The sequence below is a fragment of the Rhinoderma darwinii genome, chromosome 8 (assembly GCF_050947455.1).
Source record: "Rhinoderma darwinii isolate aRhiDar2 chromosome 8, aRhiDar2.hap1, whole genome shotgun sequence".
NCBI lineage: Eukaryota > Metazoa > Chordata > Amphibia > Anura > Rhinodermatidae > Rhinoderma > Rhinoderma darwinii.
Window position 1 is genome coordinate 80,539,470 of NC_134694.1, and position 134,891 is coordinate 80,674,360.

General features: G+C 42.6%; 3 protein-coding genes across 8 annotated transcripts in view; 2 read left to right on the forward strand and 1 right to left on the reverse strand.

Moving 5' to 3' along the window:
- Positions 1-509: 509 nt before the first annotated feature.
- LOC142659548 (phosphatidylinositol-binding clathrin assembly protein-like) lies at positions 510-73,731 on the forward strand. Of its 6 annotated transcripts, none has more exons than XM_075835790.1 (20): positions 517-1,122; positions 6,908-7,050; positions 8,408-8,483; positions 11,631-11,733; positions 11,812-11,905; positions 12,009-12,120; positions 19,225-19,331; positions 19,880-19,921; positions 24,000-24,085; positions 38,875-38,998; positions 40,234-40,370; positions 44,644-44,747; positions 46,216-46,353; positions 53,025-53,132; positions 58,119-58,250; positions 58,338-58,368; positions 64,170-64,290; positions 67,659-67,715; positions 68,245-68,352; positions 72,342-73,731. In XM_075835790.1, the coding sequence occupies exons 1-20, from the start codon at positions 993-995 to the stop codon at positions 72,354-72,356; spliced, it is 1,968 nt and encodes a 655-aa protein (XP_075691905.1). In that variant the 5' UTR covers positions 517-992; the 3' UTR covers positions 72,357-73,731. The 6 variants fall into 6 exon arrangements, 5 of the variants coding, with proteins under 5 accessions (XP_075691910.1, XP_075691907.1, XP_075691905.1 ...); XM_075835791.1 differs by having other exon boundaries at positions 518-1,122; positions 58,134-58,250; XM_075835794.1 differs by having other exon boundaries at positions 1,041-1,131.
- Positions 73,732-87,195: 13,464 nt separating this feature from the next.
- Positions 87,196-99,716, forward strand: VBP1 (VHL binding protein 1). The gene is made up of 6 exons (XM_075834345.1): positions 87,196-87,317; positions 91,902-92,026; positions 92,103-92,169; positions 93,437-93,535; positions 95,825-95,963; positions 98,770-99,716. The coding sequence occupies exons 1-6, from the start codon at positions 87,240-87,242 to the stop codon at positions 98,838-98,840; spliced, it is 579 nt and encodes a 192-aa protein (XP_075690460.1). The 5' UTR covers positions 87,196-87,239; the 3' UTR covers positions 98,841-99,716.
- Positions 99,717-126,918: 27,202 nt separating this feature from the next.
- Positions 126,919-134,891, reverse strand: part of RAB39B (RAB39B, member RAS oncogene family) — an 8,100-nt gene continuing 127 nt past the window's right edge. Inside the window, exons 1-2 of the mRNA XM_075835796.1 lie at positions 134,714-134,891; positions 126,919-127,405 (exon numbers count right to left, since the gene is read on the reverse strand). The exon at positions 134,714-134,891 is cut by the window's right edge and continues 127 nt beyond it. Coding sequence (XP_075691911.1) covers positions 126,979-127,405; positions 134,714-134,891 — 605 coding nt within the window. The 3' untranslated portion in view covers positions 126,919-126,978. The remainder of the gene's footprint in view (positions 127,406-134,713) is intronic.

Genomic DNA, 134,891 nt, shown 5'->3' on the forward strand with positions numbered 1-134,891 from the left:
TTCCCCCGAAAACCATGGGAGAATTGCAGCCCCATTCATTCCTATGGGGCCATGCACACGACCGTGGTTTCCACGGTCCGTGCATCGTCCAGGCTCATAGCAAATAATGGCCACGGCCATGTGCATGGCCCACGATTTGCCGCCCCCGGTCGACCCGAAAATCACGGCTGTGCACATGGCTACGGTAGTGTGCATGAGGCAGATAAGTGATAAGATCAGTGAGGGTCCGACCACTGGGAAACCCAAAGACAACCAGTTTCCATCAGTGCTTCAGTGCTATAGACTTTGGATGGAGAGGTAGGACCGCTTCTCCCTTCAACTCCTGGTCAGTGGTTGGAAAAATTCCATTGAAATGTATTAAAGAGTGGAAAGCCAATCAGAATTCAGCTCTCATATTAACAAAGCTATTTAGAACATGAGAGCAGTGATCTGATTGGTTACTACGAGTAAAAGCTTGCACTCATTTTAATAGATGAGGTTCAATAATCTATAACCGACAAGTTTCCTCTTACATTCCATCCCACCTTAAAACAGTGAACGTGACTCCCTTCCACTCTGCCCTCCCCCGCCATACTGTTCCCGTTCCCATTCCCTTTCTAGCACCAGTCCCGGCACACAGTATCCTCTCCCTCCTGTACATCATCAGCTCCGGTTCCTGACATCGACTAGTACCACCTTAACAACACCCGGCGCTCTGCGGACCGCGGTCACATGACACGGCGCCGCCATTTTGTCTTAGGAGTGAAGTGTGAGGTAAAAAGAGAGAAGAAGGCAGAGAAACCGGAAAGGAAGAGGGGAGGAAAACATAGAGAGCCGCGCGGTCAAGGACTCCTGCTGCTGCCGCTCTGTCTGTCAATATCACCTGTCAGGGAAGTCTCGTAGCAGGGTGACCCAGTAGCAGGCGGGCTGAGTGGCGGTGAACGTTGCTGGAGGAGCCGGCAGTGACAGGATCTCTGTATCTTTAGGCCCGGCCCGGAGTGTCAGCGCGGAGAATGTCGGGTCAGTCCATCACAGACCGGATCACGGCGGCCCAGCACAGTGTCACCGGCTCGGCCGTCGCTAAAGCCGTGTGTAAGGCTACCACCCATGAAGTGATGGGGCCCAAGAAGAAGCACTTAGACTGTAAGTGAGGTATACATTATATATAGATCTTCATGTACAACATCTCCTGTCACATATACGTGATATATATTGTATGTGCAGCCATATCATGTACTCACTATAAATAACGTATCTGTATATTCATATGTACAAAATACTGAGCACAGGACGAGCCCCGATCTACAATCAATTGTATTCTATATACAAGTGTATCACTATATGTCCGTGCCTGTATGTTGTGTACAGTGATGTATACGATATATATATATATGTTCTGTATACTCCTTTATCACTGTATGTCCCTGCCTGTGTATATTGTGTGTACAGTGATAGATATAATTAGTATTCTGTATGCTCGTCTGTTGTATGTCCCTACCTGTGTATATTGTATACACAGTGTATACATGATATATAGTGTCCCGTATCAGTATATGCTACCTGTGTATAGTGCATACAGTGACATTTATGTATATGGTGTTCTGTATACTCCCTGAGTATGTATGGTGTGTACAGTGATGTATGTGTGTATATATATATATATATATATTACATACACACAGTATGTGGTGTTCTGTGTAAACTCCTGTATAGATAATCTATACCTGTTTATATGGTGTGTACTGATGGCAGACGGGGGCTCTGATGCAGCTACTGGTGGGAGATGGGGGGCTGCTGTGTTGATTACCGGGGGGGGTGTAAGCTGCACATTGTATATACAGTGAGGTATTCAGCTTAGTACATGATGAATTATAATTTAGTGTTTGCACCACTTGGTATTTCAGATCTGTATGAACATTAATGTATCCGTATCCTCGTATTTGGTGTGTGCTAATTAACGATTGTGTTTATGGGGGGGGGGGGGCTGCTCATACAGCTGTCTGTTTGTGAACATGCGGGGATGTTCTTTTACCCAAAAATGTTGGAAAAATCTGCTGCGGGAACATGGCAGATGTGCCATGTGTGAACGTACCCTTAGGGTTAATGCACATGATGCGTATTGCGTGCGGTAATACAGTACCAGCACAGTCAATGAGATTCCGGGTAATCTGATTTCCACGTTGCGTTTTTTTTCGGGACGTGAATTGACCCGCGGTGCGTATTTTGGAAACCGCCGTATGTCCATTTATCTTGTGAATTCTATACCTATAGTTCTACAGAAATCTGCATGGAAACACTGCAATATGCGCAGCAAAACTTAAAAACGCATAAAAACCGCACCTTCAGGTGTTTTTTTTTCCCTGCAAATTTCTTGCGGTTTTGCTGCATGTTTTCCGCCACAAAGTATGCAATATGTGCATGTATCCTTAGGGTATGTTCACACACAGTTTTCAGGCATATTTCGGGGTGAAAATGCCTCGAAATATGCCTTGCTTAAACTCCTACAAACATCTGCCCATTGAATTCAAAACAGTGTTTAGTTCAGACGGGGTGTTTTTTTTCCCGCTGCTGTTTAAAAAAAAAAATGGCGCTTCAAAAGACACCCCGTAAAAAGGAGCATGTCTCTTCTTGAGCTGTTTTTCCATTGTCAATGGAAAAACGGCTAAAAAAACAACCCGTTGTAGGCTACAAAAACAGCTGAAAATCAGGCGTCTTTTCCCCTTGAAAGCAGCTCTGTCATTTTCAGCCGTTTTTTATTTTGTGTGTGAACATACCCTTAGGCCTCATGCACACGACCGTAACAACTCCCGTTATTACGGGTCGTAATTACGACCCGTAATAACGGGCTCATAGACTTCTATTGGCCACGGGTACCTTCCCGCTTTCTTACGGGAAGGTGCCCGTGCCGTTAAAAAAGATAGAACATGTCCTATTTCAGGCCGTAATAACGGCACGGACAGTCCATAGAAGTCTATGGAGCTCCTGTAATGACGGGTGACTACGTGTGTGCACCCGTCATTACGGCAGCGTTGCTAAGCGACGTCAGTAAATAGTCACTGTCCAGGGAGCTGAAAGAGTTAACTGATCGGCAGTAACTCTTTCAGCACCCTGGACAGTGACTACCGATCAGAATAAAGAGCAACCTGTAAAAAATAAAAATAAAAGACGTTCATACTTACCGAGAACTTCCTGCTTCCTCCAGTCCGGTCTCCCGGCCGTTGCCTTGGTGACGCGTCCCTCTCGACATCCGGCCCGACGTCCTGGCCAAACCTGGATGACGTTTCAGCCCATGTGACCGCTGCAGCCAATCACAGGTCAATCACAGGCTGCAGCGGTCACATGGACTGCCGCGTCATCCAGGGATGTCGGGCTGGATGTGAAGAGAGGGACGAGTCACCAAGACAACGGCCGGGTAAGTATGAATTTCTTTTACTTTTACTGCGGAAAGGGCTATCCCTTCTCTCTATCCTGCACTGATAGAGAGAAGGGGCTGCCGATTAGTGCAGTGCTATTTTGCCGCCAAAAACGTGCCCGTAAATACGGGTGGAATAAGGGTGACACCGGACCCATATTTACGGGCACGGGTCCGTAAATACTGGTGCAAAACGGGTCGAATACGTGTGACACCGGACCCGTATTTACGCCAGTATTTACAGGTGGGAAAAAATACGGTCGTGTGCATGAGGCCTAAGGTCTCATACACACGACCGTAGCCATGTGCACGGCCGTATTTTCAGGGCGGCCGGCAACGGAGTATCACCCACGAGCCTTCCGCAAATCGCGGGCTGTGCACATGGCCGCGTCCATTATTTTCTATGAGCCTGGACCGCAGAACACGGCCGTAATAAGACATGTCTGTTCTTTCTGCGGTCCGGACTCCTGGGCCGTGCATGGACTGTGGAAACCATGGTTGTGTGCATGTATCCCCATAGAATTGAATGGGGCCGCAATTCTCCCGGGGATTTTCGGGGGAATTGCGGCTGCAAAAGCAAGAGGAGTCCTGGTAATTTATCATTAGTATTTGCCACCAAAAGTTTTAAGGCCAGTTTCACACAAATGTAATATGGGCCCCATGTCTAATGACCCAAACTAAGAGAATCCTGGGGATCTATACTGCTACAAGTTTGGGTCATTAGACCTGTGATCAGGACAAGATTTGCAGCAGATCTGAGGGTAAGTTCACACAGGGCATATTCGCTGCAGAATTTCCGTCCTGATTTTCCTAGCGGAAGTTCAGCTTCGTGTTACCGTAGGAGCAAAGTGGATGAGATCTGAACAATTATAAGTTACCTGCTGTGGAAAAAATCTGCAGAAAAGAAGTGCGGTAATTTGCCTGCGGTGCGATCCTCAATCTGCAACATGTCAATTTCTGTTGCGAAAACACTGCAGAGTTCCTACACCGAAAATCTGGTCAAAAATTCTCCAGTATTTACCCCCTTTTGAACTTAGACCTAATGCACACTGGAGTTGTCATCCGCATTGTGTTGCACCTGCTACTAGCCACGAATATCAGGGGATGTCTAGTATTTAAAAAAAAAACAAAAAAAAACACCATGCTATGCAAAGAAAAATCGGCCAGGTCCAGTGGGCATCAAGGGCTCAGGAGTAGTGCAAAATTAGTAAGGTGAGTATGTCACAAACTTTATTATTTTCACTTTTTAAAGGGGGTTCTTCAGAATTTGAAGACTAAGGTCTGGTATTGGTGTTTTGCCCCTTTCACTTAAAAGGGGATGAGCTGCAACACCAGGCACAGCCCATGGACAGATGTGTCGCTGTTTCTGGGGGAATTTTTTTCTAATTCTGGCTAATCCCTTGGTGCGCAGGCATTTTTCGTTCTTTCCTCCCGACATTCCAAAAGCTATAACTTTTATATATTTATTTTTTTCGTCAACATAGCCGTATCTATGAAATGTACTGAATAATTTAGTTGTAAACTGAAAAAAAATAAAAAATGATTCCTCCATTGTTTTTTAGGTTTCATTTTTACCACATATCAACTTTATTCTGGGGGTCAATGCGATTACAGCAATACCAAATTTATATAGTTTGTTTTATGTTTTACCACTTTTTACTAAGAAAACCTATTTATGTTTTGTGGTGCCATATTCTGAGAGCCGTCACTTCTTTTATTTTTCTGTCGATTTGAGCGGTGTGGGGGCTTGGCTTCTGCGGATCAAATTTTTAGTTTTTTATTAGTTTCATTTTGAGGTACATGCGACATTTTGTTAATTTTTTCGGGGAGCTAACGTAACCAAAGAACTGCAATTTTGGTAGTTTATTTTTATAACGGCGTTTATTGTGAAGGTAAATGGGTTAGGGCTTTAACGGATACGGCAATCCCATTATGTTAATTTTCGTTTAATTTCTTACATTAGTAATTTTAAGAGGTGTGCGTGCGTGCGTTTTTTTTATAAGTCGTCGTCGTCACCCCCCCCCCCCCACCCGGAAACTTGAACAGGCGATCATTTGATCACCGGTACCTTACACTGCAGTACTGATCCATTTGTGTATAGTACTTTTAATCGACTCCTATTAAACTCTGCCTTGGGCAGTGCTTAATATGAGCAGAAAGAAGGCAGACCTAAGGGCCTTCACTAGGCCTCCAGGCTGCCATGACAACCATCGACACCCCACGATCCCATCATGGGGACATAACTTAAATCCTGGCCTTCAACCACTTAGATGCTGTGGGAAATAGCAACGGCAGCATCTAAGTTGTTAAGGGCGAGTGTTTGCATCTGCAAAAAAACGGACCGTATTTTATACATTTCAGTTCCGTGTGCTTTCCATGTGACATCAGTGTTCCTGTTTTGCTTTTTGTTTTAAAAATTTCTTAAGCGACTGGTTTGTGAAAAACACGGACAGCACACAGATGTCATCCGTGTGCTGTCCGTGTTTTTCACACACACATTGACTTCAATGGGCGACACGGTCCGCCAAAACGTTCGTTGCGTGAAAAACCACGGATATGTGAATAGCCCCATTGAATTGTATAGGTCCGTGTGCTGTCAGATATGTCAACGGACAGCACACGAACGTAGAATACGCTCATCTGAATAAGGCCTAAGACAGTACAGCACATATGCGGGCATTCACACTGGCAATCAGGACCACAGTGCACGGGCTTCCCTTGTGCGTTTAGGATGGGGCATGCTTGGTTTTAGGAAGGAAAAATTGAGAAACTCCTCCTTGTCCTGCTTGAAGATGTCCTGACGGGGGTTGTTGGGGTATTTCACTGGGCTTTTTCTAATGACGTACACTATTGCTAATTATTTTCAGCGGCTGACATGGATGTTTTCAGTGCTTTTACGTCAATTTGAATTATTGTAGTGGCAATTCTCCTTTTTAAGCCTAGAGAACCATTTTGTCTAAATTAGAAAAGCCCTTTGAATTATGACATACCTTAGAAAGGCCCTTTGCTCTGGCTAATGAATCCCCCTTTTCTAACTCTGGAGCACCCGACAAGTACATGCATTACACGGACGGCAGGTCAATTCAATAGGAACTGTGCAATGCTTCATTTCCCCTGTAGTAAAATAAAACCGACAACCCTTTGAAATCCGCATTGTATACTGTTATAACTGAGTACAATTCCATTCCTTCATTAGAATATCTGATGGTACAGAATTTCTTCTAGTTCTGCTCTTGTTTGGCATTGCAAAATCTGGGTTCTCCGAGATATATCCGCTTATAAGACTTCTCTTAATAAATATAAAAAATAAAAAAATCGCAATGGTATAATATATTAATCATTTTAACGTGTCTTTCTGCAGGCTCTCTATCTGTACAAATTAATTTTATATGCATTATCAGATATTCTGGGTTACCATAAGGTCATTGTAATTGTAAAGACATAATAATAATAATAATAATAATAATAATAAAAATATATATATATATAAGATATTTTTATTTTTTTTTTTTTCAGATCTTATCCAATGTACAAATGAAATGAATGTGAACATACCACAGCTTGCTGACACCCTCTTTGAACGGACTGCCAATGGTAGCTGGGTTGTAGTATTCAAAGCCCTTATCACAACACATCACCTTATGATGTATGGTAATGAGGTAAGATTACTCAGTGTGTTTGTATTGCTTTGCTATAAAAGAATGCTAGATTCTATAGTGTTATGAATAGTATGGTGAAAACGCCCTAAAAAAGAACAGAAGAAAAATGTCAGTCTTTTGCACCACCTTGACACAAAAATAGATTTAAAGGCAATGTGTTGCCAGAAAAACATGTTTTTTTTTTTAAATTAAACATTTAGTGTGTGGGTGATTAAACATTGTTCAAATTTTTTTTATTTTTTTCACGAGTCAGGAAATATTATAAATTGGATTCAAATTTATAGTATTTACCATTTCTGGTCACTAGATGGAGCCATTCCCAAAAGAATGTGGTAAAGCAACCACATAGCTTTTCTGCTGCAAAATTGGGTAAAAAGCCCTCGCTCTAGTGAGCTCTCAGCATCCCCCCCTCCTTTATCCTGGCTAGTGCCGGGATAAACGAGGGGTTTGAACGGTGTAACCTCCTACACTGTGTGTCGCCATTTTTTGAGCTAACACACAGTGTAGTAGGTTTACATACAGTAGTAAACACACACAAACACGAACATACATTGAAATCTCTTACCTGCTCCTGCCGCCGCGGCTCCCTCCGGCCCGTCCGCTCCGTCTGCTGCCGCTGGTCCAAGTGCACAAGTCCGGAAGCCGCGACCGGAAGTAGTAATATTACTGTCCGGCCGCGACTTCCGGTCCACAGGAAAATGGCGCCGGACGGCGCCAATTTCAAATTGGACTGTGTGGGAGCGGCGCATGCGCAGTTCCCACACAGACGCCGTACACACAAGCGAATGGGACGGGAGCCGTTCGCAGTCCCTATGGGACTGTGGCTGCCGTATTCCATGTCTGTATGTGTCGTTAATCGACACACACAGAAATGGAACAAAAAATGTCAGCCCCCATAGGGAAGAAAAAGTGTAAAAATAAGAAAAAGTAAAACACAAACACACAAATAAATATAAACGTTTTTAATAAAGCACTAACATCTTGAACATATGAATTTTTTTTTTGTGATGACACTGTTCCTTTAAACATTTTATTTTCTTCCCTTGAAAACAATGTCTACCAGATCCACTGTTGTAACATCTTCCATTCTCCGTTGCGGTATCACTATGTTCCACCAGGCCGTGCTAGTATTGCGAGTAAAGCATCAGATTCGCCGCAGGAGATCAGTGAGCCAGATGTGTAACGTGTTCATGCTAGTACACAATAATAATCAATGGCCTGCAAATATTTAGCCCGCGCTTTGCCAATGGAAGACAAAAGATTGTTTTTTAAATAATTACTGTGGAAATAATATTTTTTTTCATCGCATCTATTGCTATTCGCAATAATTTTTTTCTCTATTTGTCTTTCCTTTAAGCGGTTTATTCAGTATCTTGCATCCAGAAATACATTATTCAACCTGAACAACTACTTAGATAAAGGTGCTATGCAAGGTAAATAAACTTTATCTGAAGGGTTTTGTGTGTCATTTATCAATATTTTCCCTTAAAACAAAGATTTACTTTTTGTAGAGGGTAAACGTCAAGTATTTTAAAGAGGCTCTGTCACCACAATATAAGTGCCCTATCTCCTACATAAGGAGATCGGCGCTGTAATGTAGGTGACAGCAGTGTTGTTTTTATTTAAAAAAAGATCTATTTTCATCACGTTATTAGCAATTTTAGCTTTATGCTAATGAGTTTCTCAATGGACAACTGGGCGTGTTTTACTATTGACCAAGTGGGCGTTGTACAGGGGAGTGTATGACGCTGACCAATCAGCATCATGCACTTCTCTCCATTCATTTAGTCAGCGCATAGAGATCCGTGCTGTCTTATACTAACACATTAACGATACTGAAGTGTTTAGACAGTGAATGGACATTCCACGGGATGTCTATTCACAATCTCTGCACTTCGTTAATGTTTCTGTGTTAGTTACAGCAGAGCAAAGCGTAATCTCGCGAGATCACTCTGTAAATGACAGGTTACAGTGAGATTACACATCACGTCATGGCTGGAGGTAATGTATATTCATTATCAGGACACTGCAGTAATGTTAGTGTTTGTGTATGTAGCTGTACATAGCGATATAACTATATCGCTATGTGCTGTATAAATGAATGGAGAGAAGTGTATGAAGCTGATTGGTCAGCATCATACACTCCTCTCCACAACACCCACTTGGTCATATAGTAAAACACGCCCAGTTGTCCATTGAGAAACTCATTAGCATAAAGCTAATATAGGTTTTTTGACGCGGGACCTTAAGGCTGGGTTCACACAGTTTTTTGCAGGCGTAAAATCTGCCTCAAAATTCTGTTTGGAATTTTGAGGCAGGTTTGGCTCTGCCTGTCCGCCATTTTTCGCCTGCGGCCATTGAGCGCCGCGGGCAAAAGATGCAGCGAAATACGCTTTCTCTGCCTCCCATTGATGTCAATGGGAGGTCAGGCGTAAACGCCCGGAGATAGGGCATGTCCCTTTTTTCCCGCGAGTATTTTTTATTTTATTTTTTTTCGCTGGAAAAAAAAGCCTCAGCCTCCCATTGAAATCAATGGGAGGCACTTTCGGACATTTTTTGGCGCGTTTTCCGGGTCATAAACTGTGTCAAAAATCTCTGGGTGAACTGACCCTAATTCTGTTTGAGGTCAGACAACTCCTTTAACCGGTTCAGGTCCGGGCTATTTTAAGCCTTCAGAACCAGACATTGTTTAGCCATTTTTAGCACGTGTTAGTTAAACAGCTATAACGGTTCTTTTCTTTGTTGGGTTAGCGATGTGATTTTTGCTATGGTTTTTTATTTATTTTTTTTTCTGTAGACAATGCAGGTTTTTTTTTTTGTTTTTTTTTTTAAAATTTTTATAAAGTTTTAAAATAATGGTAAAAAAAATATTTTTGGGATTTTATATAATATTTTTTTTTTTTCTCGTAATGTAGTTTTACCCTAAAATAGACCTTTTATTTGTGATTGTCATTGTCTACCGTAAATTTTGATATATATCACGTGTCTATTTTAGGGTAATTGCGTCTGGGCTAGCGTTACTACAATGATTGGCGGGGGGGGGCACACGTTTTTTTTTGGGTGGGTATTTTATGTGTATTTATTTATTTACATTTTTTTTTTGTTACTATGATCTGTTTCTTCTTTTACACCATGTTTTTCCACTGGGGCTGCTCAGCTCAGTAACAGAAATCAGCCCTCTTAGGCTGGGTTCACACGTGGCGGAATTTCACTTAAATTCCGCTGCGGACACTCCGCAGCGTTAATCCGCAGCGGAGCCGTTTGTCCATTGACTTACACTTTAATTTAGCAGTGTTCGTTTAGACGAGGCGTAAAATTCCGCTGCGGAGCGGAATTTGGTGTCCGCAGCATGCTCTGTCTGTTGCGGAGCAGTGGCGGACTGATGGCGGAATTTCTCCATTGACTTCAATGGAGATTCAAAGTTCCGCAATGAAGTCCGCAGCTGTCATGCACATGTTATGTGTGCTGCGGATGCGTCTTGCTTTTTTGCCATGACATTTCTTCATTCTGGCTGGACCCATGTATTTCTAGGTCTACAGCCAGACTGAGGAAGTCAATGGGGCTGCCGTAATTACGGGAGCGTTGCTAGGAGACGTCAGTAAATAGTCACTGTCCAGGGTGCTGAAAGAGTTAAGCGATCGGCAGTAACTGTTTCTGCACCCGGGACAGTGACTACCGATCCCAATATACATGTATCTGTAAAAAAAAATGAAGTTCGTACTTACCGAGAACTCCCTGCTTCTGTCTCCAGTCCGGCCTCCCAGGATGACGTTTGAGTCTAAGTGACGGCTGCAGCCAATCACAGGCCAAGCACAGGCTGCAGCGGTCACATGGACTGGCGCGTCATCCAGGGAGGTCGGGCTGGATGCCGAAAGAGGGACGCGTCACCAAGACAACGGCCGGTAAGTATGAAATTCGTTCACTTTCACTAGGGAAAGTGCTGTCCCTTCTCTCTATCCTGCACTGATAGGGAGAAGGGAAGCACTTTTCCCGCAGTCCGCAGCAGCTAGTCCGCATCAATTTTCTGCACATTTTGTGCAGATCCGCAGCCGTAATCCGCAACCCGGATTAGGTGCGGCATTGATGCGGACAGTTGCGGAGGAAATCCGCCACGTGTGGTCATGCCCTTATAGTGACTACTGTCACTAATAGGGCTGTGCTGGGTCTAGTAAGACCCAGCAACAGCCTGCCAGTAATGGCACCCGGCGATCATGTGACCAGTCACATGATCACCAGGACCAATAGAGGCTGCCTCCATTCATATACACAGAGCTTATTGAGCGCTGTGTAGAAGAGAAGATAGAAGCAGCAAAAGCTGCTTCTATCTTCTCCTCTGGGTCCCCGGCAATCACTGACTAAAACCTGTGCCATAATTAGTCTATGGCGCGGGTTTTAAGGACCCTGACCGCTAGCCGTATATACATAGCCGGCGGTCGGGAACCGGTTAATACCACCTTTTCCCTTATTTCCTAAATGTTTTTGTGGTGGTAGGTGTTAATCTGAACATGAAACGGTTTCTTTTTTTATTGAAGTTTTGAACATAATTTTAATATCCTTTTATTTTTTTTAAATCTTTTTAGGCTATGACATGTCAACCTTTATTAGGCGCTACAGCAGGTATTTGAATGAAAAAGCACTTTCATACAGACTTGTGGCAGTGGACTTCACCAAAATGAAAAGAGGGTATGGGAAAAGCATTTCATTGAGAATTTCAGAAAAATTTACTTTATTTCTAAACCTATTTTTCTGTCAATATTTTAGGATAGATGGGGTTATGAGAACTATGGCTACAGAAAAGTTATTAAAAACTCTTCCTATTATTCAGAATCAGCTAGACGCTCTACTAGATTTTGATGTAAGTACATCATCACTCTGTAACTGCAATGTCTGTTTCCCCCCCCCTTTTTGTTTTTTTTTTTTTTTTTGCTTTAACGGCTTTATATGTATTTTTATTTTAGGCAAACCCAAATGAATTAACTAATGGTGTTATAAATACTGGCTTCATGTTGCTATTCAAAGACTCAATCCGATTATTTGCTGCCTACAATGAAGGAGTTATTAATTTGTTAGGTATGTCATTCACCATTCTTTCCATCTCTCAAGTTCCAGTCCATTTTATAAATTTATTGCAGACCAGGTACTACGCAGCTTTGTAGGTTTTTCATTCGACACAGCAGCTGTTCATTTAGTTTCTGTGTTTTATCCACTTGTTCAATACTTCCTACAAGGCAGGAAGCTTCACGCAGATGGGATTTCATCGATGTTGTGTTCAGTATCTGGTCAGTTAAAGAAAACTTGTCATCCACATTATGCTGCCCTCACTGATAATGTAGTGACATGCTGATTTCAGCGGTCTGCTACTTATTTGCTTAAGTGGAGCCGCGTCTGAGAAGTTACATGCAGATTCTGGGCAGTGGCGCCAAAGACGAGTCCGGTGTATTCATGAAGTTCGGTTAGCTCCACCCACTCCACACTAGCCCCTCCCACTCCCCACTGGTTGACATAAGTCTCTTTAGGCATAGTAATAAGGAGATATCTGTCGATCAGTGGCGAGTAGACAGAGCCAACGGCAGTTCATGAACACACCGGACTTCTCACTGGCGCCGCTATCTCTGCTCTGCGTGAAGTGAGGGCATCATAATGTAAGTAACCGGTTCCCTTTATGGACAAAGACAACCCCTTTTATTGGTGGGGGTGACTCTTAAAGGGTCTTTACTGTTGGATTTCAGTTTATATTGTGATGTGAAATGAGAGCAAGCTATATGTGTTTTCACAATGTCCTCCCTTTATGTTGGCATGGGGTTACTGCATGGTTCTGTAAATTTTGAAAAGTTTCGCCTTCACAGTTGAAATCTACTCAAATGTTTTGCTGGTTCTGTTATTGGAATGTCTGTGGCTTATCTGCACTCCATAGATTCATGATTTAACCATTTAAGGTCTCATCCAGGTGGGCGTCATGTACCCGTATTCCAGATCTATACGGACGCTTGGCGGTTCTAGTGAACCGAAGATGCCGCATTATAGATCCTTATGGTGCTGTAAGTTGGGTTCAATAAGAACCGGGAGCTGGGTGGAGGTTCCTGATGTTACATCTGGATTAGGAACAGTTGAACAAGAGTACAATACACTTACACTATATGGAAAAAAGTTTTGGGACACACCTAATCATTGAATTCAGGTGTTTAATTCAGTAACGTTGCCGCAGGGGTATAAAATCAAGCACCTCGCCATGCAGTTTCCTCTACAAACATTTGTGAAAGAATGGGTGAATCCTAAAGAGCTCGCTGAATTCTAGCATGGTACTGTAATAGGATGCCACTGTTGCAACAACTCCAAAAATGTGAGTGGTATTATTGCAAAGTGGAAGCGTTTAGGAACCACAGTAACTCGGCCATGAAGTGTCAGACCACTTAAAGTTAGAGTGGGGTCACCGAGTGCTGATTCGCATAGTGCATAAAAGTAGCCAACACTGCTGATTCAATAACTACAGAATTCCAAACTACCTCTGGCATGAACGCAAAAACTGTGCGCCAGGAGCTTCATAACATGGGTTTCCATGGATGAACAGCTGCATGCCAGCCTTACATCACCTGGCACAATGCCAAGCATCCCATCGAGTGGTGTAAAGCAACCGCCACTGGATTCAGGATCAGTGGAATCGTGTTCTGTGGAGTGATCAATCACGCTTCTCTATCCGGCAGTCTGTTGGGCCAGTCTGGGTTTGGTGAATGCCAGGAGAACGTTACCTGCCTGACTTCATTGTGCCAACTGTAAAGTTTGGTGGAGGGGAGATAATGCTATGGGGTTGTTTTTCAGGGGTTGGCTTAGGCTCCTTAGTTTCAGTAAATGGAAGTCTTAATGCTTCAGCATACCAAGACATGTTGGAGAATTGTAGCTTCAAACTTTGCAGGAACAGTTTAAGATTCAGCCCTTTTCTGTTCTAGCATGATACTGCCCCAGTGCACAAAGCAAGGTCCATAAAGGCATGGTTGGGTGAGCCCTGACATCAACCCCCATCAAACCGCTTTGGAATAAACTAGAACGGAGATTGCAAACCAGGCCCTCTCGTCCAACATCAGTGTCCGACCTCTGGATAAATGGGCAAAAATTCCTGCAGACAAACCCAAAATCTTGTAGAAAGTCTTCCCAGAAGAGTAGTAGCTGTTTTAGCTTCAAAGGGGGCACCAACTCCATATTATTGCCTATGGATTTAGAATGGGATGTCATAAAAGCGCCTGCAGGTGTCTCAATACTTTTGTCCATATAGTGTGTATTCGTGTGTGTGTGTGTGTGTGTGCAGGGCCGCCATCAGGGGGGTATTAGGGGTAGTGGTGTGAGGGGCCCGGCCAAACCTAACTGAAAGGGGGGCCCGGCAACTGCCGCAACATTCTTTTGGTAGGAAAAAACGGGCCTGTAATGGGGCCCGTTTTTTTCACCAAAAGAATGTCGTGAGCTGCTGCTGCTGGTGCTGCGGGCCCCCTCCCCTCGTCATGGGGGGCTGTCAAACAGTCCGCCCGCGCGCGCGCACCCGATCGCGCGCACAAGGAAACTCCCGCGCGTGCGCACTCGCGAGCGCGCACCCACGAACGCCCGCACCCGCGATCGGCCGCGCCCGCACCCGCGATCGGCCGCGCGCGCACCCGCGAACGAAGCGCGCGCACCCGCGGACACACATGGACAAAACTTACCTGGAGCCTGGCTGGAAGTGAAGGACTGGACGTCTGGACCGAAGACCTCGCCTGGAAGACATCGCCGGAAGAGGACTTGAGTGGGAGCAGCTCTTCTGACACGGTGAGTAAATTATCTCAAAGTGCTGTTTATGTATGGCCCTGTTCACACAGTATTTTGCAGGCAAAAAAAAATCTGCCTCAAAATTCCTTAAAGAATTTTGAGGCAGATTTTGACCTGCCCACACTATCTTGCCGCGATTTTTTGCTGCGTTTTTTGCTCGCGGCGATTGAGGACAGCAGACAAAAAACGCAGCGAAAAATGCATTTTCTGCCTCCCATTGATTTCGATGACAGGTTAGAGGCAGAACCGCGGCAAGAAAGGACGTGCTGCTTTTTCTTTTTTCAGCGACTGGCTCCCATTGATTTCAGATTAAATCAATGGGAGGCGGTTTTGGAAGTTTTTTGGTGCTGATTCTGACGCAGTGTCCGAGTCAATATCAAGGCCCAAAAACTCTGTGGACTTGGCCTTATTGTTAGGGCTTATTCAGACGAACGTGTAATACATCCGTGCAACGCGCGTGATTTTCACGCGCCTGGCACGGACCTATGTTACTCTATGGGGCCGTGCGGACTGTCAGTGATTTTCACGCAGCGTGTGTCCGTGTGTCCGCTGCGTAAAACTCACGACATGTCCTATATTTGTGCATTGTTCGCGCATCACGCACCCATTGAAGTCAATGGGTGCGTGAAAATCCCGCCCAGCACTTCCGCAGCCGTATAAACTATGAATGAAAACAGAAAAGCACCACGTGCTACAAACATACAAACAGTGTCATAATGATGGCGGCTGCGCGAAAATCACTCAGCCACGCATCATACGCTGCTGACACACGGAGCTGTTATGGATCTTTTGCATGCGCAAAACGCCACGTTTTTTGCGCGTGCAAAAAGCACATGCTCGTGTGAATCCGGCCTTAGGGTATGTTCACACGGCGGGGGTCCGTAACGGCTGAAATTACGGGGATGTTTCAGCCTGAAAACATCCCCGTAATTTCAGCCGTACCGGCATGTGCAGGCGCTTGAATGCCGCGTCAATTACGGCCGTAATTAGCGCTGCTATTCATTGGAGTCAATGAATAGCGGCTCCAATTACGGCCAAAGAAGTGACGGGTCACTTCTTTGACGCGGGCGTCTAGTTACGCGCCGTCATTTGACAGCGGCGCGTAAATATACGCCTCGTGTGAACAGACAAACGTCTGCCCATTGCTTTCAATGGGCAGATGTTTGTCAGCGCTATTGAGGCGCTATTTTCAGACGTAATTCGGGGCCAAAACGCCCGAATTACGTCCGTAAATAGGCCGTGTGAACATACCCTTAGGGTAGGAACACACTCGGCATGAACACTGCGGATTTTATGCAACACATTTTATTGTGGATAATCCGCAGCGTATTACAGTCGCAGCCGAGTGGATGAGATTTCAACAAATGTCATCCACACGCTGCAAAAAAAATGGACCTGTAGTGTGGCTTTTTAAGCCGCAGCGTGTCAATGTATTCTGTGGAATCGCCGCTCCTCTGTTGCGGAAATGCTGCGGTTCTGCCGCTAAAATCACAAATGAGAAAAAAAAAAGGTACTTTTTTAAATTGATAAAAAGTTTAGACTTGCCCCGGCCGTAGTCCTGGTGACGCGATCCTCTATTCTTAGCGCAGCCCGGCCTCCTGTCATGACGTTTCATCCCATGTGACTGCTGCAGCGGTCACATGGTCTACAGCGTCATCCCAGGAGGCGGGGCTACGTTCAGAAGAGCGATGCGTCACCAGGACTACGGCCGGGGCAAGTCTAAACTTTTTTTTCCCTGCAGGATTCCCGCAGCGGACATGCCTCACCAAACCTGCGCCACTATTTGGTGCGGTTTTGCTGGCAGAATTCCCTGCGGGTACCGGGGGGGATAAGCTGTGTAGTTTTACTCCGCATATCCGCCTAGTGTATTCCTTATGATGTCGCTCCTGGAGCTGCTGCCGGTCTCTAAATAGGCAGTTGGTTCAGTAGAATTTGGAATTATTTTTTTTTGGGAACCAGCTTAAAAAAAATACAAAACTTTTGTGTTAGGGCCTGTTCACATCACCGTTCGCTTCCGTTCCGGGGTTCCGTCTGAGGTTTCTGTCGGGTGAACCCCGCAACGGAAAGTGAAAGTGACAGCACAGCTTCCGTTTCCGTCACCATTAGCGTAGTCGACTGCGCTATTGATTCCGTCCGAAAACCAGCCGGAATGGTGACGAACGGAAACCATTAGCGATGTTTCCGTCACCATTGAGATCAATGGTGACTGAAACAGAAGCTGTGCTGTCACTTTCACTTTCCGTTGCGGGGTTCACCCGACAGAAACCTCAGACGGAACGGAAGCGAACGGTGATGTGAACAGGCCCTAACACAAAAGTTTTGTATTTTTTTAAGCTGGTTCACAAAAAAAAATTATTCCAAATTCTACTGAACCAATTGCCTATTTAGAGACCGGCAGCAGCTCCAGGAGCGACATCATAAGGGACACACTAGGCGGATATGCTGAGTAAAACTCCACCGCTTATCCGCCCCGGTAGCCGCAGGGAATTCTGCCAGCAAAACCGCACCAAATAGTGGCGCAGGTTTGGTGAGGCATGTCCGCTGCGGGAATCCTGCAGGGAAAAAAAAGTTTAGACTTGCCCCGGCCGTAGTCCTGGTGACGCGTCTCTCTCTTCTGAACGTAGCCCCGCCTCCTGGGATGACGCTGTAGACCATGTGACCGCTGCAGCAGTCACATGGGATGAAACGTCATGACAGGAGGCCGAGCTGCGCTAAGAATAGAGGATCGCGTCACCAGGACTACGGCCGGGGCAAGTCTAAACTTTTTTATAAATTTTAAAAAGTACCTTTTTTTTTCTTTCTCATTTGTGATTTTTGCGGCAGAACCGCAGCATTTCCGCAACAGAGGAGCAGCGATTCCACAGAGTACATTGACATGCTGCGCCTTAAAAAGCCACACTGCAGGTCCATTATTTTTGCAGCGTGTGGATGAGATTTGTTCATATCTCATCCACTCGGCTGCGACTGTAATACGCTGCGGATTATCCACAATAAAATGTGTTGCATAAAATCCGCAGCGTTCATGCCGAGTGTGTTCCTACCCTAAGGCCGGATTTACACGAGCGTGTGCTTTTTGCACGCGCAAAAACGTGGCGTTTTGCGCTTGCAAAAGGTCCATAACCGCTCCGTGTGTCAGCAGCGTATGATGCGCGGCTGCGTGATTTTCGCGCAGCCGCCATCATTATGACACTCTGTTTGTATGTTTGTAGCACGTGGTGCTTTTCTGTTTTCATTCATAGTTTATACGGCTGCGGAAGTGCTGGGCGTGATTTTCACGCACCCATTGACTTCAATGGGTGCGTGATGTGCGAACAATGCACAAATATCGGACATGTCGTGAGTTTTACGCAGCGGACTCACGCTGCGTGAAAATCACTGACAGTCTGAACGGCCCCATAGAGTAACACAGGTCCGTGCGAGGCGCGTGAAAATCACACACGTTGCACGGACGTATTACACGTTCGTCTGAATAAGCCCTAACAATAAGGCCCAGTTCACAGAGTTTTTGGGCCTTGATATTGACTCGGACACTGCGTCAGAATCAGCACCAACCAACTTCCAAAACCGCCTCCCATTGATTTAATCTGAAATCAATGGGAGCCAGTCGCGGAAAAAAGAAAAAGCAGCACGTCCTTTCTTGCCGCGGTTCCGCCTCTGACCTCCCATCGAAATCAATGGGAGGCAGAAAATGCATTTTTCGCTGCGTTTTCTGTCTGCTGTCCTCAATCGCCGCAGGCAAAAAACGCGGCAAGATAGTGTGGGCAGGTCAAAATTCGGTGCGCGGTTCCAGGCGGTCGCCGGTGCGCATGCGCGGGAGTTTGCGGGTGCGCGTGATCGGTCGCACGGGCGGCGGTGTTTGACGGCCCCCATGACGACCCCCATGCTACCCAGGGCCGCCATCAGGGGGGGTATTAGGGGTACTGATGTGAGAGGCCCGGCCAAACCTAATTGAAAGGGGGGCCCGCAGCTCATGACATTCTTTTGGTGAAAAAAACGGGCCCCATTGCAGGGGCCTGTTTTTTTTCTACCAAAGGCAAGTCGCGGCAGTTTGCCGGGCCCCCCTTTCAATTAGGTTTGGCCGGGCCTCTCACATCAGTACTCCTAATACCCCCCCTGATGGCGGCCCTGGGTACCATGATATAGTGCTGGACGGAGTACCGTTAACAGGCGGTGCCACGGTAGGGGGGCCCCGAAAATTTAGCTGTAGGGGGCCCTGAAATTCCTGATGGCGGCCCTGTGTGTGTGTGTGTGTGTGTGTGTGTGTGTGTGTGTGTGTATATGTGTATGTATATATATATATATAATGTGTGTGTATATGTAACCATTCACTGGTCTCACTTGTAAAATTCAGATGTATAATTTTATTTATTTTGTCTACTGTAGAAAAATACTTTGATATGAAAAAGAACCAGTGTAAAGAAGCCTTGGATATATATAAGAAATTTCTTGCTCGAATGACCAAATTGTCAGAATTTCTCAAAGTGGCTGAGGTCAGTATTGTTATCCTTGCATCAAAGGGGCGTTATGTAGCTCTTGGTACTGGTACAGTAGCATGTGTCATGCATGATACAAATTGAATGCTATTAAGAGGTCTGGAAATGCCAATGTTTAACGAATGCAAATACAATTGTACACCGCTAATGCATTACTGCTTGATGCCATTCTCACTTTTCTTCAGGTTTTTCAACAGCAACTTGCAAGTTTTTCTCCCTTGCTCTATTTACGTGTATACATTATTCCTTGCCAAATGGAATGAATACATCAAGCTTGATTCCTTTTTCTGCTTCTGATGTTTGCGTTTTGAATTGCACTAGCAAAAACCGCATGATGTTGGCGCATATTTGCAAGTTTAAATTGCCTGGTTCTTGTATCTTTGCTTTTTTGTCAGCGAGTGCCACTGTACCGGTCCATTCAGTTAATAAAGTCCCTTTTACCCTCATACTGTGCGTGTAAGCATTCAATATCCACAGCACTCTCCATTGCCGCTGCATGAAATAATGTACACTTTTCTCCCCCCCTCCCTTTTTTGTGAATTCAGCAAGTTGGAATTGATCAGGGTGACATTCCAGATCTTACTCAGGTCAGTGTGCATTTCACATTCATTTAATTATTTTCTTTTCATTTCACATTCCTTCCAGGTCTCTGTTTTGGTTTGTTTTTTTTGTTTTTTCTTGCTTTATCCATAAACCATAATCATGAGAAGCTTTCTCTTCCATATATACTTTTTATATGGAAATACATTCATGTGAACTGGTGACTTCCTATATCCACCTTAAATAATTGTGGTGTTTTTTTTTCCATGATCCAGAACGTAACCATTGTAACACAGCGCCACATTGTTCTCTTATTGAAATAATGGGGGAAAATAGCTGCTTTATATGAAAATTAATTTCTGCGATCACTTACTGATGCAAGTAGTGCAAAGACTTAAAGTGTTTGTCCACTTTTTTTTTTCTTTCAATTTATTTATAGATTAGGAATTCATACAGATTTCTTACATACAGTGAAGGAAATAAGTATTTGACCCCTTGCTGATTTTGTAAGTTTGCCCACTGTCAAAGACATGAACAGTCTAGAATTTTTAGGCTAGGTTAATTTTACCAGTGAGAGATAGATTATATAAAAAAAACAACAGAAAATCACATAGTCAAAATTATATATATTTATTTGCATTGTGCACAGGGAAATAAGTATTTGATCCCTTTGGCAAACAAGACTTTATACTTGGTGGCAAAACCCTTTTTGGCAAGCACAGCAGTCAGACATTTTTTGTAGTTGATGATGCGATTTGCACACATGTTAGATGGAATTTTGGCCCACTCTTTGCAGATCATCTGTAAATCATTAAGATTTTGAGGCTGTCGCTTGGCAACTCGGATCTTCAGCTCCCTCCATAAGTTTTCGATGGGATTAAGGTCTGGAGACTGGCTAGGCCACTCCATGACCTTAATGTGCTTCTTTTTGAGCCACTCCTTTGTTGCCTTGGCTGTATGTTTCGGGTCATTGTCGTGCTGGAAGACCCAGCCACGAGCCATTTTTAATGTCCTGGTGGAGGGAAGGAGGTTGTCACTCAGGATTTGACGGTACATGGCTCCATCCATTCTCCCATTGATGCGGTGAAGTAGTCCTGTGCCCTTAGCAAAGAAACACCCCCAAAACATAATGTTTCCACCTCCATGTTTGACAGTGGGGACGGTGTTCTTTGGGTCATAGGCAGCATTTCTCTTCCTCCAAACACGGCGAGTTGAGTTAATGCCAAAGAGCTCAATTTTAGTCTTATCTGACCACAGCACCTTCTCCCAATGACACTCAGAATCATCCAGATGTTCATTTGCAAACTTCAGACGGGCCTGTACATGTGCCTTCTTGAGCAGGGGGACCTTTGCGGGCACTGCAGGATTTTAATCCATTACGGCGTAATGTGTTACCAATGGTTTTCTTGGTGACTGTGGTCCCAGCTGCCTTGAGATCATTAACCAGTTCCCCCCGTGTAGTTTTCGGCTGAGCTCTCACCTTCCTCAGGCTCAAGGATACCCCACGAGGTGAGATTTTGCATGGCGCCCCAGATCGATGTCGATTGACAGTCATTTTGTATGTCTTCCATTTTCTTACTATTGCACCAACAGTTGTCTCCTTCTCACCCAGCGTCTTACTTATGGTTTTGTAGCCCATTCCAGCCTTGTGCAGGTCTATGATCTTGTCCCTGACATCCTTAGAAAGCTCTTTGGTCTTGCCCATGTTGTAGAGGTTAGAGTCAGACTGATTAATTGAGTCTGTGGACAGGAGTCTTTTATACAGGTGACCATGTAAGACAGCTGTCTTTAATGCAGGCATCAAGTTGATTTGGAGCGTGTAACTGGTCTGGAGGAGGCTGAACTCTTAATGGTTGGTAGGGGATCAAATACTTATTTCTCTGTGCACAATGCAAATAAATATATATAATTGTGACTATGTGAGTTTCTGTTTTTTTTTATTTTTTTTTTTATATAATCTATCTCTAACTGGTAAAATTAACCTAGCCTAAAAATTCTAGACTGTTCATGTCTTTGACAGTGGGCAAACTTACAAAATCAGCAAGGGATCAAATACTTATTTCCTTCACTGTATGTGTGTGTGTATATATATATATATATATATATATATAATTTCAAATTCTGCTCACATATCTTTCTTATCCGTGCAGATGCCTCTGTCTAAAAATAAATAAATGGTAAAGCCCACAGATTAGGCCATAGAAATGCATCCATTGGATAACTGAATGAACTAAAGATAGCGGCAGTCATGTGACCACTGGCCTTTAAATAACACTGTCCTGGTGAATAATAGATTATTGAGGAGCAGAAGTTATAAAGTATTTCTACCTACAGCAAAATCGTCATGTCTGTGAGGAGCAGCTTTTACATTCTTCTCCCTGTCTGTTTTTTTTTTTTTTTAATTTATTTATTTTATTTAACGTTAACAACATGACAACTTCTCAGACAGGCAGGCATTTTATAAATCATCTAGAGACCGTAATTGCAGGCACAGTGAAGTAGTTGCTCATCATTATTCCACCATAAGTCCTATTCACTTAGCCCATGGATGTGTCCTCTGTTGCCCCAAAGTGTGTGTGTTCACATGACTGACGTCATATTCAGTTAGATTGTGGATGTATTGCACAGGACTATTCTTTGGGCTATACCATTCTAATTTGACAGGGGCCTCATGCACTATAAGTGAGGTGTGTGAGCAGAATTTCTAATACATGTATGTTCAAAAAAAAAAAAAAACCTGACAACCCTTTTAAGTCTATCTGGATTTGATGCTTTTTTTGCAGTGACTTGATAACTGATATATAGGTTGGATAATCCCTTTTAACAGGTCTACATGATTCGGACTAGGTGCACAAAATGTGTATAATGTGTCATGTCTCTTCAGAAGTACTGTACTAGAGGTGCTTTAGGCTCTGTTCACACTGCGTTAGGGGCTTATGTTCAATATGTTTAAACATTTGCATGTACCTGTCGTTAACGCCCATTCTAAAATAACAGACTACATAGTGTGGTTTGTTTTTCTTCAGGATGTTCTTGCCAAAAGGACATTCTTTTGGCATGCGGTTGGCTAATTAACACTATGGGCACGTCAACCTATAAGTCCGGAAGTGCTATTGATGTGTATACTGAATGCAAATCACAGACGAGTTGTGAACAGGGCATTACTGTGTCATACTTCACAAAGATCTTTTTAAATATCACGGGAGACTCTGTCTATTGTATTTGGAAGATAATTGCACCCAATATTATTCTATTCTCATCAGCCCTGCAGGTTATTATTTGATTGTTTCTGCTTGTCTGAGTAAGGCCCTGTTCACATCTGCGTTGGAGTCTCTATTAGGGGCCTCCGTCGCAGATCCAGCCGAAAAATACCAGAAAAAATAGCACGTTATACGTGTTAAAACCACAGACAACCTGACAGAAATCCATTAAAGTCAATAGGTTCCGTCGGCTGCTGGTTGTGTCCGTTGTGAAAGGGAACCGATGCTTCCGGTGTTTCCGTTCTCCTCTGACTGAGCAGAACAAAGACCAACGCAGGTGTGAACTCTGCCTAAGTCTACGTTCACACGAGCGTATCAGATTCATACGCGTGAAAAATTTGTGTGAATCTGGTCCGTGTGTGTTGCGTTATGCATCAGTGTGCTTTGCGAGTGGCATGCGTTATTCACGCACTCACAAAACCCTTTTTGAAAAATGATAATTGAATTGATGTTCAAATCACACACCGAACACGTATGTTCATCCGTGTGCGGTGCATGGTTTGACTTCAATGGGCGCGTATGTGCGTGATAACGCACCAATATAGGACATGCAGTGAATTTCACGCAACGGACTCTCGCTGCGTGAAAACTCCTGCATGTGTGAACGGCCCCATTGAAATCAATGGGTCCGTGTGCTGCACGTGATTTCCATGCACACGTTCATCTGAATGAGACCTAAATGTGTTTAGATGAAATCCTAAAGTTTGTCTGCTAATGTTACACTTCAACAAATTCTTTTACATACGATAAAAGTGAGAGGCGAAAAAAACAAACAATGTTAAATGCAGGTATTTTTGTCTTCTACAACTTTTGCAATGACTTTTTTCTCAGATAGGGCATCTAATTAATAACTATTCATCTGCAGGCACCCAGCAGTTTGCTGGAAGCACTTGAACAGCACTTGGCATCCCTTGAAGGGAAAAAAACAAAGGAACTCTCAGCTGCTAGTCGGTGAGTTACACAAAGTGCTCTCATACTACCAAGTGGACTTCTTTTTTAGTTAGATTCTTGATTAAATGTTCATCATCTCCACTCGATTTTGTCACACATTTTTTTTATTTTATTTTTTCATTTTGTAATGTTCAACAATTCTGCAATCTTTATTATTCCTCATTCAAATGACAGATCGGTAGACCCCTACCTGTCACATGTAACAACACGCACACATTTATCCCACACTTTCAGCACCAAGATTTGTGATCTGTCCTCTAATTTAGGCCTTGATGATATTTTGCGGTATAACAAGAAAAACTACTCTTCAGAATTGGCTTTTATTGTTTTTAACCTTTTTAACTAGGTCTTCCCTGGTGTATTTTTATTTTATTTTTTCACAAAAATAATGTGTAATAGTGTGTAAGAGAAAGGGGTGGCTTAAGTTCCACCAAGCCTCTATTATCCGTTCTCTGTACTTGTGCCTTAAACGAAACTGTTAGGGTATGTGCACACACAAACTCAAAAACGGCTGAAAATACGGAGCTGTTTTTCAGCTCCTGATTTTCAGACGTTTTTTAATCGGTCGCGTTTTTCACTGCATTTTTTACGGCCGTTTTTGGAGCGGTTTTTCTATACAGTCAATGAAAAAACGTCCCAAGAAGTGACATGCACTTTTTCGCGGGCGTCTTTTTACGTGTCGTTTTTGGAAAACGAGGCGTAAAAAAACACCTCGTCGAAACAGAACGCTGTATTTCCCATTGAAATCAATGGGCAGATGTTTGTAGGCGTTCTGCTTCCGGTTTTTCAGGAAGTTTACGGCCAGAAAAACGGCTGAAAACACTTTGTGTGAACATACCCTTAAACTGATGACTTGCGTAGTCTGAGAGTTGTTAGGCAGTGTTTCCTCAGTACCCAGTCTGTCTCAAATGACTCGGCTGTCTGCCCAAAGCAGAAGTGCCAGTGTAGTGACTAGCTTGGCAGCAGTCAAGGTGTACCATTCCCCATCTCCAGCTATAATATTAAAAAAGATTTTTTTTTAAACTAAAATACACTTTGGTGGAGGACCTGTTTGAGAAGACTTTAATATGTGTAGTAAAGTATTGTGTATATTGGTGTTAATAAAAATAGAGGGAACAAATTCTTCATTATGCCACGACTTACAAACATTATACATACGAACACAAATAATTCTGTGAAATATATGTCCATTGCAATATTCACCCCCTTCCCTCATTGTATGCAAAGGAAATGTAGCTAAAGACGGTGAACAAAAAACTTGCAAAGGTCCCCTTAACTCATTCCAGTCTCCCCAAAAGTGTACAAATTCATATACTGTCTAAGATGAATTTGCAGGAGTGTTTTCTATCCTTTTTTATTTTAGCACTCAAAGAAGTGTGATATTGAGGTCTCGGGTAAAGGGGTTGTCCCACCTTTAAAAATTATATTCATTGTATAGATCGTAAAAACAAACCAATGTTTTCTATTTACAGTGAAGAGTTTTGACATTTACTCCCATAGTATGGTGCCGTCTGGTGTTCAAAGTATACAGCCATGTGCACGTCCACCTTCTAAGCTGAGTGCTGGTGGACAAGAAAGCTCAGGCACTACCCCCCCCACCAGCTACTTCTCTACATAGTGATTCTCTGTTCACTGCATCCTGACATGCCCACTCGGTCTTTTGTTTTTTCATTATACTTTCATTGGTTTCTAAGGGAGTGTATACCGTGGATAGCAGCAGCACCAAGGGGAACACAGAGAAGCAAAAAAGATGAAAAATGAATTTCTATATGCTGGAAACACTGAAAATTACATTAAAAACAAACTGCTATTAACAGCATTTATGTACAGAGAAACTATTTTTAGTAGTCCATTAGATCTGTGGAATTAAGATAATAAATGTCTGAGTACACTGTGTGCACAATTATTAGGCAAGTTGTATTTTTTGAGGATTAATTTTATTAAACAACTACAGTGCTGTCGGTCATTTAACAAATGTTGTTAAACTTCATATCTGAATATTTAAGAAAGCAAAAGTGAGGTTTTGGCATTCTTAGAATATCTGTGTGTATAATTAGTGGATTTCAATGGTTTTTTTTTTAGGCGAAAAACGTCTCAAGATAGGGCATGTCACTTCTCTTTCCCGCAAGCGTTTTTTTTTTTTTTTTTTTTTTGCTTGCCTTTTTTATTATTGAAAAAAGAAACAATACATATTTGGTATTGCCGCGACTGTAACGGCCTGAGCTATAAAAATATTAACGTTATTTGTTCCATGCGGTGAACAGCGTAAAAAAAAACCTCCTAAAAAAGAACAACAGAATTTTTGGTCACTTTGCCCTACAAAAATTGGAATAAAAAGTGATCAAAAAGTCCAAAAATGGTACCTATAAGAAAAACTATAACTCTTCTCGCTTAAAAACAACCCCTCATAAAGCTCCGTAGACGAAAAAAATGTAAGTTTATGGTTCTCACAACATGGCAACAGAAAAAATACATTCTTTTTACGTAAGTACGGTCTGGACTATTAAAGGTACTATAGTAGTAGGACTGTTTGTTTAGCCAGCTGCTACATCGGTTCGGCCAAGTGGGTCCACATACCCACGGATCGTGATAGTATGCTCAAGTCATGGACCCCGCTGGTCAACCCATGACCTTGTCGACATCACAAGTCATGCAGGCGGATATGCTAGTCTGCCGATTACGTCAGGACCAACTCCTCCACGCGGTGAACGTCATTACACATCGGCTGGATGCGCATGCTGCATTCATGACAGCAGCCGTTCCTATTGCTCTTGCTGTTCCTCCTGCTACACCTCCTGTCAGTACCAGTGCTGACTCCCGATTCTCGCTGCCACTACCGCTTCGACGGAGACGCGAGGACCTGCAGGGGATTTCTAAACCAGTGCCAGATCCACTTCAGTCTACATGCCGGAGCGTTTTCTTGTGATGGTGCAAGGATCGCATTTATGGTCTAACTCCTTACTTGCAAGGCCCCTTCATGGGTGAATCCTATCTGGGAACGGCAGGGACTGGAGACCCATGACTTCCAGTGTTTCCTACAGACTTTTCACACGGTATATGAAGAACCCGGAAGAGTCTCCTCAGCAGCTGCATTTCTTCTGATCCTTCGCCAGGGGGCACCTCCGTGGGCGAGTACGCCATTCAGTTCCGCACCCTGGCGGAAGAGCTGTCATAGAACGAGGCCTTGGTGGTTACATTCTGGCAGGGAGTATCTTCTAAAATTAAAGACGAGCTTGCCGCTCATGATCTGTCACCTACCCTGGATGACCTCATTCTTCTAGCCACCCGGATTGAAAAAAAATCATCCTCCCCGTTTGGGGCTGGGTTCTTCTTTGTCAAGAAAAAAGACATATCTCTTAGTCCTTGCATTGATTACCACGGTCTGGAACAAATATCTGTTGCCACTAATTTCCAAACTATTTGACCGCCTACGAGGAGCCAAGGTTTTTTTTCTAAATTAGACTTGTGTGAGGCAAAAAATTTGAACCGAATCCGTCAAGGTGACGAGTGGAAGACGGCGTTTAACACTCGAGACGGGCACTATGAATACCTGGTGATGCTTTTTGGTCTGTGTAACGCTCCCGTGGTCTTCCTGAAATTCGTTGATCTCTACCGAGATCTTCTCTGTCTGTGTCGTGGTCTATCTCTATGATATTCTGATTTTCTCTCCAGATCAGATGACTCATTGGAGGCATGTTCATCAAGTTCTGCTGTGTTTAAGGGAGAATCGTCTGTATGCCAACCTGAAGAAGTGAGTTTTTGATAAAAGTTATCTACCCTTCCTGGGCTACGTCATCTCGGATCAAGGTCTCACGATGAATCCTGAGAAGGTAAAGTCTGTCCTGGAATGGCCACGTCCTCAGGGCCTGTGGTCCATACAGCGTTTTTTGGGATTCGCCAACTTCTACCTGCAGTTTATCCCAAACTTCTCTTCACTGAAGGCTCCCATCTCTAACTTCACCAAAAAAGGTATGAACGCCAAGATGTGGACTCCAGAGGCAGAATCTGCATTCAGTAGCCTTGAATGCCTTCACGTCCGCCTCGACCCTCCATCATCCTGACGAATGTCGACAGTCTTCGTTGGAGGTGGACGCCTACTCTGTTGGTACAGGTGCACTTCTGGTTCCAAAGGGAAGGCAGTTGTATGTGGCTATTATTCGATAATTTTTTTTATATATTTTTTCTCCTGCAGAGCGCAATTACTCTAGTGGGTATTGGGAGTGGCTCTGGAGGAGTAGAGACATCTACTAGGGGGCGCAGCTCACCCCATCCTGATATATACCGAGCACCAGAACCTCACCTATCTCCAGTTGGCCCAACGGCTGAACCCCCGTCAAGCCAGGTGGTCGCTGTTCTTCACCCCGTTCCAGTTTGTGCTCCACTACCGTCCTGCTGACAAAAATGTGAGGGCTGATGCCCTTTCCAGGTCATTCGAAACACAGGACACCGTGGAGTCTCCGCAAAGATCATTGATCCGTCCTGTATTGTTTCTGTTAATCCTCCGCACAAAAATCCTCCCCGGAGGGATATCTCTAGCTTGCAGTTGGCAGACAGGAGGAGAATCTTTCGCTGGGGGCACAGCTCCAAACTGGCTGGGCACGCTAGTGCTCGTAAAACCTGAGATCTGATTACCCGTCATTTCTGGTGGCCCACACTGCCCAAAGATATTGCCAAAGTTATCCTGCACTGTGTGCGCTTCCAACAAAGTTGCTCACTCCAAGCTTGCAGGTCTGCTCCAACCTCCGCCTTTGCCCAATGCTCCCTGGCAGCATATAGCAATGGAATTTGTCACAGACCTTCCTTCCTTTGCAGGATGCAATATGGTTGTGGTGGTGGACAAGTTCTCTAAGATGGCTCATTTAGTTCCGCTGACCGGCCTACCTTCTGCTTCTCGATTGGCTAACCTCTTCATCCAACACATGTTCCGCTTACATGGCTTGCCTCTTCATATTGTGTCTGATCGGTGGGGAGGGGGGGGGTCCAGTTCACCTCGAAATTCTGGAGAGCCCTCTGTAAACTCGTAGATGTGAAGTTGGACTTTTCTTTAGCCTACCATCCCCAGTCCAATGGCCAAGTCGAGAGGATTAACCCAATCATGGAGAATTATCTTTGACACTTCATCTCCACGTGGCATGATGGCTGGATACAGCTTCTTCCATGGGCCGAGTTCTCGTACAACAACCACACAAGTGAGTCCACTGCTTCTACACCATTCTACATTGTGTATGGCCAACATCCACGCATCCCTCTTCCTGTTTCGGCTACATCCCAAGATACCCGCAGCTGACTCTGCATTTGGAGACTGCAAACCCGGTCCTCTATTCTGCAGGCAGTCGATCGCATGAAGTGAAAGGTGGATACTACGAGAAGAGAGCTGCCTCAGTATCTGCCGGGTATCCAAGTCTGGCTGTCCTCTAGGAATATCCGGCTAAAGTTGCCTCCCTACAAGTTTGCTCCCTGGTTCCTTGGACCCTTTGAGATACAGCAACAAATGAACCCTGTCTCCTATAAACTTCGGCTGCCTCCTACCCTCAGAATCCCCAACACCTTCATGTGTCCCTCCTGAAGCCTGTGGTCCTGAAACGCAATAGTAAGACTAGTGGTCCCGCATTGTCTCCCAGCGGTTCATCCGACGTGTTCGAGGTTATGGAGATCCTGGACTTCAAAAAAGTAGGAGGAAGAACTTTTTATTTGGTGGATTGAAAGGGGTTTGGTCCAGAGGAGAGGTCCTTGGAGCCAGAAGAGAACCTTGATGCCCCTACACTCATTAGGAAGTTTCTATCTTGCTCTGGTCCTGAGAAGAGGGGGTGTAAGAGGGGGGATACTGTAACAGCCATGGCCGCGGACTGTCCGTTCCTACTCGCCATTCGACAGCCGTGGCCATGAGTGCTGGCCGGCATCTCCTTCCTAGGAGACGCCAGCACTCCCTTCTGCCTTGCTTCAGTGGTTCCCATCGGGTGCTCGCGCCCGGCCTTAAAGGGCCAAGTGCGAACATGAAAAGAATAATCAATTAACCCATGATCACCCTGGACTAGAAGAAGGGCCTTGCCCCTTCCTTCATTGCCTGAGCGTTGTGTTTTACCCATGTTTAGTCTTCGCAAATTTTCCCTTAGTGTTATGCTCTTCCTGTTTTTCCCGTGCCCTGCTACCTGTATCCCTGCTGTATCTGTTCCTGTGCCTTAACCTGTTGGAGTCGTGTTGTCACCGGTCACGCCTGCTGATATACACCACGTCTGGTGTCTACAAGTTCATCTGTGCCGAGCCTCCGTTAGTGTCTGGACTATTGAAAGTACTATAGTACTAGGACTGTTTGGCCAGCTGCTACTCCACTACGACGGTGTGGCCTAGTGGGTCCAGATACCCACGGATCGTTACAAAATAGCATCCGCTTGGTCAAGGTTTATCATGGTTTACGTTGGGATACTGTTTTTTTTTTTTTTTAAAGTACTCAAAAGCGTAGTCTGCTAAAGTTTTTTTAGCATTGATCCCAATAGACGATGTACGCAAACGTAATGCTATATGTTTGTATCCGTTTAACATACAGTAAATCTATCAATTTTTTTTTATCAATGTTCACTTCAAAGAAAAACTTTGTTTTGGCTGTTTTTTTTATTTTTTTGTTTTTTTTTAGGTAAAAAACGGACAAGCGTATAGCGACGTATGAGTGTATGCTAAACGTACAAGCTAAAAAACAGACGTAAACAGAATGGTACACGTTTTGTATACATTTTCAATGGTCGACGTTTTTATTTTAAAAAAAGTATACGCCCGGCGGATAGTACAAACGTGATGTGAATGGGGCCTTAGATGTACCCCCACATTTTAAACTGAAAGAGGCTCTGTCACCAGATTTTGCAACCCCTATCTCCTATTGCAGCAGATCGGCGCTGCAGTGGAGATAAGAGTAACATTTTTTTTTTTTTTTAAAAATGAGCATTTTTGGCCAAGTTATGACCGTTTTTATATTTATGTAAATGAGGCTTTCTAAAGTGCAACTGGGCGTGTATTGTGTTCGTTACATCGGGGCGTTTTTACTTCTTTTACTAGCTGGGCGTTGTGTATAGAAGTATCATCCACTTCTCTACACAACGCCCAGCTTCTGGCAGTGCACAGACACACAGCGTGTTCTCGAGAGATCACGCTGTGACGTCACTCACTTCCTGCCCCAGGTCCTGCATCGTGTCGGACGAGCGAGGACACATCGGCACCAGAGGCTACAGTTGATTCTGCAGCAGCATCAGCGTTTGCAGGTAAGTAGCTACATCGACTTACCTGCAAACGCCGATGCTGCTGCTGCAGAATCAAATGTAGCCTCTGGTGCCGATGTGTCCTCTGGTCCGACACGATGCAGGACCTGGGGCAGGAAGTGAGTGACGTCACAGCGTGATCTCTCGAGAACACGCTGTGTCTTTGCACTGCCAGAAGCTGGGCGTTGTGAAGAGAAGTGGCTGATACTTCTATACACAACGCCCAGCTAGTAAAATAAGTAAAAACGCCTCGATGTAACGAACACAATACACGCCCAGTTGTACTTTTACTTTAAACACGCCCAGTTGTACTTTAGAAAGCCTAATTTACATAAATATAAAAATGGTCATAACTTGGCCAAAAATGCTCGTTTTAAAAAAAAACAAAAAAAACTTTACTCTTATCTCCATTGCAGCGCCGATCTGCTGCAATAGGAGATAGGGGTTGCAAAATCTGGTGACAGAGCCTCTTGAAATACCAGTAAAACTCCAAACAAATCTACTACCAAGCAAAATCCACGCTCCAAAAGCCAAATGACGCTCCCTCCCTTCTGAGCCCTACACAGTGCCTAAAACAGCAGTTTACTTCCACATATATAGCATCGCCATACCCGGGAGAACCCTTTTAGCAAATTTTGTGGTGTGTCTCCAGTGGCACAAGATGGGCACGACATGTTTGCCACTGAAATTGCATGTCTAGGGAACATTTTTATTTTTACTTTGCACCATCCGCTGCGCATTAATTTATGGAAAAGGCCTGTGGGGTGAAAATGCTCACTACACCCCGTAATAAATGCTTTGAGGGGTGTAGTTTCCAAAATGGGGTCACTACTTAGGATTTTGTTTTATTTCACATCAGAGCTTCTGCAATTGTGAACCAATACTTTTTAAATCGCCAAATTAGGCCTCAATTTTACATGGTACGCTTTCACTCCTGAGCCTGGTCGAATATCCAGGCAAAAGATTAGGGCCACATTTAGGGTGTTTCTAAAACCGGGAAACACAGCATAATAATTGGAGAGCTGTCGTGTTATGGTGACACAAGCTGGGCACCACATATTGGCATCTCTATGGAAAAATTCCTGTTTTCACTCTACACCATTGAGTGCACACTAACTTCTGTAAAACACCTGAAGGGTTAACATGCTCACTACACCCCTAGGTGAATACCTTGAGGGGTCTTGTTTCCAAAATGGAGTCACTTCTGGGGGGTTTCCACTGTTTTGGTCCCACAGTTGCTTTGCAAATGCGACATAGCGCCCAGAAACCACTCCAGCAATATCTGCACTCCAAAAGCCAGATGGCACGCCTTCCTTTCTGAGTCCTGCCGTGTGCCCAAACAGCAATTTTCTGACCACATATGGGGTATAGCCGTACTCGGGAGACAGTGCATTACAAATGCTGAGGTTATTTTTTTCCTTTGTTGAGAAAATAAAACATTTTGAGCTAAAGCTTCGTCTTATTGAGGAAAAGATTTGTTTTTTTTATTTTTACTGCCCAATTCTAATAAAATCTATGAAACACCTGTAGGGTTTAAATGTTCACTACACCCTTAGATGAATTCTTCAAGGGGTGTAGTTTCCCAAATGGAGTCACTTTTGGGTAGTTTCCACTGTACTGGTACTTTAGGGGCTCTCCAAAAGCGACATGGTGTCAAGAAACCAATCCAGCTAAATCTGTTCTCCAAAAGCCAAATGGCGCTCCTTCTCTTCTGATCCTTGCTGTGACCCCAAACCGCAGTTTATGACCATTTGGGGTATTTCCGTACTCCAGAGAAGTTGCTTTACAAATTGTAGGGGACTTTTTTTTTCTTTTATTCCTTGTGGAAATTGTTGTTTTTTTTCTTCACTAAAACGACATTTTATTCGAAAAAATTATGATTTTTCAATTTCATGTCCAAATTCTAAAAAAATCTAAAACGCCTGTGGATTCAAAATGCTCACTACGCCCCCTAGATGAATTCCTTGTGGGGTGTAGTTTCCAAATTGGGTTCTTTTTTGTGGTGTTTCCTTTTGTTTTGGCATCACAAGACCTCTTCAAACCGGACATAGTCCCTAAAATATGTCCTAACAAAAACAAGGCCCTAAAATCCTCTAGGTGCTCCTTCGCTTCTGAGGCCTGTGCTTCATTGCATTAGCATACTAGGGCCACATGTGGGATATTTCTAAAAACTGCAGAATCTGGGCAATAAATATTGAGTTGTTTCTCTGGTAATACCTTCTGTTTTACAGATTTTTTATTTTTTTATTTTTTTTATTAAATATGAATTTCTGCAAAAAAAATTCAATTTGTAAGTTTCAGCCCCACTGTGCTTTCATTTTTGTGAAACGCCTAAGGCCTCATTCACACGGCAGGGTTTCCCGGCCGGGTGCCGGCCGTTAATAAATCGGCCGGCACCCGGCTGCATTAGGAATAATAGACCCCTAATGGGGCTATTCACACGACCGATTTTTTTTTTTTTTTTTTTTTTTTTTTTTTTTTTTTTTTTTGACGGCCGGAAAAACCGGCCGTCAAAAAATAGGACATGCTCTATCTTCGCCCGGGTACCCGGCCCCCATAGAAGTCTATGGGGCCGGGTAATACACGGCCATCACCGGGATGTGTGGCATCGCTGTACACTGTGTGACAGGGCCGGGGGTGTACAGCAGGTGGAAGGGAGCGCTGCGCTGGCTCCCTTCCCCTGCTTGAAAAGCACCCTGGCCCGGCGCCATCGTAGGTGCGGCTGCTACTACCATAGCGACGCCACTATAGCAGAGCGGGGAGGTATCTCCCCGCTCTGCTATGTGCTAGCCGCACTTTAGCTCCTTGAAGGAGCGGAATCCTCGTGTTTTCGGGGATTCCGCTCCTGGACAGAGCGCTTGATGTCTCTGTCCATATCTGGGCAGTGACATCAGGGGAAACTCCTGAAGCGGAATCCCCGAACACATGGGGATTCCCCTTCAGGAGTTGCCGCTGATGTCACTGTCCGGATCTGCCCGGCCCGGCACGGATGCAAAACTTAATGCAAATCGGCCGGGCAAAATGGCCGATTTTACCGGCCGACACTCGGGCTCGGGAACGACCCGGTCGTGTGAATCCCGCCTAAAGGGTTAAGAGACTTTCTAAATGCTGTTTTGAATACTTTGAGCGGTGCAGTTTTTAAAATGGGGTGATTTATGGGTGTTTGTAAAGTATGGGACCCTCAAAGCCACTTCAGAACTGAACTGGCCCCTGTAAAAATAGCCTTTTGAAATTTTCTTGAAAATGTGAGAATTTTCTGCTAAAGTTCTAAGCCTTGTAATGTCCTAGAAAAATAAAAGGATGTTCAAAAAACGATGCCAATCAAAAGTAGACATATGGGAAATGTTAACTAGTAAATATTTTGTGTGATATTACTATCTGTCCTACGAGCAGATACATTTAAATTGATAAAAATGCTAAGTTTTGGTGTTTTTCACAATTAAATACTGAATGTATCGACCAAATTTTACCACTAACTTGACCCCTTCCTGACATTTGTGGTAAGTATAAGACATGGAAAGCCAGTGCTTCCCGCAAAATTTCGTATACTTACGACAAATGCTTGGCACCGGCTCAGAAGTCGGTGCCATCATCCCCGGATGTCCGCTGTATCTGACAGATGACCTACTGCTGTAACGGCAGGGACCGAAGTTGGCTTCAATCCCCGCCATTAACCCCTTAAATTCAGCCGTCAAAACCGATGGCTACATTTAAGGTGTTTGCAGCTCATCGACACCCCAGCAATGAAATCGCCGGGTGTCAGTGGCTGCAATGGCAACCGGAGGCCTGATACTGGCCTCCCGGTGTGCCTAGCATGGAAAACTTCCAGCCCCCGCCCGGAGGCAGGGCCTGAAAGGCTTCCGTAGTCGCCGGGAAGATGGCGCCGGCTCAGGAGATGAGCCGGCGTCATCAGCGGTAGATATCACCTGTATGTTACAGCTGACAACCACCTGTAACGGCAGGAACCGGAGCTAGCTCCGATCCCTGCCATTAACCCCACAAATGCAGCGGTTGGATCCGATCGCTGCATCTTTGTGGTTGCTAGCAGATCGGCAGCTGTGCCCTGCAATCGCACGACTACCGACTGCTATTATGACACCAGGAGACCTCCGGTTTGCCATTACGGAAGCTGATTTAGGCCCCGCTCGGAGGCGAAGCCTAATCGGCTTGCTGTCAGTGAATGACTAACAGATCTAATACATTACACTACGTAGGTAGTGCAATGTATTAGAAAAAAAATCTGACAGTTGGACCTTCAAGTCCCCTAGTGGGACTAAAGTAAAGTGTAAAAAAAAAAAAAAAAGTAACCAAAAATATGAAAAAAAATATAATAACAATTTTAAGTAATAAAATAAAACACAATCGCCCTTTTTCCCTTTATCAAGTCCTTTTTATTATTGAAAAAATCAAAATAAAACATGCATATTTTTTATCGCCGCGACCGTAACGGCTTAAACAATAAAAATATTGTTATTTATTCCACTCGGTGAACGGCGTAAAAAAAAAACGTAAAAAATGCCAGAATTTCTGTTTGGTCACTTTGCCCTACAAAAATTGAAATAAAAAGTGATCAAAAAGTCGCATGTATCCAGAAATGGTGCCTATAAAAACTATAGCTCGTCTCGCAAAAAAAACAAGCCCTCATATAATAGCTCCGTCGACGAAAAAATTAAAGTCATGGCAAAATATGTTCTTTTTACAAAAGTAATTTTATTTTGCAAAAAGTTGTAAAACATTGAATCTTGCTCTAGTTCAACTTTCTGTGATGTACCGACAAAAGCTGTGGTTCCATGTGAACCCCTCTACCTTCAGCTGGTTTTCCTGAAACCATCACTGGTATGCACCGGTTCCTCTTCTCTCCTTGCGTGTCAGCGGTCTTACTGGATGTAGGCAACATGGGGCCTCCCTGCCCTCCTCGGTGGTACTAGAGGAGAGTCTGGCTTGGGCTGCCAACCCTCCAAACCCTCATTCTCCAGATTACATTGACTTAACCCCGAATCTACGGGAAAGCTGCCTCTCCCCTTCTGTGTGTGATGGAATTACCTCCACCCTCACCTCTGTTGCATACTGTGCAGTCTAAATATGCAGCTGCTCAATTCAGAAAGCTCATTCTCGTGCTCAATATGAGGGATGTGGACTCTTGTTAACCATCTAGAACAAACACACCAACAAGATATTCAAACTCTGTGTGAAGACGTTAATCAATTTGCAAGCGGGAACATATTCACAGAAACCGGGACTTCTCACCTTGCTAAGCAAATCACGTTATTTATATACCACAAGTTATTATATTGCCTCTTGTGTTTGTACATTTTGCTCTTGGCTTATTCTAATTCTTATCCATGTCCTGCTGTTCTGTGATGTTTTGCTTCCACACATCCGGTACTTTGACATATCCATGTTCGCGGGCCCATGCAGCTGTACTTCCTCGCTATCTCTTGTTATCCATGATGGCCCTCGTCTTGATTTATTCATTTTTGGAAGCTTTTCTCTGCACTGTCTGTGTGAACCATTCGAGGTATAGATTATAAAGTTGCAGCTAACTCTAACTACCTTTTTTATTCTTCAATAACCGTCCTAGAATGTTGCTGATTTTCATGATTGAGTTCCAAGTGTATTCCCAACTTCAAGATCAATCTGAGGCCATAAATGGGACTCTTTGTTGCCCCAAATCTGAGTCTAGAAGAAATTTTTAATTTGCGTTGGGTTACCCATTCATTGAAATGTCTTGGTATCAACCTCCTATGACCCATCGGTGACTTAAAATGTTCTCTTTCTTATTCAATCAGTTGGAGAGGATCGTTCCCGGTGGGATAAAGGCAGTTTTACGTGGTTTGGATGTTGAGAGATCTCAAGATAAATGTCCAACCTAGGGTGTTGTACTTCTTCCAAACCATGCACATTAAACTACCTACTTCCCTTTTTAAATCAACTACTACTGTGCAAAGCTCCTTCATATGGACTGGTAAACCATCTAGACTTAAGCATACACTACTGCATAGAGACATTTCCGCTAAAGTTATAAGCCTTCTAACGTCCTAGAAAAATAAAAGGATGTTCAAAAAACGATGCCAATCTAAAGTAGACATGAAAAATGTTCATGGCAGGATTGATCTTAAAGCACATTACTTGGCTTCACATTTATCTCGTGGTGAATTGGTGTCCACATGGCAAGGAAGAAACTTGGGAAGAGTGGCATAAAGGTTTTACCTTCTCACCTGCCTTGCTAGATACAGCCCATCTACAACCTCTTCGCACTCGCCCTACTATGGGACCCACACTTTTGTGATGTTCCAATGCACAGGTGTGTGCCCACTTAAAGACTATGTACACCTTTTGAAATCTCTGTATACAGAGCAGCTGTATCTAGCACTGTGACCTGAATCCGTCATGTCAGTGGCACTGACTGGTTCAGTGACAGCGGGTTGGTACAGAGTCCCTTCAATTCTCCATGCCCTGATGCCTGAAAATGATCCATCCTGCTGGCGCTGTGAGAAGTGGAAGGAACCCTTCTGCATGCCTTTGGACTTGCAGGATCATCACCCTTTTCAGGATGACATCCCAGCTTGTGACTGGCCTCCCCATGCCTGTTATTCTGCCATCTTCACCACTGTAGGATTCAACTTAACAAGTACAGACAGTCCTTTCTCTACCATCTTTTCTCGGTGGCTCAAGCGTTTACCCACCTGCTGAAGAGGTGAAGGGAGCCCCCTTCAATTTCGATGTGGTTTGCTAACGTTACTGATAACATGCGTATGAATTTCCTAACATCCTCTTTGAACGATACCTGTGGGAAACTCCATAATACCTGGTTCCATTGAATGAGATTCCAACAGAATAGCAGAGAATATGAGAGGCTCTTAAGGACACTATGTGAGTAGATGACCGCAGTCCCTGAAGTTCTATAACTTATTTTTTTTTTTTTTTTTATTGTCCTTGCTTCTTCCTCAAAAACAAACCCTTACCCCTCCCTGGTGTTTTGGTTTTTTTTCGGGCGATTGTTGCTGCCTGTTAAGCCACTATTGCCCTTGGCTTTATTTTTATTTTATTTTTCCCCTCTTCTCCACTATTGAGTCCGATGAGACTGTCTACTGACTCCCAAGTCCGTCTGTTGTCGTCGTCGCCCCCCCCCCCCCCCCCCAGTAATCCTATCTGACAAATCTGCAATATGGGGTGAGCGTTCTGAAACCCTTGTACTGTGAGTTTTAATTGGCTGTACAGGTGATGTATGTGATTTTGTTTCACCCTACCTTAGTCTCCTTGTGCACGCAATATGACTTTTACGTTCCGTTGTCTCTCTCCTCCTTTTTGTATTGTTGCCTTCTAGTGAAAATAAAGAGTTAAAAAAATACGCTAGTCTCATAACTATGCTGCTATTTAACAGCACAATATATATATATATATATATATATATATATATATATATATATTATTTTTTTAGTGAGCTTTGCAGCAATTTTTGGTCTGTACTTTAATTTTACGTTTGTTACATTTTAACATTTCCCATCCTTTTTCTCTCACACAATTTTTGTTTTTTTGTAGAGCTAGCACCTTGTCCATTGCGGTATCTTCTCTTGCCACAACTGGTTTGTCTTTTTCTAAAATGGATGAAAAAGAGCGACAGCAGGCTCTGGAGGAGGAACAAGCAAGACTTCAAGCACTTAAGGTATTGTTAGAAAAAATAGAGAAATATATATGTATATATAATCTCTCTCTATATCACACACACACACTTACTTGGGCAAACCTCGTGCCTCAACTGTTCTGTGCAGTGAAATACAAGAATTAAAGAAAAAAAATTGCAAAAAAACAAGTGTAGCATAAAAACTTTATTTGAGTAATCGATACACTTATGACGATGCATTCACTTTAATTCTGCAGTTGTCTGTGTTTCCTGGTGACATTAGTGACACAAATTGCATTCGTGGTACTCACTCATGGAGTTTAAATGAGTACATGCAATGTGAAATAAGGGATTTTTCATTTAAAGGGAACCTGTCACCAGCATTTCACCTATTAAACCAGCAATACCAGGTGGTAGTGGGTTAAATCATTTCTATATAACCTATAATTATCTTCTTAGTCTGCTCTGTACCTTTTAGTATTCTGTTTTTTAGTGTTCCCACACCGTATGCTAATGAGCATAAGAGTCATATCTTAGTTTGAAAAGAGTCCAATCTTCATTCCTCAAGTCTTTCCGGGTTTGCCCCGCCTCCTTTCTTTTGATTGACAGCTCCTCGCCTTCCCCCAGCACACAAAATCCCCGCTTGTGCATTGATATCCTCATCTGGTGTGTGCGCACAAAGGGACACCGGATTATTACGATAAAAAGCGGAAAAAATTTGCAGACCGTTATTTACAGTCGGAGGAGGAGTTTAGGAGAGGGGATAATGGCAATGAACTTTTGATAGCAGCGGCCAGTGAGGGATAAGTAAAGTTCAATAGGTGAAATGCTGGTGACCGGTTCCCTTTAAGTAAATTTAGCCTAAAAAGTGTTGCATCTTAAGGCCCTTTTACACGGGCCATTTATCGGGCAAACGCTCGTTCATAGAACGCTCGTTCCCGATAGTAATTGCCCTGCGTAAACAGGGTAGCGATCAGGGGATAAACGAGCAAACGCTCGTTTATCTACTGATCGTATCGTTGTTGGCAGCACATTTCGCTGTGTAAACAGGGAGACGCGCTGCCCACATGATGATAATGGATGGGGAGGAGCGATCGGAGTAACGAGCGCTCGTCCCCATACGAGCTCCTTGTGAAAGGAGCAAACTAGTTCTGATCACCGAATTGTATCGTTGATCGGCACTCGTTTACTCGGCCCAGGACGGGCTGTGTAAGAGGACCTTAACTCTGACTGTAGATAAATTCATGTTTTCTTATTTTAAATTATTTAACTTTCAGGAGCGGCGTCTAAGGGAAATTTCTGTAGTGTCAAATTCTACACCCGGATCAACCTCACCGAGCACTTTATCTGGAAAAAGTGTTAATACCAATTCAGCTGTTGATTTATTCTCAACGCCTGCACCAACAACTAATAGGTGAGCCTAGAGATGTATGGTAGTGATTTGTCAAAATACGCTATAATATTAGGTGAGCTGGGTGAGGATCATGTAGAAGAACATGCAAGGGGATTATTTGTGAACATACAAATATCAGTAGTTAAGTATTTGTATCATCTACACTGATTTCCCTATGACACCTTTTTGTTCTGTTTATGGTCATTTTAAATTTTTTAAAGAATGGCTTCAACAAGCAAATCCAACACACACTTGTGGAAGTTATTAATATATTGTCTAGGAGACTGGAGTAAAGGAAAAGTATCGCTGACTACTTTACAGATTTTTCTTCTTCAAACCCTGGTGAATTCTGCATACCCAAGAGCATTACATAGTTACATAGTTAGTACGGCTGAAAAAAGACGCGTCCATCAAGTTCAACCAAGGGATGGGAAAAGGCAAGGTAGAAATTTCTACACATAGGAGCTAATATTTCTTTGTTCTAGGAAATGATCTAAGCCAGTAGAAGAAACATTTATAAAATAATCATCTAAAGCCAAGTTTTCAATTTTGATTAAATCTTTAAGTAAATGTACAGAATAGTAAAAAGCTGTAAGGTTTTTTTTAAAATGCAAAAACGTCCCAAATTGCCCCCCTATTGATTTCAATCTGAGGCAGAAGTGTTTTTTTTTTTTTTTTGTTCCGGATGTTTTTTTGGCCGCTCGTGGAAAAAAATGTGGCATTCTCTTTCTTCGAGCGGTTTCAATCTTTGACTTCCCATTGAAATTAATGGGAGTAAGAAAAAAACCTTTTGGCGCTCGTTTTGAGTGTTTTTGTTTTTTTTTGTTTTTTTTGCACTAGATTCAACGGCTGCCTGCAAAAAACGCTGCTAAAAATCATGGAAGAAGTGTCTAAACAACACTGCCTACAAAAAACTTCTGTTCTAGGCTTTAACCCCTTCCCGACATCCGCCGAATATATACACCGCAGGCCGGGTGGGGGAGTATGGAGGGTTGAGCCCGCTCCATAGAGCGAGTGTGTCGGCTGTGTGTTACTTCTCGAGCGTGATCCCGCTTGTTTACCCGTTAAATGCCACGGTCCATAGCGACTAAATGACTAAAACCGGGGGCGATCCCTTAAAGTTCCAAACCCCCCCTCCCTCCACATCGAGATAGGGGGGTGCCGTTGGATGGCATGGCAACCTGGGGGGGGCCTGATGAAGGCCCGCCATCTTTGTACTCCTATGAAGCCCTGCACTGTCAGAATCACGATACACTGCAATACATTAGTATTGCAGTATATCGTGCAAGCAATCTAACGATCTCTTGTTGAAGTCCCCTAGGTGGACAAGTTAAAACGGTAAAATAAAGTTGTTGTTTTTAATAAATTAAAAAATTAAGTTAAAAAAAACACCTTTTCCCTCAAGCACAATGTAAAAAAAATAAAAAGCTAACATAACTGGTATCGTTGCGTCCATAAAAGGTTGAACTATTACAATATATCATTATTTAGTCCGCACGGTGAACGCCATAAAAAATTAAAAACATCAGAATTGCTGTTTTTTTGGTCACTTCATCTCCCACAAAAAAATGTAATAAAAAGTGATCAAAGTCTCATGTACCCCAAAATGGTACCAATATAAACTACAGCTCGCCCACAAAAGATAAGTCCTCATACCGCTAAATTGACGGAAAAATAAAGTCATGATTCTCCGAATAAGGCGAAAAAACTAAAATTTTATTTTTAACAATCCGTTTTTTCCTTGTAAAACATAAAGAAAACTACAACAAGACATATATTAAGGTTTTAGACAACAGAAAAAGGAAAAAAAAATCATATTTTACTTTTATAAAGAAAAAACTATTGGTTAAAAAAAAAAAATTGCTCGGTTCCAAGACATTATGAGAGCCATAACTTATATTTTTTTTATTGTCTTTTTGCGGGACGAACTGTAGTTTTTTTATTTTTCACTTTTTTTGGTACATACGATTTTTTTATTTTTTTTTTTATCCCTTTTTTTTATTTTTTTATTTCATTCTTTTTAGTGCTATGGTGGGAAAAAAACAACCTGGGGTTTTAATTTTTTTTTTTTTACGCTGTTCACTGTGTGAGTGAAATAATGCTATATTGTAATAGTTTCAAACTTTTACAGGGGCAGCGATACCATTTTATTTATTTATTTTACATTATTTATTAGTTCCCCTAGGGGAAATTTGGTTGATAAATTCAGTACTTATTTCTGAAAGGCACCAAAATTTTGAGAAAACTTGTAAAAATTAGCAATTTTCTAAATGTAAACGTATCTGCTTGTAAAACCGATAGTAATACCACACAAAATAGTTACTAGTTAACATTTCCCATATGTCTAGTTTGTGTGCATAGTTTTTTGAATGTCCTTTTATTTTTCTGAGGACAGAACAAGGCTTAGAACTTTAGCAGCAATTTCTCATATTTTCAAGAAGTATAGTAAAAAAAAATTATACTTTAAAGAGAGGCTATTTTTTCAAGGACCAGTTCAGTTCTGAAGTGACTGAGGGCCTTATATATTAGAAAGTCCCCATAAATCACCCCATTTTGAAAACTGCACCCCTCAACGTATTCAAATCAGTATTCATAGTGTTTTAACCCTTTAGGCGTTTCACAGGAATTTAAGCAAAGTAGAGATGAAATTTACAAAATATTTTTTTTGCCCAAATTCATTTGTAGTAATTTTTTTTTTTTTGTACCACAGAAGATTTTACCCGAGAAATGCAACTCAATGTTTTATTGCCCAGATTCTGCAGTTCTTAGAGATCCCACATGTGGCCCTAGTGTGCTAATGGACTGAAACACCGGCCTCCGAAGCAAAGGAGCGGATTTTGGGGCCTCCTTTTTTTTCTAGACTATATTTTAGGCACCATGTCAGGTTTGAAAAGGCCAAAACAGTGGGAACACCCCAAAAGTTACCCTATTTTGGAAACTACACCTCTCAAGGAATTTAGGGGTATAATTAGCATTTTGACCACACAGGTTTTTCGCTAAATATATTGGAATTCGTCTGTAAAAATGCAAATCTACTCCTCCCCTTTTTTTTTTTTTCTGAAAAAAAATAGAAATTGTTAATATTTAAAAGGAATAAAGAAGAAAATGCACCCCAACACTTGTAAAGCAATACGGCAATGCCCCATATGTGGTAATAAAATGCTGTTTGGACCCACAGCAAGGCTCAGAAGGGAAGGAGCACCATTTGGATTTTGGAGCACAGATTTTGCAGAAAGCCAGAACTTTTGTATTTTTCACCAATGGAGCTGTGTGAGGGCTTATTTGTTGCGGGACAATCTGTAGTTTTCATTGGTACCATTTTGGGGTACATGCGTTTTTTTGTTTTTAATCACTTTATATTACATTTTTTTTGCAAGTCAGGTGAGCAAAAACAAGCAATTCTGATAATGTGTATTAGTTTTTTTTTGTTTTTTTACAGTGTTCACCGTGCGTTATAAATGAAAATGTTACTTTATTCTGTGAGTCGGTACGATTACAGCGATACCATATGTATAGTTTTTGGGTTTTTTTGCAACGTTTGCACAATAACATAATTTTTTTACAATACAATTTAAAGGAGTCTGAGCTAGTGTGAAAACCACCTCCTCCGTCTTCAGTGCCTCAAGCTGCTTCTCTGCTCCTCTTGTGCTTGAGGGTATGTTCACACGTGCATGTCCGTTACGGCTGAAATTACGGAGCTGTTTTCAGGCGAAAACCGCTCCTGAATTTCAGACGTAATGGCAAGTGCAGGCGTTTTTACCAGCGTCCATTACGGACGTAATTGGAGCTGTTTTTCTATGCAGTCAATGGGAAACTGCTCCAATTACGTCCCAAGAAGTGACAGGCACTTCTTTGACGCGGGCATCTTTTTTGCGCACCGTCTTTTGACAGTGGCGCGTAAAAAAAATGACCGTCTGCACAGTACATCGTAAAACCCATTCAAATGAATGGGCAGATGTTTGCAGACGCTTTCAGCAGTATTTTCGGCCTTAATTCCAGGCGTAAAACGCCTGAATTACGTCCGTAAATAGTGCGTGTGAACATACCCTTACACTGCAGATCTGATTGTTCACTAGTAAGTCCGTTCTTGGATTAAAATTACAACTAGGTTGCAATGACATGACAAGCCGCTAATTGCCACACATACTGGGCCATATGAGACTCAGTAAGGGGGTCTCCAAATGCATTGAAGAGTCGGTCTAAAAAGTGCTTTCTTTTTTTTTTTTCATTCAAATTGTTTCTGTCCTGAAATGTTTTTTTTATTTTGTCAATTCAAATAATGTGTTCTTTTCAGCATGCCAAACCTTACCAGTGATCTGTTCGATGCGCAGCCAGCATTTGTACCAACAGTACAAAGCACTCCTGCCATAGCAACATCTACAAACAGCACATGGGGAGGTAAATTTTTAGTATTAACTTTGAAAGTAATGTGGGTAAAAAATATTCCGAGGGTGTGCATGCCTTGAGGTTAAAAAATGTTATCCAAGACATTAGTGGCATATTGCTAGGATATGACCCCAATGTCTGAGCGAGTGGGGTCTAACTGGTGTGATAGTCAATGACTGTCTGTACAACTGCCCAAATAAAAATCGACTCATGTGAATGGCAGGGCACAACGGTCAGATGTTCGACGATTGGTCATTGGTGGGATATCGTACAAATCTGCTACCAATGTCTTGGACAAGACAACACTGTGAAACCCTTCACACCCTGCATTATGCATTAACGTCCAGGTGCCAGCGCCGTAAATCCAAAGTGGCACAAATGTATGGTTCTAGTGCAGCCTCCAGAGCTTCGCCATCAGCTATTACACCTGGCTTACTAACTCTGATCCTGACTGATTAACCTCTTCGCTTCCGTGGTGAATAGCAGCAGCACCATCTAAACGAGTAAAAAAGGATAACAGAGGGAGCCTCCTCCCCCTATCAGTGCCCTCTGCGTTGCGGTCATGGGGCGCTGATGGGTTTCCATGGCAGCCTGGGGCCTAACGAAGGCTCCCAGTTTTGCTGTGTTTGTACTCTTATTAGGCCTCGTTGTGGAACTAAAAAAAAAAAAAAATTAAGATCAATAAAGTTTTTATGGGAGAAAAAAAAAGAGCAAAGAAACTTGCCTTTTCCTGTACAAGCCTAAAATGGCTAAAAAAATAAACACGTGGCATCGCTGCGTCCGTAACTACCCAAACTATAAACCTATGATGTTCTTTATCCTGCACCATCGACGAAATAAAAAAAGAAAAAAAAAACATGGCCAAATTGGTTCATCCCACCACCCCAAAAAAAATAGAAAATATTTCATGTCAGGCCTCGTTCACATCAGCATCTGGTTCCATTCATGGGTTTGGTTAGACCTCTCCGTTGGAGGAACCCATGATCGGAAAGACAAACGGAAACCATAGTTTCCGTTTGCATTACCATTGATTTTGCGACTACGCTATGGTTTCCGTGAAAAAAAAACCTGAAGCCATACAAAATGGAGACAAACGGAAACCATTTGCCACGGAAGCATTGCAATTCAAATCAATGGTGATGCAATCGGAGGCTGTGGTTTGTTGTTTTGCACGTATTGAGGCACTTGCACCTTTTCTATGTCCGAAAATTGCTGTAGAATGATTAATACATTCCCGCTATATGTACTTTAAATGGTGCTATTAAAAAAATACAGACAAACAAGACCTCATACAGCTACATCAACAGAAAAATGAAGAAGTTATGGCTCAACAATGAAAAAACGAAATAAATTGTTTTGTCCTCGAGGCAAAATAGCTGCGTCCATAAGGGGTTAAAAAAGTTTACTATACACAATTTTGTCCTGATTTGTGCCGACCCTTACAGTATAACAGTATTTGTTGCTTTTTATGTCTTCACAGGGCCTTTTTCATCATCAAATGGAGTTAGTTCCCCACCACATCTGGACATCTTTGACATGCAACCTGTTGAAGACGTTGTAAAGTCTACCCCAGCGTTCATCACTTATCCTTCTAAACCAACCATGGGACTTGTTAGTGGTAAATCTGATTTTAATATTTGGATATGTAAATAAATGTGTTTAGTGGTATAATTTTAAAAATATATTTTTCAAAAGTCTGTCACCAGATTATCAGTGCCCTATCTCCTACATAATCTGATCGGCGCTGTAATGCAGATAACAGCGGTGGTTTTTATTTTGAAACACGATCATTTTTTGTAGTAAGTTTTGAGCAATTTTAGATTTATGCTAATTAGTTTCTTAATGACCAAATGGGCGTTGTACAGAGGAGTATATGACGCTGACCAATCGGTGACCAATCAGCGTCATACACTTCACATTGTTCCAGCCCATTGGTGCAGCGTGATTGTGCAGTGAAAGAAGTTGGACTGGAACAATGAGAAGTGTATGACGCTGATTGGTCACTGATTGGTCAGCCTCATACACTTATCTCTACAACGCCCAGTTGGTAAAAAGTAAAAACACGCCCAGTTGTCTATTAAGAAAGTCATTAGCATAAATCTAAACTTGCTCATAACTTGATAAAAAAATGATAGTTTTTCAAAGTAAAAACCACTGATGTTTTCTACATGACAGCGCCGATCAGATTATGTAGGAGATTGGGCACTTATAATCTGGTGACAGAGCCTCTTTAAAGGGAACCGGTCACCAGCATTTCACCTATTGAACCAGCAATAACTGGTGGTAGTGGGTGAAAAATCATTTCTATATAACCTATAATTGTCTTCTTAGTCGGCTCTATAGCTTTAGTATTCAGTTTTTTAGTGTTCCCACACCGTATTCAAATGAGCAGAAAAGTCATATCTTCATTTGAAAAGAGTCCTAACTTCATTCCTCAATTCTTTCTGAGTTAACCCTGCCTCCTTACTTTTGACTGACCGTTCCACCACAATGGAAGACCTGATGGGCAGCCTTCTCCTCGCAGTCCAGGATTCTTTATAAAATTAAAGATATGCAGACTTCTGCCTCTCTAGACATGGTGTCCTTTAAGTGTTCCCCCAAAATTCTTCAATAACCGTTCTGAATTTGAAGAGGTTCTAACAAAGGAGTGGGAGCACCCATATTACCTTTTTCAAAAACCCAAGCTTTTAGATTTCAAAATGGGCTCCCCCCCCCCCCCCCCAACAGTGGATTCACCTGTATTCCACTATCCCTCTGGCAGACGCGGCGGCCCTTAAGGATTTCAAAGACAGCCAGACGTATAGAGACTCTTGCCTAATATGGTTTTGAGGCAGCAGGATTCGCCCCTTGGCCTAGCCTTTGCATTCACCTGGGTCGTGAAGTCTGTATCTTTAGGGGGTTTTTCAGCCAATAAAAATTGATGGCCTATCCTCAGGATAGGCAATCGGTAGCTGCCGGGACCCCCGCCGATCAGCTGTTTTGAAGGGGCCGCAGCGCTGGTACGAGTGCTGCGGCCCCTTCAAGACAGCCGATAGGTCGGGTTGGACTCCCAGGACCCCTGCCGATCAGCTATTGATGGCATATCCTGAGGATGGGCCATCAATTTTTATTTGCTGGAAAACCCCTTTAACTACTCAGGCAGGGTAGCCTTGATGGGCCACAGTTGAGGATTTAGCGGACCTTGCTAAACAGAATTTGTTCTATTTCCCTGTAATTGGCTAGTTGTTCTGCTCAAGCTGCTGCTAATATTGTAGAATTTGCAGGTTTCTCTGGCTGGAGACTTGGAGCTCAGACACGGCTTCCAAAGGTCTTTTTCCATTCTCTCTTTTGCCTGTAAATGCTTCTTTTGGCAGTAGGCTGGATGAAATTATCTACGTGGCTACGGGTGGTAAGAGTTCTCCTCCTCTACTATCCTGGTACAAATGTCAGGTACCAGGACGTGTCACTTTTCATTCTTTTCGGCAAACCCTGGAGCAGAAAGAATGCCCCCCTCCCAAGATGGAGACCATTCTGTGAGCCCTGTCCCTCTTGGCAACCCCACTTCAGTCTGTTCGCATATCGACCTAGCCTTGAGCATATGCACCTTGCACACTGCCTAAAGGGGCTGCTCCCACCCGCGTCTGCTTTCTTCTTTCCTAGGACATGTGGCTCTCAAAGGTGCAAGATGCTTGGGACAGGGAGGTTGCATCCACAGAGTACAAGATCGTTTTTCTCTATTCCCTGCTGATCGTTTCTTCCAGTCCTGATCTCCCTCTTGCTTCTGGCCCTGTGATCCTTGCTAGACTGGGGTGTAATTGTTCCAGTCCCACCTTTTGAGAGAGGTTTACAGGTTTCTTGTTTGACTCATTGGGGGGGATACAGACTATAGTATATGCTGTTGCCACTAAGATTGAAAGTGTGTTGTCACCTCCTATGGGATATACCCCTCCTACAGGCACTGAGCTTTTCAGTCTTAGCTTAGGGTTTTTTGGAGGCATACACTACTGCTGGTACAGTAGGCTGTTTTGGGTTTTTTTTCCTTCCTTTTTTAGTCTTATTATTTTTCCCTTTTCTAGTTGGGAAACGGGCGACAATGTCCCGTGTTTCCCATTTTTCTGGTGGTCGATCAGTGTCGACCTCACGGCGCCTTTGTCCCCCTGCCAAAATAAAGACGAGAGAGCATATGGAGGAGACATCCCTGCTGGTTCTATGCCATTGGGGGTGATACTGGCTGGACTCTAATGGGGGTAAGTATACAAGATACTCTGTCCACTAATGTCACCGTGTCCATGATAAGTATCTTGGTCTGCCTTTCTGACCAGCCCTCCTTGGACTCTCCATCCACTTCCTCACATGGCAGGCCCCAAACTGGGTTATATCTGCTCGTTCTCACCTGCCATCTATTTCTCCTATCTGGTCAGTCTACCTTCCCACCACCAAGGGGAACGTTCTGCTGCTTCTTCCCCTCCTAGAGAGGTTTTGTCTGAAGGAAAAATTTCTGATTTCAACTGAACTGGATGAGGAGCAACTCTTCAACCTGTCATCTACAGTGGTCCGTCTTATTACAGCGGTCCTGGACACCTTACAAGTCACGGACGCAGAACAGTCTCCCTCATCTGAGTCGGTCACCTTCCGCCGTCCTAGACGGTCTCTTAAATCTTTTCCCTATCACTCAAAGTTTGAATAGGTAGTCTCCAAAAAATGGAAACTGAAATATCCTGATAAGAGCTTTTTCTAAACCGTGGGTTTGGATCTAATGTATTCTTTTCTGTGACAAATCTCCATGCACTAAATCTTCTCGCCAATATTGGACCCTCCTATCTCACGCTTAGCCAAGACTACTACTATTCCCATGGTAGACGCAGCCTCTTTCTGCGATCTTTTGTACCGCTGCATAGAGGCCTCTAAGTCCCATTTTGAAGCTACTGGCTCAGCCTTGAGACCGATCTTTGTTTGGGTCTATGGAGCCTCCACTAAATGAGTTTGCAAATTCTGTCACAGTATTCTTACTTGGGAACCCGCTGAAGAATTAGTGGGCCTTCCTCATTAGTGGTCTACTGCCACCAAATATCTGTGCAAAGCCCTCATGTATGCAGGACGCCTTCAGGCCTGTGCCTCAGCTTTCATTGTTGCTATTCGTAGAACTGCCTGGCTTAAATGCTGGTCTGCCAACACTGCTTCAAAGCACTCCTTCCCTTCACAGGTTCTCGACTCTTCAGGACCTGCCTAGATTAGATCACTTTGGAAAGCTACAGGTGGAAAGAGCTCTCTCCTGCCTCAAACCATGGTCCCGCTGATGCACTACCTCCAGGAATCCAGGACTTTGTTTTCGTCCCTTTTAGCATTGTTTTTTTTTGGTCCACAAGCAACCTGAAAACCATCCCACCGGGACCCTAAGAACTAACTTGGCCTGAAGGTGTGCCACTTTGAGTCTACGATGGAGGGTAGGATTTTGCTCTTCAAGGATATCTGACACCTGGGTGGGGGAAACAGTCTCCTCCGGAAACCCGATCGAGTTAGACAATCTGTCACCTGGCTAGGCAACCACCTTCTTTTTCTTTTCTTTTTTTTTTTTTTAAGGCAGTAATGAGCAATCATACCTGTACCTCACAACTAGAAATTTAGAGGGTTGTACTTAAATCTTTTTGTCGTTCCCAGAAAGGACAGGTTGGTTCGCCCCATACTTAACCTCAAACATTGATATAAGCATTGTCATTTCCGCATGAAGACCCTCTGCTTAATCATCACCTCCATGGATCAAGGGGAATTTATTTTCTGTGGACATAAGACGCGTACCTCCACGTAACCATTTACCCGTCCCATCAGCGTTTTCTGTGCATTGCTGTTCCACCTCACTATTATCCGTTCGTGGCCCTTCCCTTCGGCCTATAAATGTCCCCATGGGTTTTTATCAAAACTTTCTTGGTAGTAATAGCGCTTCTTCACATCAGGGGGTGTCAGTTGTCCCCTACCAGGACGGCAACTTGATTAAATCTCCTGTCAGGGAGTACAACCTAGCCAGTCTACAGATCACTCTGGATACACTGGCCCAATTTGGCTGGAGGGTCAACCACTCCAAGTCCTGCCTGACTCTTTGTCTGAGGATTACCTTCCTGGGAATGATGTTTGACACGCGCTCTGCTCTGGTGCCGCTTCCTCCAGAAAAGTTGTTCGTCCTACATCAGTGTGTAGAACTCTGCGGAAGGGGGCTCCTTTCTATCTCCGCTTCCATATATGAATCCTGTGCACCATCGTGGCTTCGAATGATGTCATTCCGTTTCGCACTCGTCCACTTCAAAGGGTGATCCTCTCCCAGTGGAATTGATCTCCGGATTCCATGGACTGAAAAAAAAATCCTCACTTCCTCAAACCATTTTTTTTGGCAGGTCTTATCCACAGATGCAAGTTTTCAGGGTTGGAGAGGTGCATTCTGGAATCTCACAGCTCAAGGCCTGTGGTCCCACCAGGAATTGTGTCTCTTCCCATCGACCTCCTTCTAGAATTGAGAGCGATCGACTTTTGTCTCCTTCATTGGATGACTCTGGTTTCAGAGGAAGGGGGCTTCCTTTGTCATCCCATCGGCACCCCTGGGATACTATCAGTTGGTTCCGAGGGTTTCCATAGCAGCTGGGGGCCTAACAAAGGCCCCCCACGTCTGCTGTCGATGTATGCATGGTAGACCCTGCCAGAGCAAGGGCTAATAGAATGGCTGTCAGTTTTACACTGACGGCCGTAATATACTGCAATACAGAAGTATTGCAGTTTATTATAAAAGTGATCATCAAAGAGTGAAGTCCAATAATGGGACTAATAAAAAAGTAAAAAATAGTTTTACCCCATTTATTTTTATTTTTTTGTTAGACTTTATTATAAAAATAAATAAATAAAGCTACACATTATTGGTATCGTCGCTTCCGTAAAACTATTACGCCGTTTAACCCACATGGGGATAGCCATAAAAAAACATGCCAAAATTTTCTGTTTATCCTGCCTTCCAAAAATCCTAAAAAAAGTGATCAAAAAGTCGTATGTCCCCCAAACCAATAAAAACTACAAGTCGTCCTGCAAAAAAACAAACTCATACAGCTACATTGGCTCAAAATAAAAGTTATGGCTCTTAGAATATGGGGACACAAAAACAAATACTTTTTAAATATATAGTTGTTTTTGTACTGTTTTAAAATAGTGAAACCTAAAAAAAAAAAAAATAGAATTTGGTATCGTGATCGTAACGACCCGCAAATTAAAGTTGTTCATACCTCACGATAAACTGTATAAACTTAAGACTCAAAAACAAAACAGCCGTAATTTCAGTTTTGTTTTTTTCTATCCATTACTACCCAAAAAAGAAAAGTTGATCAATAAATTGTGTACCCCAAAATATTGACATAAAAAAATACAACTCGTCCAGCAAAAAACAAGCCCTCACATGGCTGTGTCTACTGGAAAAAGAGAGGAACGGCTTTTGAAATGAGACGATAAATAAAACAGAAACTCGCATGTCATTAGCCAAATTTTTTTCCCGCCATAACCTTTTTTTTTTTTTTTTACTTTTTCCATCCGTATTGCCGAAAGTGGGCTTGTTTTTTGCGGGACGAGTACTGTATAATGTAGTGGGAAACTGGGAAAACATGTATTTGTGGGGTGGAATAAGAAAAAAAACAGTGATTACTCAATCTTATGGGGGGTTTTGTTTTTACAGCGTTCACCGTGCAGTAAAAACGGCATGTTAACTTTATTCTGTGGGTCAATACAATTTATGGTGATATCAAACTTTATTTTAATTTATTAAAAACCTTTTATTTTACTGTTTTGTTTTTTTTTTCACTTGTCCCTCTAGGGGACTTGAACTAGTGATCGTTGAATCGCATTCGTGATATACTGCAATACAAATTTTTCACAGTATATAGTGATACTGGCTTCGGGCCCCCAGACTGCCATGTCAACCAACGGCACCCGTGTCGCTGGGGGGGCCGCCGCAACGTTACAGGGGGCTGCCCCCTTGTTTCTAGTCATTTAAATGCCACGGTCGCTATTGACTGCGGCATTTATCGTGTTAAACGTGCGGGATCATGCTTGTTACCCTGAAGTAACACACAGCCGACATGCTCGTTCTATAGCGCTCCATATTTCCCCACCCGACGTTAACCCTATATATGCACAGCAGATGTCGGGATGGGGTTACGGTCCAGTCTGGTATTGAAAGGGTTAAATGATTTTTTTTTTTTGTTCACAAATTACATTTTTGATGATTGTTTTTTGTGTTGTATGTCAAACACTAATTATATTTTTGCATGTAATTATGTTTAGGTTTCCCAATTCAGTCAAGTGTACAGAACTCTTCCACAACAATGAATGTGGATTTTGATGCCGTATTTGGAACAAAGTGTGCTGCTCTTGAAAGTAACGACACGCAAGGTATTTTGACTGCATTAGTAGACCTCCACAGGACACAGCTGACCCCTATTCTCCAGCAGGGACCTGCACCTATTGGACATCTATGGCATATGCTGTGGATATGCCATAAATGTCTGAGATTGGAATACTTCTTTAAATCTAAAAAGGAGACTATGCATTCATTACATACTCAAAGAATTGGCAAACTTCCCTGCTGAGATGCATATATAAATAATCAATGACTGATCTGGCAACCACACGTGCACAAGTACAGAGTGAAGTACATTTTGTTGAGGCATTGCAAATCGCTGTATGTATTTGATGGTCTTCACATCCATATGTACATATGCATTTTCAGAACTAGGGATGCAAATTCATACTTTGCAGAATTCCTGCCCCACCCCCAAATACTAAGTCATCTTTAAAGTGTAGCTAAACATTTAACAAACTTCTGACATGTCATAGTGACATGTCAGAAGTTTTGATTGGTGTGGGTCCGAGCACTTAAACCCCCACCAATCGCTAAAACAAAGCCGTTGAAGCTCTCGTGTGAGTGCTCAGCCGTTTTGGGTCTGTTCGATGCATTCATTTCCGGAGTAAGGACTCGACATAGAAAGTTTATGAGCCCGTACTCCTATACGTTTATTTCTGGAAAAAGCTGAACAGACACTAAATGGCTGAGCGCTTCAGCTGCTTCATTTTAGAGATCGGTGGGGGTCTTAGAAGTTTTTGATTGGTGGGGGTCTGAGCACTGACATGTCACAAGTTTGTTAAAGAGAACCTTTCACCTCCCCATACATGTGCAGCATGTAATGGGGAGGGCTGCACAAACCCAAATCTGTCCAATCAGATATAGACCGTGCCACAGCATGAGAGAGTGTGCGATTTGCAGTCTCCATCCGAACAAGCAAGGGGGCGTGTCAGTGCTACGGACAGAGCTGTGTGGAGGAGAGAGCGTGTGCGCGCTCTCATCTCCAGCTCTTGTGAGAGATCAGTCTTGTACTTTGTCTGATGAACTGGCAAGGGAGTGTGTCACTGCTACGGACCGTGTAACAGCTGGGGAACGCTTACACTGTCCGTAGCAGTGACACGCCCCCTTGCCAGTTCGGCAGACAATACAAGACTGATCTCTCGCAAGAGATGAGAGCGTGCATGCACAATCTCCTCTCCACAGCTATGTCCGTAGCACTGACACTCCCCCTTGCCTATTAGGAGGAAGAGACTGCAATCGCACACACTCTCATGCGCTCCTCAGCTCTTACACTGTCCGTTGCAGTGACACGCCCCCTTGCCAGTTCATCAGACAAAGTACAAGACTGATCTCTCACAAGAGCTGGAGATGAGAGCGCGCATGCGCGCTCCCCTCCCCACAGCTCTGTCCGTAGCACTGACACGCCCCCTTGCCTGTTCGGATGAAGAGACTGCAATCGCACACTCGCTCATGCTGTGGCACGGTCTATATCTGACTGGACAGTGTCAGCCAAAGTAACACACCCCCTTGACAGTACACGCCCCATTGACTGTTCAGGAGGTTATTTAAATAACTGTACTGTACCTTGATGTGTATTTTCAGTGCAAAATGCACACTGAAAACCTGCAACAAATCTACAAACGTCTGAAATTGACCTTTAGACAATTGAGCAACCCATAAAGCTGTCCAAATACACAAAACAATCACCAAAATGTTTTTCTCAATGCTACATGAATGGTCCTGTTGAATACTGTATATTCAATATGGAAATGGGATTGAATTCTGTCAGAGAAAAGCATAAAAACTTCAGAGTAAAAATTTTCCTTCGCTCCAATACCGTTTTTGCCATAAACTATACAAAGTTCACAGGGCCTCTTCATAGGGCCATGTAAGTGAAAATTCTATCTTAAAATGAAAGGATTATGATTGATCAATACAAATCAGGTTGTTAAAGAAGCACTCCTGCTTCAAGGCACCTCTGGAATTATGCTAAACTGGATTGTGTCCCCCCTCTTACAAAACTAATTCTGTTTTCTCCTCATTTTATTGCATGCTTTCTCGTGCTCACTTGGGCGTCTAACTGGTGAGTTATTAGAAAATGTTAGTCCTTAGTAAGAGGAAAAACACGTTTGCATTGCTATCACTTTTTTTATTGTAAAATTAATCCACTTTTAAAATTGTATAACTAAAATACATCTCGCGTTCTAGTTCTATTTACAGATATGCTATTCTTTTCCCTGCTGAGAATGTAATTGTTGCGTCCAAACAACCGTGCTTCTGCCTGGCCTAGAAAGCAGCAACACTAAATCACTCTGCAGGTTGCTTTCCCCATATGTCATTATCGTGAACACTAGTAAAAACAAACCTGTGTTGCCATATTTGCAAAAATGCAGTGCAGCAATATAGATCGAGACTTTTAAATTGGCTTCTCAGCAGCTGATAATAAAATCGTCGTCATGAGAAAGATAGAACTTACTGACCGTGACGCTTTGTCCTTTAATTTCTGGGAAGCTAATTCGTAGGTGACAACCAATGTGGCTGCACTTCCTGTTGCCACGTTTGCATAAATAGTCACCTTAACAAAACCTAAAACTGCTAATATCTCTCTAGATAAAAGAAATAGTTTATCTGGTGGAAATCCTCTTAATTTGCAGTGAAATCTCTTTGAGACGACCACCCAAAATTGCTTTGAAAATGGGTCTTCTAGGTTGGTGGTCTTGTCAAAGATGTCCAGCATACAGCATGCATGGTGGAACTTGAAATCTATCACAGGAAATCTGTTCTGGATAAGGGGTATTCTTCTCAAACAGGTGGTCTTTTTTGGAGAGGTTTCACTGTATGTCGCAAATGTATACGGTATGGCTGTCACGATACCAGAATTTGGATTTCTATACAGATACTTAGAGTAGTATTGCGATTCTCAATACCAAAACGATACTTTGCCAACAATAAAAAAAAAAACTCAAAAATATAAAGTCCTTCCAATTTCTGATGAGGCACAGGGTGTTATCAATTTTTAACCTCCATGTGCCTCACGTTAATGGTAATTCACCCCATCACGTACCTCACATTAACCCAATGTTGCCAATTACCATTGTGAGTGAGGTACTTGAATGGATCACTTACTATAATGATTATAGTGGGCGTCAATGGGTTAATGTGTGAGGGAAATGATGTGGTTAATCCACATGGCTGCGTTTGGTGCGTGAGATACAGACCGTATGTCACCCGCTTTTCCTGGATTCAACGTAGTTCAGAAATCTTTCGTTCTGAAAAGATGATTGCACTACAGGACAGTATTCCCGCGGGGAGACAGTGACTCCCAGCCGCATGGATGACTGATGCTAGGAGCCGGGCTTTCTGAACTACATTGGATTCAGGAAAAGGGGTGACATACGGTCTCTATCTCACGCACCGAACACTGCCATGTGAATTAACCACATAATTTACCTCACACCTTAACCCAATGGTGCCTATTGTAATCATTTATAGTAAGTGTTCCCATCAAGTACCTCGCTCACAGTTGTAATGGGCAACATTTAGTTAATGTGTGAGGTACATGATGGGGTTAATTACTATTAATGTGAGGCACATGGAGGTACTAAATTCATAACACCATGTGCCTCACATTAATAATAAGTGACTTTGTCATTTCCCTCACATAATGGCAACATTGGGGTACATGTGGGTCACATTAACCCCAATGTTCCTCCATCCTGGCTGCTTTTATTTCAAGCTTGTGCTCTGTTGTAATATCCTCCCTCGGGCCGAACTGTTACTACACTGCACCGCGAGCAACGCAGGCACGTCCTCAGGAAACCTGTGCCGCTCGTGACAGTCCCCTCCCTGCCCCTGTCTCACATTCTCAGATTATCATTGCTGGCAGTAGAGAAAGGAAGGAGGAGCGTTCCTCCCTCCTACTGTGACGTGGCCGGCACTAATGACGAACGGGGCGTCACAGTAGGCGGGAGGAACGCTCCTCCTTCCTTTCTCTACTGCCAGCAATGATAATCTGAGAATGTGAGAAAGGGTCACTGTAAGGGCCTGTTCACATCAAGGGGGCGTGTTACTATGGCTGTGACACAGTCCAATACCGTCAATTTATGTATTTCGATACGAAGGTGTGTGACCGCACAGCTTAGTATTGAAATAAATGGAGAACATGGCGTGCACGCGCACAGTGTAAAGCATCCGCGATGTTCTTATCTTAGGGCCTGTTCACATCAGCGTTGGCTTTCCATTCCGGGGTTCCGTCGGAGGTTTCTGTCGGGTGAACCCCGCAACGGAAAGTCAAACTGAAATCACAGCTTCTGTTCGTCACCATTCCGCCAAGTTTTTACGTTTTAATGACTGAATCAATAGCGGAGTCGACTGCGCTATTGATTCCGTCGGAAAAACTGAAACCTGCCGGAATGGTGACGAACTGAAACCATTAGCAATGTTTCAGTCGCCATTGATATCAATGGTGACTGAAACAGAAGCTGCGGTTTCAGTTTGACTTTTTCCGTTGCAGGGTTCACCCGACAAATCTCCTCCGGAACCCCGGAACAGAAAGCCAACGCTGATTTGAACAGGCTCTAAGATAAGAACATCGCAGGTGCTTTACACTGTGCGCGTGCACGCCATGTTCTCCATTTATTTCAACACTAAGCTGTGCGGTCATACACCGTATCGAAATACATAAATCGACGGTATTGAACTGTTTGCCCCCACACAGCATCGAAATTTCGATGCATCGTGCATCCCCAGTATCCGGTGTAAGTGGATCCAAAAAACCATATCGGTTGTGACCTTTCTGGAGACAATGCCTAATGGCAGACCTCTTTCCTGATGTAGGCTGTTTTGGAACACATTAGTATTAGTCCTTTATCTGGAGACGGCTACATTTTAAAAACATTTAGCAGACATCGCTCAAATATTATAGCCGTTTATACAGTTACATCTCTATTGAGAAATTCTTTAAAAGTATAAATGTTATACAGCGTAAAAGAATAGCTCTGTCTTCTTCTTTACTTCAAATTCTTTTTGCCTATTAGTTACCTACTTTACAGATGATGTATTGCAACCAACTATCTCACAGCAAATCCAAAGGTCTTCAGCGGCTGGCACGCATAGTGGAAGATTTTTGGCAAATGACCTCGATTCCTCGCTTGCAAACCTGGTCGGAAGTAAGTGACTATGCGCCCTTGTCTACTAATGGGTGGTATTTTATTTTTTTTTAGATTTTCCTCACATCGTTTTGTCTTTCTTTTCAGATCTTGGTTTTGGAGGAACCCCATCAAAAAGGTGGGTTAATTTGTACTGTGCTTTGGCTTAAAGAGGCTCTGTCACTACATTATAAGTGCCCTATCTTGTACATAATGAGATCGGTGCTGTAATGTAGGTGACAGCAGTGTTTTTATTTAGAAAAACGATCTATTTTCAACAAGTTATGAGCGATTTTAACTTTATGCTAATGACTTTCTTAATAGACAACTGGGCGTGTTTTTACCTTTGACCAAGTGGGCGTTGTGGAGAGAAGTGTATGACGCTGACCAATCAGCGTCATACACGTCTCCCCATTCATTTACTCTGCACATCGTGATCCTGCGTTGTTCACTGTGCATCACATGCACACACATTTAACATTACTGAAGTGTCTTGACAGTAAATAGACATCGCGTCCAATCAGGACGGAAGGTCTATTCACAATCCCGACACTTGTGAATAGACCTCCCGTCCTGATTGGACGCGATGTCTATTTACTGTCTAGACACTTCAGTAACGTTAATGTGGGTGTATGTGATGCACATAGTGAACAACGCAGGATCACGATGTGCAGAGTAAATGAATGGGGAGACGTGTATGACGCTGATTGGTCAGCGTCATACACTTCTCTCCACAACGCCCACTTGGTCAAAAGTAAAAACACGCCCAGTTGTCTATTAAGAAAGTCATTAGCATAAAACTAAAAAAAGGGCATAACTTGGTGAAAATCGTTTTTCTAAATAAACACTACTGCTGTTACCTACAGTAAAGCGCCGATCTCATTATGTACAATATAGGCCACTTATAATGTGGAGACAGCGCCTCTTTACTGCTCAGAGATCAATGCTATGGATTTAGAGTTGAAATGGTCACTAACCTTTCAACAAACTGCATAAATCAATAGTACAAGCGAATATAAGAAACTTTGTAATATATCACTTCTATAGGCACTTCATCCCCTGCACTGATCATTCACACACACTTCACTGTTAAAATCCATCTTGAGAAGAGATAAATATCAGTTCACTGAGGCATCCGGTTACATGCCGCCCATAGAAGTCTATGGAAAGGCAAGTTAGGAGCAGAGTGAGAGACACACCCAGATTCTGCTGTTTTTGCATCTAGTAAGTGTACTATCTCGCCCCAGTGCTGGATCCACAGCTACACTGCTCAATACTGCTGTATCATGTCCTCCATGGTGCTATCTCTTCTGAGGATGTGCTACAAAGAGATTGGGGAGCAGGATGTTCCCTTCTCTGTTTGTGCTTTGTATGGCAGATGTCCTAGCCCCACCGAGTAGCTCGGGTACCCTTTAACCCCTTAGTGACCAGCCTATTTTAGGCCTTGATGACAAAGCTTTTTTTTACGTTTTTCCATAGTCTCATTCAAAGAGCTCTAACTTTTTTTTCTTTTTTTGCGTCGACATAGCTGAATAAGGTCAAGTTGTATTTTTTAATAGCACCATTTTGGGGTACATATAATTTATTGATTAACATTTTTGGGGGAGAATAGAGGAGAAACCGCAATTTCGCCACACTTTTTTGCATCCTAAATTTACGCTGTTTACCGTGTGGTGTAAATAACACTAACTTTATTCAGCGGGTTGTTACGATTGCAACGATACCAAATTTCTATGTATTTTGTTTTACTACTTTTATACCGTAAAAAACTTTTTTTATTTTTTATTTATTTGTTTTTGTGTGTTTAGTATTTCAAGAGCCGTAACTTTTTTTATTTCTCTTCTGATGCAGCTGTATGAGGGCTTTTTTATTTGCGGGACAACTTGTAGTTTTTATTTGGTACCGTTTTGGCGTAGTTGCGACTTTTTATCAAATTTTTTTTTAAGGCAGGATTCACAGAAAACAGCAATTTTTGCATTGCTGTTTGTTTTAATTTTTTACAGCATTCACCGTGCGGGTTAAATAATGTAATAACTTTATAGTTGGGGTCGTTACGGACGCGGCAATACCAAATATGTGTAACTTATTTTTCTAATAATAAAGCATTTTGTACGGGGAAAAAGTAGATTTTAAATTTTTTGGGGGGTTTTTTTTTTTTCACTTATTTCTTTTAATTAACTTTATTCAACTTTTTTTTTACTAGTCCTACTAGGGGACATCAATATGTGATCATTCAATCGCTTTAATAATACACTACAATACTTCTGTATTGCGGTTTATTACTGCCTGTCCGTGTAAAACGGACAGGCATCTGCTAGGCCATGCCTCTAGCAGGTATAATTAGTGGCAGACCTGGGGACCTTTTATTAGGCCCCCCCAGCTGCCATAGAAGACACCGGCACTCTGTGATGACACGCAGGATTCCGGTGGGGTGAGGGAGGGAGCTCCCTTCCTCTCTCCAAAACCACTCAGATGCGGCACTCGCTATTGACGACCGCATCTGAGGGGTTAAAGGGGAAGATTCTTCCTTGGCCTGACGAAGACACATGTCCTGTGTCGAAACGCATTGCTGTATATTAAAACTATTAAGGAATTTATCATTGCTATACAATTCTTACCAGCAGCGCTTTCCTGTATGTCCATACATTTTATTGCTTTTACAATATTTCTTGTTGGGGCACCGTGCTAACTCTTCCGCTTTCTGGATTGGTGATCTGCAGCTGTTTTTAACCTTGCATGCTTACACCAGTGTTGTACCTGATCTGTACAACCTATATAGGTGAGCGCAATCACCTCTCCTTGCATTTTATTCACCTTACCCACCAGGTTTATCTTGCACCATGTGGCGTTGTGTATTCTTTTTTTCCCCTTAGGTTTTCTTAATAAATTAGGCACATCTTACTCCAGTGGTATTTATATTAAGACTGGCGTATAAAGGGTCAGTATTAATAAATCTCCCAAAAAGTGTTCTATAGAGGCCTTTGGCTCTGAAAACATGTGGTTATTCAAGATCAGACTTTACCATTGAGACTTTTCATATGTTGCTCTGTGATCAGGATCATTTTGATGGATTTAACCTTTAAAAGCCATCCATTTCTTTTATATTGATTTCTTGTTAATATCATTGGGGAACACCGCACTGTGGGTAGAGGTCCTTGCCACTAGGAGGTTGACGCAAGGTAGGAAGAGTCTTGCCCTGGCAGACCATACCCTTCCCACAGACGCTGGTTTAATCAGTTTTTAGCCTAGTATCTGTAGAAGTCACACACGGCACGGTTCTCAGTTCTGCTTTTTTTCTCTCTCTTTTATTCGCTCTCTTTTAGGTGCACGTGAGTTATCAGCCTGGACTGCCAGTCTAGTCAACCCCCCTTGCGTGTACCGGAAGACCAGTTCGTTCTCTGCTCTGTGCTTAACTCACAGTTGGTCGCCTAACATTCCCCCAGGCCTGCTTTAAGGGATCCTTGTCTAAGGGCAGATGGAGGCATTTTCATTAGGGTAGGGAATCTCTCGGTGGCCAACGTTCACCTTGAGGACTCTTTTAACTAAGGGAGATCCGGGACGTGCACCGCTCATTCCAGCAATGCTGCTGAACGAGGTTATCCTGAACTTTTTTTAATCGGTGGCAGGGAATGGGGTAAAATAAAAAACTAGTAGATACTCATTCCCTAAAGTGCCCCGTTCTGCATGCCTCTCGACCCAGAAGCTCCGGCGACTTAGCTGAATGTATCCGCTGCAGGAGCTTTCGGGACCGGAGAAGTTGGGGGCACTTTGGGGGGGTGTATCATAGATAATTACTTTAGAAATCCCCTGCTGCCAATTTTGAAAAGTCCAGGATAACCCCTTTACATCTAGTCCCCCTGCTTTTCAGCGGCCTAGGCCGCAACTTCCACAGCCGTTTGCCACACCCACTTGTCACATAACTTCTCTCAGCCTACCGTACAGCCTTGTCTGCCGTTCTGATTGTCTAGGAAGAAGGCTCTGGTGTGGGTGGCTCCCTCTGGCGTTAAGCATGGGCTTTTAGGCTCAGATCTTTTTCCCACAACATTTACTTGACCAGTGTCACCTCAGGACTGCTCCTGCTGGGCCCCAGCGCCATTTCTGCCGCTTCAGCCACTCTGATTTCCTTGTCGTCCTTTACAGCATCTGACTAACGGAACACAGCTCCTAGGCTCCGGTAGGATAGCCCTATGGGCTAATTTTTCCCTTCTGCAAGCGTTTACTACATTTTTTATTTTCTTATTTTCTTATTTTTTTTTTGTGCTAGGTGGGGTCCTACCAGTGGTCATTCTTCCCTCAGACCCTGAAAGTTATCTTTCCCTCTTCTTTGTGATGCCTTTATGTAGGGAGGACACCAGCAGGCAGCCAGCCCAAGGGTGCCTGGTCATGTATTATGCTTGTGGTGATTGTAAAAAGAATTTCATCTGTAGCCAGCCTTACCCTTTTTGCCCACAGTGTCTGCAATCCAGAACCTTCCATGTTGCTTCCCCTTCAGGATATAGCACCCCCTGACTTGTAAAGGTCTTTTTCCTAGGCCCTGGCGAACATTGCCAGACTCTCCCACAATATCATTGAGTCTATAAAGCGCTTGCTGTCCCAAATAGCAACCTAGATTAATGCCTCTCCAGCCTCTGCCTTAGATACCACGTAGTCTGTTTCCCATGGTATGTCACCTAAAAGACTTAGAAGACCTGTCCCTTGTGCTCCTTTCTCCTCATGTTATTCCCAAGGGTCCCCGGTTAGGACCAGTGCTGGAGAGTCTGCTTTACGATGGGATCAGTCATTTCACTCTGGAGGAACCTCTGACTAGGAATCGTAAAAGGACTTACAGTGGACCGTTTCCATGCAGGCATTGACACCTTACGTGATAAGGAACACGCTACCCCACCCTCTCAGGAAGAAGTGCCCCTACGACGCCAGAGGCTATTTTTACAAACCATAGCGAGTTTGAGGAATTCCTAGTAATGGAAAATTGGCCGACACGGTTTCATTTCTAGCAGGATTATAGTCTCTAAACGGGATTAGCCTATTTTGCGGTTGTCCCACCGTCAGATGCAGCATCACAAAAAGTTCGACTCCCGGGTCAAGTCTGCCTTCGCGGCAGCAGGTTCTGTATTTGCCCCTTCCTGGGTTAGCACAGCCTTGAGTCAGGCTGTATTGCTGCCATAGCATCGGGTAATTCAATAGCTATCTGCCGTTCAATTTGGTTAAAATCTTGGGCAGCTACTGGTAGTACGAGTTCTCTTCTGCCTCAGAACCATCCTCTACGATTGCAGCCTTCTCTTCATTCTCAGAAGTTTCGGTTTTTTCCTTCCAGAGAAGGTCAGACAAGAGATCCAGCCATTCCATGGACTCCAGACACCCATTGTTCAATCCTAAGCCTACTTGGATAGTGTGTCTCAAGGTCTAGAAGCCCTCCTCTTCCAAGACATTTTCAGCCTGTAGGTGTCGAGTCTGCTGTCTTGGTGGGGGGACATCTTCTTTCCTTTCAGGAGGCTTTCTCATGTGGATGACTCCTGGGTTCAAGAGGTGGTGTCAACATGGTACAAATCAGAATTCTCGACTATTCCCCTAAGTCGGCTCTTTCTGTTGCCTCCACTTCGAGCCTCAGATCGTGCTTTTTCCAAGCTGTTCATTCTCTTTTCCAGGAAGTAATCGTCCCAGTTCCTCAGTCCGAACGTTTTCAAGGATTCTATGCTTTGCAGTGACTAAAAAGGTCAGTCAGACCTATTTTAGATTTAAAGAAACTGAGCTGCTTTATGCATGAGCCTGATAAGTAGAGGGACTTTTTTTTCTCTATGAAAAAATATTTCTTAAAAGTTTCTTGTATTTGCTGGTGTTATTGATAAATGCAAAGTTTTTTGAAAAGCTAATGAACATTTCAGTCATGCCTGATATGATACTGTGATACTGAAGGAAAATCTGTTGTCTATGTCCCACTAGATCTGATATGCAGTGGAATCAGCCTACTGAGAAAAGACTGACTGGTGGCATGAACTGGCAAGCAAGAACAAGCACTTCAACCACATGGAACCCTACACCTGTAGCACCTGTACCTCAAATGGTAGGGTATCTGGTTTTGTATTGGTTTTTCCACAATAATAATTTTTTACTTTTATATAAAATGCAGGATAACTTCAGTGACCCTCTCTGAGGTAAACAATCTAACTGTGGACCAAGTATCATCATTTTAATGTTCCAGTCACACAATTTGTGTCACATTCATGTTAAGTAATTTGTTTCCGTGACACAAGGAGCATTGTGGCCATAGGACTAGGGGTTTCTTTCAAAGAAAGGTAGGGAAGTATCCATTTACAGTCAAATATATTTAATTAGGCATCCGATGGTCTGGTATTCCTGTGAAAAACTATTTTTGCTACTGGGATAATTCCTCATAGTTCGGCACTGGCAGATGTAGGCAGGCACTTTTGTGTTCCTAATGGGAAACATATGTCGTTTTTCTTATGTCTCAGGTCCTTGGACTTAATCAAAATAGGGCCTACATAGACATGTACAATATACATTTAACTAAGTATATACACTAGTCTTTAGACTGCTGGATTGTCAGGCTATTACTGTGCACTCTGCAATATGCTGGTGCCCTATTAAATGTGGTCTTTTTCAGTGCTTTTTAAAAAAAAATTAGACTGTAATCATTTTGGTTTTATTAAACATACTATCCCAGAATGGAGTCCATTATTCTGCATACGTAAGTGTTCTTTACCGTAACTGTCTAATAAAGTTAGAATTGAAACGTTTTACTTCCTTATCAGTATTTTCTACATAAAATGGTTTTTTAGGAGTTCTACGGATTTAATTCCTGTATCAGAGGAAACGAGTGTGTGTTCACTGAACTATTCCACAAAGTCAGTGATGTGTGCTGCGATAGTAAGAGCCGTATATAGCTAAGGTTTTCTTGGGAAATGTAGTTCTTTCTTTTATGACCCTCCCACTGTGAAAACTAAACCGCACAGGGTAGCTGCGGGCAGTTGGCACAATTATGAAAGACCTCTTCTTAACCCGTTAGTGACCGCCAATACACCTTTTAACGGCGGCCACTAACGGGCTTTATTCTGATGCATATGCCTTTTTACGGCACTGCATCAGGATAAAGTAAACAGAGCAGGGAGCGTCAAATCTCCCTGCTCTCAGCTGCTAGAGGCAGCTGGGGGCGTCCCTGCTCTGCCGTGTGAGATAGATATTAGTATCGATCTCACCCGTTTAACCCCTTAGATGCGGTGCACAATAGCGTGCACAGCATCTGAGTGGTTTTGGAGAGAGGGAGGGAGCTCCCTCTCACTCCCACCGACACCCGGCGATACGATCGCCGAGTGTCTGTGTCTCCAATGGCAGCCGGGGGCCTAATAAAGGCCCCCAGGTCTGCCTGGAGCGAATGCCTGCTAGATCATGCCTATCCGTTTTAAACGGACAGGCAGTATAGTAATACACTGCAATACAAAAGTATTGCAGTGTATTATAATAGCGATCGGATAATCTCATATTAAAGTCCCCTAGTGGGACTAGTAAAAAAAAAGTTTAATAAAGTTAATTTAAAAAAAAAAATGTGAAAAAAATGAAAAACCCACCTTTTCCCCTTACAAAATGCTTTACTATTAAAAAAAACAAAATAAAGTTAAAAAGTTACACATATTTGGTATCGCCGCATTCGTAACGACCCCGACTATAAAGCTGTTACATTATTTAACCCGCACTGTGAACGCCGTAAAAAATGTAATAAAAAACTATGGAAAAATTGCTGTTTTCTGTGAATCCTGACTTAAAAAAAATGTAATAAAAAGTGATCAAAAAGTCGCATCTACTCCAAAATGGTACCAATAAAAACTAAAAGTCGTCCCGCAAAAAAAAAGCCCTCATACAACTGCATCGGCGAAAAAATAAAAACGTTACGGCTCTTCAAATATGGAGACACAAAAACAAATAATTTTGAAAAAAAAGCGTTTTTACTGTGTAAAAGTAGTAAAACATACAAAAACTATACAAATTTTGGTATCGTTGCAATCGCGACAACCTGCTGAATAAAGTTAGTGTTATTTATATCACACGGTAAACCGCGTTGATTTAAGACGCGAAAAAGAGTGGCGAAATTTCAGGTTTTCTTCTATTCTTCTATTCCCCCCCCAAAAGTTAATCAATAAATAATGTCCCCCAAAATGGTGCTATTAAAAAGTACAACTTGTCCCGCAAAAAAACAAGACCTTATACAGCTATGTCGACGCAAAAATAAAAAGGTTAGAGCTCTTGGAATGCGATGATGGAAAAACGAAAAAAATGGCTTGGTCATTAAGGTTTAAAATAGGCTGGTCATTAAGGGGTTAAAGCACTCTTTATACTACATTAATACTGCCTGGACTATATAGAAAAGGTCAAACATTTATATTACACCAGTTTTAAATCCGACATACACAACCAATGCCTTGCCATTCTTTTCTATGCTACTTATCAAAGCAGGGTCTGTCACAATTCACAATGTAAATTTCCTCTCTTGTTTGAATGCTCGATATTTCCTTGATATGGTAGAACTAATTGCATTTTGGCTTTGATTACATAGTGGCGTGCTGTGTGCAGCCCTACTGACATCTGCCCCGCTGCAGCATGCAATACTGACGCAGCATAGTTTGCTTGTCCCATATACAATGGCATTGGAGTAATGCTTCAGTGTCTTATTGTGTTGCACTCTGTATCTTGCCTTTTTTCCATGAATGTGGAGCTTACTATACTGTATGGGCCAGACTGTGATCTGTCTACGTGACAATATTGCATTCCATGTTGTGATCTACCTCTCCTGAATACACGTGGGTTAGATTCACACGCAGCAGATTGTGTTGCAGAAATTTCTGAATGGAACTTTTAGAAATCCTCATGCTTGCTGCAGAAAAAAATCCTATTCAAATGATTACATTTTTTTTCGCTTCCGAATCTTCTGCAACAAAATGTGCCGCGTGTGTATCCACCCTTAAAGGGAACCTCTCAGCGACTTTATGCTGCCCCCTCAATTATTGGTTGAGGTGCACAATAGCGGGAATTACTTCGCTGCCTTTGCACAAGTGGATCGGTGGTGGGACTGAGCTACGGTGTGTCCGTTTGCTCTTAACACATTAGGTGGACATTCTGAGAGGGAATCAGAAGAACACTGAGGCGCCCTAACAAGTATGTAACAGTAATATCTGGACACAGCAGTTTTTAAGCTATTCCAATTGTTTTTTCTGATCTAGAAATGTAATATTTAATTGTCTGACAACCCCTTTAAAGGTATGAAAATTCTGTCATTCTGATGTTATAGATGCTTACAAAGCATGTTAGGGGGAGAATTTTGAGGCCGATTTTCCGCCTGCAAAGAACTCCCATGTGAACCCAGCCTTAGATGCCATCGTAGCTACATTGTGTAATTATGTTTTTTGTTTCCCTTTCAAGGTTCCTGCACCACTGAGCTATCAAGTAGCTACACCTCAAGTGCCTGTGTATGGAATGGTAAGAAAGCTATTCACCTTGCTTTTAAGGGTATGTTCACACGCAGAAACAAAAAACGGCTGTAAAATACGGAGCTATTTTCAAGGGAAAACAGCCTCTGGTTTTCAGTCGTTTTTTAAACCACAAATGTTATTTTGCGGCCGTTTCTGAAGCGGTTTTTCTATTGACACAATGAAAAACTGCTCCAAAAACGGCTTAAGAAGAGACACGCACTTCTTTTTATGGGGCGTTTTTTTATGCAACGTTTTTTCAAACGGCTGTGTAAAAAAAAGAAACGCCCCATCGGAGCGAAACAACGTTTTTCCCATTGAAATCAATGGGCAGATGTCTGGAGGCGTTCAGCTTCCGTTTTTCGAGGCGTTTACGCCCTGAAAAACGGCTGAAAATAAGTAGTGTGATTTGATTATACCCTACGAGTGAATCTTTTGAGCTTCCTATATGAATAAATGATTCTAAAACTTTGATTTGGTTGAAATCTATAATAAAAAAGGTGTCTTACATGTTACATCTCTATTGCTTTGCTCTTCAGGTTCCTTCACAGATTGGTGCAAATCCTCTTATGGTTCCTCAGCCAATGATTTATACTCAACCAGGAATAAGGCCCACAAATCCATTCGCACCGGTTTCTGGAGCGCAGGTAAGTTTGTGTCACTCCTTTTTAAGAAAAAAAAAAAATTTGGATAAAAACTAACTAATTGTTGGGGGATTTAGCAGCGAGACCTGTGGTTTTGATGCGACAACCCCTGTCCATATTCCCTTTTAGAGCTTTTGGACATTACCACTAAATCCAGCAAAAATCATTGGTTCTCTGATTAAAGGGGTTGTCTGTGGTCAGACCATTTACACTGCGGATCTCATACAATACATGAAATCTGTGGCTGTATCCGGATTCAGCAGCGTAATATTTAAGCTGTTTGAGCCTGGCCTAAAGGGATTGACCACTTAATGCAAGAAGATGTAGCTTGGCTTTAAGGGGTTAAATGTTCAAATTTACGGCCCCCTTCAATTTATTTTTTAAAGAGGTTCTGTCACTAGTTTAGTAATACCCAATCTCCGGTAAATAATATAGGTGCTGTCACACTGATCATGCTAGTGACATTTGTGTCCCAAAGAGTTTATTTTAAAAGTTCTGAGCTTTTTTCTAAATATGTAAATGAGGCTATACTAGACAAGTGGGTGTCAACACCAGCGATTCTCCTGAGGTGGAGCCTCCTCACAGCCTCTGACGCTGTCCTATCAGCATGAAGCTGCTTCACACAGTGTGAGAGACTGAGGCTGGAGGGAGGGGGGGGGGGTTACTTCAAATAGCCAGATCTCCGGCAGTGGACCACCATATGAAAGAAGAGATTCTAATCTTTCATATGGCACCAAGGTCGCAGCTGTGAAACAAGCAGAAGTATCACCAGTTGAAAACAGTCAGGAATGGAAGCTGTATACTGTATGATCAGGCTGTGTTTCTGGGCTGGGAAGGGGAGAACTGTGTATGATGCTGATTGGACAGCATCATACAGAAAACATTACACCGCCCAGAGTGAAAAGAAAGTTACCTCCCATTTAGGGTAAGTTCACATGGAGTTTTTTAACGTGGAAAACGTGCCAAAAAAAACAGTCGAAAATGGCTCCCATTGATTTCAATGGGTGGCGGAGGCGTGTTTTTTTCCCCCCGCGAGTGGAGAAAGCGACATGCCCTATCTTCGAGCGTTTACGTCTGACCTCCCATTGACATCAATGGGAGGCAGAGAAAGCGTATTTCACTGCGTTTTTTGCCCGCGGCGAGTCATGGCTGCGGACGAAAATCGGTGTGCAAACAGAGCAAATCTGCCTCAAAATTCCAAACTGAATTTTGAGGCAGATTTTCTGCCTGCAAAAAACTGTGTGAACCTACCCCTTAGCATGTATAGCCAAATTAGCATGTTTAGAAAAATGCTCATAACTTTGCAAATAATAAAGGTTTTTGAAAAAAAATGACACTGCAGTTAAAAAGCCGCAAAGCGCCTATTAGATTAGTGAGGAGATAGGGTATTAATAAACTGGTGGCCGATCCTCTTTAAACCCTTCGCGCACCTTGGCGTAACTGCACGTCCAGATGAGCAGTAAATTCGCGCACCTGGGCGTGCAGTTACGTCCGCGAGTTAACAGCCACACTACACCAAAGCGGCGGTCAACTGTGCAGGGTGTCTGCCTTGTTGCAGATCAGTGACCCATCGCCGCTGATTTTGACAATTAACCACTTGATGCGGCGATCGATTTGCGATTGCCGCATCTAAGGGGTTTAGAGCAGATCGGCAGCAACCGGAGGCCAGACTATGGCCTCTGGGCTGCCATGCACGCAAGGCTATGAGGACCAGCCCGGAGGATGGTCCTCATAGGCTTCCTGTCAGTGACTGTCATGTCACAATGACAGTTGGAATACATTACGCTACAAAGGTAGTGTAATGTATTCCAGCAGCGATCAGAGCTGCATGTCTTCAAGTCCCCTAGTGGGACAAAAAAAAAAAAGATAAGTACAAATAAAGGTATTTAAAGATGTTTTATAAAAGTTGTTACAAAAACTGCTTTTTTTTCCTAGAAGTCTTTTATTACGGGGAAAAAAATGAACCCGTTAAGTTCAAATATTTGGTATCACCGCTGTGTATTCGTGTATTACAGCTTACACCTGGGACTAACAGACCGGAACAGCGATCACGCTGTTACAGGAGCCTGTGAAAATGACAATATACTGCAATAAATTTGTATTGCAGTGTATTGTACCAGCGATCTAATGATCGATGGTTTGAAGAGGCTCTGTCACCGCATTATAAGTGGCCTATATTGTACATGATGTGATCGGCGCTGTAATGTAGATTACCGCAGTGTTTTTTATTTAGAAAAAACGATAATTTTTGACGGAGTTATGACCTATATTAGCTTTATGCTAATGAGTTTCTCAATGGACAACTGGGCGTGTTTTACTTAATGACCAAGTGGGCGTTGTGGAGAGAAGTGTATGACGCTGGCCAATCAGTGACCAATCAGCGTCATACACTTCTCTCCATTCATTTACACTGCAGATAGCGATATAGTAAAAGTAGTAAAATATTTTTAAAAAACTATACATTTTGGTATCACCATAATCCTATTGAGTCGCAGTAAAAATGTAAGTTGTCGTTTTTGCTGCAAGGTGAAAGCCATAAAAATGAAATTTAAAAAATCATTGGAGGAATCGCAGTTTTTTCCAATTTCACCCCGCAAAGTATCTTATTTCCAGTTTCCCAGTACATCTGGGTACTTTAAATGGTGTCGCTAAAAACTACAACTCCTCCCGCTAGAAATAAGCCCTCACACCACTCTAGTGACGAAAAGATAAAAAAGTTATGGCTCTTGGAATGCAGGGAGGGAAAAATGAAAAGGGAAAAGCAATAAATTTATCAGTCTAGAAAGTGTTAATTAATTTCTAAAAAAAAATAAAAAATGATGACCACAAATGGGGGGCATTGACGCAATCAGGGGAAACTGCTTTACAAATGTTGGGGTGCTTTTTCTCCTTTATTCCTTGTAAAAATTAACCATTTCTACTTTTTTTTTTTGTTTGTTTTTTTCGAAAAAGTAGATTTTCATCTTCACAGACTAGTTCCAATGAATTCCGCAAAAAAGCTGTGTGGTCAAAATGCTAACTTAAAAAAAAATCCTTGAGGGGTGTAGTTTCCAAAATGGGGTCACTTCTGAGGGGTTTCCACTGTTTAGGTACCACAAGACCTCTTCAAACCTGACATGGTGCCTAAAATATATTCTAAAAAAAAAGGAAGCCCCAAAATTCTCTAGGTGCTCCTTTGCTTCGGAGGACGATGCTTCAGTCCATTAGCGCACTGGGGCCACATGTGGGATGTTTATAAAAACTGCAGAATCTGGGCAATAAATATTGAGTTACATTTCTCAGGTAAAACCTTCTGTGTTACAGAAAAAAAAATGTATTACAAATCAATTTTGGCCAAAAAAATGAAATTTGTAAATGTAACCTCTACTTTGCTTTAATTCCTGTGAAACGCCTAAAGGGTTAAAACACTTTCTGAATGCGGTTTTGAATACTTTGAGGGGTGCCGTTTTCAAAATAAGATATATTAGAAAGCCCCCATAAATAAGGCCCTCAAAGCCTCTTCAGAGCTGAACTGGTCCCGGAAAAAATAGCCTCTCATTTTCAAGAAAATTTCAAAATTGCTGCCTTGTAACTGTAACGTCCTAGAAAAATCAAAGGACTTTCAAAAAAAGGATGCAAACATAAAGTAGACATACGGGAAATGTTAACTAGTAACTATTTTGTGTCCTATTACTACCGGTCTTACAAGCAAATACATTTACATTTAGAAAAAAAATTATTTTGCAAACTTTCAATTTATGTTTTTCACAAATATTGAATTTATCGACCACATGTCAGATTTGAAAAAAAATCTTGCTTCATCCTCAAGGCCAAAACAGGCTCCGCCCTGAAGGGGTTAAGATGAGATGACGGAGACTGTGCTGTATGTGTGTCCGCTTACATATTCACATACATATATTTAGTCTGGATGAGCTGCGGTGTAAAAGATTGCTGACCTGGTATTTTGGTAATAAATAATTTTATATTCAATTTTTTGTTTTTTTTATTTACAGATGCAATTTATGTAAAAGAGCCAAAGCAGCAAGGAGGCTTTGACAACCAAAAACTGGTGAAAAAAGGGATTTCCAGTCCTTTGCTGGCATTGTTTTTACCAGGGCACCGATGTGTTTCCAGTTTAATATAAAGTACTCTTTATGTGAACTGCCGTGCTTTAGAGATTGTTGATTATAATTGTCCTTCTGCCATGGGATCTAATGTGACCTGCAAAGCTGCTCCAAGAAAACATCCTATTTTCTTCTTTACTACACAGGCGGTAGGCAAAAATCGGATATAAAACATTTCTAATTGTGAACATTGAGGTGCCTTTGTCCAACAACACTCACGAAAGGGGTTTTGTAGGTTTTTTTTTTTTCTTTTATCCCCTTCTCCATTCGTTAAGTATCTCAAATTAATATCCAACTTATCCTGACCACGCGCGTAGCTTTTCTGGAGATTCTGCTCTGCCGAAAGTGAGCAGTAGGATTGTCAGGTTTCTTTTGTGCTAAAATAAACACAATGAATATTGTGTACCATGAGGACCAGGCTCGATCTTCATGAGAAGTCCACGTCAGGAAAGCCAATATTTTATATACCGAGGAAATGAACTTTGGAGATGTATGAACCAGTAGAGCCAGTGGCAATGCAATAAGATGTCTTTTATTGTTACATAGGAAATTTAGCTTTAAGTGTGGGTCATTTTGTAAAGTCCAAACTTCTGTTATATAAATTGTATCTCTTGCTCCTTGTCATGAAGAACTTGTTTGTTTTTTTTTCTTTCCTGTTTATTTCACTCTTGAAATTTAGCTGTGATTTTAATTTGAGGTATTGCAAATAACAGGACGTGAGGTGTTTTTTTTTTTGTTTTGTTTTTTGTTTTGTTTTTTTTTGTTTTTGTTTGCCACCGCTTAAAGTTTATTCTTTGTAACCAATGAGCAGGGGAAGTGTAACTCCTGCTGTTTGTGCCACTTTACTTTAAATACAGTAAGTAAATTTTTTATTATGTAAATATATATTATATATATATATCCTGATTTAATAATTTCTTTAATGCTGACGTATACTTATCTTTAACTATATTCCTCAAAGCAATGTCCTTTCAAAAAGGATCTTGAAAATGTGCAGATTATTGTTGAATATGATTAGTTGATGCCAAATTAGTTCAATATATGAAATGCATCATTCTATATTTATTTAATCACAATGAAAACATCAGAATATTTCCGTGATCTCTTCAATCCTCATTGCCATTATAGCCAATTGGGGCAATGGAAGAAAAGGACATGGAAGCCAAGGTTTACTGTGCCCATTTACTACAAGAATGTGGATCTCGGAGTGTGGTATTAAAGCAAATTTCAAAACAATGAAATTGAATTATGTTATAATAAAATGGTATGTGAACTTTGACAGTTGTATGATTGTTTGCGTTGTCCTTCATTGGTAAATTAAAGTGGAAAGTATTGCATTTAATATATTTTCACATACAGTAAGCAAATACAATGGATTGGTTTCCTTCTGCTGCTATTTTTGGTGCAGTCTTTGAATACATGTTTTTTTTGGTTTTTTTTTATATATCCACTCCTGGTTTTGTCTAAGGGGAGCAGAATTATATATTGGGCCTTCAGGACTTGGCACTTTTTAGTACATGTTCATTTAACAGCTATAACTTTTTATTAAATCGTTTGGATTATCTGCATGTTTTCTGCTGCGTTTTTTGTTGAAATCATTTTTATTGATTTTGGACCAGGGCTAATGCTTTCACGCTGTCTGTTTTTTTGAGCGGTGGCTGTTACGTTGTGTTTCATTTACACACTCTAGTTTCTCACTAACTAGCACAGCAACCCCAGTTACAGTAGAAATCAGCTCTGTTAGTGACAATATGTTCTGGATTAGGGCTGTGCTGGATCTACTAAGACCCAGCAGCTCCCTTCTTCTACTGGTGATCATATGATCAGTCCTCTATGTGGCCACTGAGACCAGAGACAAACTAAGCCTCCGTCTTGACAAAAAAAAATCTGCACCAAACTGCCCGGTCTGAATAAAGCCTTATATCATTTAACCCGTTAGTGACCGGCCCATAGTGTTTTTACGTCGGTCACTAACGGGCCTTATTCCGATGCAATAGACTTTTTACGTCGCGGCATCGGAATAAGTAAACAGAACGGAGCTGTCAAATCTCCCTGCACTCAGCTGCCAGAGGTGGCTGGGAGCGTCCCTGCTCTGCCGGGTGAGATCGATATTAGTATCGATCTCACCCGTTTAACCCCTCAGATGCGGTGCTCAACCGCATCTGAGTGGTTTTGGAGAGAGGGAGGGAGCTCCCTCTCTCCCCCACCGACACCCGGCGATGAGATCGCCGAGTGTCTGTGTCTCCCATGGCAGCCGGGGGCCTAATAAAGGCCCCCAGGTCTGCCTGTAATGAATGCCTGCTAGATCATGCCTCTGGCATGACCTAGCAGATGCTTGTCCGTTTTAAACGGACCGGCAGTAATACACTGCAATACAAAAGTATTGCAGTGTATTATAATAGCAATCGGAGAATCGCATATTAAAGTCCCCTAGTGAGACTAGTAAAAAAGTAAAAAAAAAAGTTTAATAAAGTTAATTTAAAAAAAAAATGTGAAAAAAAATGAAAAACCCACTTTTTCCCCTTACAAATTGCTTTACTATTAAACAACCAAAATAAAGTCAAAAAGTTACACATATTTGGTATCGCCGCGTCCGTAACGACCCCGACTATAAAGCTATTACATTACTTTACCCGCACGGTGAACGCCGTAAAAAATTAAATAAAAAACTACGGATAATTTTCTGTGAATCCTGACTTTAAAAAAATGTGATTAAAAAGTGATCAAAAAGTCGCATCTACTCCAAAATGTTACCAATAAAAACTACATGTCTTCCCGAAAAAAAAAAAAACTCTCATACAACTGCATCGGCGAAAAAATAAAAACGTTACGGCTCTTCAAATATGGAGACACAAAAACAAATAATTTTGAAAAAAAAGCGTTTTTACTGTGTAAAAGTAGTAAAACATACAAAAACTATACAAATTTGGTATCGTTGCAATCGTAACAACCCGCTGAATAAAGTTATTGTGTTATTTATACCACACGGTACACGGCGTAGATTTAGGACGCAAAAAAGAGTGGTGAAATTTCAGATTTTTTTTCTATTCCCCCCCCCCCCCCAAAAAGTTAATAAAAGTTAATCAATAAATAATATGTCCCCCAAAATGGTGCTATTAAAAAGTACAACTTGTCCCGCAAAAAACAAGACCTTATACAGCTATGTCGACGCAAAAATAAAAAGGTTATAGCTCTTGGAGTGCGACGATGGAAAAACGTAAAAAATAGCTTGGTCATTAAGGTCCAAAATAGGCTGGTCATTAAGGGGTTAAGCTTTATTTTGTTTATGCTTTGGTTTATTTTGTCAACATTACAACAGTTAGGCCTCATTCACACGGCAGGGTTACCGATTTATGAACGGCCGGCACCCGGCTGCATTAGGAATAATAGACCCCTAATGGGGCTATTCACACGACCGATTTTTTTTGACGGCCGGGAAAACAGCCCGTCAAAAAATAGGACATGCTCTATTTTCGCCCGGGTGCCCGGCTCCCATAGAAGTCTATGGGGCCGGGTAATACCCGGCCATCACCGGGATGTGTCCCGAGTGACGGCCGGGTTTTCCGGCTCTTGCGCTCTATCTCCTCCTCCTCACAGCGCAGAGTGCATGTGAGGAGGAGGGGTTGATGCCATTCTGACGAATGGCATCGCTGTACACGGTGTGGCAGGGCCGGGGTGTACAGCAGGTGGAGGGAGCGCTGCGCTGGCTCCCTTCCCCTGCTTGTTAAAATCACCCTGGCCCGGCGACACCTTCGATGGCGCCGCTAGCAGCGGCTGCTACTACTGTAGCGACCCCACTATAGCAGAGCAGGGAGGTATCTCCCCGCTCTGCTATGTGCTAGCCGCACTTTAGCTCCTTGAAGGAGCGGAATCCCCGTGTGTTCGGGGATTCCGCTCCTGGACAGAGCGCTTGATGTCTCTGTCCATATCTGGGCAGTGACATCAGGGGAAACTCCTGAAGCGGAATCCCCGAACACATGGGGATTCCCCTTCAGGAGTTGCCGCTGATGTCACTGTCCGGATCTGCCCGGCCCGGCACGGATGCATAACTTTATGCAAACCGGCCGGGCAGAATGGCCGATTTTACCGGCCGGCACTCGGGCTCGGAAGCGACCCGGTCATGTGAATCCCGCCTTAGTGCATAAACACAACTGACACAGCCATTTGTTGCAACTGACTTAAGAAATTTTAAGCTGCGTTCTCATCTGCGTCAATTCTCCGTTCCGTCTGAGCTTTCTGTCCGAACGGAGCCCTGACTGACACGACGTTTTGATGGAATGAATAGTGTAGTCTACTACGGTATTTATTTCGTCAAAATGACGGAACCTTTGCACAACGGAGACAAACGGAAACCATTGGCACCGGATCAGTCACCATTGAACTCAATGGTTTCCGTTTGTGTCAGTTAGGGCTCCGTTCCGACGGAACGTCCGAATAGAGCCCTAACAGATAAGTGAACGAAGCCTTACCTTGTGGTCCTCTCTCTGTTGAATACTATGGGGATTGCGGCATGCAGTGAATCATCAAACTGGGTTTCTGTTTTCCTGATAAATCTGTGTCCCACATTTGGGACCCTCTATCAGGCATTTCTGGTATATAGTGGAAATGACGTATGTGTTTTAAGATAGGAGTACCCCCCCCATAAAGTGGTTGGCCCAAGATTGAAACTTATCACCTATCCACAATGACCTCCGTTCTTCTGATCGGTTGTGGTCCTAGCAGTTGGACCCCACCAATTAGACACTTCCTACCTATTCTGTGGATAGGTGATAAGTTTTAATTTTGAGCCAGAATTGTAATTGCTATGTACACCTTTTTTTTTTTTTTAAAGTGTTTTTTTTAAATCCAAAAGGTCAGTGTGTTTGGTGAAACTTTTTTTTGTAATTAATTACTTTTTTTATTAAAAATTATTTTTACTTTTATCGTTCTCTAAGACTGGAGTTAGTCAGTCCCACGTTTGAGTGTCAGCGAGTCCACCTGTTATCCATCATATCTTTGTTGTGAACTTAGATGTGATACATGCAGGATCCGATACCTGTAATTTCTCAAAAAGATAAAATTATTTAAAATAAAAACGAACTATAAAGTTGTACCAATCACACTGATTGACCTTTTTATAAAAATAAAAAATAAAATCCTTTCAAAGTTTTACATAGCCTTTAAAATATATCTCAATGTTTATTGCCACAATGTCCTTGGAAATTCCTCCATGTGAAATGAACCTATCCTCGTCCTAGACCTCCAAAACATAACATTTTATATTCAAGAATGAGAACGTTTTTGTTCTATGTAGGGTCTGGAAAACTACACACCTTAGGCCAGGTTCTCACTGGTTTTTTTTTTGCAGGCGGAAAATCTGACTCAAAATTCTTTTCTTTAGCAACTGGTGTGTGAAAAACACGGACCGCACACGGATGACGTCCGTGTGCTGTCCGGTTTTTCCACGCACCCATTCACTTCAATGGGTGTGTGATCCGCAAAAAACGCACAAGAATAGGACATGCACGGAGTTTCACACAGCGGACACACGCTGCATGAAAAACACTGTCTGAACGGCCCCATTGAATTGCATAGGTCCGTGTGACGGCGGTTGTTTTAACGTGCGTAATAAGGACGTGAAATATGCTTGTGTGAATAAGGAGCAAGAGAATATCTCTAAGTTGATTTTGCTCAGGAATGGAATTGCTCTAAAATTCAGAGTTCTAGGTAATGGTTAACCTGTTGTGTGCTGGACACTGGATATTTGGATTACTGGTGCACACACACTCTAAAAAGTAATATTCAACTAAATTAATATCTGTGTCCTCATGATCATCCCTTGCTTACTCCTCAATGCCCCCCTTGAGACCTCTTTGGCTCTGCATTAACCACCCATCCTTCTCAATTCTCTTTTTATTGTATTTTATCATACAATTATTCATTGCAGTATAACTAACAGGGAAATGTGCAACATCACGGTTCGGGAGTCGACAGAAGCTGTGATTTATACATCTCGTATATGCATAAATGGTTTAAAGTTTCACAATAAGTAACAATTTGCAAACCTCAAAACATAGCTCAAACACTGAGCATAGGGTGTGGAATAGGGAAAAGGTGGAGGAGATGAGGGGGGTGAAAGGCATTCCCGGTGTTTTTGTTAGTATGAGTTATAGTCCAAGAGAGTTTTGTTTTTTTAACCTTTTTAGTTCAGGTATTTAGTTGTAAATTCAGAAGAGGCAGGAAAGATTGCCCATGGATGCCATATCGTATGAAAAATCCGACTCCTAGTTTGAAATGTGGTCTACTTTATTTGGTCAATGTACTTCTGGTGGAGAGGATGATTAATTCCATCTTATTGAGATCAATGTTTTTGCTACTGAATAAGGTATATAAAACAGGGCAAGAGTTGATATGTGTGGGAGTCAAACATTTTAGATGGAGTATTATCGGCGTGGGAGCAACATATTAAGCGCACGCATTTTGCCCTCTGACCAGTATAATCTAGTAATTGGACAATGCCATCTTGCTACCTGAGTAGAGAATTCTACTTTGACCATATACAAAACTCACCCCATGCAATTCCTAATTTCCTCCCGTCTCTAATTCCATCCTTACCCCTCCACCTACCCACTGCTGCCAAATGCAACTGAACCGTTCTCACACCAAACTCCACAAGATTCCTCCCCCCCCCCCCGCACTATCAATGTTGCCTTTACCCCTTCAACCTCTCTTAACTCCACTAGGTGACACCATTCTCACGCTGTCACGGTTGGTGGGAATTTGGATCCACTAGGCCGCACCGCTGTAGCGGGGAGGCAGCTGGCCAAACAACTGAGCACCCCAGTAATACAAAGTCCCGCACTGGGGTACCTGGGTAGACAATGGCCGCAGCTCTGGCACGGATGGTGGTGGGTGCAGCAGGTAACGCCAGACGTGGCGAATCACACTGGACGTGGAAGGTGACACAAGACGTGGCAAACGCCAGCAGGTGCAGTAGACATGACTCCAACACTAGTAGGCACAGGAACAAGAACACAGCATGGGATACAGGTAACAGGGCATGGGTAACAACTGGAACGGGAAACACTAAGGGACCATTTGCAAGACAGATTTGGGATAAACTAACAATGCTCAGGCAAGGATCAGAAGGACAGGGGCCTTATAGTCCAGGAAATCGTGTGTTGTTGATTGTCTTCGTGTGCGCGTGCTGGCCCTTTAAGAGCGGGCACGAGCGTGCGCGCACACCCTACGGGACAGCGGAAGTGAGCGCTGGCGTCTCCTAGGAAGGAGATTGGGACCAGTGCTCACAGATCGATGGCTGTGGGCATCAGGAGGTGAATAAACCCGACGGCCCGCAGCCATGGGCGCTACACGCTAAATACAAGAACACATACCAAATGGTTATGCATGATTAAAGGGGTTGTCTGGTTTAAGCAAAATTTTATTTTTTGCATAATTGAGTTATACAATTTTCCAATATACTTTCTGTATTTATTCCTCACAGATTTCATGATCTCTGCTTGTTCTTTTTCAGTAGGATCATTCATTGTTTACAGTGGATAGAATTAAGTCCATGGTCATGTGATGGACACACAGGTGCTGGGATCGTTACAGTAAGGCCGATTTACACGAGCGTGTGCGTTTTGCGCAGGCAAAAAATGCGGCGTTTTGCGTGCGCAAAAGGCGCTTAACAAGTTAATTAAAAAAAATGTACCACAATCTGCACCTGTTCCTGCATCAAAATTCCCAATCTACATCTAAAAACGTATTTAAAAAAATGCAATATTAGGTGCAGATTTTGCCTGCGGAATTATTTGCGTGTATCTGAGGTTTTGATGCAAATTTTCTGCATCAAATTCGGCATCGTGTGCATGTGGCATTAGGCCTCCTGCACGCAGGACAGCAATGCTGTGGAATTTACGTACGGAAATCCTGCAGTGTTTATGCAAGATAAATTGACATGCTACAAATTAAGAATTCACACTGCAGGTCAATTTCCGCAGTGTGTGGATAACATTTTTTTTTTAAATCTACTGTAAAACTTTGCAGAATTTCTACCTGGAAATTCCACAGCATTTCCGTCCCGTGTCCTGGAGACCTTAGCATGTCAGGCTCTCTTGACACTCCAATCAGAGGCTCCCTTCTGACATTCCATCAGCAGTTCCTTCAGGTTTGATGGGAAGAATAGGGCCACATGCAGTGTTATATTTCCCTTCAGAGCGATGGACACCAAACTAGAACATGGTAGGTCCCTATTCTCCAGAAACTAAGTTGTGAGCATGAACATACTTAGGGCCTGTGCACATAAAATTTTTCCCTTCTGTTGAAAGTAACGTCGGAAGTACTACAGACATATACCCCTAACGGAAGGCTGCAACGTCTCCCATTGTAAAGGCATACAGTTGGATACGTCGCATGCCTTTAGTTGCCCATGCTGGAACAGAACAGGGCCTTCCCCAATCTGTACCCACAAAGTTGGAAGCATACAATTGTCCAAAATATCTTGGTATGCTGAAGCATTAAGAGTTTCCTTCACTGGAACTAAAGGCACCCAGGCCAACCCCCGAAAAACAACCCCATCGCATTATCCCTCCTCCACCAAACTTTACAGTTGGCACAATGCAGTCAGGCTGGTAACGGTCTCCTGGCATTCACCAAACCCAGACTGGCCCATCAGACTGCCGGATAGAGAAGCGTGATTTGTCACTCCAGAACACGTTTCCATTGCTCCAGAGTACAGAGGCTGCGTGCTTTACACCCCTCTTTTGTGCAATTGTTAATGACTGCAGAGTTCCAAACCTCCTCTTCCATTGAGTCGGCAGAGCGTTGGCAACTTTTATGCACTATGCCCCTCAGGAGTCAGCGAACCCGCTCTTTAACTTTACATGGTCTGCCACTTTTGTGGTTGAGTGGCTGTGGTTCCGAAATGCTTCCACTATACAATAATGCCACTCACAGTTGATAGTGGAATATCTAGGAGGGAAGGCTTGTTGCAACGGTGGCATCCTATTACAGTACCACGCTGGAATTCACTGAGCTCTTTAGAACTACCTATTTCACAAATGTATGTAAAGGCGACTGGCTAGGTGGTGGATTTTATACACCTGTGGCAATGGGACTGAATGAAACACCAGAATTCAATGAGGAAGACATGTGTTCCAATACTTTTGTCCATATAGTCTACATAGGTCTGCATATTTACTGTGTACAAAAAATATATAATACTGTTGTGGCCAGACTTTTTCGATATGGGGTCTACTTTTTGTGGAGTTTGGGCTAGGTGACTAATTAATGTACTGGGCCTAGGAAAATCTAGATATTTTCAGGTGATCGATTTACCAGAGCTTATACTTGCTAATACCCCAAAAAACACAAAGCATGAAACATCCTGCAATAAGAATTGTTATTGAAAAAAATGTTTCACTACCATACTATTTAACTTAAAGGTACAGATTCTATTACAGGTGTATTCCCATCTCAGACTTTTATGGCATATCCATAGGATATGCCATAAATGTCTGATAGATGCAGGTCCCAGTTCTTGGACCCGCACCTGTCTTGAGACTGGGGATCCCCCATCCCCGCTTGGTGAGATGTCCGTAGGCCGAGGTATCCAGACAAGGAATCAGTGCAGGGGTGGTTGGGGTTCCAGAAACAGCTGAGCTATGCTGTTTCCGGAACTTCATTTCACTTCTATTGAAATTACGGAAACAGTGTAGCTCAGCTGTTTTTGGACCCCAACCACCTCTGCACTGATACTCTGCCTGGATATGGCGGCCAGTGGCCATCTCACCAGCGGGAATAGGGTCAAGAGATATGCCATAAAAGTCTGAGATGGTAAAATCCCTTTATGTTCCAGAGCAGAGTTTGATGGATGATAAAGAGGGCACATCAGAAGATGCTGTTGCAAACCCATTTTTATTATATACCCCAGCACACCATAGCAGGGATAGTGGCAACAGTTAATTCATTATTGCACTTGCTTCACAGCAAATCATCAAGATTAGCTGCTGGCAGCTCCCTTTGCAATTGCCGACCAATGACGTACCAGACGTGCTCGATGGGAGACAAGTCTGAAGACGCTACAGGCATGGTGTTGTCCTGATGAAACACAGCTTCTGGGACACTATGGAGAAATGGCCGTACCACTGGTTCCACAATCAAATCAATGTAACACTAAGCTATTATTGTACCTGAAATGAAGACTAGAGGGCTCCGGCTACCATACATTATGCCACCCCCACACCATAATCCTGGGTGTATGACCGGTGTGACGTTTTCTTGCGAAGACGTCTTCATGGTGTTGCCCACGTGGTCTCTAGACCAATCTCCTACTATCATTGCATCCTAGACAAAAGCAGGACTCAACAGTGAGGAGGATAGACCTCCATTCCCGACTCGTTTGCTGTCTTGCTTTAAGAGCGGTGGCGTGTGGTCAATGGAACACCTGTAGCTGGACGTCTGGCTTTTACCCCAGCGCCATCTGATGGTTTGTGTCGACACTGGTTGCCGCCCTAGGATTGGGATGTGACGTCCAATTTCACTTGAAGTACAGAATGGATCACTACGTGCCATACTTCCAATCAGACGATCCATACGCGCAGAGGTTCGCCTCCGAGCACCTCTTGCTGTCATTCCCATTGTTGTTGTTCTCCCAACCTCCGGGACACCCAACTTCGAACAGTTCTGACATCTCGCCCTAGGCACATAGCGATCTTCTGGAGTATTAAACCAAGGTCTCTCCGTTCAAGTATACTATCCCTATCAGTTTGCGACAAGTGGCAATAACTTGCACGTCAACAAACCGGAAGCATCGCACAATCATCCCACACCACTTGATCCAATTTTTGAGGTTTCATGTGGCTAAAAACTTTAGTTTCAATCTGGCTTTTATGCCCTTTGCACATGCCACAGATTGGAGTTATGTGCTTCAAAATTTGATCATTTACAGATCTTAGTGACACCTGCTACTTCCTCGATTTGCATAACTTTATGGCTTGTCCTTTTTGGTGTTGCAATTTCAATGTTGAGGAGAATTTAATTTTTTTTGTACATTCTGTTTAGTGTTGCTTTAAATAGTGGTCTCACATCTGGAGCTACTGGTCCCAAACCGTGCAGTTACCATTATTCTGCTACAGTATGGCTGGATTCACACGACCATGTTACGTCCGTAATGGACGGAACGTATTTTGGCCGCTAATCCCGGACCGAACACACTGCAGGGAGCCGGGCTCCTAGCATCATAGTTATGTACGACGCTAGGAGTCCCTGCCTCGCTGCAGGACAACTGTCCCGTACTGTAATCATGTTTTCAGTACAGGACAGTAGTTCCATGGAGAGGCAGGGACTCCTAGCGTCGTACATAACTATGATGCTAGGAGCCCGGCTCCCTGCAGTGTGTTCGGTCCGGGACTTCCGTCCGAAATACGTTCCGTCCATTACGGACGTAACATGGTCGTGTGAATCCAGCCTATAAGTTCGCTCCAACTAATAGGGGGATGATTCCAATAATAGAAGTATATTGTGGGATAGCTGTATAAGCATTCCTATTGCTGATCAGGGTGTCAAAAAGTCTAATTTCAAAGTAAACTTCTTGGTGGTTATTTATGAGGATATTGATATATATATGAAAATAATAATATGGAAATTAATATACCCACTTTACTGATTTACTGCTACTTTCACACTGCTAGTTTCTGGTGACCCCGGTAGCTTTTTGTTGACAACGCTACATGATGATGACATCATCTGACTGCTGCGGCCAATCGCAGTCCACTAAAGTTTTGTCTAGTAACGTCAGCACAGTGGGTAAAAATTGGCTGCCACAATTAGGTGATTTATTGATATGGATGATATGTAATCACACAGCATATTTAGTGAGGAGTTGTAACGAACACCGGAAACTGGTAGCTTAGGAAGCGTGGGGAACCACTAATTCTAGTTTATTAAAAAGTCTTATATTTTGTTCCCAAACAATCATGAAAAACTCAGTTTTGTATGAGATTAAAAACATGTTTGCCATACAAACTGACCTCTAGGTGGTACAAGAATCCTTGGGTATTGCATAAAATGTGTAACGAAATTTCCCCAGACTGTTGGAGAGGTCATAAAGCCCCGGGAACATATCTACATTTGTGGTGGGATTGTGAGAAAATCGCCACCTTTTGGGACAAGATACAAAATACCCTTTCATTCCTCTATTGTTATTTCCCCTCGAGTAGTGTTCCTAAACCTGTGGCCAACATTCCCTAGAGGGGCCCCCAAGGAGCTATGGTTACAACTCTTCGCTGCCACCAAATCTTCGATACCGCTGTATTGGAAGACCGAGGTTGTGCCACCAATAAGCCACTGGCTTAGGAAGGGAGCGCAGCTTGCGAGAATGGAAGAGCTCTCGCATCTTGAGTATCACTCTCATGCCAAATACCAAAAGATCTGGGCACCCTGGTTTGCGTTCTGTAAAAATGACTCCTTTCAACACCTTTGGTGTGCAGACCCACCTATGTCTGTCAATGTCACTTGATACTCTGCTTCCCTTCTATTCTGGGAATAATTTCTAACAGACCCAAAAGACCTGATGTTCTTGGAGACCTCTCTCCTTGTACGTTACTTTTTCCCTCCCCCTCCCACTTGACGTTCTGTGACTGTGAAAAGACCATACACCATAACGTTCATACTATATTATTGTTCTGTTTTTATGATTTGTTTTGTCTATTGTAGAGATAACGCTTTGTACACACAAGTCTTCTAATCGTGAATTCTAACAATTCATTGTATATTGTGTATACTGTATCTCTTACACATATTGTAAATACAATATTGCCTCTCTGTAAAACCTCAATAAAAAGTTATTGGGAAAAAAAAAATGCTATATAGCCAACTCTGCCCCTTCTCTGAAGGCTACCACTGCTCGTATTGCTTGCTCAGAAAAAAGGGCAGAGTGAACTGACAAATTATAGAGGAAGATGTGCCTCACCCAGATCTACGCCACTTTTTGAATGCATAGCACAATTAAGTGCTCATTTTATAGATAAAAAAATAAATAAACCTAGAATGCTGTGTATACAATACACAGAATTACACTAATTGTTTGGCACATTGCAGTGTGATCTCTATGTATCATACATGGGAAAAAAATTAATGCTGCATTAGTGTATACTAGAAAAAGAGAACAGAATGTACACTTTGGGACAGATTTACTTAAACTGGCGTCTCATACAACAGTCTTAATCTTAACTTTGTTGGAGTCAAATGTGCCAAATTTATTAAGAGGCGCACGACCAAGCTGGATGAATAAACACAACATTTGAGTGGTAAAAAAACAAAAAAAAAACGCGTTTGCTTTATTCCAGAAACAGCGCCACTGTTGTCCATGGGCTGTGTCCAGTATTGCACCTTAGCCACATTCACTTGAATGAAACTGAACTGCAATACCAGACACAGCCCATAGACAAGAGTGGTGCTTTTTCTGGAAAAAACCCAAAACATTTATAACTTCATCTAAAAATTCTGACACTGCTGAGGAAGAGATCTGCTCACAGCTGAATAAGGATTCTACTTAGTTCAATAGAATCTGTACTCAGTTGTAAGAATATTGTCCTTCACAGCGGAACTGGAATATAATCTGTATTCACCTGTCAGCAGATCTTAACCCTAGAAGTGCTGGAGGAAAGTCTGTATTCACCTGTGAGCAGATCTTTCCCTAGCAGTGCTGGAGGAGAATATGTTTTCACCTATATGTGAGCTACCCTAAGTATGATACTAATTTTGGCCTTTCTACACCCAGACAGAGGTTATATGTCACTGTTCACACTGCCGTCATGGTGTCTATTTTAGTTTATGTTGTGATTAAATTTGCATCTTTAAGGATCCCATTGACTTATGATAAATCCAACAGGTTTATTCCGTTTTATTTTTAGTGTAATGAAAAAGGGTATAACTTTTTTGTTCATTTTCTCTACCTTGTAATTTTTTGGGGAAAACTTTGTATTTGTGGGCGGAACAAGCTGCACTTTTATATTATACATATAACTCTTTTATACTATTTATATTACACGGTGTTTCAGGGATGTAGGGGATCTGAGATTCTATAGGAAGCTGTCTCTGTCATACCCAACTTCCTGTTATACACTGGACTTTTAGATGTCGCAATTCAACGCTTACGTGAAGATGTGGGGAGGGGCTACTGAATCTGTTATTAAATTGTGTGAATAGAACAATGATAATATCAGTATAGCTCCATTTGATATTTGGGGATTGCTATTTTCTAATATAAGATTTAAAGGTGCTGAATGGTGGTACACCCGGAAGCGTTTGTTTTCTCATTAGCCCTTGTTCACACAGTGCAGATTTGATGCAGATTTTGCATGCCTTTTTATTTTTAAAGACAAAACCTGAATTGGATCTAGAAGAGGAGACACTTTTAGGCCTTCCTTCTAGTTAGGTTCCATTTCTGAGTTTTGTCTTAAAAAAATACATGCAAAATCTGCATCAAATTTGCACCGTGTGAACAAGGTCTTACTACTTGAGGTAAAATCTGGCACCGTCACTAGTTTACATCTTTGTATTTTGTCTGTTCTTCGGCATTGTTTATGGTGCAGGACCTGCTGACAATCACATATAAACCTCCCGGATATGACACAGCTAATAACACGCCTATATGTCACCGCACGACAAATCTTGGTCATTCCCTGTCACTATGGTGACCCGCCAACGCTGCTCAACCAATCAGCGCTAACCGGGGCGGGACTTAAACATGCACGTCCTCGTAGTCATAAGGCACGTTGACGCAGAGCACGCACAACTTCCAAGATGGCGACGGCCAATGAAGGCGGTGGTGTGGCTGGCATAAAGAAGGGGCACCTGGGCATCCCCGAGGCCGTGTTTGTGGTAATTTCGGAGTTAGTCTCTATGTACTTTTTGCGGGTTGTAGGAACGGGCTCCAGACAAGTGTGAGGCGGGAGATTAGAGGCCATGTGGGGCCCGACTGGGCTCGTTGCCTAGGCGGCCGCATCCTTACATGGCTGCGTTTGTCGTCTGCTCCGCCCTGCACGGAACACATGTGAACCCCTGTCATACGACGCATCAATGTTGGCGATAATAGAGGGGTGTCTGAAATAGGGATGTCACGATACCAGAATTTGGACTTCGATACCGATACTTCGTTTAGTATTGCGATTTCGATACCAATTTCGATACTTTTGGCAACAGTAATAAAAAAAAAATTCTTCCGTTTTCTGATGTGAGGCGCGACGTGTGATGAATTTTGAACGCGCCTCACATTAATAATTAATCCCATCCTGTTTCTCAGTCATAATGGGTTAATGTGTGAGGTACATGATGGGGTTAATTACTATTAATGTGAGGCACATGGAGGTTAAATTCATCGCACCTCGCGCCTCACATTAATAAGTGAATGAAAGCCGTGTTTATTTCATTTTTTTACAGCGCACACATCATAAATGATGCAAAAAAATTGTTGTGCGCGCCATTACTGAATGTGTGAATATTTTATGTATTGAGACTTATTTTAATGTTTATTGTAAAAAAAGGTGAATGTGTATTTTTTTTTTAAATTTAACAATACTTTGTTTTTACTTTATTTTTAAACTTTAATGTACTGACATATATCAGATATGTGCCAGTACATTAACCTGTGGAAGGATAGCACACAGGCAGTTGTTAGGACATACTTGGGTATGTCCTAACAACAAAAAATCTGGTCAATAGACCCTGGGCTTTCTGCCCATATATGGTATGGCCCTCGATCGCGTCACAGGAATTCCCTGTGACGCGATCCAGGGGCATCCCCCCTTCTCATTTTCTCCTGAATGCTGCAGTCAGCTGTGATCGCAGCATTCAGGGGAATAACGGCGGAGATGAGAGGTTTCTCTGATCTCCGCCGTTATAGAGCGGGGCTGCGGCTGTGTAATACAGCCATTGCCCCGCTCCTGACAGGAAGTGCGCGCGCGGTCAGCATGAGGTGATGCGGCCGGCGCTGCACTAATGAGCGGCAGTTCAGGCACTGAGGACAGAACATGGGGGTGTTTTGTATAGTGCCCGCCATGTTCTGTCTCCAGTGCCGCCGCTCATTAGTGCAGCGATGGCCGCATCGCATCATCCTGACCCCGCGCACTTATCATGACTCAGGAGCGGGGCTGTGGCTGAATTACACAGCCGCAGCCGCGCTCCCATACATTCATGTATTACTATACTGAGCTGTGCGGCTGCGCAGCTCAGTATCGAAATACAGGAAATAGCGGTATCGAACCGTTTAGGGATGCACAGTATCGAAACAGTATCGAAGTTTCGATGCACCGTGCATCCCTAGTCTGAAATTTGGACACATTCCCCAAATAGGCTTGATGTGTAAAATAATAAAAAAAGTAATTATCTTATTAAAATTCTGCTGATCCCACCCTGCTGCTTGCTTTTGGTCCTTTATCAGCCATGACCGTCTCGTGATGTGCGCAGCATCCCTGAGGCCTTACAGACCCAATAGGAAATGGAAGCCAATGGCGTTTCCACACGGCTGCGCCTGGCTGCTGCGGCTTAAGCCCCATGCACGTTACCGTATGTTCATCTATCCGTATTGGATCCGTGAACAAAAAAGAGGGAGGCTGCAAATGATGTCATCAACATGTTGCATAGCAACGCTTCCGTAAATACAGGCGGTTTACGGATGCACATCCGTAGCTGTCAGTATTTTTGGAAGCGCCCATAAGCTTCTATGGGAGAGTCTGATGTAATTACGGACAAGAATAGCACAGGTTCTATAACTTTTTCAGTACGGACACCCATCTGTAAAAATATGGAACGGTGTCCGTGGCCAATAGAAATAAATGTGTCAGTAATGACGGATGAAAAATATTGTCGTGTGCGTGGGGCCTTGGGCTGGGTTCACACGACCTATTTTCAGACGTAAACGAGGCGTATTATGCCTCGTTTTACATCTGAAAATAGGGCTACAATACGTTGGCAAACATCTGCCCATTCATTTGAATGGGTTTGCCGACGTACTGTGCAGACAACCTGTCATTTACGCGTCGTCGTTTGACAGCTGTCAAACGACGACGCGTAGAAATACAGCCTCTTCAAAAGAAGTGCAGGACACTTATTTCAGACGTAATTTGAGACGTTCTTCATTGAAGTCAATGAAGCACAGCTCAAAATTTACGGCTGTCAGAGAAGCCTCGCAAAATGCGAGGAGGAGCATTTACGTCTGAAACGAGGCAGCTGTTTTCTCCTGAAAACAGTCTGTCATTTCAGACGTAAAAGCCTCTCATCGTGTGCACATACCCTTACAGTTTGATTCAAACTCATACTGATTGCCGCCGCCACAGTGACGTTTCATCAATGGTGATGTCATCACATACTCTGTAAACTGGTATGAGAGAAGTGGGCAGAGTTCTTTTCTGTATGGGTTCCCAGGTGGGTCATATATACTGATTCCTAGGACCTGAGTATACAGTGAGGTAAGACGTCCACAGTGGATCTGTTAGGCTGGATTTACACGTTGTGTATTTGTACTGCAGTCTAAATTCTGCAGCAATCTAAGTAAATGGGTTTTTTATAAGCGCTATTCACTCCTAGCGTAAAATCTGCAGCGGATTTTTTATTCCAGTATGCCCGATCTGTTGTGGATTTCATTTATTGCCATTCAGAGTATTTCCACACCAAAATCCAAATTTTAGCCTTTTGCGTAAGTTTTCTAGAGGGACTAAAAGAAAGAGAAACAAATGAAAATTAACTTTTTATTCTGGAATACTAAACAGTTGAAAAACATTTTTCCCTAAAGTAATGTAAAATAATAAACATAATGGGTAGCGCTGCGTCAGTAAAAGTCTGAACCATTACATTATAGTATTATTTAACTTGCGGTGTGAAGGGCGTGTAAAAAAAAAAAAGATGCCAGAGTTGCCGGGTTTTTCTTGCCTTACCTCCCAAAAACGAGAGAATGAAAAGTGATCAAAATTGATACAATAAAAAAACTACAGCTCGCCCCGCGTACAACAAGCCCTCACCGCTTCCTTAACCCCTTAATGACCGGGCCTGAAAAGACCTTAATGACCAGCTCAATTTTTCTGTTTTTGCCTCTCTGCGTTTCAGCAGCCATAACTTTTTTATTTTTTCATTGACGTGGCTGTATGAGGCCTTGTTTTATGCGAGAGAAATAGTATTTTTTTTTCCCCACAGTTTGGGGGTAAAAAATTTTTTTTTTACGGCGTGAACATAGGAAAAAGCGATTCTCGGAATAGTTTTTTTTGTTTTTTATCCCGTTCACATTTCACGCTAAATAACCCATTCGATTAATTCTTCAGGTTATTACGGTCGTGTAGATACCTTAATATGTGTAGGTTTTTTGTTTTTATTTAGTGTAGGGGCAATAAAATTTAATGCAAAATAAAGACTCTTTTTGGGACTTTTTTTATTTGTTTTGTTACTTTTTTTATTTTTTTTAATCCCATCAAGGGATAACTGTATTTGTAACTTTATTTTTTACTTGCAATGTATTAGCATACTTCTGTATGCTAATACATTACACTGTGTCACTATGACACAGGCTGTTGATCGGGCAGCACTTAGTGTGCCCGAACAGCAGGCACACGGAAAGGACAGCCCTGGGGTCCTTTGTAGGTCCCCAGGGCTGACTGCAGAGGGATTCCCCAGTGTTTGATCGCATCACTGGAATCCCGGTGATGCGATCAAAGAGGGGAATTCCCTTTGATCATGCCACGGACCGTGGTAATCAAAGGGTTAAACAGCTGGGGTCCGAATGTTTGCCGACCCCAGCTGTGTTCAGGAGGCTGCTCTAAGATCAGGAGCTGTTAGTAACAGCTCCTGCTTAGAGGATGAGCGCTCACCAGCCTGATCTACAGCGACGCCAAAAGACAGTGAGCGGTTGGGAAGGTGTTAATGAAAAAATAAAGTTATGGGTCTTAGACTGACATCATCATATTTGTTATTTTTTTTTTAACATTGTTTTTCTTTTGTATAAGTGGTAAAACGCAAAAAATATATAAACTCAGTATTTCTGGAATCGTATTGACCCACCGAATAAAGTGATCATGTAATTTTTAACCGCTCTGTGAACACTGTAAAATTGAAACCCAAAGAAACAATGGAAGAATACGTTTCTGGGTTCTATCCCATTCCACCACACGCAATTTTTTTTAACGTTTTCCAAGTACATTATATGGTACATGAAATGGCTCCAATAAAAACTACAACTCTTTTTGCAACACCAAAAAACAGCCCACGTATGGATAGGTCGACGGAAGAATAAAAAAGTTATGGCTTTTGGAAGGTGGGGAGGAAAAGGTAGAAAATGAAAAATGGCTGCGTCAGGAAGGGGTTAAGTAAGAATATGCAATTCCTCTGCCCTCCTGTGGTTGTGATTATCATATGAGTGCAGCGTTTGGTGGTCATAGTTCAGTAGCCGTACTGATAATACTGTATGTCGGCCTCCTATAGGAAGATGTGGAGTCCTTTATGAAGAAACCTGGCAATGAGACGGCTGATGTAGTACTCAAGAGACTAGATGAACAGTACCAGAAATATAAGTTTATGGAATTAAATCTGTCCCAGAAGAAGAGAAGGTAAATGTTCTTGTATGTTACATCTTGTTTGCCTGTGATTGGAACACAAGACATGACTTTTTTTTGTTTTTTGTAGGCTAAAAAGTCAGATCCCAGAAATTAAACAGACATTAGAAATATTAAAGTATATGCAGAAGAAAAAGGTAATAATTTAAGTGTCTTATATGATGTGTGTTTAAAAATTTTCCTGTACAATATCAGATTCACAAAATTTTGTTAGTTTAAGGTGCCAACGTCACGAGACTGGTACGCTTGATTTAGGCGTGTGTAAGATGCCTATAGGGTAGTTAGAATAGCGGGAAGTCAGGATGATAAAGACCACACGCTCTGTCATCTAAAATAGGATGAACGGGCAGTGCTTCTGAAGGAGTCACACCAGTGGTTGGCAAAGAGTCGCTGACCGACGGGGTTCTCCTCCAAATGCACGGCCTGGGTGTCCTTTCAGTACAGCAACCCCAAACTCCAGCTATTCTCACCCTTAAAGAGGCTCTGTTACCAGTTTATAAGTGCCCTATCTCCTACATAAGGTGATCGGCGCTGTAATGTAGATAAGTTGTTGTGTTTTTTTGTTTTTTAAAAACATGTTATTTTTGACGAAGTTATGACTTTCGTTCTAATTTCTTCTAAATGCCCAACTGGGTGTTTTTGTTTTTTTTTTTAACTTTAGAACAAGTGGGTGTTGTAAAGAGAAGTGTATGACGCTGACCAATCCGCGTCATACACTTCTCTCCATTCATAGCTGGAGGTGGTCTGGTCATTCTCCTATAGCTCCGGTAAAGTTAATGTGGGAGTAAGTGACCGCACAGCGTGATCTCGCGAGATCACTCTGTGCTGTTAGTACAGCTGAACATGAATGAAGAGAAGTGTATGATGCTGATTGGTCAACGTCATAAACTTCTCTTTATAACGCCCACTTGGTCAAAAGTAAAAAAAATGTCCAGTTGGGCATTTAGAAGAAATTAGCATAAATTGAAAAAGTCATACCTCTGTCAAAAGTAAACGTTTTAAAAAAAAAAAAAACAACAAAAAAAAAACGTATCTACATTACAGCACCGATCACCTTAGGTACAAGATAGGGCACTTATAAACTGGTGACAGAGCCTCTTTAAGGCTCTTACACAGGTCGTTTTCTGCCTGGTAACGTGTTCATCCCCATACAGTTGGCATCTTGTCGGCAGCAGCACTGGGAGATGTGCTGCCCACAGGTGATCATATGTTTGGCTGCATAAAAGATGTGGCCAGCCGACAAACAAGCATTTTCTTGCTGCCATGTTGACACGGGGGGAACAAGCGTTTGCACAAATGCTCTTCCCTTGTAGAAGGGCGATTAAATGGCTGTATCTAAAGTGCCACTGGCCCTTTTTAACTGTATGTATTTCCCTAGTAAATAATAAATATATCACTTTGCAGGGCACTACTGAACTAATGGAAACAAGGTTTTTGCTGGCGGATAATGTGTATTGTAAAGCATCGGTGCCACCAACAGACAAAGTCTGCTTGTGGCTTGGGGTGAGTGTAACATTTACGTTTATATGTAGTCATACAAAATGGTGGTCTTTTATATTCTGTCATAAGCAATAGCCAGCTGCAACTATATTACCTTTACCGAATTATTGTGGTGTTTTTAAAGCAGAGCTTTTCAAACATTTTATTACTGGGGCCTCACCAGTCAGTATGTGGCCATTCCAAAATGAAAAACTGCCTCGCTGTATTTACCTTTTCTCTACTGAACTCTGTATACCCTAAAAAAAAAAGTCAATTTGGTTGCCGAACCAGAGATTGGTGGAACGAGGAATGTACTTAAGGCTTTGTTCACATCTGTGTTGGGGTCCCATTCTGACGTTCTGTCTGAGCTTTCCGTCAGAATGGGAACCTGAACTGATACAGACGAAAAAACAGGTTTCTATCACCATTGATTTCAACGGTGACTGATCCAGTGTCCATGTGTTCCGTTTGTGTCTGTTGTGCACCAGACCTGTCACTTTGCCGAAAGCAATAGCGTAGTCCGGATCCGTTACCATTGAAATCAATGGTGATTGAAACGGAAACCTCTGGTTTCCATCTGTGTCTGTTCAGGGTCCCATTCTGACGGAAAGCTCAGACGGAATGTCAGAATGGAACCCCAACGCAGATCTGAACGAAGCCTAAGCAGGGTATGATTAAAGGGGTTTTCCCATGAGACATTTGACATCCACAGGATGTACCACCTCTGCGCTCCGCACCTATCTCCAGAACGGGGCCCCCTAAACCCGGTTCAGATGCTCTGTGTTGCTGCTGAATGAGATGAATACCGAACATGAAAAAGGTTATATGGTCGCTGAGCTACGCTGTTTCCGTAAGACCCATATAAGTGAACGGTAATTACAGAAACATAAACCTATTGGTACATGCAGGAGAGAGGTCTAAATAGTATACGTATAAATATATGCTGTACTACTGCCTATATATAAAGGCTAGACCTCAATGAAGCCAAGTAACCCTTGGTGCGTTGCCCTAAACAACTAGTATAAACCTAAAAAAGTGTAGGGCACAATTAACACAAGTAAATAGGAAAAATATATAGATTTTTATTGAAAAATACAACATTAAAAAATAGGTCATACTAAGCAAAAACACAGACGTCTGACAATTGCAGAGAACATACAGAGCAAAGGGTAAGTAACAATGTCAAAGATACAAATGTAAATCTATTTCTGGGTAAAGTTGGCCTGCTCAGAATAATGATTGGAACCTCATATATATATATATATATATATATATATATATATATATATATATATATATATATCTCTCTCTCAAAGATGTGAATCTACGAAGTAGGAGATGTGTACATATACAGGTAGAAGACAATCATGACCAATGCAGAGATTGTCAGCAAACAGCAAGTTAAAGGCTGGAGTCCAAAATGGCAAACATAGTATGCCAGCAGTCAATGATACAGGCAGTTTAGGTAAAGAAATAGCCAAGAAACAGAGTGTGTAACATACCCATAGTCGTCCTCTGCATGGAGAGAACGTCAGTCCCGACGCGCGTTTCGGCGCAATGCCTTAAACTTCAATGTACTGGCATTTATCCAGTACGTTGGCCTGTGTACTTATGGTATACAGGCAGTTATTAGGGCGAACCTAAGTATGCCCTAACAGGAAATATGGGCAAACAGACCTGGGGTCCTTTTTAAAGGACCCTGAGCTGTCAGTCCATATAAGGCCTGTTCCTCAATCACGTCACAGGGATTTCATGTGATGTGAACGAAGGGGGTGTCCCCCCTTCTTTTTGTCCCCTTGAATTCTGTAGTCCGCTTTGATCGTGGCATTCAAGGGGATAACGGTGGAGATGAGGGTTCTCTGATCTCCACCGTTTGAGTGGGGCTGCGGCTGTGTGTTACAGCCGTTGCCCTGCTGCTGATTGCGTGGGCACACTTGCTATGCCTGCGCGATCAGCACGCTGATGCGGTCGGTGCTGAAGACCAAGAACGCGGGGGGCGCTTTGCAGTGCGCCCACCATGTTCTTTGTCTTCAGGGCCACCGCTCATTCGTGCACCGCCAGCCACATTACATCATGCTGGTCACAGTTCATGTATTTCAATACTAAGCTTTGTGACTGCACAGCTTAGTATCGAAATACATAAGTTCACGGTATTGAACCATTTGAGGGTGCATAGCGAAGTTTAGATATTTCGATGCGTTGTGTAATCCTATAATGAAGTGTTTTTTTTTTTTGTTTTTTTTTTAAACCGTACAAAAAAGCCACACTTTTCCTTTCTATTAGGTGTATTTTAACAAGTTCCTTGATTCCTAGGCCAATGTAATGCTTGAGTATGATATTGATGAAGCTCAGGCTTTACTAGAGAAGAATTTGTCTACAGCCACAAGAAATCTAGAATCAGCAGAAGAGGACCTTGACTTCTTGCGGGACCAGTTCACCACCACTGAAGTCAGTATCCTTTTCAAGCTGTTGCACATTTGGCTTGTCTGGTAGGTTGTCACTGACAGACCATATTGCCTCAAAGTAGTTGTATGAATGAAATGGTGTAGGGAATGATGATATCACAGTAGTTACTTTGGTCTCTAGCCCGAACAATGTTGGGAAAAAATAAACTGAAGTTCTAGTTGCAATTAGAAATAAGGAGGTGGCGGCTAAGAAAGAAAGCACCATGCGGTTAGTTAATTCTTAATTGTCCCCATTTGCATTGCATCATAACTAGTGAAAAAGCGCGCAGACCGTGTACTGTAGTTAATGGTTTGATCTGTGTCTCCCGGATAGTGAGAAGAGCCTTAGGAAGATGATTCATGTGAAACAGTAAATCGAATAATAGGTGACCGTAGTCACCTTAAGTCCGCCAGATTGGGAGCAATGGCTTGCAGCTGCTCTATTCTATGACTCAGAGGGGGGCCTCAAGGGGAGACTTCTCTCTGTAAAAGGCATTTGCACTATTGGGGTATATTCACACGGCTTGTTTTTCGGGACGTAAACGACCGAAAAATCTGAAGCAGAATGCCTCCAAACATCTGACAATTGATTTTCAATGGGAAATACGGCGTTCTGTTCCGACGCGGCAGTTTATATATGCAGCATGCCGCGTTAAAAAAAAAAAAAAAAGCCTGCGGAAATGAAGTGCATGTCACTCCTTGAGCCGTTTTTCATTGACTATAGAAACACCGCTCCAAGAACAGCCGTAAAAATATGTGAGTTTGCTTAAAGAGGCTCTGTCACCACATTATAAGTGCCCTATCTCCTACATAAGGAGATCGGCGCTATAATGTAGGTGAGAGCAGTGCTTTTTATTTAAAAAAACAAACTATTTATTTTTACCACGTTGGGAGCGATTTTAGATTTATGCTAATGAGTTTCTTAATGCCCAAGTGGGCGTGTTTTTACTTTAGACCAAGTGGGCGTTGTGCAGAGGAGTGTATGACGCTGACCAATCAGCATAATGCACTCCTCTCCATTCATTTACTCAGCACATAGTGATCCTGCGCTGTTCGCTATGTGCTTTCTTATACTGACATATACGTTACTGAAGTGTTTAGACAGTGACTAGACATTTCTTCCAGCCAGGACAGGATGTCTATTCGCAATCCCTGCACTTCGTTAACGTTTCTGTGGTACTTACAGCAGAGCAAGCGTAATCTCGCGAGATCACTCTGTAAATGACAGGTTACAGCGAAATTACGCTTTGCTCTGCTGTAAGTACCAAACAAATGTTAACGAAGTGCAGGGATTGTGAATGAATAGCCCGTCCTGTCTGGAAGGAATGTCTATTCACTGTCTAAACACTTCAGTAACGTATATGTCAGTATAAGAAAGCACATAGCGAACAGTGCAGGATCCCTATGTGCTGAGTAAATGAATGGAGAGGAGTGCATGATGCTGATTGGTCAGCGTCATACACTCCCCTGTACAACGCCCACTTGGTCTAAAGTAAAAACACGCCCATTCGGCATTAAGAAACTCATTAGCATAAATCTAAAATCACTAATAACGTGGTAAAAATAGATCGTTTTACTAAATAAAAAGCACTGCTGTCACCTACATTACAGCGCCCATCTCCTTATGTAGGAAATAGGGCACTTATAATGTGGTGACAGTCTCTTTAAAAAAACGTCTGAAAATCAGGAGCTGTTTTCCCTTGAAAACCGCTCCGTGTTTTTTGCGAAGCGTGTGAACATACCCTTGGGGTATATGGAGATGGGTTATCCAGGTGGGATAATTACTTTAATAATTTGCCGTTATTGATAAAATATCACGAAATTATAAATTAATTATATCCACTTGTACCACAAAACATGTCACTGACTGAAAGTGAATATAGTGATAGGAACTAAAAAATGTATTTTTATTCAATATAAATTGTGTTTAGTGACCTCCACCACATGTAAACCATTTATTTGAAAAAAAATATTGAATAAGTTAATTTTTAGTTCCTATCACTACATTCCCGTTCAGTCGGTTATTGATGTTAGAACACTTGATGCCTGCAGTACCTTTACCTTATTGCAGCTATGGGGGTGGTGGTGCTGCTGCTGAGGAGGATGATCGTCCTGGCTCGGCTGGAGGCGATGTCTGCTCCGTCTTTCGTGGCGGACCTGACGTCACATCGTGATCTTGCGATTCACGCTGTGCTGTGAATAAAGCTGGACCGGAGAGGTGTATGACGCTGATTGGTCGGCGTCATACACTTTTCTATACAACGCCCAAATAGTAAAACAGAAAAAAAAACACCTAGTTGGTCATTGAGAAAATATTTGCATAAATCTAAAAATGATCATAACTTTGTCAATGAAAAAAAAAACAAAAAACACACTAGTTATCCTCATCAAAGCGCTTATTAGATTAGTTAGGAGAAATTATAAATTGGTGACAGAGCCTCTTTAAATTCCAAGACCATTAGAAAGGGAGCCTGCAGAGAGGGAAAACTACTGAAGTGCAGAATACAAGTCATATAATAGCCAGAAATAGTGTTATTACTCATATGACGGCTTATTCTGAAAACCCACTAGTAACGACAGGTACACTTTAAATATTTCTGATGGTACATTCCCTTTATATGTCAATGTATGTTCTGTGTGCAATGTGGCTTTTGGTTTTGTAAGCCTTTTTAAAAAATTTGCCAGACATTTTAGATGTGAACGTTTATTGTCCTACTCCTAATGTGTAAATGGGGTCCTGATATGAGGGTCTTTGACTTCTGGAACAAATGTTTATTACACTTTTGGTCATTTTTTCTTTAACAAATATTCCAGACATGGCTAGGGTTTATAACTGGGATGTAAAAAGAAGAAACAAGGATGACGTCTCTAAAAGCAAAGCATAGCGGTGCCTCTTTTAAATCTTTCCAGACACAGATTGTTTTAGATACACCCCCAGTTTTCATTTGGGCACCTGGGATGGACATTGAGTCGCTGGACCTGCCCTCCCGATCACTCTCCTGAAGCAGGCACTTTTTTGTTTTTTTTTCTTTATTTATTCATATGGTCCCATTACATGCATGCCCTTTGGTATATGGAGTTTAAACAACGGAGGGATCGGCATAAACGTCTGCTCCTCTACCCACTTGGTAAATTAGGTTTTTGTAATAAAATGTATGTGATCTACAGGAAGGTATCGGCACGTGTTGTATAATACTATACTCTAGGAGGGCGCTAATAAATCCACTAAGTGCCATCTGGTTTGCTTGACTTTAATAACTTTTGTTACAACGCAGGCCTTATGATTTTGATTTACTTCCTAGTCTGATAACAGACCATATTCAATGTGGACGTGGGAGGCAAACTATTTTAGATAAATGTTATAATGTGATCTATTGATGGCTGCTTGGGACAGTCTTGCTTTTTTTTTTCTTTTTTTTTTTTATGTAATCCATACAAGTTATGTTCACAATCACTTATGGGTGAAGTGTATATAGACTTTTCCTCCTGTACAGGATCACTGTCATTTGTTTTTTTTTTAGCTAAAATGCTCTGTGAATACAAAGTCTTCTGTATGCTTTGCAAGTATTAGAAAAAAGTCTCTGCAGATATCCCCCTTCTCACAAGCCCTGAATCCTGTTTGTTCTCACAAATAACCTGAGCAGCTTTGACAGCCTAGTGAGGTCCTCCATCAAGCTTTCATCTGTCTTCATGTGTTCAGATCCATTGGCAATGTCTTCGTATTTTAGCCCAAAATGATAAAAACAACTTGTTGCAAACAAGTATATTGTGTTTTTGTGATTATTCACACTTCCATAGTCATGCTATACACTGTGGCAATGTCATTTGCATGACATATAACTGAGGGCATAATTCACATGTTCTGTCAGTGGCGCAGCAGAAAGCCGCTGCTGCACTGACCGAAGAAAAAGTATCGTTTTTTTTTTTAACATGCATCTCTGTTTAACTGCTGTTCGTGGGCAGGATCTTGTGTACATTTCACAGCCCATGCGCAGTTCACCGCTATAATGGCACCTGCCTAGGAGACACATACACCGATGCTAATAAAGATGGCTGCCCATTAAACACATTTAAAATAAAAAAATAGGCCCATAACTTAAAGAGAACCTTTCACCTCCCCACACATGTGCCGCATGTAATGGGCAGGGCTGAACAAACCCTGGGGCACTTTACATTTTTTTTTCTACCTCCCTCATTTATTTAGATATCGGTGCCGTTATATTTGGCGTCCGATATTTAAATAACCCCCTGAACAGTCAGTGGGGCGTGTACCGGCAAGGGGGCGTGTTACTATGGCTGTGACACTGTCCAATCAGATCTGGACAGTGTTACAGCAAGACTCACACGCGCACACTCTCTCGCTCTCACTTTTCAGCTTTCAAGATTCGTTTTCTGCTGAACTGGCAAGGGGGGCGTGTCACTGCTACGGACCGTGTATGAGCTGTTGAGAGGAAAGCGCTCTCAGCTCTTGCGAGAGATCAGTCTTGTATTGTCTGGTGAGGGGGGCGTGTCTCTGCTACCGACAGTTTAAGCGCTCCCCAGCTCTTACACTGTCTGTAGCAGTGACATGCCCCTTGCCAGTTCTGGTGAAAAGACTGCAATCGCACACACTGGCTTTTGCTGTGGCACTGTCCATATCTGATTGGACAGTGTCACAGCCATAGTAACACGCCCCCTTGCCAGTACACGCCCCACTGACTGTTTAGGGGGTTATTTAAATATCGGGCGCCAAATATAACAGCACCTATATATAAATAAATGAGGGAGTTAGAATTTTTTTTTAAAGTGCCCCAGGGTTTGTTCAGCCCTCCCCAATACATGTGGCACATGTATGGGGAGGTGAAAGGTTCTCTTTAAAGAGGCTCTGTCACCACATTATAAGTGCCCTAGCTCCTACATAATCTGATTGGTACTTTTGACCAAGTGGGCACTGTAAAGAGAAGTGTATGACTGATCAATCAGCGTCCTACACTTCTCTTCATTCATGTCCATTTGTATTCACTGCACAGCGTGATCTCGCGAGGTCACGCTGTGCCATCACTTACTCAGTAAATTTAACTTTACTGAAGTGTCTTGAGAGTGAATAGAAATTGCCTCCAGCCAGGACATGATGTCTATTCACACTCCCGACACTTCGGTAAAGTTTGTGGGGGACTTAATCACAGCACAGCGTGATCTCGCGAGATCATGCTTAAGTCCCACAAAAACTTTAGCAAAGTTTCGGGAGTGTTAATAGACATTGCAGCCTGGCTGGAGGTGATTTCTATTCCCTCTCGACACTTCAGTAAAGCTAATGTGGGTGTATGTGACAGCACAGCGTGATCTCGTGAGATATGCTGTGCAGTGAATACAAATGCACATGAATGGAGAAGTGTATGACGCTGATTGGTCAGTGTCATACACTCCGCTGTACAACGCCCAGTTGTCTATTAAGAAAGTAATTAGAATAAATCTAAAATTGCTCATAACTTGCGCAGCAATAATCATTTTTCAAAATAAAAACCACTTCTCTGCAGTACAGCCCCGATCAGATTATGTAGGATATAGGGTACTTCTAATCTGGTGACAGAGCCTCTTTAAAACCCATGAAATAAAAATGATTATTTTTAATTTTTTTTAACTGATCCCACATCTCTTTTTCTCTTGTAGCAGCCCTAGTCCTGCCGCTATGATCCTTGTTAGTTTTGGGGTCCAGCATGTGAATGAATAAATTGACAACTGGGTGGTTTCCATAGCCCGGTGTTAGAGACATGTACCTGAGCCACTCTGTCATTAAGCCAATGCAGACCCCTCTGTGCTACTTTCTAATAGTAGCGCGGAGAGCATCAAGGAGTTGGGACAGATGCCAGAAGCAATTCCGTATTCGGACACCTCACTGCTCGACGTTGGTCTCGAAACTCAGACTTTCACCCAGATCCCTCATGTGAAATCCTCCACTAGAAGAAAATGTACCACTTTCACACTTCCCAGTGGGGTATTGCTGAAAAGTTATGCCAATTATCACTGTTATCGCTTGTGGAGGACTTCAGTAGTGTCTTGTACCACCACACGTATTTGAATGTTTCTCTTCCAGAAAGGTATAAAATAATTGGTGTAGAAACTTTTAAAACTCCCAATAACGAAAGCAGGACATAGTGTGATACCGCAAGAACGCCACTTAATAAAAGGAAGGTTTATTGATCATACTTACAAACTTCATATAAAATAATTTCTTTTAGATATAAAGGCGTGTCTTACATTACTGGTAAAATAACTGCTTGATTTTAACTAAATAAGCAGTATATTTAAAAATATGTACATAAAATTTACATATTTCCAACAGTATAAGGTAAATACAACACACGTCTCCTACTTAATCAACTAAATTTCCATATACAACGTTAAAACTCATACAACAGACTGCAAATGAGAACGTCACGTTAACAAATACTTATTTGTAATAGTACACCTGATATAGATTAACTTTGTAATTTACTTACTGTTAGGGCTTATTCAGACGAACGTATAATAGGTCCATGCAATGCGCATGATTTTCACGCGCCTCGCATGAACCTATATTAGTCTATGGGGCCGTGCAGATGGTCCGTGAGTATCATGCAGCGTGTCTCCGCTGCGTAAAACTCACGACATGTCCTATATTTGTGCGTTGTTCGTGTATCACGCACCCATTAAAGTCAATGGGTGCGTGAAAATCACGCGCAGCACACGGAAGTACTTCCGTGTGACGCGCGTGATTCGCGCAACAGCAGTAAAAACTATGAATGAAAACAGAAAAGCACCACGTTCTTTTCTGTTTACAAACTGTCCTAATGATGGCGGCTGCACGAAAATCACATAGCCACGCATCATACGCGGCTGACACACGGAGCTGTTAAGTACCTTTTGCGCGCAAAACGCTCACGCTCGTGTAAATCCGGCCTTAAGATGTCGTTATTTCTATCCATGCAAATTCTGTGTGAAGTTACTGCCACTAGTTATTTCGGTTCCTGTAATCTGCTGTCCAACCGCTGTTGTCAAGCAAAATCCATCCTGTGTGAGGGTAGGTTCGCACGGCCTATTTTTGGGCGGTAAATGCCCGAAAAATCGAAAGTGGAATGCCTCCAAACCTCTGCCTATTGACTTCAATGGGAAAAACAGAGTTTTGTTCCGACGGGCCGTTTTTTTATGTGGCCGTTTAGAAAAACGGCTGCGAAAAAGTGCAGGTCACTTCTTAGGATGTTTTTGGAGCAGTTTTTCATTGACTATAGAAAACCGCTCCAAAAACAGCCGTAAAAAATGGCGCAAAAATTGCAAATGGCTTAAATGTCTGAAAATCGGGAGCGGTTTTCCCTTGAAAACAGCACCATATTTTAAGACGTTTTTGAGTTTGTGTGTGAACATACCCTTACAAAGAAAATGAAACGGACAGCAGTAAGTGGGGGTGTCTCTTCACAGCCTGCCCATAGAAGTCTATGTGAAGGAGGGAGGAAAGACTGGCTGCTGCCCATAGAAGTCTATGAAGGGGGCAGCAGAGGGGAGAGACACAGATTAGCAGTAACTTCCATTACTGCTGTATAATCTCCATGCTGCTACAGTGTGTGTGTGTGTATGTATATGTGTATATATATATATATATATACATATACACACAGACACACAGACACTACCGTTCAAAAGTTTGGGGTCACCCAGACAATTTAGTGTTTTCCATGAAAACTCACACTTATATTTATCAAATGAGTTGCAAAATGACTAGAAAATATAGTCAAGACATTGACAAGGTTAGAAATAATGATTTTTATTTGAAATAATAATTTTCTCCTTCAAACTTTGCTTTTGTCAAAGAATGCTCCATTTGCAGCAATTACAGCATTGCAGACCTTTGGCATTCTAGCTGTTAATTTGCTGAGGTAATCGGGAGAAATTTCACCCCATGCTTCTAGAAGCCCCTCTCACAAGTTGGATTGGCTTGATGGGCACTTCTTGCGTACCATACGGTCAAGCTGATCCCACAACAGCTGTATGGGGTTGAGATCTGGTGACTGCGCTGGCCACTCCATTACAGATAGAATACCAGCTGCCTGCTTCTTCCCTAAATAGTTCTTGCATAATTTGGAGGTGTGCTTTGGGTCATTGTACTGTTGTAGGATGAAATTGGCTCTAATCAAGCGCTGTCCACAGGGTAGGGTAGGGCATGGCGTTGCAAAAATGGAGTGATAGCCTTCTTTATTCAAAATCCCTTTTACCTTGTACAAATCTCCCACTTTACCAGCACCAAAGCAACCCCAGACCATCACATTACCTCCACCATGCTTGACAGATGGCGTCAGGCACTCTTCCAGCATCTTTTCAGTTGTTCTGCGTCTCACAAATGTTCTTCTGTGTGATCCAAACACCTCAAACTTCGATTCGTCTGTCCATAACACTTTTTTCCAATCTTCCTCTGTCCAATGTCTGTGTGCTTTTGCCCATATTAATCTTTTCCTTTTATTAGCCAGTCTCAGATATGGCTTTTTCTTTGCCACTCTGCCCTGAAGGCCAACATCCCGGAGTCGCCTCTTCACTGTAGACGTTGACACTGGCGTTTTGCGGGTACTATTTAATGAAGCTGCCAGTTGAGGACCTGTGAGGCGTCTATTTCTCAAACTAGAGACTCTAATGTACTTGTCTTGTTGCTCAGTTGTGCAGCGGGGCCTCCCACTTCTCTTTCTACTCTGGTTAGAGCCTGTTTGTGCTGTCCTCTGAAGGGAGTAGCACACACCGTTGTAGGAAATCTTCAGTTTCTTGGTAATTTCTCGCATGGAATAGCCTTCATTTCTAAGAACAAGAATAGACTGTCGAGTTTCACATGAAAGCTCTCTTTTTCTAGCGATTTTGAGAGTTTAATCGAACCCACAAATGTAATGCTCCAGATTCTCAACTAGCTCAAAGGAAAGTCAGTTTTATAGCTCCTCTAAACAGCAAAACGGTTTACAGCGCTGCTAACATAATTGCACAAGGGTTTTCAAATGTTTTCTAATCATCCATTAGCCTTCTAACAGAGTTAGCAAACACAATGTACCATTAGAACACTGGAGTGATGGTTGCTGGAAATGGGCCTCTATACACCTATGTAGATATTGCATTAAAAACCAGACGTTTGCAGCTAGAATAATAATTTAGCACATTAACAATGTATAGAGTGTATTTCTGATTAATTTTAATGTTATCTTCATTGAAAAAAAACTGCTTTTCTTTCAAAAATAAGGAAATTTCTAAGTGACCCTAAACTTTTGAACGGTAGTGTATATATAATATGGAACACGTAGGAGAGCAGGATTCTCCTCTTCTGTGTATGGAAGATATGATAGGAGTTCGCCTCTGCCCACTACCTCATCTACAACTGAGAATTAGAGAGAGAACCTGCAGTGAGGAAAAAAGTGCTAAAAAAAAACCGCATATTTAAGTCACGTGTACAGTATATTGGTCACAATAGTGTACATGTTCCTCATGCACACGACTGCTTATTTTGAGCGCGATCCGGGTATCTCAGAGTAGCACTGACCCCCGGATCGCGCTGTTAACCCCTGCCTGTGGTCCCGGAGACATGATCGGGACCTGATAGATTCAGGTCCCGATCACGTGATCACAGGGACAATTTGTTGTAGCAGCGAACTGGAAAGTTTGTTGCCACAACAAACTTTCCCTGGGACCGATTGCGGGTGCTGCAGTCGGTTGCATGGCAAAACCGGAGGCCATACAACGGCCTCCGGGTCTGCCATGCACGGCAGGCTATGAGAACCAGCCGGAGGCCGGTCCTCATAGGCTTCCTGTCAGTGTGACTCTCAGCGTCACAGTGACCGTTTATAATACATTACACTACCTAGGTAGTGTAATGTATTATAGCAGCGATCAGTGCTGCAGGTCTTCAAGTAAAAAGTAAAAAAAATAAGTAATAAAAAAAATATTTTATGAAAGTGTAAAAACAAGTTATAAGTTACAAAAACAAAAAATGCTTTTCTTCCTATGATAAGACTTTTATTATAGGAAAAAATTGAAAATGTTAAAAAAAAGTACAAATATTTGGTATCTCCACGTTCGTAACGACCCAAACTATAAAACTATATTATTTTTCCCGCACGGTGAACACCGCAAAATAAATAATTAAAAAACTATGTCAGAATCACTACTTTTTTGGTCATCACCCCTCCCAAAATATAGAATAAAAAGTGATCAAAAAGTCGCATGTACCCCAAATTAGTACCAATAAAAACTACAACCCGTCCCGCAAAAAACAAGACCTCCCACAGCTTTTTTGACTGAAAAAGAAAAAAGTTATGGCTCAGAATATGGTGACAAAGAAAATAAATAATTTTATCGAAAAGTGAATTTATTGTGCAAACGCCACAAAAAATAAAAAAACGATATACATATGGTATCGCTGTAATCGTATCGACCAGCATAATAAAGTAAAATGTCATTTATAGCGCACGGTGAACACTAAAAAACATTGTCCGAATTAGTTTTTTTGCCACTTTGCTTGCCGAAAATAATAGAATACAAAGTGATAAAAAAAAAAATCACATCTACCCAATAAAAACTACGCATTGTCCTGCAACAAATAAGCCCTCCCACAGATCCGGTGAAGAAAAAATAAAAAAGTTCTGGCTCTCCGAATATAGCGACAGAAATTCTGCAGAGTGTCCTAAAGCGGATAAGATCGGGCGCCATTTATCAGTGCGACAACGGCCACATATCTATGAATTATTATTTATTTACCGCATGATTCTACCCTCTTATTATGCTCTGATGTACTCGGCACAGATTACATATGCCCCCACATTATAAACTGAAATACCAGCAAAACCACAAACAGAACTATTACCAAGCAAAATCTGCGCTCCAAAATCCAAATGGCGCTCCTTTCCTTCTGAGCTCTGCCGTGAGTCCAAATAGCAGTTTATTACCACGTATGGGGTATTGCCGTAATCGGGAGAAGTAGCTTTACAAGTTTTGGGGTGCTTTTTATTCTTTATTCCTTGCAAATATTACATTTTTTTTATATTTTTTCAGAAAAAAAGTAGATTTTCACTTTCACAGACAAACTCCAATAAATATAGCAAAATACCTGTGGGGTCAAGATTAGAGATGAGCGAACCGGGACAACCGAACCCGGTTTCGGTCCGAACTTCCGGTAAAGTTCGGTTCGCAGCGAATCCGAACTTCACCGGGTTCGGCCGAACCCGTTTTGACCGAACCCGGTCAAAAACATTATACAAATCGGCAGCCACTTATCTCTATCAATCACTGATAGAGAAAAGAGGCTGCTGATTAAAAATAAAATAAAAAGCATTTCATACGTACCCGGTCGTTGTCTTGTTGACGAGTCCCTCTTCTTCCTCCAGTCCGACCTTTTCTGACGCGGCAGCCTGTGATTGGCTGCAGAGGCCTCTGCAGCCTGTGATTGGCTGCAGAGGCCGCGGCAGCCTGTGATTGGCTGCAGCGCTCACAAGGCTGCATCGTCATCAAGGAATGTCGGGCCGGATGTCAAGAGGGACGCGTCACCAAGGCAACGGCCAGGAGACCGGACTGGAGGAAGCAGAAAGTTCTCGGTAAGTATGAACGTCTTTTTTTTTTACAGGTACTGTGATCGGTAGTCACTGTCCAGGGTACTGAAACAGTTACTGCCGATCAGTTAACTCTTTCAGCACCCTGAACAGTGACTATTTAGTGTATGTGCACACACACTAATTACGTCCGTAAATGACGGACGTATTTCGGCCGCAAGTACCGGACCGAACACAGTGCAGGGAGCCGGGCTCCTAGCATCATACTTATGTACGATGCTAGGAGTCCCTGCCTCTCTGCAGGACAACTGTCCCGTACTGTAATCATGTTTTCAGTACGGGACAGTAGTTCCACGGAGAGGCAGGGACTCCTAGCATCGTATATAAATATGATGCTAGGAGCCCGGCTCCCTGCAGGGTGTTCGGTCCGGTACTTGCGGCCGAAATACGTCCGTCAATTACGGACGTAATTAGTGTGTGTGCACATACCCTTACTGACGTCGCCTAGCAACGCTGCCGTAATGACGGGTGCACACATGTAGCCACCCGTCATTACGGGGCCTCATGCACACGACCATAAAAACACCCGTTATCACGGGTCGTAATTACGACCCGAAATAGCGGGCCCATAGACTTCTGTTAGCCACGGGTACCTTCCCGTTTTCTCACGGGAAGGTGCCCGTGCCGTTAAAAAGATAGAACATGTTCTATTTTTTTATTTTACGGGCCGTGCTCGTAATTACGACTCGTAACTACGAGCACGGCCGGCCGGCCACGGGCAGCCAGCCGCTTTTGCGAACCGTGCTGTCATTATAATTATAGCAGCACGGCCCGTAAAATAGAAAAATAGAACATGTTCTATTTTTTTAACGGCACGGGCACCTTCCCGTGAGAATACGGAAAGGTACCCGTGGGTAACAGAAGTCTATGAGCCGGTTATTGCGGGTCGTAATTACGACCCGCAATAACGGGTGTTTTTACGGTCGTGTGCATGATGGGAGCACGGCTCGGAAAAACGAACGGCTGCCCGTGCTCATCTCCTGAAATAATCTGTGCTGCCTTAAACTCTGTGGACAGGTCAGGATCCTGTTTCTTTTAAATGCTGCTAGGGAACCCGCTCGATCCACTATATAAGGCTGCGCTACAGTGCAGCATTTAAAAGAAACAGGATCCTGACCTGTCCACAGAGTTTAAGGCAGCACAGAGTATTTCAGGAGATGAGCGTGCAGATTCAGTGCTGTTGTGAACTCTGCTCTTACCATTACGTAGCTCTCAGTCTGTTATCTCTCCTCCACTCCTGTCCTCAAGAACACCTTCACATGATTGGCAAGTCACCACGTAATGGTAAGAGCAGAGTTCACAGCAGCACAGAGTATTTCAGGAGATGAGCGTGCGGATCTTGTGCGTGGTGGTGACTTGCCAATCATGTGAACGTGTTATAGAGGACAGGAGTGGAGGAGATGTAACAGACTGAGCTACGTAATGGTAAGAACAGAGTTCACAGCAGCACAGAGTATTTCAGGAGAGGAGCGTGCAGATTCAGTGCTGCTGTGAACTCTGCTCTTACCATTACGTAGCTCAGTCTGTTACCTCTCCTCCACTCCTGTCCTCAATAACACCTTCACATGATTGGCAAGTCACCACCCCGCACAAGATCCGCACGCTCATCTCCTGAAATACTCTGTGCTGCTGTGAACTCTGCTCTTACCATTACGTGGTGACTTGCCAATCATGTGAAGGTGTTCTGGAGGACAGGAGTGGAGGAGAGGTAACAGACTGAGAGCTACGTAATGGTAAGAGCAGAGTTCGCAGCAGCACTGAATCTGCACGCTCATCTCCTGAAATACTCTGTGCTGCCTTAAACTCTATGGACAGGTCAGGATCCTGTTTCTTTTAAATGCTGCACTGTAGCGCAGCCTTATATAGTGGATCGAGCGGGTTCCCCAGCAGCATTTAAAAGAAACCGTGTTTGTGTATGTGTGTGTTTGTGTATATATGTGTGTTTGGGTATGTGACTATCTGTTTTTGTTTTTATATGTGTGTGTGTATATATGGGTGTGTTTGTGTATATGTGTTTTGTGTATATGTTTGTGTATATATGGGTGTATTTGTGTATATGTTTGTGTGTAGATGTTTGTGTGTGTTTTTGTATATGTGTATATGGGTGTGTGTTTGTGTGTATATATGGGTGTGTTTGTGTATATGTGTTTGTGTATATGTGTGTTTGGGTATGTGTGTTTTTGTTTGTATATGTGTTTGTGTATATGTGTTCGTGTATGTGTGTATAACTGTGTGTGTGTGTGTTTGGATATGTGTGTTTTTGTTTGTATATGTGTGAGTTCGTGTATATGTGTGTGTGTGTGTGTGTGTGTGTGTGTGTATATGGATATGTGTGTTTTTGTTTGTATATGTGTGAGTTCGTGTATATGTGTGTGTGTGTGTATATGGATATGTGTGTTTTTGTTTGTATATGTGTGAGTTCGTGTATATGTGTGTGTGTGTGTGTGTGTGTGTGTATATATCTTGTTGTGTTTGTGTATATATGTGTGTGTCTGTGTATGGTTGTTTGTTTGTGTGTGCGTGTATATATGTGTGTAGGTGAGTAGAAGTATTGGTATTGTTCACATTGATAACTGTTTTTTTATGTTGTTGCAGATTTTGATGTACCGATTGGACTACATCTACGATTCGTTGGACTACTGCGTAGATCTGCGTTTTTTCAAATTTTAATAAAATGGTTAACGAGGGTTTTGTTGGGGATTTCTTATTTCAATAAAAAAGAATTGTCTTTGTGTTTTTTTTTCAAACTTTATTAGTGCCTAGATAATGGCAGTTGGCTGATTGACAGCGTCCATTATTAAGGCGGTACTTAGTGTTAGCCGGTGCAGAGGCTAGCACTAACCACCCATTATTACCCCGGTACCCACCACCACCAGGGGTGCCGGGAAGAGCTTGGTACGATCCAGTACCCGACCATCTGTTGTGATGGTCGGGCTCTGGGGCGGCCGCAGGCTGGTATTATGAGGCTGGGAAGGGCCAAAATCAGTGGACCTTCCCACCCTTGTAATGCTAGGCTGCTGCTGCTGCTGTGTTGTATCGGGCTGGTTATAAAAATGGGGGGGACCCCCACGTCGTTTTTTTTTTGGAATTTAACAAATTTAGCAATAGACGGGTCCCCCACATTTTTAATAACCAGCCATATACAAGGCCGCAGCAGTCTGGCATTACATGGGTGGGAAGGGCCACTGGTTTTGTCCATTCCCAGGCTAATAACACTGTTGTATGTGGCTGGTTATGATAAATTGGGTGGAACCCCATGTCTTTTTAAAAAAAAAAATGTAAATAAATAAATAATTTAAAAAAATGACGTGGGGTCCCCCCCACTTTTATAACCAGCCAGATACAACACAGCAGCAGCAGCCTAGCATTACAAGGGTGGGAAGGTCCACTGGTTTTGGCCCTTCCCAGCCTCATAATACCAGCCTGCGGCCGCCCCAGGGCCCGACCATCACAACAGATGGTCGGGTACTGGATCGTACCTGGCTCTTCCCGGCACCCCTGGTGGTTTTGGGTACCGGGGTAATAATGGTGGTTAGTGTTAGCCTCTGCACCGGCTAACACTAAGCCTCGCATTAGTAATGGATGTTGTCACTCAGACAGCGGCCATTACTAAAGTGGTAATAATAAAATTTGAAAAGAAAAAGATATAGATAAAATATTTTATTGAAATAAAGCACCCCCAACACAACCCTCATTAACCATTTTATTGTAGAAAAAAAACGTCATCGAAGTAGTCCTCGAAACCGACGTAGTCCAAACACCAAACCTGTGGAAAAAAAAAATAATGAAATAAAACATGTCGTAGGCTTAGATTCAGTTTAATGTGTGATACTGACTGTTATACCATGTATAGAAGCCTGCCGTGAAGTTGACTTAGATACAGGGCGCCAGCAGACAGTATCATACATGGCCATACATACATATATACAAATATACATACATATATACAAACATACATACATATATACAAACATACATACATATATACAAGCATGCACATATATACATGCAAATATACATACATGCAAACATACACACATATATACATGCAAACTATCATACATACATGCATACACACACACATGAAAACATACATACAAACAAACATGCAAAGATACATACATACATATATACAAGCATGCACAAATATACATTCAAACATAAATACATGCAAACATAATTACAAACATGCACATATATATATAAACATACATGCAAACATACATGCAAAAATAAAAACATGCAAACATACATACATGCACATCTATACATACATACATGACAACATACATACAAACATACATGACAACATACATACATGCAAACATACATACATGCAAACATACATACACACATGCAAACATATATACATGCAAATATACATACAAACATGCACATGTATACATACATGCCAACATACATGCAAACATACATGCACATATATACATACATACATGACAACATACATACATACATGCAAATATACATACATACACACACACATGCACATATATACATACATGCCAACATACATGCACATATATACATACATGACAACATACATACATACATACATGACAACATACATACATATATATATATACACACATGCAAATATACATACAAACATGCATACATACAAACATGCATACATACATGCAAACATACATTCATGCAAACATACATACATACATACATACAAATATACATACACACATGCACATATATACATACATGACAACATACATACATACATGACAACATACATGCAAAAATACATACATGCAAACATACATACATACATACATGCAAATATACATACAAACATGCACATATATACATACATGCCAACATACATGCAAACATACATGCACAGATATACATACATACATACATACATGCCAACATACATACATGCCAAAAAATAATAATAATACGTTCATACTTACTTTCCTCCTGTCCGGCCTCCAGCGATGACGTTTCATCCATGTCGCCGCTGCAGCCTGTGATTGGCTGCAGAGGCGGTCACGTGGGATGAAGCGTCATCCTGACGTGCGTGACCGCCACTACAGCCTGTGATTGGCTGCAGCGGCGAAAGGGATGAAACGTCATCGCTGGAGGCCGGACAGGAGGAAAGTAAGTACGAACGTATAATTTTTATTTTTTTATTACATTTAAATGGTATTTTCCGCGCGCCGAGCATGTACTGTGAAGGTTGCTGAAAGAGTTAGTGCAGCCCATTAACTCTATCAGCACCCTGGACAGTAGCATGCTCGGCGCACGTAAGTGACAGGTTCGGTCAGAACTAGTTCGGTCCGAACCGAACTTTTTTGTGAAATTCGGCGAACTAGCCGAACCGAACTTTTGATAAGTTCGCTCATCTCTAGTCAAGATGCTAACTATACCCCTACATAAATTCCTTAAGAGGTGTAGTTTCCAAAACCGTGTCACTTTTGGGGGATTTCCACTGTTTTGGCACCGCAAGACCTCTTCAAACCTGACATGGTGCCTAAAATATATTCTAAAAAAGGAGGCCCCAAAATCCACTAGGTGCTCCTTTGATTCTGAGGCCGGTGCTTCAGTCCATTAGCACACTAGAGCCACATGTGGGATGTTTCTAAAAACTGCAGAATCTGGGCAATAAATATTAAGTTGCGTTTCTCTGGTAAAATCTTCTGTGTTACAGAAAGAAATGTATTACAAATGAATTTCAGCGTAAAAAATAAAATTTGTAAATTTCCCCTCTACTTTACCTGTGAAATGCCTAAAGGGTTAATAAACTTTCTGAATGTTGTTTTGAATACTTTGAGGGGTGCAGTTTTTAAAATGAGGTGATTTTATGGGGTCTATCTAGTACATCAGGCCCTCAAAGCCACTTCAGAACTGAACTGGTCCTGTAAAAATCGCCTTTTGACATTTTCTTGAAAATGTGAGAAATTGCTGCTAAAGTTCTAAGCCTTGTAACGTCCTAGAAAGATAAAATAATGTTCAAAAAACGATGCAAATATAAAGTAGACATAAGGAATACGTGAAATAGTAAATATTTTCTGTGGTATTACTATCTGTTTTACAAGCAGATACATTTAAAATTAGAAAAATCATAATTTTTGCAAATTTTTGCAAATTTTGTGTTTTTCCCAAATAAGCAATGAATTTATTGACCACATTTTTCCACTAACATAAAGTACAATATGTCACGAGAAAACAATCTCAGAATCGCTTGGATAGGTAAAAGCATTCCAGAGTTATTACCACATAAAATGACACATGTCAGATTTGAATAAATGGGGCAGGTCCTGAAGGCCAAAATGAGCTCAGTCCTGTGGGTTACGGTATGCTTAAGGGCTTATTTAGACGAACGTATAATACGTCCGTGCTATGCGCGTGATTTTCACGTTCGTCGCACGGACCTATGTTAATGAATGGGGCCGTTCAGACTGTCAGTGAATTTCTTGCAGCGTATGTCCGCTGTGTGAAACACACGATATGTCCTATATTTGCCCGTTTTTCGTGCATCACGCACCCATTGAAATCAATGGGTGCGTGAAAACGGCACACGGACGCACTACATTAGTCATCACTATGAATGAAAACAGAAAAGCACCACGTGCTTTTCTGTGTACAAACATAAAAACAGAGTGTCATAATGATGGCGGCTGCGCGAAAATCACGCAGCCACGCATCATATGCTGATGACACACGGAGCTTTTGCAGACCATTTGCGCGCGCAAAACGCTGTGAATCCGGCCTAAGGCTCATTCAGACGGGCGTGATTCTCGTCCGTGTGCTGTGCGTTTAAACAATGCAAACGGACCGATTGATTTAAGAGGGTCTATTCACGCATGTATGCGTTTTCACACAGCGAGTGTCTGTTGCGTGAAACTCACTGCATGTCCTATGTTGGTGCGTTTTCACCCATTAAAAGTCAATGGGTGTGTGAACATCACAGACAGCACATGGATGCACGTCCGTCGTACACGCATCAATTACATAGAAATAACAAAAAAGTGCTTGCGCGGACGTGAAAGACATGCCACATGCAAAGTACACTGACAAAAAAAACTTTTTGATGCGCGTAAATCTGTCACGCTCGTGCAGCCTTAAAGGGTATGTACGTTTTTCAAACGAAAAATTTTTGAATCCATGTTTTATCTGATTTTGAACAACTAAAATTTATATTTTTAAGATAAAAATTGGCACATATTAAGAAATGATCCGGTGCAGGGTAATCTTCTACTCTTGGAGGAACCGAACGTAGCGCTTATGGTATTAAGGATAAACTGTTAATAGGTTTGTTTTGTTTTTGTTTTTTTTAAGGGTATGTTCACACGGCTATTTTCAGTCGTTTTTCGTGCTGTAAACGCCTGGAAATACTCAAGCTAAACGCCTCCAAACAACTGGCCATTGATTTTCAATGGGAAAAACAGCGTTTCATTCCGACGGGGAGGTTTTTACGCGGCGGTTTGAAAGCATGGCGCGTAAAAATTGCCCTGTAAAAAGTGCATGTCACTTCTTGAGCCGTTTTTGGAGCCGTTTTTCATTGGATAATGGAAAAAACGCTCCAAAAACGGCTGCAAAAACGCTTGATGCTTAAAAAACTGCTGAAAAATCAGAGACTGTTTTCCCTTAAACAGCTCCGTATTTTACAGCCGTTTTTGGTTTAGCGTGTAAACCTACCCTAAGCCTCAAAAGATACCCAATACTCTAGGTAAAGGTTTCTCCGCATGTCTTAAATGCAAAAGATGTAGTAATGTGAGGTGCAAAAAAGTTAAAAAAAATAGCACTCTCGTTTCAGACAATAGGTCTTTTCAATCTCAAGCGTTTTATTACATGTGACTCTAGCAGGCCAAACCTCTCAAAAATGAAAAACAAGAATAGCAGATCATTGCAACAACATTTTGAAAGGGAAATTAGATCAGTGTTTTATCACATTTTGCTAGTTTTCACAATAACATTTTATGGGGTTGAGCTGGCTAAGGCTAATAGAAGAGGGGAAACAGTTTAAAAAAAAATACAGGCAAATGTAGGGTTTCTGAATGTATGCATTAGGCACACCTACACCTCGGGATATAAATATCGGTTTTTAATTAAAATGACTTTTTCCTTCACTTTGCACTTTTCAATCGTATACCAGCGATAAGCCTGGTTGTTACATCAGTCCCTGAGTGTTTAAAATAAATCACATGACTCCCCTTCATTTTATGAATAAAGGTAGATAGCAACCAATCATGGACTACTACTATAAGTCACGTGATCTTGAAAAAACGTTTATTGAAGGTAGATAGTAGTCCATGATGGGCTGATTACATCACGTGCCTTATATTTTGGGACAAAATTAATAAGTAATATTAGAGGTCCGTATTGTGGAATCTTAATGAAACCTGTTACATCAAACATGATGTCCAATTTGTAAGCAGCAAGTTATTTAGCTGAGCAGGTGTGCGTGCGACCTGGAATCCACAGGACATTCCGCCCGATTTTTCGGATGGAAATTCCGCTGTGGAAGAAAGCCGTCCATACTTACCCCTCCCTCCCTCCATCCGCTCCGGCCTCCCTGGATGACGATGCAGGCCATGTGAGGAAGCAACCTGTGATTGGCTGTAGCGGTCACATGGGATGCAATGTCATCCCACGAGGCCGGACTGCAGGAAGAAGGGCGTTCTGAGTAAGTATGATTTATTTATTTGTCTTCTGCCGTTGTGATTTTTGCGGTGTAAACGTCGCGATTGCGCCGCAAAAGTCCCAACGCTTGGCTTTCTGTTGCGGGTTTTGTATCCCATTTGAATTCAATGGGGAAAACCCACAACGGAAAATCATCAAAAACACAGCATACATTGACATGCTGCGGAATTAAATTAAGTTATTAACAATTACGCTGCAGGTTTTTTTTTGTTTTCGCAGTGTGTTCATGAGATTTACTAAATCTCACCCACTTTGCGGCTATTATAAACGCTGTGGAATTTCCACGCACAATTCCGTTGCGGAAATTCCGCAGCGTTTACGATACGTGAGAACCCGGCTTAAGGGTTCAGTTGGCGGTCCTAATCGGGAACCTATTTCATCATGCACACCCATACATGTTAGGCTGTCAATCAATATTTGAGACTACCTACTGGACTCTTTAGCCCACAGTGAGCAGGGATTTACATAAATTAAAGGTTATCCTAAATCTTTTTGCACAAAACTATATATATCAATCTGCTCAGCTCCTCCTGCTCCAGATTGAACATGCTGTCCTATGTGACAGGTTTCTATTAAAGTGTACCTGTAAAGAGAAAATACTTTTTTATGTGTTCCTTTCAACGTAATGAAAAAAACTTCTCAATATTATATTTACCTTACTGCAAGCATTAGCCTGCTATGATGTTGTCTTCTTCCCTCTCTTGCTGCTCCTCCGTCTCTTCTACATCGGCAGTCCCTGCTCGTTGTCAATTGGAATCCGTAGCCAGCAACATCAGAGGCTGGCTATGGATTCTATGCAGAACAGAGGCTGAGGAGGCACCACGTTGACGTGCACGCTCCCGAGCCTCCTCACTCTAGGAAAATTGATGATCCCAAAGAACCCCATTCTGTCCAGGACATAATGTCTGAAGGCTTAGGGCCTAGGAAACAGAGAACTATTCCCATTCATAAAAATGTACCAAGTCTCTTCAAAAGGTAACAGAAAAATCCAGAGAGGAAAATTAATATCTCAACATTTCTTAAATGATCATAACCTTTTGAAGAAGAGGTCTGTAGAGATTGGGGTAGTACCCCTAGACTTGATGACACAGTTGAAAAAAATTTCTAGGAAGAATGCTTTACCCTTTGAGGATCTTGGTTCATTACCTGACCCCATAGATAGGAAGGCGGATTACTACCTCAAAAGAACCTGGGCAGCTTCTACATGGAGCTTTTAAGCCAGGTATTGCAGCCACTTGTGTGGCTAGATCTCTAAAGATTTGGCTACCACAATTAGAGATTCACATTAGAGACAAAACTTCCAGAGAGCATATCCTCTCCTCCCTCCCAGTTTTTCTAAGTCAGCAGATTTTCTGCCAGATCAGGACGCGGGGGCGGGAGTCATCCCTGTTTTACAAAAACTGGAAAGAAATCTCTGGAAATCAGCGGATCCTAGGAATTATAAGGTCAGACAGGTTGTTTGCTACAAAAGTCTAAAAGAATCCAGAAAAACATAGAGCCTTAGAATCAGAAATTCTATCACTCATAAAAGAAAAAAAGGGGTAATAATTCAAGTCCAAAGTGAGGGAACAGGGAAAGGCTATTATTCCCCTCTTTTTCTGGTTAAGAAAAAAAAAACCCAGAAGGGAAATACAGGGTTATAATAAATCTGAAGATCTGAATACGCACCTGACCTATAATTTTTTTTTGCATGGAGTGTATTCCATCGACCACAAATCTACTTTTCAAGAACTGTGTGATGGCATCACTAGATCTGGAAGATGTATATTATCATGTTCCAATATTCAGGTCTCACCAAAAATATCTAAGGTTTGCGGTGACCCTCAACAGCGCCTTGTTCCATCAAAAACAAAGGAAACCCTGTCACAACGATGACAAGCGGAAACCATTAGCAAAGTTTCCATCACCATTGAGAACAATGGTGATGCAAACGGAAGCTAAGGTTTCCGTTTGCCTTTCTGTTAAGGGGTTCCCCCGATGGAAACCTCCGACAACGCTGATGTGAACACAGCCTTAGAGTCTTGGGAGCATTTATAAGCTTTGTGGTTATAGACATAGATCCTCTAGCTAAACCAGATATTACTTGATATAAGAATTTCTCCAGGCAAAGCTGAATAAAAACCTCATACCTTAAAAGTCCAGATATCAGCAGTGAGTTCTTTTTTTTACTTTAGATTGGCGGAACCTCCCTGGATCACGAGATTACTGCCACCCTCCTCTAGGCTTAAACCCCAGGTTAGGTCTTCAGTTCCCCCATGGGACTTAAATACAATTCTCAAGGCCATGATGGATTCACCATTTGAACACCTAGACTCTATAAGGGTATGTTCACACGTAGTCAACAAAAACGTCTGAAAATCCAGAGCTGTTTTCAAGGGAAAACAGACCCTGCTTTTCAGACGTTTTTTTAACAACTCGCATTTTTCGCGGCGTTTTTCGCGCCGTTTTCGCAGCGTTTTTTAAGTCCGTTTTTGGAGCTGTTTTCATTGGAGTCTATGAGAAAACAGCTCCAAAAACGTCCAAAGTGTTCTGCACTTCTTTTGACGAGGCTGTATTTTTACGCGTCGTCGTTTGACAGCTGTCAAACGACGACGCGTAAATAACAGGTCGTCTGCACAGTACGTCGGCAAACCCATTCAAATGAATGGGCAGATGTTTGCCGACGTATTGTAGCCCTATTTTCAGACGTAAAACGAGGCAAAATACGCCTCGTATACGTCTGAAATTTGGCCGTGTGAACATACCCTAACCCTAAAAATGTTGACACTCAAAATAACGTTTTTATTAGCGATTACGTCAGCACTTAAGAGTGAGATGCAGGCCCTCTCTGCTTTTATTCCATATTCCATACTGTTAGTCATCATGAAAACTTTACCAGGTTTTCTTCCCAAAGTAGTCCCTCTATTTCATCAAGACCAAGATATTATTCTCTCCTCCTTTTGTGATTCCCCTAAAAATCCAAAGGAGCAGCTGTTTAACTGCCTGGATGTAAGGAGATTCCTGGTCCAGTACCTAAAGGTCACTAAAGATTTTAGATCTTCTGAAAATGTGTTTATCCAGTTCCAGCGTCCTAACAAGAGTCGGGAGCAAGTAGATCTGCAATGGATTAAACAAACCAAACATTTAGCCTTTGTTACTCAAAAGCTCCAGCCTTCAGAGTTCTTCGGCGCTCACTCCACCAGAGCTGTGTCCTCTTCCTGGGCTGAGGGAGCAGAAGCATCCCTGGATCAGATATGAAAGGCTGCTACATGGAACATGGTGATACTTGGCATAATGTGTTTGCGGTGCTGCACTCGGAAGTAGATACCGATGTGTTTTCTTCAGGTGGAGGGAGGAGGATCGTTTGAAAGTCTTAGGATCGAGACCAACGTAGAGCGGTAAGGTCTTGTAATATTTCATTATTTGTTCCTGAGAAGTACATTGGGGACTCCCACGTCTCTACCTTTCACCTGCTCCGTTTAAAAAAATACCAAGCGGTGCTGATAATCAATTTGACTTGTTTTACGCTTAGATGCCAGAAGCTGCTACAGTGTATCCTTGCTCCTGTATGCCCAGGTGCTTCAGCTCGCTCCTTGTGGCATCTGTCCTGGGTCCTCTTTGCACTACTATCAGAAGGTAGCGCGGAGTAGCCGCAGAATGTGCAGAATCATTTTGTAGGAGCCGCCCTGACACTGTCCGCATTGTTTAGACAGTGACAGCGCGGCTTTAATGGACACTAGCTTTTCAAACAACTTACCCTAATCTAATAATTTACCTCATATAGATCAACTTTGTAAATTTACTTACTGTTAAAACGTTGTTTTTTTATCCATGCAAATTCTGGGTGAAGGTATTGCCACTAGGTGTCTCCCTTCCTGAAATCTGCTGCCCATCCGCTGTTGTCATGCAGCGTCCTTCCCTGGTTACAGAGCAGAATTGGTGGACTGCAGAAGGTGGGGAGTGTTTCTTTACTGCCTGTCCATACAAGTCATGAGTTGTTAGGCTCCACCCACCAGCTCAGAGATATAATGGCCAAAAATACGTACGCACATATCTTATTCTGAAAATTCACCTGAAAAGTTAGGTACGCACTATGTACACGTCCCTTAGACACTGGACTTTGGAGACCATCTAGTTGTCAATTTATTCATGTATTTACATGCTGGGCATCAAAAATGAGAAGGGATCATAGCGAAGGAACAGGGGCACTTTTAAGAAAAAACCAATCCTGATTTGGGGTCAGGAAGGAATTAAGGCGTGCTAGCAGCTTTAAATATATGGGAACACGACAGGTGCTCTTTAACTGAGCTTTTCTTTGTTTAGCTTGGAATATGCCTTTAAAAGAGTAGTCATAGTGATATATATTTTTATTTTTCTTCAAGAAATGGCACAACTCTCATCATTAAGCTTCGTCTAGTATTGCAGGTCAGTCCCATTCACTTGAATGAGGCAGAGCTGCCATACCAGACTAATGGAGCGGTTTTGAGAAAAACATGGCAGACCCTTTCTAATTTCATACAACCACTTTAAAAAATGGCATCAAAAGGTTTCCATAGCCTTTAATGTATGTATTTTTGTTTCATACTAAATACTTTTCTAATATACTTGTATTGCAAATTTAGCTTTTTTTCCCTCTTCTGCAGCTTCTATGTATCCACTGTACATACAGTAGAAGCTGCAGAACAACATTGTCAGTAGAATTCAGTAAGCTGGACTGACGGTGGGTCCTGTGTGCCTCTGACACCTCATCTAACGCTAGTACTAACAAAATCTAAATAAACGGTACAAATGAATGTAGGGCCAGCAAGACTTGTACAGTACTGGAAAAATATGGATGCTTTCTTCCAGAAACAGTGCCATGCTTGTCCACAGGTTGTGTGTGGACTTGGAGCTGACTGCAATACGTAGCTTTCTGTATGGATATCCTTACTGATCCCTACTTGTAAAGGCCCTTTTACATGGGTCAAATATTGGGCAAACGAGCGTTCATGCGAACGCTTGTTCCCGACCATTGCCCTGTGTAAAAAGGGCAGCGATCGGCCGATGAATGAGCAAACGCATAAAGTTTATGCTGCAAGAAATATTGTTGTCGGCAGCACATCTCCGTGTGAATAGGAAGATGTGCTGCCGACATGAATGTAATGTATGGGGATGAGGTAATCGTAGTAATGATCGCTCATTCCCCCATACATAGTTGCTTTTGAAAGGAGCACACGAGCGCTGATCAACAAGATGTCTTGTTGATTGGCGCTCATTTACACAGCCCATGTCGGGCTGTGTAAGAGGACCCTTAGATGGGTCCCTTGACAATAAGATGATCACAAAGGGTCCTCAAGCTCGGTGACAGTGATCAGCTGTAACCTGTGAGGAAACCTGGCAGCAGGTGTTCAATTTCTCTGCAGCGCCACCACAGGGGAAATTGAAATGGATTGGTATGGTCTCCTATGATACCCTATCTGGGGGCAGCATTTCCCCCTCTATTCTATGCGGACATCAGATAGCGTAGCATAGAAGTCTTGACCGATCCTCTATAATCATTACACAGTGCCCATTTTAATCAATGGATTGTCTGTGTAATGCAAGATGGGGACAGGTCCTCCTTAGTTAGAGACACTCTTTGTAACCACTCTCGCCAAGAGATGAGGATGCTGAATACTTCCAATAAATCAGATTCCCCCCCCCCACCCATTTTAGTGGCGGAAAAATCATTTTTTTATGGCAACCTTTAGGCCAACCATGGGCCATAGGTACACACCCGCACAAATAAATATGGCAAGGCATCTCCCCATTCATTGCGGTACTATTATGACCAACCACCCTCTTGCTACTTTGTCGTTTTTTGCATATGAAATAAACACAGAGACTTGTTACAAGTTTTATCATTTCACATATTACCAGTAGTTTGTTCTAGGTACAAGCATGTTTTGTCATTCACATACAGCTAGATAGCATATGTTCACATTTACAGTGCAAAACAGAAAGCAAGGAAGTGTACATTTTTATATTCTGGAGCTTCTGAGGAACGCAAAACCAACATGCAGATTTGACATATTTTAGAATGTAAGCTCTTTAGACGTTTATAGAAATGTGTAGACTTTTTTTTTATTATTTCTAGAAAACAACTAAGAAAAATGGAAATTCTTATACTTCGTATTGTCATGTTACGTGTGTTATTAAAAGGGACAAAAATGTTTTCCGAAATAAGTAGTTTAGGCTTTGGCTGGATTAAAATCTATTAGGAATATTTATCAAAACTGGAAATTAGAATTGCTGTAATCCAGAGGAATTAACCCTGTCGTTCATATTCCTTCTTCTGCCCTGAAACCCCCTCTAGAGCAACAGCTCTTGCGGACTTAGGCAGTGCACGTATTACCAATGGATGGCCATTCGTCTGGATGGCAGCTATGTGATATTACATTTCCGCATCAGAAATGTCTGGCTGGTCATGTCTTCCCTCAGCAAAATCAGCTGTCAGGTCTTGGGAGAACGTATTAAAGGGATTGTCTGTGACGACACAACCCCTTTAAACCTTCATTAACACGGTCATAAGAATTTTCTGTAGGTGAGAGTGGACATTAAAGTGGTATCCCCAGATGTAAACATTATCACCTATCCACAGAACAGGTGATAATTGTCTGATCGTTGGGACCCCTACCAATGGCAAGAATGGGGGTTCCCAACTCCATTCCCCCTCAATGCTCGACTGCAGTAAGGAGGACATTAAATGGAGGTGTGATCAAGGATGCGATCTGCTGCCTCATTCAAAGTCTATGGGACTGACGGAAACCGCCAAGTACAGCACTCATCTGGTTCTGTCATTCTCATAGACATTGAATGGAGGGGCGGATGCATGCTCGACCACCGCTACATCCTACCACCTCCTCACTGAGGGGTGGGTGCAGTGAGGAGAAATGTTGTATTTGGGACCCCCTGTTCTCGCAATCAGAGGGGGTCCCAGTGATCAAACAATTATGAAGTATCCTGTGATCATTTTTGATTCTAGAAAAGCAGGGAGGTCTTTACAATGTAACTGCTTCCCAAATCCTGTTTTTTGCTACAAAACACGATTCTCAGATGGACCGTTTCTACAGCTATGTGAATGAAGCCTAAATTAAATGTTGATTAATTGCGATCGGTTGCTCCTAGCATTTTCTTAATCAATGCCACGCATTGCAAATTGCCATTATACCTGTAACCAAATTCTAATGATTTGTGGCTGTATCATCACACGAAGCTAAAGGTACAGAAGTACGAACGTGTTCTTAAATGGTTGTCTTGCTGTTATGAAAATTACAGCAGGTGATACGTTTTAGGGGGAGCCAAGTGAAGCCATTCGGTCACATCCTGTTGTTCTAATAAACTCATTTTCAAACCCAGTTTCAAGCATAAACTATAGCAGAATCTGTACAAAGGGCATCAATGTCAAACTCAGCCGACTCCTTCTCTAAAGTGGCTTAAATTCTGTCCAGTGTAGACTCTGCTGCAATTATCTCCATTCCACATGTATACACCTTTATACTGGCACCCGCCACGTATCCTTCCCTTCAAATATTTACTGTGCAGAAGAAAATTATGTGCATTAGCCACATGCCCTGATGACTAATAAAATCAATGTAATACTTTAACAAGGGGGTAAATGGTATTAAGAAACAAAAAAAAAAGTCTCTTCTATTAGTGATAATTAGAGGAGTAAAGCTCCTTAGCATGACCATATATCTGAGGTCTGTCTTGCCTTCTGTGTTTCTCTGCCAAAATAGGGTTGTATCCCAAACAGGGAAAAGACTTCATGAGGGAAAGATCATCCTCCTGGGATCTGTTCACAGCTGGGAGGATAGGGAAGGGAACATTTACGTCATACATGGAAACGAATAGTTAGGCCGAATTCAGATGACCGTAGTATACGTCCGTTAAAACAACGGCCGGCACACGGACGCATGTATTTCAGTGGGGCCGTTGAAAAATAGAACATGTCCTATTTTATTCAGTTTTCACAGATCCCTCTATAGACCCCAAGTCTATGGGGATCCGTGAAAACGGGACGTGAAAAACGGCAGTTTTTCACATCCAAGTTTGCACTCGTTCGTGTGAATCTGGCCTACAACTGGTGGTTGGTCATCTTCAATCACCGTCCATTCCAGCTCCCTGACATAGTCCTTGATGAAAATGTATATGCAGTCTGCTTTGAAGCCATCATGTAAGGCTGGATTTACACGAGCACATTACGTCCGTAATGGATGGAACGTATTTCAGCCGCAAGTCCCGGACCGAACACACTGCAGGGAGCCGGGCTCCTAGCATCATAGTTATGTACGATGCTAGGAGTCCCTGCCTCGCTGCCGGACAACTGTCCCGTACTGTAATCATGTATTCAGTTCGGGACAGTAGTTCCACGGAGAGGCAGGGACTCCCAGCGTCGTACATAACTATGATGCTAGGAGCCCGGCTCCCTGCAGTGTGTTCGGTCCGGGACTTGCGGCCGAAATACGTTCCGTCCATTACGGACGTAATGTGCTCGTGTGAGTCCAGCCTTACTTTTCCTCCAGCACAACCATGTGAGTTTAGCATTTGACTTTATGCCAGTTTTACACCGCCACATTTTAGCATCGGTATTACGGCCACAACACCTGGAACACGCGCTGTGAATCCACTGAACCAAACGCAGATGGGTCCCGGTGTTGCTGATGTATTGTTTTAGTTTACAGGTTTAGCTTAAGAACTAGTCAGATAAGAGGACCTTGCCCATAAATGTAGCTAAATGATTTTCCAAATAATCTATTGACTTCCTATGGGTTTTTTTTTTGTTGTTTTTTTTTTTTAAGTACATAGCTCACAGAATATAGACAAGACCACACTGGCTTGTCCTAACAACTGGAAATTTAAGCAAACGGGGGCTTATACTGTGCCCATGATATGTTCAATAAGAACTTATTAACACTTACGGAAAATGTTGGGCAAAGCTGTTCTTTAGAAAAGTGTTTGTTATCTGAAATCTCAGATAAGTCCTCATTCTAGATTGTTTAGGTATTATACTATATACTAGTAGATGAAGAGGGTGTTTTGTGTGTTTTTCTAAACTCTCAACATCTTGCTATATGTGCTGGTTAAACTGGACCTCTGCACGCTGCATTGAACCCACAGCCAGTTTTTTCCCATAATCTTGTCAGTTTACACATGGTTTAGCGAATGCTCCTAATAATGGAAGGCTATAGGACATTTACATTTGCGTGCAATAACCCTTTTTAACCTAACGGTTTACAAGGATCAAGCAACTATCACATGGATACAATAGTTGCACTTATATTAGATGTGTGCACTGTAGACGATGATACCCAGTGTCAATTCCCATTTGGTACTCTACTGGATCTCCATTAGTATGGCCCACAATTATTAGCATGGTTGGCAGATGAGAGGCCCACAAACCATCATTCATCAACATGTCCAGTTTCAACAATAGCATTACGAGGCGTGAGGTTATTTTGGAACCTAAAGAGTATGTGTGACCTCCTTAAGAAGAGCTCAATGCCTGGCTGCTGGATCACAGCCTCATCTTATACATCATTGGATGCTACCGCAGACGTTTCAGCATGTTCTGGTTTGTACATTAATAACTTAGCGAAAGTTATTTCTATAAGGTATAGGCAGCAATGTTTTATGCTTCTATCTGTTTCCTAAGTGAAATAAACCTGTGAAACTACTGAACAATACCTGGTCTCAAGGCAGTAATGGTATTTTAAGCAAACATTGTGATAAAAGGCCAAAACATCAACCTGCTCCTTATGTTACCTTGTAATCTGCATTGAGGTTATATTGCCACAGAAGTAAAAAGGGAATTTCATCTATTGCTTATATTACTGTTTTTTTTTCTTTTGGATAGTGCAAAATATCACATTTGGTCTGATGACACATTTTAATCCACAAAAGAACTATTTACCACTCAAATAAGTACCATTTAAAGTACATTAGTAATGAAAAATAATGCAATAGAATCCCAAGTTCCATTTGAGAAAGCTTCAGTGTTACTTTTTATAGTAGTATACCCTTAATTGTTACATATTCTCCATTAGTAGTTCTATAGTAATCAGGGGCAGTATGGACCTCCACTGATCATACATAAAGCGACCCGTCTCTTACATAAACAGATGCAGCCGTTTTGTGGGCAGTGCCGACGTTCATGCTACCAATTTCCTAGAAGGCTCGAGCCACACTATACCTCGGAATTGCTAAAAGCTCCTAGTGAATTGGTAGTAGGATCGGCATCGTTGCGTCTCTGCTGGCTGCGGAGACGCGCGCTTTAAGGCCATTGATCTAGTTCGGGTCAACAGCAAATTACAAATTTTATCATTAGAAGCTAGAAAATAATTTCCAGTGTATCTGATTCCAAGGTACAGTAAATAAAAGAGTTGCTTTTTCTAGAACTATATATAATGTCCATTACACTGTGGTATTAACTCACGGCATAAAACTACCAACATTAAACTACACAGAATTTATCAAATGAATTAGGATGTATCTGAATTCTTGGTATCATTGATTTATGAATCCCAACTCCTAAACATAGACATGCACACTTGGCCCTTGCCAGAGATGTAAGAGCTTCCTTAAGTTTGAGATGTGTTTATTGATTTTACAAACTATTTTTTTTTCCTCCGCTGTCCAACCTCCCTTTGCACTATAGTACCAACAGCAATTTCAAGGAACCTTTTACCTCACAGATTGGTTACGGCTGTGTTATTTTATTAGAGTTCACAATGGCGACCTTGATATTAACTTCTACTGCTTAGCAAAGGCACCGCCTGTCTGATTTAACTACCTCCTCGGAGGAGTGCACTACGTTTGGGACAAACCCACTTTTTACGCCCTCCCAGCCTTCTTGCATATTTATCTCTCCCTTTCTAACAAGCTCATATATATCGCGAGTCAGATCAGTGAAGGCTTTCTCTACGTTGATGGCATCTCGGGCTGAGGTTTCTATATATCTCATTCCGTAGGCAGTGGCCAGTTTCTCAGCCTCGTGTCTTGTCACTTGCCGTTGTGCGTCTAGGTCACATTTGTGGCCCACCAGGACAAAAACAATCTGATAGGGCTGCACATGAGCTTTAGCCTCTTCCAACCACTCATGGACATTCTGGAAAGAGCGACGGTTGGAGATATCAAATAGCAGAAGACCTCCAACAGAATTTCTGTAGTAGGCACGTGTGATGGACCTGTAATAAAACGGAAAAAAAGAACAGTTTTATTATAGGAAACTGCATATTCTTCAAGATCCACTAGGCCTTAGTGAGTAAAAATGTTACACATAATAGGGGTAAAAACGAAAAACTATGCAAAATACAAACGTCATTACCAATACACTGTTCTGAGTCTCTGCACCATAATAGCAAGGATTTTGAAGGATGACAAATGAGAATGGTCTTTAATAATTGCAGAAAATAATTAAAGGGGTTTTCCTATAATCATTATTTATCACCTACCCACAAGATAGGTGATAAATATCTGATCGGTGGGTGTCCGACCTCTGGGATCCCCACCGATCACAAGAAAGGACTTACATTGCTGTTTCTGAGAACCCCATATGAATAAAGAGGTACTGCTCATGCTCGGCCACTGCTCAATTCATTTCTTTGGGGCTGCCAAGCACTATCTTCAGCAGCCCCATAGAAATGAATGGAGCGTTGGCCGAGCACACGCAGTATACACTCCATTCACATGTTGCTCCCAGGAGCGGCAAGGTAAGCCCGTTCTCGTGATTCGTTGGGGTCCCAGAAGTTGGACCGCCACGACCAGATATTTATATCCTATTTAGTGGATAAGTGATAAATATTGATTATGGAAAAACCCCTTAAACATTTATGTGCTACCAAATTTTACTAGCATCTAATCCTGAAGACAAAAAGAACAGAACACCACAAAAACATATAAATTGATAACTGGGTGTTACCATTCCTCTTGTCAAAGGGGGTGTTCCTACACAGTCTTACTTTGTCAGCACGGATTGGACATTTATCAGTCAGTGTAGGGACACACCACTAACTGGTAACACTCAGCTTGAGCAGGGACCCCCCCGCCCCTCTTTAATGCCTTTATGTGATAACAAGGTACATGGAAATACAACCCCTTGGTATTCCCATCTCCTTAATCCATTCCCCTGTACTAGCGGACAGAAAAATCTAAACTTTCATAATGACCCCTATAAATCTCTCTCGGCAGCCCGAGTCTACCTCTCGGTGTTCAGCTAGTTGTTAGGAGTTACGGACACCGGGCAGCATTCAACTTGGCAGCATCAGTTTTGTCTCCCTATAAATCCTGCTTATATATTATTTTACAATGTTATACACTGGCGAGGCTGCTATGTGCAGTGTATGTAGCAGCATCGGGAGCGTGCACGTTCAGGGCAGCGGCGCTATGGCGTCATCACATTGCCGCTGCCCTGAACTGTAAATCACACTGTGGACTCCCCATGCATCAAACCGGACGTGGTGGCCCACGACAGACATGGAAGGGAAGATAAATGGGGAGATGGGATTACTCTTCAAAGTGTAGCTAAACGTTTGACAAACTTCTGACAGATCATAGTGACATGTCAGAAGTTTGGATGGGTGGGGGTCCGAGCACTGAGACCCCACCAATCACTAGAACGAAGCAGCTGAAGTGCTCGTGTGAGTGCTGAGCCGTTTGGTGTATGTTTGGCTTCTTCCGGATAGCCGATGTATCGGAGTACGGGCTCATAGACTTTGTATTGAGTCCGTACACCGATACATTTATTTCCAGAAAAGGCTGAATAGACACGAAGCGGCTGAGCGCTCACACGAGCACTTCAGCTGCTTCGTTCTAGAGATTAGTGGGGGTCTCAGTGCTCAGACCCCCACCAATCCAAACTTCTGACATGTCACTGTGACTATTCAGAAGTTTGTCAAACATTTAGCTACACTTTAAGGCTAATACACATGGCAGTGGAACAGTAATATGGCGCCCATACGGTACACGTGCTTCTGAGTCTATACAAGTTATTTTTCCTCAGAATTCCATGGAAGACAATAAGAAAAAAGAGAGTTTGTGGCCCGCTCCATCACATGCCGTATTACAGAGGTATTCTCCCCTAAAAGTCTACAGGCGTGTATTAGGGCGGGTTCACACATGGCGGAATTCCACTTAAATTCCGCTGCGGACACTCCGCAGCGTTAATCCGCAGCGGAGCCGTTTCTCCATTGACTTTCACTTTAATTTAGCAGTGTTCGTTTACACGATGCGTACAATTCCGCTGCGGAGCATAGGCTGCGGAGCGGAATTTGGTGTCCGCAGCATGCTCTGTCTGTTGCGGAGCAGTGGCGGACTCATGGCGGAATTTCTCCATTGACTTCAATGGAGATTCTAAGTTCCGCAATGAAGTCCGCAGCTGTCATGCACATGTCATGTGTGCTGCGGATGCGTCTTGCTTTTTTAACTTGACATTTCTTCATTCTGGCTGGACCTAGGTATTTCTAGGTCTACAGCCAGACTGAGGAAGTCAATGGGGCTCCCGTAATGACGGGAGCGTTGCTAGGAGACGTCTGTAAATAGTCACTGTCCAGGGTGCTGAAAGAGTTAAGCGATCGGCAGTAACTGTTTCTGCACCCGGGACAGTGACTACCGATCCCAATATACATGTATCTGTAAAAAAAAAATGAAGTTCGTACTTACCGAGAACTCCCTGTTTCTGTCTCCAGTCCGGCCTCCCAGGATGACGTTTCAGTGTAAGTGACGGCTGCAGCCAATCACAGGCCAAGCACAGGCTGCAGCGGTCACATGGACTGCCGCGTCATCCAGGGAGGTCGGGCTGGATGCCGAAGGAGGGACGCGTCATAAAGACAACGGGCGGTAAGTATGAATTTCTTTTACTTTCACTAGGGAAAGTGCTGTCCCTTCTCTCTATCCTGCACTGATAGGGAGAAGAGAAGCACTTTTCCCGCAGTCCGCAGCAGCTAGTCCGCATCAATTTTCTGCACATTTTGTGCAGATCCGCAGCCGTAATCCGCAACCCGGATTAGGTGCGGCATTGATGCGGACAGTTGCGGAGGAATTCCGCCATGTGTGGTCATGCCCTTATGGTCCCACCATAGAGGTTCTGGGCACGCGGCTTCCCATTTGCATGATCCCGTCACACTACCGTTTTCTTCCATTTAAGTCTCTTCTGTCAGAGGAAGAGATGACCGGAAATCCAAACAGAGAGCATCGCTTCCTTATGAATTACCATTGATTTGAATGGCGATTCTTGTTTCGGTTGGATTTAGTTTGCCTCCATTCACCGTTTTTTGGTTTGTTTTTTTTAACGGAAGCCAAAGTGCTGCAGACTGAAACGGAATCCAACTGAAACAAAAGAATTACCATTGAACTCAATGGTAATTCAAATGGAAGCGATGCTTTCCGTTTGGATTTCCGGTCATCTCTTCCTCTGATGGAAAAGACTTAAACCGGAGACAACGGTAGTGTGAACTTAGACTTATACTCTTATTTTTACTAGGTCTCCTTTTTGTTTTGGAAATAAGGAAAAGATAAATAAAATTTAAAAAATGCACTGTATGAACATGGCCTTATGTAAGTAAATGTAGGAGAGTAAAGGAGTTGTCCATAGCAACCAGATCAGATCATTGCTTTCATGTCCTAACCTGCACCAACAAAATGAAAGCTGGAATCGGATTTGTTACTACGGAGCGTAGTGGCGGCTCATGAAATTTTGATACTATGGGGGGGGGGGGGAGCAGCAGACTAATTATTAACAGCTATGCGGACGTTTACAATCTTTTTATTTAATTGCACCTAAAATAACAAATGAAGCAACTTTGCAGGGGGTCTAAAACATTCTAGTGTTTTGTGTATACGGCTTCTATGCAAACCTATGTACATCTACTGCAGTCATCTGTTACTCCAATCCTTCTGCCCCTTCTTGTAGACAGAATAGGGGGCAGAGGAAGTGGAGTAACACATGACAGCAGGATAGTTTGTTTGTAGTCTGGAAGCATGGCGATACATAGGCTTGCATTAAAGCTGTATACATAAAACACTAGAATGATTTAAATCAAGACCTTTACAAAGATGTTTCACTTTCTTTTATTTCTTTGATGCTGTGGGCAATAAAAATGAATTCGTTGAGAAAACATACATGTCTTTTAAGGAGGGTCTGACAATAGTTTATGAATACCCAATCAAATCTAATTGGCACTATGATGCTGATGACCGTGTAATATTTTTTTTTTCAAAAAAGTTTATTATTTGCAAAGTTATGAGCATTTTTCTAAATATGCTAATTGGGCTATACTTGCCAAATAGGAGGTGACTCTTTTTACTCTGGGCGGTGTAATGTTTTCTGTACGACGCTGTCCAATCAGTGTCATACAGTTCCCCTCTTCCCAGCCCAGCAACACAGCGTGATCATATAGTACACAGTTTTTATTCCTGTGTTTTCAACTGGTGATCTCTCTGGTTGTTTCACAGCTGGAACTGCGATCCTGGTCACTGTTCTAGGTGGTCCACAGCCGGAGATCCGGCTGTTTGAAGTGATTTTTTAGTAAGCGTGTGCACATACACTGAATGCTGCAGCGGAATGCGAGCGCTGGGAGGAAGGAGTCTGGCGTGGTGCTTCTAGGTGAGAATACCTCCATAATATGGAATGCAATGGAGAATGCCAGGATTTGAAATCGAAAGACTACGGAGGGAAAGTAGAAGCCCTATGTACCTCTATGGGACCTGGATTACTGCTGTGTGCATGAGAACTAAAGCCCCGTTCATGTGTCGGATTTGACACGGGTTCCACATCCAATCCGGCGACAATCCAATGCATGTGAATGGGGTTTCTGCCAACCCGTTCACATGTAATGGAAAATTGTGCGGTGGCAAAAATTCTGCCGCAGAAATAAATAGCATGCTGACAATAAGGGCTAATCGTCGTGTGGATCTTCTGCACAAACGGCAGCAAATCTGCAGCAGAAATCTCTCTTAAAGGAGTATTCCCAACTTAGACAATTATGGCATATCTACAGGATATGCCATAAACGTCTGATAGATGCGGGATCCGTACCTATAGTGAGAACTGAGGTCACTCGACTGGCATTTAGCCTGGTGCGGCAGCCACAAGCTGACGATTCCAGACATACATTCTGTGGTATGGGGTTACGGAAACAGCTAAGCAGCGCTTGCTCGGCTGTTTCCGTAACTCCCATTGAACAAAATAGAGAGCACACCCTCTCTACAAGCCCCTGCCTGGAATCAGCAGCTTGCGGCCGCGACAACAGGCAAAGCAGAGGTTTGGTGACCCTGGATCTCAATATAGGTGCGCGTCCCAGAGCTGGAATGAGCCATACATGTCTAAGTTGGGAACACCCCTTTAGGCCTTAGTCAAACCAGCGTATTTCACGTCTGTGATACGCACGTGAAAACAACGCACGTAACACGGACCCATGCACGTCAATGGGGCCATTCAGTGTTTTTCACGCAGCGTGCATCCGCTGCGTGAAAGTTACTGTATGTCCTATACTGTGCGTGATTCACGCAACCGTTGCTGAAGAAATGATTTTGAAAAGGAAAACCACCTCCTTCAGTTTATTTTGCTGACGTGATACGCGTGACATACGCGCGTAAAAAACGCAGACACGCACTGATGTCACACGGAACGGCAACGCAGGAAAAATGCTGCGTTTTTTACACGCTCAAAACGGACACGTTGGTGTGAATAAGGCCTTAGGGAGATGGAAAAAGCAGTAAATTCAGAGTGAGTGAACAGTTGGGGGTCTGATAAGTGGAGAGACACACATTTTCTCTAATAAGATCGGTTATAACATTTCTTACATTGGTTTGTACTATTGTTTGTTTAAAAGTTAGTGACTATTTAAGCCGACGTGTAAATGGAGCCTGAGGGTGATAACAGAGCAACGTTGGGGGCCTTGTCCATGGGCCACTATTGATGTGAACTGACCATTTTAAATCTTCTGCAAATATTATACATATGTTGGTGCGCTCAGTTCATAATACAAGGTGGGCCACGAAAAAGTACCGTTTCCCTTGTGTGGGTTGTACAGGATAATGGAAGAATGACATACTGACCCGTTACAGGACATCATTTACGCGAGTGGCCATGCAAAGTTGTGCCCGTCTAATCATGTTCAGATAAAAGTCCGTGGAGGCAAAAACCCTTTGCTCATTGTAAGTTTTTCTGTGAATGCCGCATTAAACCCAGCACAGGGACGTGCAGGACGTACGTCGAGTCTTATTAAAAGAAACAATACTTGCGCTCGTGATCAGTGAACTGTGGACCATACACCGAGTATTGGATAATGAATGGCTGTTGGTGCATCTCGTGTGAATTTTCCTATGTGCTGGTACCTATTGTTCTGCAAATTAACACACCCGGTTAGATGGAGCCTCGCTTCATTGGACATGATGTATTGCAACGGGTCCAAGTGGCTGTCTGCGATTATATCCAGTAGCCACTGGTCATACGCCACACGCTTCTGTGTATCCCGCCCCTTTAACTATTGCACAACCGACACTCGGTGTGGCCTCAGGTGAAGCGATTTCAGTACAGGTCGACATGTTGCTCTGCTGACGTGCGCCTGTTGGGATAATTTTCGCATCTATATCCTTGGGCCTCTAATAAATCACCCCCCCCCCCCCCCCCCCCAGAATACGATGAGCCTCATTCATTTTTTAAACTGCTCGGGTAAAATAAAAGCAGAGCTCAGATTGGTCGCTATGGGCAACAAAGACAGTTTTGATGAATGAGGCCCGTCAAGGCCGGGTTCCCAAGTAGAGTAAACACGGCGGAACTCTGTGCGTAAATTCTGCATCATTTACAGTACGCTGCGGAAGAAAAACGCAGTGATTTTCTGTTGTGGATTTTCCCCATTGAATTCAATGTGGATGCAAAACCCGCAACAGAATGCCAAGTGTTGCGACTTTTGCAGCAGAATCGCAGCGATTCCACCGCAAAAATCGCAACTCAGGAAAAAATAAATAAAATCATACTTACCCGGAACAGTCTTTTTTTTTTCCTGCAGTACAGCCTCCTGGGGTGAAGTTTCATCCCATGTGACCACTGCAGCCAATCACAGGCTGCAGCGTCACATGGCCTGCAACGTCATCTTGGGAGGCCGGACTACGCGCAGAAAAGAGGGAGGGTGTAAGTATGGTAATTTTTTTTATTATACCCAGCGCTGCATTCCACAGCGGAAATTTAGTTCGCAAACCAATGTGGTGCGGTTTTTCGAACAGAAGGTGCTGCCTGCAGGTTGGATACATTGCGCAGTTTTTACGCAGCGTGTCGGACCCTTGGGAATCCGGCCTTAGCATTTTCCTATATGAACCATATAAGGGAAACAGTGTTCTGTCTTTCACGGCCCACCCTGTATATTTCTCATTATTTTATAATATGCGCAACGCCAATTAAATAATGACACTGGTTGCCCTGGACAACAGAACACGCGCTTATTAGATTGCTAGGTCACCATCTGTTACAAATACAGAGAAAAATTGTCACTCCTCACCTGAACCTCTCCTGACCAGCCGTGTCCCAGATCTGCAACTTGATCCGCTTGCCCGGTTCAATCTCCACCAGCCGTGAAAAAAAATCCACCCCCACCGTGGGGTCAGAAACCTGGGCAAACCGGCCCTCTGTGAATCTTCGGATCAGACATGACTTCCCCACCGTGGAATCCCCAATCA

Coding starts and splice junctions, on each gene's coding strand:
- LOC142659548 (XM_075835790.1), top strand. CDS start 993: ATGTCGGGTCAGTCCATCACAGACCGGATCACGGCGGCCCAGCACAGT. Junction 40,371..44,643: donor CCTGCACCAACAACTAATAG/GTGAGCCTAGAG, acceptor TGTTCTTTTCAG/CATGCCAAACCTTACCAGTG. Junction 58,251..58,337: donor GCTTGCAAACCTGGTCGGAA/GTAAGTGACTAT, acceptor CTTTCTTTTCAG/ATCTTGGTTTTGGAGGAACC.
- VBP1 (XM_075834345.1), top strand. CDS start 87,240: ATGGCGACGGCCAATGAAGGCGGTGGTGTGGCTGGCATAAAGAAGGGG. Junction 87,318..91,901: donor TCCCCGAGGCCGTGTTTGTG/GTAATTTCGGAG, acceptor GGCCTCCTATAG/GAAGATGTGGAGTCCTTTAT. Junction 92,027..92,102: donor CTGTCCCAGAAGAAGAGAAG/GTAAATGTTCTT, acceptor TGTTTTTTGTAG/GCTAAAAAGTCAGATCCCAG.